The sequence below is a fragment of the Crassostrea angulata genome, chromosome 1, assembly GCF_025612915.1.
Source record: "Crassostrea angulata isolate pt1a10 chromosome 1, ASM2561291v2, whole genome shotgun sequence".
Taxonomy (NCBI): Eukaryota; Metazoa; Mollusca; class Bivalvia; order Ostreida; family Ostreidae; genus Magallana; species Magallana angulata.
Genome location: NC_069111.1, coordinates 19,413,281 through 19,534,800, shown reverse-complemented (window position 1 = coordinate 19,534,800; position 121,520 = coordinate 19,413,281). Strand labels below are relative to the sequence as shown.

General features: G+C 33.0%; 13 protein-coding genes, 1 long non-coding RNA gene and 1 pseudogene across 17 annotated transcripts; 6 read left to right on the top strand and 9 right to left on the bottom strand.

The window, feature by feature from the left end:
• Positions 1–11,089: 11,089 nt before the first annotated feature.
• On the bottom strand, positions 11,090–15,712 carry LOC128170666 (uncharacterized). 2 transcript variants are annotated; one of them, XM_052836439.1, is made up of 2 exons: positions 15,169–15,629; positions 11,090–11,876 (listed from the first exon to the last, which is right to left on the bottom strand). In XM_052836439.1, the coding sequence occupies exons 1-2, from the start codon at positions 15,374–15,376 to the stop codon at positions 11,275–11,277; spliced, it is 810 nt and encodes a 269-aa protein (XP_052692399.1). In that variant the 5' UTR covers positions 15,377–15,629; the 3' UTR covers positions 11,090–11,274. The 2 variants fall into 2 exon arrangements, with proteins under 2 accessions (XP_052692399.1, XP_052692395.1); XM_052836435.1 differs by lacking the exon at positions 11,090–11,876 and adding an exon at positions 15,701–15,712 and having other exon boundaries at positions 14,351–15,381.
• Positions 15,713–21,756: 6,044 nt separating this feature from the next.
• LOC128170602 (polyadenylate-binding protein 4-like) lies at positions 21,757–34,085 on the top strand (annotated as a pseudogene).
• A 3,742-nt stretch (positions 34,086–37,827) lies between these two features.
• Positions 37,828–43,565, bottom strand: LOC128170720 (neuronal acetylcholine receptor subunit alpha-10-like). 2 transcript variants are annotated; one of them, XM_052836500.1, is made up of 4 exons: positions 43,444–43,565; positions 39,468–39,604; positions 38,531–38,679; positions 37,828–38,255 (listed from the first exon to the last, which is right to left on the bottom strand). In XM_052836500.1, exons 1-4 carry the CDS (start codon positions 43,499–43,501, stop codon positions 37,910–37,912), a joined length of 690 nt encoding a protein of 229 aa, XP_052692460.1. In that variant the 5' UTR covers positions 43,502–43,565; the 3' UTR covers positions 37,828–37,909. The 2 variants fall into 2 exon arrangements, with proteins under 2 accessions (XP_052692460.1, XP_052692453.1); XM_052836493.1 differs by lacking the exon at positions 43,444–43,565 and adding an exon at positions 42,430–42,725.
• An 855-nt stretch (positions 43,566–44,420) lies between these two features.
• Positions 44,421–51,864, bottom strand: LOC128170708 (neuronal acetylcholine receptor subunit alpha-10-like). Of its 2 annotated transcripts, none has more exons than XM_052836474.1 (4): positions 51,575–51,864; positions 46,178–46,314; positions 45,397–45,545; positions 44,421–44,998 (listed from the first exon to the last, which is right to left on the bottom strand). In XM_052836474.1, the coding sequence occupies exons 1-4, from the start codon at positions 51,660–51,662 to the stop codon at positions 44,653–44,655; spliced, it is 720 nt and encodes a 239-aa protein (XP_052692434.1). In that variant the 5' UTR covers positions 51,663–51,864; the 3' UTR covers positions 44,421–44,652. The 2 variants fall into 2 exon arrangements, with proteins under 2 accessions (XP_052692434.1, XP_052692444.1); XM_052836484.1 differs by lacking the exon at positions 51,575–51,864 and adding an exon at positions 49,323–49,605.
• A 1,374-nt stretch (positions 51,865–53,238) lies between these two features.
• LOC128170692 (uncharacterized) lies at positions 53,239–56,996 on the bottom strand. The gene is made up of 5 exons (XM_052836453.1): positions 56,838–56,996; positions 55,735–55,964; positions 54,745–54,880; positions 53,924–54,099; positions 53,239–53,573 (listed from the first exon to the last, which is right to left on the bottom strand). The coding sequence occupies exons 1-5, from the start codon at positions 56,894–56,896 to the stop codon at positions 53,329–53,331; spliced, it is 846 nt and encodes a 281-aa protein (XP_052692413.1). The 5' UTR covers positions 56,897–56,996; the 3' UTR covers positions 53,239–53,328.
• A 2,463-nt stretch (positions 56,997–59,459) lies between these two features.
• Positions 59,460–62,761, bottom strand: LOC128170683 (uncharacterized). Its single transcript, XM_052836445.1, has 5 exons — positions 62,611–62,761; positions 61,986–62,218; positions 61,535–61,670; positions 59,999–60,168; positions 59,460–59,779 (listed from the first exon to the last, which is right to left on the bottom strand). Exons 1-5 carry the CDS (start codon positions 62,676–62,678, stop codon positions 59,535–59,537), a joined length of 852 nt encoding a protein of 283 aa, XP_052692405.1. The 5' UTR covers positions 62,679–62,761; the 3' UTR covers positions 59,460–59,534.
• A 3,982-nt stretch (positions 62,762–66,743) lies between these two features.
• Positions 66,744–70,576, bottom strand: LOC128178123 (uncharacterized). Its single transcript, XM_052845146.1, has 6 exons — positions 70,488–70,576; positions 68,034–68,267; positions 67,942–67,986; positions 67,785–67,877; positions 67,275–67,444; positions 66,744–66,986 (listed from the first exon to the last, which is right to left on the bottom strand). Exons 1-6 carry the CDS (start codon positions 70,574–70,576, stop codon positions 66,745–66,747), a joined length of 873 nt encoding a protein of 290 aa, XP_052701106.1. The 3' UTR covers position 66,744.
• A 5,671-nt stretch (positions 70,577–76,247) lies between these two features.
• Positions 76,248–78,446, bottom strand: LOC128178118 (uncharacterized). Its single transcript, XM_052845132.1, has 6 exons — positions 78,418–78,446; positions 77,537–77,770; positions 77,445–77,489; positions 77,288–77,380; positions 76,779–76,948; positions 76,248–76,490 (listed from the first exon to the last, which is right to left on the bottom strand). Exons 1-6 carry the CDS (start codon positions 78,444–78,446, stop codon positions 76,249–76,251), a joined length of 813 nt encoding a protein of 270 aa, XP_052701092.1. The 3' UTR covers position 76,248.
• Positions 78,447–80,898: 2,452 nt separating this feature from the next.
• LOC128170700 (uncharacterized) lies at positions 80,899–83,006 on the bottom strand. Its single transcript, XM_052836464.1, has 5 exons — positions 82,871–83,006; positions 82,322–82,554; positions 82,024–82,159; positions 81,467–81,633; positions 80,899–81,191 (listed from the first exon to the last, which is right to left on the bottom strand). Exons 1-5 carry the CDS (start codon positions 82,930–82,932, stop codon positions 80,950–80,952), a joined length of 840 nt encoding a protein of 279 aa, XP_052692424.1. The 5' UTR covers positions 82,933–83,006; the 3' UTR covers positions 80,899–80,949.
• Positions 83,007–87,211: 4,205 nt separating this feature from the next.
• On the bottom strand, positions 87,212–89,283 carry LOC128178108 (uncharacterized). Its single transcript, XM_052845121.1, has 6 exons — positions 89,259–89,283; positions 88,963–88,975; positions 88,588–88,820; positions 88,288–88,423; positions 87,701–87,867; positions 87,212–87,441 (listed from the first exon to the last, which is right to left on the bottom strand). The coding sequence occupies exons 1-6, from the start codon at positions 89,281–89,283 to the stop codon at positions 87,212–87,214; spliced, it is 804 nt and encodes a 267-aa protein (XP_052701081.1).
• A 942-nt stretch (positions 89,284–90,225) lies between these two features.
• On the top strand, positions 90,226–92,073 carry LOC128170785 (uncharacterized). Its single transcript, XR_008241903.1, has 2 exons — positions 90,226–90,353; positions 90,782–92,073. It is a non-coding gene; the product is annotated as an uncharacterized LOC128170785 (long non-coding RNA).
• Positions 92,074–98,445: 6,372 nt separating this feature from the next.
• On the top strand, positions 98,446–100,146 carry LOC128170645 (uncharacterized). Its single transcript, XM_052836421.1, has 2 exons — positions 98,446–98,504; positions 98,749–100,146. Exons 1-2 carry the CDS (start codon positions 98,481–98,483, stop codon positions 99,928–99,930), a joined length of 1,206 nt encoding a protein of 401 aa, XP_052692381.1. The 5' UTR covers positions 98,446–98,480; the 3' UTR covers positions 99,931–100,146.
• Positions 100,147–102,349: 2,203 nt separating this feature from the next.
• LOC128170656 (uncharacterized) lies at positions 102,350–104,037 on the top strand. The gene is made up of 2 exons (XM_052836427.1): positions 102,350–102,486; positions 102,785–104,037. Exons 1-2 carry the CDS (start codon positions 102,370–102,372, stop codon positions 103,763–103,765), a joined length of 1,098 nt encoding a protein of 365 aa, XP_052692387.1. The 5' UTR covers positions 102,350–102,369; the 3' UTR covers positions 103,766–104,037.
• A 4,456-nt stretch (positions 104,038–108,493) lies between these two features.
• On the top strand, positions 108,494–109,990 carry LOC128170732 (uncharacterized). Its single transcript, XM_052836513.1, has 2 exons — positions 108,494–108,532; positions 109,146–109,990. Exons 1-2 carry the CDS (start codon positions 108,512–108,514, stop codon positions 109,797–109,799), a joined length of 675 nt encoding a protein of 224 aa, XP_052692473.1. The 5' UTR covers positions 108,494–108,511; the 3' UTR covers positions 109,800–109,990.
• A 2,616-nt stretch (positions 109,991–112,606) lies between these two features.
• On the top strand, positions 112,607–115,190 carry LOC128170624 (uncharacterized). Its single transcript, XM_052836403.1, has 2 exons — positions 112,607–112,633; positions 113,732–115,190. The coding sequence occupies exons 1-2, from the start codon at positions 112,613–112,615 to the stop codon at positions 115,082–115,084; spliced, it is 1,374 nt and encodes a 457-aa protein (XP_052692363.1). The 5' UTR covers positions 112,607–112,612; the 3' UTR covers positions 115,085–115,190.
• The last annotated feature ends 6,330 nt before the right edge of the window (positions 115,191–121,520 follow it).

Sequence of the window (121,520 nt, the reverse complement as noted above, 5' to 3'; positions counted from 1 at the left end):
TTATCTTGGCGGAATTTGGCGATAATTTGCAGAACGCACTGAATGAGTTTGAATGTTATTGTAAAGAGTGGAAATTAAATGTTAATATAGATAAAACAAAAGTATTAATTTTTTCCAAAGGACGAATGTGTAAAAGATGTTTTTTTTCTAACAACAGAGTTTTAGAAATTGTTAAAGAATTTAAGTACCATGGCATTATATTTTTAAGAGCTGGCTCTTTTTTGAAAGCCAAACAACATTTATGTGACCAAGCCCAAAAAGCAATGTATGGTGTCATCAGAAAAATTAGACAATTTAATCTACCAGTTACATGTCAGTTAGAACTCTTTGATAAAATGGTTGTACCTGTATTGCTATATGGTTGCGAAGTATGGGGTTTTGAAAAACTTGATGATATTGAACGTGTTCACTTATAGTTTTTAAAGCACATTTTATGTTCAAAAAGTAGTACTCCAAACTATATGGTTTACGGAGAAACAGGTCGTTTTCCTTTATCTGTAATTGTATTTCCTAGAATGGTATCATACTGGTGTAAATTAATTTCTAGTACTAATACTAGCATTACAACTATATTATACCGGTACTTGTTAAATCAGACTGAAAATACAACCAGCACTAACACTTGCATTGATTGCATTCGTCATGTTTTTAACTCATGTGGTTTATCAAATGTTTGGCATAGTCAGTTTTTAAATACTGTTAACCAAAAATGAGTTTTAACGGCAGTTAAACAGAGATTACAAGATAAATTTATTAAAAAGTGGTATGCTGATATAAATAATTCATCAAAAGGAGTAATGTATAAAATCTTTTAAACAAATTTTGGATGTGAAAAATATTTAGATATTTTACCCCTTAAATTCAGAAAAATTCTTGGTTAATTTCGTACTTCAAGTCAACATCTACCAGTTGAACTGGGAAGATAGGAGGGTATCCCATTAAATAAAGGATTTTGTCCTCTCTGTAACACAAAACGTATAGCCGATGAATTTCATTATATTTTAGAATGTGATGCAATATCACAAGTCCTGAATAAGTTTATAGACAAAAATGTTCGGGTAGACCAAAAGTGTTAAAATTTTCGTATCTTATGACAACATGTAATATGAAATTGTTGAGAAAATTGTGTATATTTATAACAAAGATATGCGAGGTAGTCTTTCATCCATGAGTTTCATTTTGCATAACTTTTCATAACTCTCTAACCCTTATATTTATATATGTTTACCTCTGACAAATTTATAATTTATATGTATATTTTAATGTTATTTGTTGTCCTCGTGTACCATATGTTTCAAATGGTTTTGAGCGAATAAATGAACTGAACTGTAAAAAAAAAAATCATTATTAAGTATGACCGCATATATATAAGGGTTTTACAAGAGAATGTGTACATATGGAACGACATCTAACTAACTGTTTTGGGGAAGGTTGGGTAAAGGGTACAAGGTATAAGGCTGAGGCGCGCCAAGGGCAAACAAAGGGCTCATGCATGTGTCGTACCCGAGATGTTTCATAAAAATGTAATTCAAGTGATGATATCGGACGAGTCTTAACGATGGCAACAGTTTACATGATGAATAATCAGACATTTTAAAACAGAGTCGGACATGACTAGTATTGACCTCGGAACTCAGACTCTTAGTGAGTCGGATATGACCGAGACTGACCGCCTTATTCCAAACTCCATATTGACAATTTGACTAAATAATAAATATAAGTATATTAGAACAATGGGTAAATAATGACGTGATATGGCGGCATAAAGTAAACTGAGTAAAAAATAATAGGTTTAATGATAAACTAACTTCATTGACATTTTGAAGTCCTAAAAATGAAAGATAAAGATGCACAAAAAAAAAAAACGATTAACATAACAAAAAATAATAGCAAAACACAACAAAAACTGGAAGGTGTTGTATAAAGAGATTCACAGTTTCTGAGACATAGCACGCTGTCTTTGTTGTAATTACGTCGAGTTCAAATAGTGTCAATTGTTAATTGAATCAATCACCTTAATTATGTGTTCTTGATACATTGTAATAATGTTTTTAAAAAATATGGAGTACTGTAACAGTAGAGTCCAAAATTAAGTTACAGTCATAATTGACCTGCAGTGCATTTTGTACTGTGATTTAGATGAATCGAGCGAACCTGATTTTAATAGAAAATCCGTACAAGGAAAGCTATCTGTATCAAGACGACGTATTGATTATTTTTGTCGTGAAAGATGTCTAAATTACGGCGGCGTGGAAGGGCCAGATGAATTTTTTTAAATTCTTATTCGTTCGGACGAATAAGCTATTTGTTCGGGCGAATAAGTTATTTGTTTGGACGAATTAGGATTTGTTCGGACGAATTAGGATTCGTTCGGACAAATAAGTTATTTGTTCGGACGAATTATGATTTGTTCGGACGAAAAAGTTATTTGTTCGGACGAATTAGGATTTGTTCGGACGAATTAGCTATTTGTTCGGACAAATAAGTTATTTGTTCGGACGAATTAGCTATTTGTTCGGACAAATAAGTTATTTGTTCGGACGTATTAGGATTTGTTCGGACGAACTAGGATTTGTTCGGACAAAAAAGTTATTTGTTCAGACGAATTATGATTTGTTCTGACGAATAAGTTATTTATCCGGACGAATTAGGATTTGTTCGGACGAATTAGTTATTTGTTCGGACGAATTATGATTTGTTCGGACGAAAAAGTTACTTGTTCGGACGAATTAGGATTTGTTCGGACGAATTAGCTATTTGTTCGGACAAATAAGTTATTTGTTCGGACGAATTAGCTATTTGTTCGGACAAATAAGTTATTTGTTCGGACGTATTAGGATTTGTTCGGACGAACTAGGATTTGTTCGGACAAAAAAGTTATTTGTTCAGACGAATTATGATTTGTTCTGACGAATAAGTTATTTATCCGGACGAATTAGGATTTGTTCGGACGAATTAGTTATTTGTTCGGACGAATTATGATTTGTTCGGACGAATAAGTTGTTTGTTCGGACGAATTAGGATTTGTTTGGACGAATAAGTTATTTGTTCGGACGAATTAGGATTTTTTGGACGAATAGCTATTTGTTCGGACGAATTAGGAATTGTTCGACGAATTAGCTATTTGTTCGGGCAAATTAAGATTGTTCGGACGAATAAGTTTTTTGTTCGGACGAAAAAGTTTTTGTTCGGACGAATTAGGATTTGTTCGGACAAATTGCGTATTTATTTGGACGAATTAGGATTTGTTTGGACAAATTAGCTATTTGTTCGGACGAATAAGTTATAAGTTTATATGAGGAGTAATTTAGACTATCTGCTCTGGTAATGATGTAGATGAAAGGAGGGGGGGGGGGGGGTCAAGCCACCCCTCTCCTTCAAATGATAAATTGCTAACATTATAGACATTGGTGTTATATTATCTGACATGTATGCAATATCTGACATAGTTTGCTGTCAAGCTCAATTTTTAAACTCTATCTATCTAAAGGATTGGAGTTATATTATCATATGGTGCCATGGGTTATCGATAGTCTAAAACTAATGTTAACCCTAATGGTTGTCTCTTTAGTCAACTTTGAATCTATTTCATTTATAAAATCAGACATAGCATCAAAAATCGTCGATACAAAATCAAAGTTAGTCGTCATCATATGCAGTTTCCATCTATAAATAATCTGGATGCTGCATTCGACCGATGAAAATAGGCGTCAGATGTTTCATGAACAATATTTTTTACGGCGGCGTGGAAGGGCCAGATGAAAAAAAAATAATCTTATTCGTTCGGACAAATAAGTTATTTGTTCGGACGAATTTGGATTTGTTCGGACGAATTAGGATTCGTTCTGACAAATAAATTATTTGTTCGGACGAATTCGCATTTTTTAGAACGAATTAGCTATTTGTTAGGACAAATAAGTTATTTGTTCGGACGAATTAGCTATTTGTTCGGACAAATAAGTTATTTGTTCGGACGTATTAGGATTTGTTCGGACGAACTAGGATTTGTTCGGACAAAAAAGTTATTTGTTCAGACGAATTATGATTTGTTCGGACGAATAAGTTTTTTGTTCGGACGAATTGGCTATTTGTTCGGACGAATTAGGATTTGTTTAGAAAAGTAACTTATTGGTTCGGACAAATTATCTGTTTGTTCGGACAAATAAGTTATTTGTTCGGACAAATAAGTTATTTGTTCGGACGAATTAGGATTTGTTCGGACGAAATAGCTATTTGTTCGGACAAATTAGGATTTGTTCGGACGAATAAGTTATTAATAGTGGTACATGTATGAGAGAAAGAGAGAGAGAGAGAGAGAGAGAAAGAGAGAGATATGTCATAAATGTGAAAAGTCTGATCAGTTTACATTACCATGCGCGGATCCAGAAAAATTTACCATGGTGGGGGTGGGGGGGGGGGGGGGTCTGAGAGATAATTTTGTTTGCGGGGTGGGGGTCCAAGCCCCCCCCCCCCCCCACCCCGGCTCCAGTTCTGTGTATAGCTGTATGCCAACTCTAGGCAGCGCAGGTTTTTTCTTTAGTAACTATAAGTCTTTTTTCGCGCAATGCCAGAAGAAATGTTTCCAATAGTCATATTTATATGATTCCGCAGGTGGATTTCGATTGTTGGTGTTTATATTCAAAATTTAGTCATTCTCCTGTTTACTTGGGACACTGGACATACGAAATTATCTTTCGCAATAATCATACAATTGATCATAACTGATTAAATCAAGTTCTGGGGAAAATAATTGGACGATTTAAGGTGAAATAAAAGCTTACAAAACAATTGACAATTTTATACAATATTTATAAAAGGTTGTATCTCATTTTTCTTAACTATTATTGAAAAATATTGTTTATGAATCATACTATCGGAAAAATCTGACGCCTATTTTCATCGGTCGAATGCGGCATCCAGATTATTTATAGATAGAAACTGCATATGATGACGACTAACTTTGATTTTGTATCGACGATTTTTGATGCTATGTCTGATTTTAAAAATGAAATAGATTCAAAGTTGACTAAAGAGACAACAATTAGGGTTAACATTAGTTTTAGACTATCGGAAACCCATGGCACCATGATAATATAACTCCAATCCTTTAGATAGATAGAGTGTGAAAATTGAGCTTGACAGCAAAATATGTCAGATATTGCATACATGTCAGATAATATAACATCTAGGTCTATATTATGAGCAATTTATCATTTGAAGGAAAGGGGTGGCTTGACCCCCCTCCTTTCATCTACATCATTACCAGAGCAGATAGTCTAAATTACTCCTCATATAAACTTATAACTTATTCGTCCAAACAAATAGCTAATTCGTCCGAACAAATCCTAATTCGCCCGAACAAATAGCTAATACGTCCGAAAAATCCTAATTCGTCCGAACAAATAACTTATTCGTCCGAACAAATCTTAATTAGTCCGAACAATTACGTAATTCGTCCGAACAAATCCTAATTCGTCCGAACAAATAACTTATTCGTCCGAAGAAATTTTAATTCGTCCGAACAAATAACTTATTCGTCCGAACAAATCCTAATTCGTCCGAACAAATAACTTATTCGTCCGAAGAAATTTTAATTCGTCCGAACAAATAACTTATTCGTCCGAACAAATCCTAATTCGTCCGAACAAATCCTAATTCGTCCGGATAAATTATTTATTCGTCCGAACAAATCCTTATGCGTCCGAACAAATAACTTATTCGTCGATACAAATCCTTATTCGTCCGAAGAAATAAGTTACTCGTCCGAACAAATAAGAATTATTGATTTTTTCATCTGGCCCTTCCACGCCGCCGTACTAAATACCACATTGTTTAAAAGATACGGAAAATGTTTCTGTTATCACACAAAACAAACAAAGATCAAATAAATAAACATAGTCCTTAAGTACTTAGTATTAAGTAGTATGGCACTGTAAACTGGATAGTCGTCGTCTTTTTCAAAAATTTACATGTGGTGTATATTTACCCTTATGTTTGGAGTAGATATCTGTGACGTTAATTTTTATGACAAGCGTCAAAACTGATCACGTCGTTAGTACACGTTATCACGTGTTTTGAATAGATTAATTTTTGTAAGATTCAAACCACGTGATACACTCTTCTTAAACAAAATTATCATACATGTATGTGATAAACATGTTCTAAATGTTGTAGAAAAAAAAACCGGTTTTTATGAAATATTTTGGAAGTTTATAAAAGTGCAACACGTATACATTTAATGTAAATGCCTTTGATTTCACGTGACGTGCTTTTGTAAAAGATGAGTATGAATGTGTTGAATTCTTGTCGTGTAACCTGCATATATAACACTCGGGCAATAACAGCAAAAACACTTAAAAGTTTGACTCAGTTCATTGGCATGATGCACATTTTGCAGGTTGATTGTTTCTTTAGTTAATTTAACCTTCAACTTTGCACATTTTCAATTAGGAACGGAAGTGTACATTTTTGGATATAGCGCTGTTTGCCGAATAGAGTAAACAAATTGAACATGTAGGTTTGCGTACAGTCGAAAATAATTTGAGCGTAATTTTAATCAAATTGATTTAAAAAGCTTAGTTTTGGAACAATTTAATACGTTGCAGTAATTGACTGGCTCAAGTATAGAAGTTGTACATTTTCTTTTCACAATGTAATTTTTATGTGAACAAATTGATGATCGATGCCCAGGGACACATGTTTTTCTTTTTCTCTTTTAACGCAATAAACATTTTTGTTTGAAAGTTAGCATATTAGGCAGATATCTATTCAACAAGGAGCACTTTGTTTTAGTCAAAAGAAATGAGAAACCTGTATGTGAACATTGTTTTTATTTTAAATTTTGTACTATTTTCATCCAATAAAATATTTTGACAAAAGAAGTTTTAAGAGTTTAAATGTGAAATGAAGACTACATACTTAATCTAGTGAACAACCGTACACAAATTGAGTTTATGTCTTTCGAGAAATCAACTGGTGACTTTTTCATCTAATATGATAAAAAATACTGTTTGCAACGCTACCTGTTCTCTCGCTTCGTCGAACAGCGCTAGCGTTACTCAAAATTGGATATTGCGCACAGTTACGAGAGAGAGAGAGAGAGAGAGAGAGAGAGAGAGAGAGAGCAAATGTGAAAGTGCGAAGTTGCGAAGGCGCGGTAGTAGTATCGATGATTCGCTTTTACTACTATGCACTCTCGCCTTCGCATTTTCGAGCTTAGCTGTTGTGTCTGCACTTTAGTTCCTTTGCAACTTTGCAATCAACCTATTGCTAGTAAGTGATTCTTTGTGGTCCTGTTCGTTATATTGATCATTTAAAGGTTCTCCGATCCTCAGCCTCAAAGTATTTTTTCATCCTAAAAATGTTATTTATCCTTCAAACTTTATAAATGAAATAAAATGAAAAGAGATTTTTTATGGTACCCATGCATTTTACGAAGTTTTTGCAATTTTGGCCGCAATGAATATAATGGAATAAATAAAGTATACAAGTTGAGATCAAATTAGAAAAAAGGTTGTATTGGTACAACGGTGGTTCGAACTTCTTTACCTTAAGGTAGTAAGTCTCCATGGAACTACTAAGACAGGCAGTTCGTTGAATGACTTATTGAAATATTAACTCTTTTTGACAAATTTAATTTTAAATTTAAACTACATGCTAGGCAGATTTATTGTACGGATAAAAATTTCGGACAATTTAGAGTTATCGAACATTGCTGAGGATCGACGATCGTTAAGCTTCGAAACAAATAACTGATTTACTTTGTATTATATCATAGGATATGAAATGTTCTTGCAATTTTTCTTGTTTAACGATGTAAAGGCTCGCAATCACTATAAAGTGAGACTACTCGAAATGTCAACTACAACGTTTTCTAGGTCACGGAAAATTCGGATTTCGTTTTTTGACCTTTGTAACCGTATTATTCGCATTTTTCACATAATTTCAATGATATTAATGTCTGGACAGTGTGTAAGCCAAAGTATGTGTTGATGCTGTCATTCTGCTCTGTTTAATTGGGCCTAGAAGTCTGGTTATCTTTTTTTAACAAACTATTGGCGATTTGTGAAGTGACGAACAATTACTGATGAGAAGCAGTCTACTTACAGTTTTATTCATCACATTATACTTGGTCTTGCTGTAACTCAAGCCGTTGATTTTTGAAAGCATGTTTTTGGTTGGTTCTGTGGACTATGAAATGGGATTCAGTCATGTCGTGGTTACCTTATCTTACAACTTTTAGATCGAGTTACGATTTTACCATTATTACGGTCTTCCGTATTTGTAAACTTTACATAACAGTTTCGGCTGTTTATTCCGTTGATCCTTCCAGTGTTATTTATGTATAAATCCCAAATCTGACATCTGTATTACGACTTGTTTCAGTCTTCCCATACGTTTTTTGTCGTTCGTCGCCATGTTGTTGTGCAGACGATAAATGTTTACCAAAGGGGAATAACTCCAAAAATAAACTCGGCAAAAAGGAAAAAAAGTCGGAGAATCATAGGGCACTTTTTTTAATCTGGCCATCAAAGAAAAATATGCTTTATTTCCTTTTAAAATGTACCTTACAGAAAAAAAATGCTATGGCGGCCATTCTGGGAACACACTTATGGCCAACTACTGTATATATAATTGCTTTAAGACGACAATACTAAATATTTCAAAAAAAAATTATCAAAACAAAAATAAATATATTTAAATGCAAATCACAAATTATTTGTATGATATCGCATAATGACCAGTGAGTTCGGCTTCGGTTTTCAGTTACATTATCATTAAAAAGTAAATAATTCTATTGCTACATAGATCGTATATTCTATAAATATACTATTCAGATATTAATTTTTTAAAAACAATAATGAAAGTTTTCAATAATATGGGGTAAACATTTTTTAAATGTTGTAGAAAAAAAAGTTTCGTGAAATATTTTTGAAGATTATAAAGGTGCAACACATATAAATTTAATGGGAAGGGCTTTGATTACATGTACTAGTAATACGCTTTTGTAAAAGATAAGTATGAATAGGTGGAATTCTGGTCGTGTAACCTACTTGTATCTCGGGCAATAACCCCATAAACACTTAAAGATTTGAATCAGTTCCTTGGTATGATGCACAATTTTCAGGTTGATTGTGTTTGTTAGTTTAATTTAACTTTCATCTTTGCACATCTTCAATCCCTCAGGGTAGGAACAGATTACGAGCAAGCAAATCAAACACGTTATTGTCGAAGATAGTGGGTCGTGATTTTATTTAAATGAAGCGATCAATGGACTTGAAATAGATTTTGGTACAATTCAATGTTACAGTGATAAATTAGCAGCAGTATAGGGATTGTATGTTTTTGTTTTTGCATTATAATTTTCATGTGAACATTTTTATAATCGATGTCCAGGGACACATGTCAGGATTTAAATAATTCTTATGAACAAAATACAATTATTACGAACAAACGAATGATATGTAATGGTAGATACAAAATAATTTGACCTTGTGTTGAATGCTTTTGCAAATAAAAGCGTAAATATATATCTGAATATCATGAGCTTTCGTTATTTCATAATGTATGCGGAGCGCAAAACCATCAGAATTGTTGTCAGGGGATAATTTAATCAAACAGAATTAACATTAGATGATAGGACCCTTTCAAATAATTTTTCATGGCTGAAAACCAAATATTTTTGTACAGTTATATTATAACTTAACATATATAGATTTGAATTAACAAAACTCAATCATCAAAGAAAATAAATTGCATAAAATCAAAAGACTGGGACATGGTTATAAAATCCAAAATGTAGATGTGTGCTCGTAAGTTACCGCCAGATGATGGCTGGTTGCTTTATGTACAATACCATATATAGTTTGCGTATGTGTTTGAAATTCAAGTCCGGTCTTCTCTCAACCCACCCACTTCCTTTCAGGAAATCGGCATACGTTTAACATCCATTTATCAAAGACCTTATATAAGTATATTTTCAACAACACAAGTGTTTATGAACTGATTTATTAAGTTGGCAGGTAATGTCCACAGTGGTCAAAAAATTGTTACAACAATGGGGTAGCCGACAACATGGCATACCCCCTACATCAACATTTTATGCCCTCCCTGCTGGGAAAAGTAGCACGCTGGGTTGACCGCAATCGTGCTACGGACACAATTCAACACAAAATTTGATAATATATTTGTATTACATAATTTAGATTTTCTTTACTCAAATGTCTTATTAGTCCATATAATATATCTATATACATCAACATCAACCACAACAAACTCACTACATACTAAGATCAGTTGGATGGTTAAATTGAAGGTGACAATTACGCCTTCTCGACCACTGTGACGTAGCAGTAACCCAAAGGGAGCTGCTATCCAGGTCACCATCATCGGACCATTTACCCAGCTATCTGCTGAAAAGAGAAAGCAAAAAAAACCAAACGGCAGCAAACTATTTCATAACCTTAACTGGATAAACTTAAGGTACATGCACTATGTCCTTAAAATTTGTAAAAAAAAAAACAAAACATACCACAATACATGTAAAACAAGGGTTGGGTTGGGCGGGTATTTAGATATTTTAAAAATATTTTGGGCTCACAAATTACCAACCTTTCTTTCCACTGCTGTATGAAAAAGGGGAGATAATAGGGAAATAAAGTGCCTAAATACCAAACCCTATGCGATCGGATAATAAAATCCGGGACACATTATGTAGATATAAAATGAAGATGATTATTGCGGGGGAGAGCTTTGATAACGGCGCATATTACGAGACAAGCTCAAATATGCGCTATTATCAAAGACCTTATATAAGTATATTTTCAACAACACAAGTGTTTATGAACTGATTTATTAAGTTGGCAGGTAATGTCCACAGTGGTCAAAAAATTGTTACAACAATGGGGTAGCCGACAACATGGCATACCCCCTATATCAACATTTTATGCCCTCCCTGCTGGGAAAAGTAGCACGCTGGGTTGACCGCAATCGTCTACGGACACAATTCAACACAAAATTTGATAATATATTTGTATTACATAATTTAGATTTTCTTTACTCAAATGTCTTATTAGTCCAGATAATATATCTATATACATCAACATCAACCACAACAAACTCACTACATACTAAGATCAGTTGGATGGTTAAATTGAAGGTGACAATTACGCCACATGGGCACCTTTGGGCACCAAAGGTGCCCACCGCCACCTCGTGGGGGTAGGCAACTTCAATTTAACACCACTGTGGACATGTTTGTAAGGACCCTAGAATTTAATTCACTGGGAAAACCACTCCCTCCTTGTTTTTGACAAAATATTCCAATGCCCCCTGTAGGTTATTTAGATAAATGTCGTTCCCCAGACCTGACAGATGTACACCATCCCGGCTGTACAGTTGTTTAGGTTTTCCGAAAAACTGTGTATGCCTAAGAAGCCTCCCCCCACAACCTAGGATTTCTTTGGCTGCTGCCCTGTTGACCCTGTTTCGTGACTGCTCCATCGCCCTGACGTTTTTTGAGTAACGCCATGCTACCCTGGGCAGCAAGAACGACCAAACGAGTTTTGTGTTCGGGAAGACAGAAGCAAGTAAACGTAAATCCCACCTTACCCTATCTAACAACTTTTGGGTTTTTACTTGCCCTATGTCATTGGCACCACAATGGATAACTATAAAATTAGGTGGATTCTCAAACTGGGCCAACCATCTGAGCTTGCAGGCAAGATCAACAAATCGCAACCCCCCATAGCCCTGCCACCAAATGTCGATCCCTTTTGTCTGGAGTCCTAAGCCCTGTCCCCCTGGCCTGCTTAATGCTGCAATTCCTGCATTTCTTACAATGGAGGACCCCACTAACCAGTCTGAACATCTTAGCCCTGCAAAATTTATTTGGAACATGTAAGTGGAGACCTGATATAAGTTTGAAATGCACTTGACTTCCATCTCCCTGCAAGCTTTATTTCCTCATCTGATAAACCTTTCTCAGCTGCAGCAGTGGCTGCACCTATCCTAAAGGAATGGGTTGTATATAACTTACTATTATAACCCAACACTGCCAAAGCTTTACCCATTACTGCTGAAAACTGATACCTAGTAATTGGTTTGCCATCAAAATGACAATACAGTGGGCCTGATATTTTTGGACGAATTTGCATGTAATAAATCATACAATGCACTGGACATGTAATGCCTGCATGACTATTTAATACAATTGTTACCCCCTTGTTGAACTGATCAGTCTTGGAATGCCTTAACACTATTTGTAAATTCTTATCTTTAATCTTGACATCTTGAATCCCTAATATAACTTCTGAATTGTTACCTTTTGATAAAGTCAGTTCCCCAACTCTTAGAAATGCAAAAAATGTTAAGGTATAGGCAGACGAAAACAAAATGGCTTCATACTTGTTATGGCATATGCTAGTCAGCACCCTAATCAGTTGAGCAAGCATGTGCTCAGTCAAGGGTAATCTACCGTCCACCCTATTTCTAAGACGCTTAAAACCCTGAAGGAGTTTTGCTACGATAAACCTATTTGTATTATCCATTAAACCTTCAATCTTGCATTTGTACCCAATAGCAGATATGTAAGCTCTTGCTGTTGCATCTGAATAGCCATTTAGGGACAGGTATGCTATAAAATTTACTAACTGATCAAAGGAGGGGGCCAGGTAACTGACAACTGGGTTAGAACCCTAAACTTTTCAAATGCAGAAATTCCAGTGATGTATGTAGATGTGGTGTTAACTGCATTTACTGCATTTAACAATCTAGTGGCCTCACTTCCAAGATCAAACTGTGAAACCTTGCTGGAATTGGATCCGGGTCTTTTCTGGCTACAAGAGCAAGGTTCCGAAAACGCCTCCACTGCTTACGAGAAATTGCATCTGCTATACTGTTATCTAGACCAGCTATATGCTTAGCTTTAAATGTAATATTATATTTCATAACAAATAAAACCAGTTGCCTTAGCAAACACATAATTCTTGGTGACTTTGATGACTGTGAGTTCAGAATTGCAACTAAAGCCATATTATCTGTATGAAATTGCACCTTTTTCCCACTTAATGCCTCCCCCCAAACCATCACTGACAATACTATAGGCACTAGCTCTAGAAAAGTTATGTCTCTCATAATAGCCTGATTATTCCAACAACAAGGCCATTGATAATAAATCCATCTACCCCCAAAATAACATCCACATCCCAGTCCTGCTGAGCCAGCACTATCTGTAAACAACTGAAGAACCCTAGAACTAGTCCATTCCCTGTGGGGGAAATAAGCTTTTCCATTAAAATCAACCAAGAAACTTAGCCACATTGTCATATCCTGTTTAACAGCTGAATTGAGTCGAATATAAAAATCTGGATTTGAAATACCTATCATTGCATCATAAAACCTTCTGTTAAAAGCTCGGCCACCTCTGACTGCGTTGCTAAAGAAATTAAGCTTTCCTACCAACGATTCTAATGTACGAACTTTGACCTTTTTTCTAACAATGAGGGCTTCTAATAAACCTCTCAGCTCTAGAATTTTTTCCCTAGGTATCCTAATACACATTTGATCTGTGTCTATCTCTATACCTAAAAAAATTAAACAAGTGACTGGGCCTTGAGTTTTTTCAACTGTCAAAGGAATACCACATTCTGTGCAAATTGACTGAAATGAAATCATCAAATTGTAGCAATTTCCTGAACCTTTACTTCCTGCAAAAATAAAATCGTCTAAATAATGCGACAAAGTATCTAAACCTGAATTTTCAACTGTAGCCCACTCTAAAAATGTTGAAAACTTTTCAAAAATGGCACAGGATAATGAACAGCCCATTGGCAAACATTTATCATAGTAATATTTTCCTTGAAATTTAAAACCCAACAGCTCAAAGTCCCCAGGATAAATTGGAAGTAACCTAAAAGCATTTTTAATATCAACTTTACCCAGTTCTGCACCCTGTCCCAACTCTGCAATCATATCCACAACAGAATCAAAAGATGAATATTTTACTGAACATAACTGAGGATCTATAAATGCATTGATACCAAGAGAAGGAGGGTAAGACAGATGTGTGATCATCCTCCAGCCTCCACTTGATTTTGGTACTAAACCTATTGGGGAAATGTGCATATTTGGTAGTGGTGGATTAGAAAATGGACCCATAACCCGACCTGCATCAACTTCTTTGTTAATCTTTTCTTCTAATTGATCTTTGTGCTCCATTGCTGACACGAGATTTCTAGAAAAACTACCTAACCTTGGCCCCACATAATTTAATTTAAACCCCTTTGATATACCCTCAAGTAATTCCTTAGCAGCTTCCCTTACTGGATAGTGACATTAGTCTTGTAAAATTCTAGAGATTTTATCAACCCTAATTGGTGAATGCCCTAGGTCCCAAATTCCTGTACCCCGAGAATTGCTGAGCTGGTCTGGTGGTGGAGAATGATTGAGGTCCCGGTTGTCTAAACCTTTGAGGAGAGCCATATCCTGATGGGCGAGGCAGGCGTTGGCTGAAATTTGACACATGTCTACGTGGATGAGCCGACATTGGACAGTTCAACATAGAATGCTCGTGCCCACATTTTATACACACATGTGAATATGAACATGGATTTCTGATGCAAAACCCTTGAAAATTGAACGCATAGCACTTATTGACACCATAGAACCCTGAAACTGGAGAGGAATTGCTAGGGCCCACCATGCACATAACCCAAAGTTCCGAGTCTACTACTGCCCATGACTTGGATGGGTCCATTGCCATTTTAAGCCTAAATTGCTCGTCGTACTGCTTCCACCCCACTGATCTCCCTGCCCCTACCCTAATGTCATGCATGTATTTCAACAAATATTGAGTTTTGTCACTGTGCACAGCAGTAAATATACTCACATAAACTAAAAATGCATCGGTCCACTTTTCAATTGTAACAATTTTTATGCTAGACTTTGACCTTGAACAAAGCTGACCATCATTGCCCATGACAAAAACCCTGTCACTTGCATTATCATCAGTGTTAGAATTTTTTAACAATGTAGCCAAATCAATGTATTTGCCCTGAATGATTTTCTGTCTAATTTGTGCATTAACATTGTGACCCAGCGAAAACTGCACAGAGTTTAATTGGGGCGGAATGCAACCTTCAATACACGCAACTGTTGCGAGTGCATTACCTGGAATGGGTGCAGCATCCAAGCCACCAGGGGCTCCTGGGGCTGCGTTACCATGAAGTGTCACTGGTGCCATCATTTGCGGAACTTCTTCGGAGAGACTCTCTGCCTGTGCGGACGATGTTCCCACGTCGCGGGTTTTTTCAGTTCTCTTCCTCTTATTCTTTGGCCCCTTTGTCCCCTCAGTTTGACCTTTTTTGACCTTTGGCATGTTCGCTCAAAAAATATCCCAATTATTTTAATTTAAACTTCAAATTCAATTATTAAAACGATAAACTAATTCTTTTCACAGTTAAAATATAGAATAGGTACACATATCTAGACAAATGTCCTCGTGTTAAAGGGCTGGTCTAATTGCTAGCATCCATACCCATTTAAATCTATTCCAATCAATCTAAAATTATGTCATCGAGCGAAATAAAGTAACCGCTTTAGACTTCGATACTTGTTTGCATTGATGAACTGTTATAAATATAATAAATGCTCAGAACTATTTAGATATTTTAAAAATATTTTGGGCTCACAAATTACCAACCTTTCTTTCCACTGCTGTATGAAAAAGGGGAGATAATAAAGAAATAAAGTGCCTAAATACCAAACCCTATGCGATCGGATAATAAAATCCCGGACACATTATGTAGATATAAAATGAAGATGATTATTGCGGGGGAGAGCTTTGATAACGGCGCATATTACGAGACAAGCTCAAATATGCGCTAATATATGATGCCTCGTATCATTCCAATACACTTCAATATAATTTATTTATTCTCTTAACACCATGTAGAGTGAATGGCAGAAGAGGTAAACATTAAAACAGTCTACACGTATTTACATAAATGTACGTCAAATGATGTGAAATCCTAGTAGCAAACTTTAATAATTTTATTTGTAAAGAACATATCTCACAAAGTTTAGTTTTGAATCGAATTTTTTTTTAAAAGTAATATACATAGTTGGCGTTCTACAATAAGTTACAAAAATTAAGAGTATATATTTGGTCTTGCTAAGAATATCTCAATATGACTTTACATATCAACAGGTAGTGAACTCGTCCCCAATGTTATTATTATTACAAAAATAACAAATTATCTCATGACGTTGTAAACTGCTCCAAGTTCCAACGACCGACTCCTAATGGTAGATGGTGTTTGCTTGTTCAAAATTTCACAAGAATGAATCCAATTTCTTTTAACTAAAATATCTAAAATTATTCTTCTAATACAAACTCTGTTTTATAAATTCTGTAAGTGATACTTTTTCAAGAGTAGTTAGAACAAGAGGATCTGTAATTACAGCCCACCCCTTCTTTCACTGTTGCTACGTAAGCGAATGTGAGAGAAATATCTTATTCCATTACATATGTCTTGATAGGATCAGAAGCCTCCACCCTCCCAACCGAGTAATTATTCATTTGGGACCCACAAACTGCACTTTTTCTGAACATGAAATAAATAATGCTTGAACTCAAACTTATCTTCCAATTTTCTGTGACCTAGTGACAATTGCCTTTTTAACTAATGAAATGTAAAAAATGAAGTTTTCAATTCTAAGCGATTATGATTATCTCATTGGTTCTTTTAGGATAAATGATAACCATACGAGGTTTGTACACGCTATATATTTTCACACTATACAACCCCTAAAGAAGAAGGAGGGGTTGATTAAAAGAATAGAGATTGTGTCCAACCTATGGAAGAGTTAATTTTCTCCGTTGCAGACACGGGAGAAAATGTCACGTCTTTTGCCTATATCTTTAGCAAATATTTCCAAAATTTTGTATTTCCCATGGAAATAGAGTTATTCTAACAATAAGTTCGAGTGTTCGAAGCGTCTAGTAATCTCAAACGCTTCGAAACTATTTGGCCGATTTGAAATTCATGTTAATCGAGTGACCAAAATATGCATGATTTGCAAGATATACGACTTGCAGTTGAAATAGTCGAGTAAATGATTATTATCTTAAGTGCAATTACTCTTTTATTTTGCATTATCTATTTAATATAGATTATCATTATGCATAGGATAGAATGAATAGAGAGATTTATCAACAGTAACAAGGCAAAAAAAGCAAAAAATAATGTCATCATTAAAGCCTTATGACTAACTGCTAATAAACGAACGACAGCTTCAGAGGTTTTTGATAATATTATTCAATTTCTGAAGTAAAAGTAACCAGCTATTCATTATGACAAACAAAATACCAGAAACTTTTTGTATGCTTGCATTATACAAAACAAGCATAAGAAAATCATCGTTTTGTTTATATGATTGAATATAAAAATGAAATTGACTCACCCTTATTTAAATATATATATATATATATATATATATATATATATATATATATATATATATATATATATATATATATATATATATATATATACTCCAAAAATAAATAGTATAAATCCACACACGTAGTATTATATGAAAAAAAAATCACAACACCGAAATAAACTCAACTAGTTTCATTTTAAATCATCAGGATGATGATTTAAAATGAAACTAGTTGAGTTTATTTCGGTGTTGTGATTTTTTTTCATATATATATATATATATATATATATATATATATATATATATATATATATATATATATATATATATATATATATATATATATATAGTCGAAACATACATTAAAAAACTAATTGATTGGTCTACAGTGATAATTTACACATTTCAGGAACAACTAGATAGTATATCTCAGCGATAGTGTGAATTGAAAACAAATCATACAAATGTAAATGTAAACATATCTTTTATCTTAGTTTTCTGATCGAAGCTACGCGTACAGATGTTAAACTGCAAATCAGCGCAACCCCTAAATACCTTTAGTGCTACGCATACAGTAACCAATTTCGAGACATGTATAGAAAAGCTTTTAAAGGGGCATGGTCACGATTTTGGTCAAAAATTATTTTTTCGATTTTAATATTTACAATGCTTCAGTAAGGCATTTTAAATAGGCCACCAAAATTTGAGTGTCATTTGATGAGTCATAAGCGAGTTACAGAGCTTACAAATATTCGCTATGTAAACAAAACGTTTGTTAACATTTTGAATGTTGAAGTGAAAATTCCAGTTTTAGACTTAAAATGAATGTTTTAATTGTTAGGAACTGTTTATTTATGCTTAAAATGAATAATAAGATGGACAAACCAGCTTTAAAAGATTTTTTACTGGTATATTGAACCTATGTGAACAAAAACAAAAAACAGGGCACGAGCCTTGTTTACATGACGAAGAATAGTGAGCCCTGTATCTTGCTTAAAACTCAACGACTGGCACCCAAAATTCATTTGATCATTAGAAATGCATTTCTAAAGCATTACAAATAATTAAAACAGAAAAATAAAATTTGACCCAAATCGTGACCATGCCCCTTTATTGTAAAGATTTTATTTCTCTTTCCATGCAATAAACTTTTTTGTTTTTAAAGTTAACATATCAGAAAGGTATTTATTCAGCAAGGAACATTTATATTTGTCAAAGGAAATGAGAAACATGTCTCTGAACATTGTGATTCAATTTCTTCACGGGAGGTTGTACTGTTTTCATCCAATAATTTTTTTTGAGAAAAGAAATTTTAAGATTTTAAAATTAAAATGAAGAGAACATGTATGTACTTACTCTAGGTAGTCTATCAATCGTACACAAATCGAGTTTATGTCTCTTGAGAAATGAACTATAGACTTTATTCATCTATGATCAAAATACTGCACGCAGCTCTACTTGTTTTCTCGATTCGACGAATAGCGCTACCACAAACTGTACATTTCCGTTCCTACACCGTTTAAAATGTACCAACGATATAATACTTTAAGAGAATTATGTATTATGTAACCTTTCTTTTCTCAAAATGAAAACCGTCACTTCAAACTTCCAAAACCTCTTCTGCTTATGGAGGCTGGATGGCCTACAAATTAACCATCAAATCTACTAAAGTATGGACGATATGATTTTTTTTAGATTAAACTATAATTAAGTAAGAAAAAAATCCACATATTTTGCCATTTAAAGGGTACCTGCAGTGCCGGTCAATTTTTGATATAATGGAGATCTATGTGTAAAAACATCATCCTGAAAATTTTACATCGATCGCATAAGTAGTTTTCGAGATATTTGGGGAAAACCCGATTTCACACCTGAACGAGTTTTGAATCAAGCCGTTTTGGCGCGAGATGAACTGTGACGTCACGGGGTCAACGCCGCTGTATGAGAAACAGGAATATCGTATGAAAACTGTTCGTTTTCTTGCATTGTTTAATCGATATATGAATATTTTTTTCTGTTATTATGTTTCCGAATCAACCCTAGATGACTAATTATACTGTCGTTTGAGTTTAACCCGTATTTTATCGAACAAAAATGCCGAATTTGGACAATTGTTTGCTTCATGAATTTCGTCAAATGTGTAACACATTTTACATATAAATGCACACCATATGTAGCAAAATGATAATTAATCAAAGCATTATTGTTATACGAAACATATTTTGTTAATATTGTCATTCTTTCGAATGATTTCTCAGTGACATTATTAACTGATTATAATAATAATATTGATGATACATAATGATATTTCGTAAAAGGTAACTCGGGGTCTATTCCTCGTATAAGGCATAACATTACAAATGATGTCGCCCGATTATTCAATAATATTGATATCGGACCAATAACAATCAAAATAGTATGCATTCTTTAACAAACAAACACGGGATTATAAACGGATCAAGGCGAAAGTCCAAGATGGCTGCATGCATGATAATGTCTGTCTCGTATTTTTTACATTTATTTACATCCTTTGTCAAAATGTTCCAGTTTATTTAGATTTCATAATGATTCGTTGTCAGTATTACAATTTAAGCTACACGGAGTTATAAAGCGTTTAATTGCTGACCATAGCGCTCGAAAAAAAAGTTGCGCTTTATTAAATAACAAATTATAAATCCGAAATAATTACTTGATCACATAAAAAAGGTTTCAATTGCAGAATTGTAAATTTTTGTCATTATTTAAGTGATAAGATAAGTAACAATAAAGGCATTTACTTTGAACATTAGTTTTACTATTCAATAGTATCATGCATGCTTCTTTAATCACTGATTGTCGGACTATACACATGTTTTAGCTGACGAATGCTTGATTTTACACAGTCTAATTTATTTTTCTGTTTTATCTTTTAACAATTGAGTAGCTAATTATACACAAATCAATTTACCAGTCTAGAGGTGTGAAACCCTCTCTTTGTTCACCAGACTCGTGTACCTTGTGTATACATACCCCAGATACACGTGTGTCTGGAGCAGTGGCTTCGTTAGTTTACCTGTTTACCTGTGTCATTATCTCGGATCACTCGTGTGTGAAAGGATATTATGTAATCAATAAAATGAATAATGAACATAAATTTGCCCATGTAAGCGTTTTAAGATATCGTATTCATCGGTAAAAAGGCGACGAGAATAACAAATTTTAAAATCGTTTAAAAAGAAATCAGATTGTAATAAAATAATAACGGATACAAATTTCTAGATCAACAATACTTAAATTAACAAAATACGTCAAAACATCAGACCTATATCAATCATTTTGGCTGAAAAATCGAATTTAATTTGTATAGCTTTATAAGGAAATTTCCGTCGTGTTGACCTCGTGACGTCACTTCCGCTGAAGCCTCGTTATCGCCTAATTCTGTTTTCTCTTGATTAGATTTCCCAAAGCAGGTAAAAATAGCCACTTTGAAGGGGCGTAACTTCATTATTTTTGCACCGATTTCGATGCGGTTTTTTGCATTAAATTTTGGTAAATAAACTCTTTAACATATGTTTCACATCGGCTGGGCTGCAGGTACCCTTTAAAGTGAAATTATTTCATTTAATTCAGTGGTTAAAAAGTCGATCGCACCTTTGTACCTCGCCTCTGCAATTTCGCGCTTCGCCGTCTCATTTTCGCACTTGCAACTGCTCACTCACGCCTTTCAATTGCACCTCTGCACTCACTCATCTTTGATCTAATGATGAAAGTGCAAAGGTATGAGTGGCTTTTTTGCCCTAAATTGAGGAGGTGCTTGTGGCCTCAACGGAACACCATACTTTCCTATCTATATCTCCATGTAAGTTATGACAAGAATTATACGTGTAAGGTTTGGTCAACCCTGCAAATACATCTTAAGATTAAGCATCGGTTGTTGAAACCAGTCAAGCAAAACAAAATACACTCTTGTGACATGCTGATCTACAAAAAATAATTTTACCAGGTGTCACTGAATTAGTGTAAAATGTTTTCATATTTGAATGTACCTTAAGGGTTATGTTTGTTTAAAATACTAATAAGTACATGTATCATGTTTATATAGTACCTGTAAAATAATTAACCTAAGTAATTTCTACAAGTAAAATCCTTGGAATGAAACCTTTCGTTTTAACGTCCGTTTTTTGGCTAGTATACATTCTTCTTTCATTTTCATTTTAATACGGTATACTTACCTTTTTTAAATTAAGATAAATAATGATTTGTACGACAAGAGGGCAGAGGTACATTGTAGTGCACAGTTTCATTCTCCTTCCGCTTTAAAATGATATGCGCGTAAACTGTTGAAACAAGAAATGAAAGTAATATGTCCTCGCCAGTAAGTCCAGCTGTGGCCTCTCTCTATGTTAGAGATCTCCATCCAGACGTTACAGAAGATATGTTGTTCAAAAAATTCTCCACAGCTGGACCAGTTCTGAGTGTCAGAGTTTGCAGAGACATGATCACGAGGCGATCCCTGGGTTATGCATACGTCAACTTTCATCAACATGCGGATGGTAAAGCATCGATTTGTTTAGTGCCCTGCATTTCTAGCTATACGTAAGAAGAGCGTATCTTTTTTTCTTTTGTTTTATTCTGTGCAAAATTTATTGAATAATGTTCTTGATATGTCCATGCATGCCTCATTTTTGAAAAGCTTATCAGGTCAACTGAGTAACTCAGGTGGTATCAGGAGAAAACGTACACAAGAGAAAACGTACCCAGGAGAAAACGTACCCAATCTCTAGGGTACGTTTTCTCCAGGAGAAATGCTACTTTAATGAATATTTCAATGCATAGATGTATAGAAATATATTCATTTTATGAATAATATCTTTATAATAATTGTAGCCACTTTTAATATAGTACGAAATAATGACCTGTCATAAAGTGTTATCTGACTACTTCTTCTAATTATCCATTTATCGGTAGCCTTACCGATTTGAGTTTCTCCATGCGAGATCCCCTGATTTTAATTATAGTGATAATCAATTAAATACCTTAGCAGCATGTCAGTGGCGTCAGAAGCAAATTGACTGTTCAATGTTACATTTCGTAGTAGTTTCCATCTGGAATTGGTTTTATTTAGCAACTTTGTTTTATAGATAAATTTCAAAAAAATGTAAAAAAAAAATGTAAAAAAAAAATTTAAAAAAAATGTAAAAAAAAAAATAAAAAAAAAAAAAAATAACGCGATATCGACTTCTTAAGATACTCATCATTTAGTTCTCCAAATGAGATTGAGGTGACCTATTGCTATCCGTTTTCGTCCGTCATCGTGCGTTAACAATTTTACTTTTTTAATTTCTTCTTAAAAACTTAAATGCTAATTGTTACGATTTTTGGTGTGAGGCATTTCTATGGTAAGGGGAATGTAAATTGTGAAATTCGTGGCTCTATCACCCCCGGGGCACCCCAAGTGGGGCCAAATATGCAAAAAAAAAAAGCCAAATTTTCAAAAATCTTCTTCTCTACTCCCAAACATGTGAGGAAAAAAGACTGGTTGCATGGTTATGATGTCCATGAAGCCCTCTACCAAAATTGTGAAATTCATGGCCCCTGGGTCAGGGGTTCAGGCTCTAGGGTGGGGCCAATATTGCCATATAGTAAAAATGTATTAAATCTTAGAAAACCTTCTTCTTTATTCCCATATATATTTGTTAAAAACTAAATGCATGGTTATGATGTCCATGAAGCCCTCTACCAAAATAGTGAAATTCGTCGCCCCTGGGTCAGGGGTTCAGACTCTAGGGTGGGGCCAATATGGACTAATATGGCCATATAGTAAAAATGTATTAAATCTTAGAAAATATTCTTCTCTACTCCCATACATATTTGTTAAAAACTAAATGTATGCTTATTACGTCCATGAAGCCCTTTAGCAAAATTGTGAAATTCATGACCCCTAGGTCAGGGGTTCAGGCTCTAGGGTGGGGCCAATATCGGCCAATATGGCCATATAGTAAAAATGTATTAAATCCTAGAAAATCTTCTTCTCTACTCCCATCCATATTTGTTAAAATGTAAATGCATGATTACGATGTCCATGATGCCCTCTTGCAATATTGTGAAATTCATGGCCCCTGGGTCAGGGGTTTTAGGCTCTAGGTTGGGTCCAATATGGCCATATAATGTTTGAAAATCTTCTTCTCTATTCTCACAGATCTGTATGAAAAACTGACTTCATAATTATGTTTACAAGGAAGTCCTTTACTAAATTTTTAAATTTCATGCCCCCTGGAGTATGGGTTTTGACTCTTGGGCAGGGGCCAAAATGGATGTATAGTTGTTAATGCATAAATTGTTTAAAAATTATCTCCTTTACTACCACACACCTGAAATGAAAACTGAATTAATGATTGTGTAGACCAGATCTTCAGGTTTTTCGCCAAAATTATAGGTTTCATAGTTCTTTTTGAAAGATTTCAGGCAGGGAGGTGCTCGTCATTACAAATTTATAATTTTTCTACTCCAGAATGAAACCCAAATTAAATGGATTTTTGAGACTCCTCGACAAGTTTGTGTATGGGTTGTATATTACTCAATATACGCAATATATCTGTAATTGGTTTAATAATTAAGAAGTATACAATTCATTGTATATCATTAGCAAAATACAGATTACCAAATAGTCATGGTTCTTACTGCATTGTTTCTAAAATGGAAAAAAAACCTTTGTAGCTGAGAGAGCCTTAGATACCATGAACTTCGATATCATCAAAGGGCGACCAATCAGAATAACGTGGTACCAACGTGATCCATCCCTCAGAAAGTCTGGAGTGGGCAATGTTTTTATCAAGAAACTGGACAAGAGCATCGACAACAAAGCTCTTTATGACACATTCTCTGCTTTTGGCAATATTTCATCTTGTAAGGTAAGTATATGAAAAACTTGCCAGTCTCAATACTACAGTGTACACCCCGTCTTTTATAATATTTGTCTAGTGGGATTTTTTTATTCAATATAGCTAATTAGCTGCTTCACTAATTGAATTTTAGTTAATGAGAAGAAGTAAACTACGTGACTATATCCCCACTGATTTAAAACAATTCAATGTGCAATTTGAAAAATAAATGGCCATATGAACATTCTGAATGACTATATTAATCAGTTATAAAATGATAAACAATCATTGTAGATTGTCTGTGATGAACATGGCTCTAGAGGCTACGGTTTTGTCCACTTTGAGACAGATGAAGCGGCAAGAATAGCCATAGAAAAGGTCAATGGCATGTTGCTGAATGGAAAGAAAGTGTAAGTAATTTAATTTAATGATGTTTGGGGTGATGTTGTTGTGGAAGAGAGAGGTTTGTTATTCAAAGTAGGTAAACAGAAGAAGTTAAATTTATGCTGGTATGATCAAGATCTATTGATACCCAAGTGTATTTTTATAACGAAAATATTTAGCTTCTTGTCAGCAGCTTTGATGTACATGTTAAATTGTACTAAATTGTATTAATATGTCAATTTAATCTCTGTTGTGCTTTCGTTCAAATTTTTATGGGCTTTGACGTAACAAAATCCTTTTTACTGGAAAAAAATGTGGATGTATATATATTGGTTTCTTAGACAAACTGTATGATAAATAATAGATTCATAGACATGTGTATAAAAATTATTTAACAATAAAGAAATAAGCAATTTAAATAACTTCAGATAAAATATTTTTTTTAAATGTATTTTCCATGCATTTTAGAATTAAAGAGAGGAAATTTGGGACCTCTATTAGTTCTGTTTTATAAAATTAATTAATAAAATTTAATATTAGATTAATGTTAAGACTAAACTAACCTAAAAGTCGTGTAAATTGTGTTTGATGTGATGAAAACTGAGCATTTGGCTATGAAAACTTATAATCTTAATGCTTTATCTGATCACATTGAAATTAAATTTTGTCTGTTAAAAAGCAGATAAAGTTTATTATTCTTTTATCTGTAAATGTTCCACTTATAAATACTTACCATGTTGCCTATTGTTTAACTACATTGTCTTTGTATTGCAGGTTTGTCGGGCGTTTCATGAGCAGGAGGGAAAGACTGGAAGTTCTAGATCTTGGAATGAGGAAGTTCAACAATGTATATGTGAAAAACCTCAGTGAAGAAACTGATGATGAAAAACTGAGGGAGATCTTTGAACCCTATGGCAAAATCATCAGCGCCAAAGTAAAATCTACATGACAGTGTTGTATAGCAGCTTGTCCCCCCGGAAAACATACTAGAAAGTTGTCTTTCCACCTGTAAACTATTATATAGCCAGCTTTCCATGTATATCTTTAGTATAGTCATTTTTCCCGGGAAAAAGGGCTTTATAGCCATTTTCTCCGGGGGGAATGATGGCTAGGGGGGAAGGGTACTACACAGCACCGGTATTATCTTTTTTTATTATAACCATTCCCTATAGTATTTCACTTTGTATTATTTTGTACATACACATTAATGATTTGATTGATAAAAATTGTGCAAGGGCAATAAGTAAATTAATTTCATTGCTAACACTGGTTGTTTTTAAAATGAATTTGAAAAAAAATTACTCAAATTAAAATTAAATTAAAAGACTTGCATTTTCTTGAAGCTTAATTCTCTTACTTTCACAAACACTGTTTGCAGGTAATGATAGATGATTCCTCAAGAAAAAGCAAACAGTTTGGCTTTGTAAGCTTTGAAAATCCAGAGGCTGCTAAAAAGGTAGGATTTGTCTTACAAAACAAACCCATAAAATATCAAGAAATTGGGGACTGTATTTTGTTTGTTTTATTTTTTGAAGTGTTTCACAATTGTTATTGAACTTTTATAATAGATTTAAGTCTTTGGATGTCTGAAATGTAAAAAGGAACATAGGTTTAAAATGCAATGTCTTTTTATCGCTAAATTTCAGGCTGTAGAGGCTCTTAATGGAAATGACAATGCTGGAAAAATATTATATGTTGGACGTGCTCAGACGAAGATCGAGAGACAGGCTGAGCTTAAGGAAAAGTTCGAGCGCATCAGGAAGGAGAGGATCAACAGGTACCAGGGAGTCAACTTGTTCGTCAAGAATCTGGACGATAACATCGATGACAAGCGACTCAGAAAGGAGTTTGCTCAGTTTGGTACCATCACCAGTGCCAAGGTATAGTAGGAGTGACTTTGAATGTTATTTCTTAATCGAAAAAAATCCTTTTCGAATTCTTTATGCATTTTTATTTTTTACCAATATATATATGGGTAGAGCGAATAAAATTAACTTAACTTTAACTTGATTTATCAAGAGTAAACAAAAGGGAAAAGGTATAATAGACCAAAATTTTCGTTTGATTCATCAAGTGTGAATTGTAGTTAATTATTTTTTATCGAACTATGAAATACAATTTAGTACCAGAACATACTTGTAAATTTTTATTTTATGAAGTTAAAAAAATTGTATGAGCCCTTTATTCATACCTTCATGCTTGCAATTACTGAAGTCTTTGGAGTCTGTTGATATAAGAAAAATCTATCACACCTCAAATCCCTTCAAAATATGTGTGACGATTAGCGAGATTATTCTTTTTAAAGCTATACACGCTATAATTTACGTCAATTTTGAATTACAGTGAAAACGCATGTGTTTGTCTACTTATAAAAGTTATCCTTAATCTGTAAATTACAATGGTGAATTCCATCTCGTTACCAAGATATAGATTTTTAATTGTTTATTTTCCTGCCAGGAAAATATACCTTTTCATGAATATTGATGAAGAAAGAGCAAACCGACCTCATTCTGCATGTCCGCGGAGAATTAGGTGGTCGTTATTGTTTGCCTAATTAAATATCCAACTTGATTTTTAATATGCTTAACAGTTGTTAATTTGAAATACATGTATAATGAGTAAAATACGTTTGTCATTCACGATACCCTTACTTCTGCATTAACACTTATAGGATCTATAGATAGCACATAGGGGAAAAACACAGGTCTACGACATTTTTTTAAAGGAAGTAATCATATCTACTCACAGGCTTGTATTTTTTTCTTTTGTTTGTACTCGTATATCGGACAAATTTATGCTTTACTGAAAATATCCTTTCCTTTGTGAAACTATCACAATTATGAAGATGTTGACCCTTCACCAGTTTTGGTATGATAGGCTAAATTTAGCTGTCGATATCACGTGATAGATTGATATTCACGAGGAGGCATTACTTTCCTGGCAGGAAAATAAATATTTTTTATATTTGATATATTTGTTACGTGATCGAATTGAGCATTATAATTAACATAATAAAGGTAACTTTTATTAGTAATCAAACACATACATTTTCCCATTTATTCAAAATTGACGCAAAATATAGCGTGTATAGCTTTAAGTTTAACCTAAAAGTTCATTGCTTTGTATGTTATGTTCCTGAAGTCATGACCATTATTTTCCATTCGATTACTAGTGTATGACATGTTTTAGTAATGGTTTTATCATCACTTGAATAAGGTTTGAAAAATTGAAAAAAAATAATTAGGGATGGCAATCTCTTACCGGTTAACCTGTTACTCGGTCGGATCGATGGTAACCGAAAATCGGTAATCGGTTAGTCGATTGTAAAAGAATAAAAATAACGTGTATTTTAAGGTAATTTCAAACAAATTAGATTTTTTATCTAGTGAGACTAATAAGTTAAATTGGAGACCGTTATAGGGGCATGGTCACGAATCTATTTTTCTGTTTACATTATTTACGTTTATTTCTAACGTTTAACACATTCATTTTAAGTCTAAATTTGGAATTTTCACTTCAGCAGTCAAAACGTAAATCAATGCTTTGTTTACATAACAAAGAATTGTAAGCTCCGTAACTCGCTTATATTTCGACGAATGACACTTAAATTTCGGTTGCCTATCTGAAGTGCCTTACTGAAGCATTGTATATATTAAAATCGGGAAAACAATTTTTGACCAAAATTGTGACCATGCCCCTTTTAGATTCTGGCTAAAAAATCGGTAAGTGAATGTTAATTATAATAGCTGATCAAACAACATGTCATTGCCCTGTCTGTTCAGCTTTTCATAAATCATTAGGAAATAACACTAATATCACTTCTAAGCACCGTTCTACGGCGGCGTGGAAGGGCCAGATGAAAAAAAAAATATTCTTATTTGTTCGGACAAATAATTTATTTGTTCGGACGAATTAGGATTTGTTCGGACGAATAAGTTATTTGTTCGGACGAATTAGGATTTGTTCGGACGAATTAGGATTTGTTCGGACGAATAAGTTATTTGTTCGGACGAATTAGGATTTGTTCGGACGAATTAGGATTTGTTCGGACGAATAAGTTATTTGTTCGGACGAATTAGGATTTGTTCGGACAAATTAGATATTTGTTCGGACAAATAAGTTATTTGTTCGGACGAATTAGGATTTGTTCGGACGAGTAACGATTTGTTCGGACGAATAAGTTATTTGTTCGGACGAATTACGATTTGTTCGGACGAATTAGATATTTGTTCGGACGAATTAGGATTTGTTCGGACGAATTAGGATTTGTTCGGACGATTTACGATTTGTTCGGACGAATTATGATTTGTTCGGACGAATTAGCTATTTGTTCGGACAAATAACTTATTTGTTCGGACGAATTAGGATTTGTTCGGACGAATTAGGATTTGTTCGGACGAATAAGTTATTAATAGTGGTACATGTATAAGAGAGAACGAGAGAGAGAGAGAGAGAGAGAACGAGAGAGAGAGAGAGAGGTAGAGAGAGAGAGAGAGAGAGAGAGAGAAAGATGTCATAATCATGTATACATAAATATGAAAAGTCTAATCAGTTTACATGATCATGCGCGGATCCAGAAAAATTTACCGGGGTAGTGGTGGTGGTTGGGGGGGGGTCTGATAGATAGTTTTGTTTGCGGGGTGGGGGTGCAAGGCCCCCCGACCACCCCGGCTCTAGATCCGCGTATAGATGTATGCCAACTGTAGGCAGCGCAGGTTTTTTCTTTGCTAACTATAAGTTTTATTTCGCGCAATGCCAGAAGAAATGATTCCACTAGTCATAATTATATGATTCCGCAGGTGGATTTCGATTGTCGATGTTTATATTGAAAATGTAGTCATTCTCCTGTTTACTTGGGACACTGGACATACGAAATTATCTTTCGCCTTAACTTTATACATATACATGTATACGATCAAAGTTAACTGATATGCTTCGTGGAATTGTAATAATCGCACAATTACTTAGGTCAGACGACACGTTCCTCGATAATCTTTTTTGTATCTCCTCGTAATAAAGAGTTCCAATAAAAAAAATTAATTTTATAATTACTTTAAAAATGATCAAAATTTACTTGGATGTGGTTATGTGTCTAGATGGTCGAGTGGTTAGAACCGTGGCGGCTCACTGCCAGAGGCGTATAAGTTCTAGAAGTCGGGAGTTCGAAGCCCCGCCCCGGCGGAAATATAGTTCTATTATAGTAAATTATGCTGTGGTGTAGATGTATTTATTTTTATATCAGCAATTCAAGTGTATTTTCAAGAAGATTATATAGGATATTGCATACTCTAGTATTTTGCAGAAATGCCTGGTAAGGTACCCTAATTTTTTGCAAGAAGGCTTGTCAAAGTAGTAGTAGACCATTAACATATTCCTGTAAAAAGTTATCTAAAATTGAGGAACGTGTCGTCTGACCTTAAGTGACTTATAAAACAAACTAGTTTTTACTTATACTTTATAATATAAAGACTACATGTATATTTAGACCACATGTATCTGCTCTGGTAATGATGTAGATGAAATGGGGGGGGGGGTGTCAAGCCACCCCTTTCCTTCAAATGATAAATTGCTTATAATATAGACATAGGTGTTACATGTATACTATCTGACATGTATGCAATATCTGACATATTGTGCTGTCAAGCTCAATTTTCAAACTCTATCTATCTAAAGGATTGGAGTTATATTATCATGGTGCCATGGGTTTTCGATAGTCTAAAACTAATGTTAACCTTAATGGTTGTCTCATTAGTCAACTTTGAATCTATTTCATTTTTAAAATCAGACATAGCATCAAAAATCGTCGATACAAAATCAAAGTTAGTCGTCATCATATGGAGTTTTTAATCTATGAATAGCCTGAATGCCGCATTCGACCGATGAAAATAGGCGTCAGAAGTTTACGATAGTATGATTCATAAACAATATTTTTCAATAATAGTTAAGAAAAATGAGATCCAACCTTTTGAAAATATTGTATAAAATTGTCAATTGTTTTGTAAGCTTTTATTTCACCTTAAATCGTCTAATTATTTTAATTTTCCCAATAACTTGATTCAATCATTTATGATTATTCAATCAGTTATGATTATTGATAATGTTTTTATTTGTGCTCCTCAGATTCCAAACATAGGAAAACTTTACAAAGCCATATGATAATTTTAACATGCAAATACGTCATCAGAGGTCTATTTGACGGACAATAAGTATTTCTATCATTAAATTCTATTTTTATTACTTTTTTGCATTATAGTTAGGATGTTGGGATATTTTGCTGACTTTATATTATAAAGTATAAGTAAAAACTAGTTTGTTTTATAAGTCACTTAAGTAATTGTGCGATTATTACAATTCCACGAAGCATATCAGTTAACTTTGATCGTATGTACATGTATATGTATAAAGTTAAGGCGAAAGATAATTTCGTATGTCCAGTGTCCCAAGTAAACAGGAGAATGACTACATTTTCAATATAAACATCGACAATCGAAATCCACCTGCGGAATCATATAACTATGACTAGTGGAATCATTTCTTCTGGCATTGCGCGAAATAAAACTTATAGTTAGCAAAGAAAAAACCTGCGCTGCCTACAGTTGGCATACATCTATACGCGGATCTAGAGCCGGGGTGGTCGGGGGGCCTTGCACCCCCACCCCGCAAACAAAACTATCTATCAGACCCCCCCCCCCCCAACCATCACCACCACTACCCCGGTAAATTTTTCTGGATCCGCACATGATCATGTAAACTGATTAGACTTTTCACATTTATGTATCCATGATTATGACTCTCTCTCTCTCTCTCTCTCTCTCTCTCTCTCTCGTTCTCTCTCATACACGTACCACTATTAATAACTTATTCGTCCGAACAAATCCTAATTCGTCCGAACAAATCCTAATTCGTCCGAACAAATAAGTTATTTGTCCGAACAAATATCTAATTCGTCCGAACAAATCATAATTCGTCCGAACAAATAACTTATTCGTCCGAACAAATAACTTATTTGTCCGAACAAATAACTTATTCGTCCGAACAAATCGTAATTCGTCCGAACAAATAACTTATTCGTCCGAACAAATCGTAATTCGTCCGAACAAATAACTTATTCGTCCGAACAAATCGTAATTCGTCCGAACAAATCCTAATTCGTCCGAACAAATAACTTATTCGTCCGAACAAATCGTAATTCGTCCGAACAAATAACTTATTTGTCCGAACAAATAAGAATTTTTTATTTTTTCATCTGGCCCTTCCACGCCGCCGTACCGTTCCAATCTACATACAATATGTGTTTTTTTACATATGCACAACGTCATTTTTTTTTTTTACATAGTTACATATTTTTCAAAGTAAATAAATATTATTTTCACATTAAATTGTCAAAAGATTTATTTGTTGCATCTGTTTCGCATATTTTGATTTCAAATATTGAATATTTTCTAAAGCTACGATTGTAAATTATCGCATTTAATAATGTCAAAACGTGTTGTAAATAAAAAATGAACGAGAATGACACAGATGACCGGATGAAGCTACATGTATATTTAAAAGGCATTTATACATGTGTCTGCTACAAATTTATGAAAATTAACTACTAACTCTTGTTTAAAACAAACATTTATGTAAAAGCTTTATAATTGTTTGATTAATTCCGAATGATAAACTTTGTTTTACATTGTAGATACATATATTCAAAACATGATTTATTAATATCTGAGTACTAGTGTGATATATGCTGAATACGTGCGCTTCCTTAATTAAGCATGTTCATTATATTTAATCTAAGGATTTTGTTCGCAATATTAAAAATGAGGTTAAATATGACTGAAATTCGTATAAAATTGTATAAAATAACGATCATTATATATAAATGTAACTTTATTGAAGGATGATTGTTTTCTTAATGGAATGTAGATGTATAGTTTTTATTTTTATCAAATCGTGTAAATTATGTTTAATATTACATGCAAGCATTATTTTTTTTCCAAAATTCATATCGTGATAAAAACATTGAACATTGTAAAATATAGGTAATGACTGAAGATGGTAGATCCAAGGGATTTGGATTTGTTTGCTTCAGAGGAAGCAACAAAAGCGATCGTTGAGATGAATGAAAAAATTATTGAGGCAAGACCTCTGTATGTGGCTCTGGCTCAAAGGAAAGAGGATCGTAAGGCTTATCTTGCTCTCCTCAACATGCAGCGCATTACAAGCATGCGCATGCAGGTAATATATACTACGTATAGCATTATATCCTGATTCAATTTTATTACAATCATGCACAACTCGATGAACCATTTGCTGTTAAGGGACAACAAATTGGACAGGTGGGCCAGATGTTCCAGGCTGGAAGTGCTGGATACTTTGTACCCACCATGCCTCAAGCCCAGAGAACGTACTTCACCCCCAACAACATGCCAGCCATGAGAAGCCATCCTGGATGGCAGACAACTGTAAGACCCACTAGTCAGCCTGAAAGTGGTGAGTAACAGTACCGTTTTTCCTAAAATAAATTTGGTGTGCATTGAACAAAGCATTCGATCTTATTTGAAATTATGCAATACGATGTAACTAAACATACCTTTGGGTGGTTAACGCTTCGCAAATCATATTGTATGATCACAAAATCAGAATTTATTCTTTAACGTGTAGTATTTGTCAAAAATTAAATTATTCTGAATTTTATCAAAGATGTATCGATATTGCACATGTGTCATATTTTGACGAATGAAAAGAATGTTTACGGACTTTAAAATGATCTTCACTAAGAAAGTGTTTCAACGTCAATGAAGGTACCTATGTAAAGATAAGCAAGTTACAACCAATACATTATAATTAATAGGAGCTACAATGGCAAAGCTTTCAAAAGTAAGACCCAAAAGCCAGACAAATGTAAATACAGGAGTACGTTCACCATTAAATGGTGATTTTGGAAACCCCTGGAAACAGTATCAAAGACCTCCCTATCCAGAAGAGGATGAATGGTAATGAAAGAGAAAGGGCAAATCAAAACTTACGGATGCCGCATGTGGGTGTTTATGATTAGATAATTATGAAGGATTTGTGTATATTATTGAACAAAGTATAACATTTAATGCTTTCTTTACGTCATTGGTTCATCACAGAATTTGATTGTTCTGGGCCAGGACCAATTAAAAGCTTCTATCGTCACTACAACACACAAGAAAAGAAGCAGATATTAGAAGAACATTCTCCTGCTACATGTAATATCTCTCACAAGATTTTCTTGGAAAGATTACCGTCATATCCTTAACTTTTAGAATTTACATTCTGAAGTTTCTTATAATGAGAAAACCGGTGCTTTCGTCGGTTTGAAAAGTGGACTATCCTAAGGATTATTATAAAAGGTTCATTAGAATATACCGTCATACGTTTGGAGGTTTGGGGGTTAATAATAGATGAAATTGTATGTTTTACTTTCAATCCTATAAAATAAATTACTAATAATTAATGATAATAATTTCTTTTTCTTGTACATATATATTGCTTTTAAATCTGTATTTATATTGTCAGGTTTTTTTTCTCATGTATATTTTTTTTATATCGATTTCAATTGAATTTATTTAATTGGTTGTCCCGTAATTGAGTATACAAGTGGCGTTATTCAGTTAATTGAAGACACAGGAAGGTGAAACTTGAGCCACAAAGGATTCAAGTAATTTGCATTAAATTTGTGTTTTGATATTTATCAAATATTTGTGAGATTTAACAAGTAAACAAAGGCATACTCGTTCATAATTTCGACATATATATATGGTCATTTATTTGCAGTCATATTATAAGAATGTTGAAGTCGTGTGTTAACGTGAAGTTATTTAAAAATCTTAAATTAAAAACATGATTAATACAAAGAATGTTTATATATAATATGTTTCTAACAAAATTACATTGCTTATATGATTTCAAAAGCACATAGAAATAAACAAAAAATATTATGAAAATATTATCATTGCATTGTGTTGTAACGCAACAGATGCGGGACTTTAATGTTAGTAAACCTCGACTGTTTGGGGGACTGCTTTCTATGTTTTTATGAAATAGAGTATATTTACTGATCTATTTTTTAAATTAACTTTTTAAGACAGGGAATTAACGCGACTTCCTTATCAGCTAACGATGCTGCCCGTTAATATATCACTGAAAACAAAACTAATTACTAGAAACGATATTATTACAAGTAACCAGTTGTAATGCAATACCGATGAAAATTTAGACACTCACTTTGAGATAATGTATAGGGTCACCAATATGTAAAGAAGCAATATTCAACAAGTGGTTTACTTTTCATCATACGGCATATCAATTATTGAGGATTTTTTTCTCTTTTTTCTCCTAAATATGTTTGACTACGTTAAAAATGGGCGTGGCAATGTTTCTTCAGATAGATATTGCTACAATCAACAGCTTTGTTTTTATTATGCATTACAAAATCTTGATTGTTTTAAGTTATTTGTAACAGAGTTTGCGAGTCTTTTTTGTCCCCAAGAACTGCGAATGGAAACGCATGCTTCCCGCTTACATTTTACACCCAAATATTTCGGAATTTCTGTAAGATATTCAAAAAACAAAGATATCTACTAAACATTATAATTAATTCCTAATTGATTTATATGAAAATAAAATTTGTAGTCAAATGATTTTTAAACGAATGTTTTGCTTACGCGAGTCTAAAATGTCTTCATTGAAATCGGTCTTAATGAGAAAGGAAATATTATGTAGAGGCAAATGTGTGCATGAAAACTTTATAACCACATGTTTACATTAGATATTGAAGTAAATTTTCATTTTAATTCATATTTGTTTATTATTTTTTGAAACGTAACAAAGCAAAATGCTATTTTGAAATGTATTTTGGTTTGTAGACATATGTTCCCCCCGTGAAACAACAAATCTTTTATATAGTATGAATATTCTAAATAACAATAATTATATAACCCCCCCCCCCCCCCAATGAAATTAGCTATTTTAAACCGAAATTTAATTTAAAGTTATCTCTCTTTGTTTAACCAAATTATTTATATGTAGTGAAAATATACATAAATGTTATCATTATTTTAGACAATTATCAAAAATGACTCTTAGTTAGGCAGGTAGACACTGCTACCGTTCGCAGTTAAGGATCTTTAAGACAGATCCCTTTTTATGATTCTACATGATAGATTTTAAGAATACATTTACAAACAATTTTTTGTTTGTTGTTATTATACCTACTATCTAAAATTGTCGTTAAATTTTTGGGATATGAGGATTCAATTTTTAAGTGGCCAGCTCTGTAGATTCTTTATAGCTATGGATATCGGTGTTAAGATTGGTTGAATCGATTTAAATTATCAATACAACCCTTTTCTTTTCGACAACTATATATATCAAACTATGTCTGCTTCTCTATATGCATCGCATCAAAGATCGAGGAGATTTGCCTTTAAAAACCTTAACCACGTGAAAGATGGGTGTGGAAATTATTTTTTGTCATAGCTTTTAGATATTGTTGCGATCAACAGCTTTGCTTCTAGAATGCGGTACAAAATCTGAATAGTTTTAATTTTAATTTAATTATAATAGACACGAGTCACTTGGCCCCTAACTTAAAGGGTCAGGCCTTTTTCTTGATTTAGTAGGAAAAAAACTCTTCGCCACTTTTGTTAAACATGTCTTACCAAAATATGAATTAAGAAAAAGACAGAGGTCATTACGTATGAACATTCATGTTGATTAAAATTCGTAACCAATTTTCGTGTCACAGCGATCTCAATGCAGTGGCACAACTTGCATAAAAAAAATTACATGATGCACAACTTCAAACATTAGTCTACCTACCGTCAACATTTTCAAATTCATATTTCTAATAGTTTCTGATGTTATATCTGCACAGACTGGGTCAATTTTTTTTTACAAAATCAGCGATAAATCGGAACCAGAAGTGACGGTATCAAAATTTTCAAAAACATTTAAAATTCAAATCACTTTTAATCATATGTGAATTGAAACTCGATTTTCGCCAAATTCTATTTTTCTATTTTATCATTACAATGCTTTAGAAATGCAACTAATTATCAAATGAAATTTGAGAGTCAGTCTTAAAAGTTTTGAGCAAGATGCAGAGCTAACAAATTTGTGTCATGTAAACAAGGCTTGTGCCCTGTTTTTGTTTACATAGGTTCAAGCTGATTTGTCTATCTTCTTATTCATTTTAAGCATAGAGAAACAGTTCTGGGCTGCGTTTTACAAAAGAACTTACGACTTACGACCAAATTAATGAATGCTAATTAATCACCAACTAATCAATGAATTATTCTTATGGCTGGAAAATATAATTATGGGAATTGAAATATTTGTAAACAAATGGTTTTATGTCAATTTTGTTCTTTAAAGATCTTTTTACGAGACTGTAAATATTTACGACTTTGTCGTAAGTTCTTTTGTAAAATTTAGCCCTGAACTTTTAACACATTCATTTTAGGTCTAAATTTGAAATGTTCAAAAGCTTTGTTAACATGTAATAAAAATTGTAAGTTCTGTAACTCGTTTATAACTCAACAAATGACACTCAAATTTTGTTCGCCTATAATTAAGAATGCCCCACGTAAACCTTTTGACCAAAATCGTGACCATGCCCCTTTAACTTCATAGTTTGCCTTTTAATATTGCAAATTTTAATCTACGGAATAGAAACAAAGGTCTATGACCGTTCTTTTTACGCATGACTCGATATTGTTCTTGTTTGTTATGTCGCACAAGGATCGTTATTTTATTTGACTACACACTAAAAATGATTAAACTTGTTGCTTCCTATAAACATGGCAAATTGGTTTTTTTTTAAATAGATATAATATCTGCTAGACTAGCACCCATCCCAACAATTTATTCACACACACACAAACACACACACATTTTATGTAGATTGTCCTTTGTCATATAAGGGTATTTTTATATCATGCTGTTGTTATTTCATTCGAAGCTTTGCTTTTTCGTGATTCCTGTGAATATGCTTTTAAAGAAATTTTAAATGTTGAGCAAACAAAAATTTGATATATATATCAATAAAACTTTACATGGAAATATTACAAAAGTTACGATTCCCCATATTTTAAAAAAAACCCAGAAGGATCATTAATGCATTGTTACATTATAACTTTATTGGTATATATCGGTCTAAAATCATTTAAGAAAGGTTTTGTTTAACCCTCTATCTTGGTCTATCCCTTCCCGACTCCCTTGAACGACACCTGGTAGGACACGTCTGGGTACGGTTCTGGACAACATGCGTACCTCATCAAGTTAAGCGTGGAGTTTGTACCCATGATTTCATAGTCCGGGTTCGGGTAGAAGTTTGACATGCCCAGCTGTCTGTCTGTGTGGGTTAAATTTAACTGAAGACCGTTGTAGGTCCAGGAAGCAAATTTCAAGCGACAATCATATTTGCCGTTTTTCTTTTTGTAAACGCATGCACTCTCAAGTTGCGCGGGAAAAAGCCAGAGTAACATTCCGTTGCTGTTGACAGTGATTCTCCGGAAAAGATCAGCTTTCTGAATTTCACCCACACTACAAATTAACAAAAAAATGTTTAATGTTTTAGCCATTTGGATAACGAATAGTCTGCATGTCATAAAAGTGTATTTTTCATTTACGAATCTTATTATGGTTATTCACACAGAACATTCTGGTGAACCATTAATACCTTTTGGTGTTTTTTTTTTAGTATTATATACATCAGTTACGAATATTCTTTATATCTGTATAGGAGATATATCGTTAATTTTTTTTTTCAAACTATGCTTATAAATGTTAACACAACCACTAAAGAAGAATTGATATACCCGTTATATAACGTCACATCCGGCGTCCAGACCATATCCGGTGTAATGCTTAATGACGTCAGACCAAAGTAGTTGCTTGGGTTCCACACCAGACGAGGGTCATGCCACGTCATCCTCTCCCATACGTCCGTCCTCAGTGTGTTATCTTTCTGTAAAAAGGACAGTATATAAAACTAACCGAAACTGTTTTGGTTTGCATAAATATAGTTTTGCACCCCTATGCGATAAACACGGTTAACTTCGAGCCTGACCATGCTCAGACCGTTTAGTACCGCTTCAAGTGTCCCTACGTCTATGGAAAAGATTAACATTGTTGCGACGTCGTTCCTTAATTTGTTATAGACGTAAGTCTTTTGAATTTTTAGTATTCTTTGTGTTTTAGTTATCGAAAACCTAAAAGTACAGTATATGTATGAATCCAATTTAAAAAAATGAAATTTTAGCGTCAATTCATACAACCAAACTAGACACAAATTATTTTTGATAAAATGCTTTTTAAGGTTAATGAAGAAAAACACGTTTTTTTTTATTGGAAAGAAATGAAAAAGGGTAGATAAATTAAAATACAGGTATATTTTTTACCAAAGTAACTAAACACAAAGGCTTTTAAAAAAGGTATTTTAATTAAAGTGAAGATTGTTCAAACCCACAAAGCAAAAAGGAAGCTACAGTGGGATTGCAATTTTCGATTTTAAGTAAGGTTTTTCAAGTTTCCAAACTTTAATTGAAAAATAATTCCCTCACCTATTGGCCTAAATACAAACCGCAACTCAAGAAAAGGTTAGCAAGGTTTTCATACTGGATTGATACATGTATGTCTTGTCAATGTGATTTTAATCAGATTTGTTCTGTGTTAAACAATCACATTATTGTATTGTTTATTGTTTTATGAAAAAAAGTTGAAACTGTACGAAAAAACAAATTGAGTACTGCATACAAAGCTGTTAATACGGATAAGATCCATGCCGTGGTCAACGGTCACTACAGGCATGAGGACCGTGGCTGGTCGTGCATTCTTGTTGTATTTCTGAAACAGCGCATCCAACAACCGCTCCTCAGGCATGTCCGGGTAACCTGATAGTAAAAAATGCAGTTAAAGAGGTTTGTTCATCGCTTTGCATTCCATAAAGAATTCAACAAGCCATTAATCTGCATTCATTAGGCAACATGAAGTTAAAAATATGACTATGACCCACAGGTTTAAATTTTGTCATTTTTTTTCGTACTTTAAACTAGAACGTAACTTATTGGAGACTGAATAAAGATCAAGTAGAAAACAATTGTATAGAGTAAAGTTTGTTTAATTTTTCAGTACTTGACTGGAAATTTCATCCAGATGAAACCATAAATCTAAACTCCTTTTTGTCATGTTGCATATTCTTTTGAAAAATACTTCTAACCAATAGATGTTTGTACATTTTTATTTATTTTTCTAATTTTTATTTTTTTTGGGGGGGGGGGGGGGGCAGTTGTGGTTTGTAGAAAATTTATATCCTACCAGCATACGCTCAAATTATAGTGCAGTTTAATGTATTTTCTAATTTGGAATAGTTAAGAGTAATTTATGCCTATGAACAATAAAGGGATAAAACACACGAAGACATACCTATTTTTGATGAATGTTGGTCGACTCTGGTATGATTTTTGTGACACGGTTTGTTTTTTGGAGGCACATTTTCTTTAATATTGTGCAGTACAAACTATATCACAATCTATTTTTTTAACCACAGTTATTTAGATAATTCACAATTTTCAACATTTAAAATGTAAATGTTTCCAAATTTATTATTGTTACAACTGAAGAAGATGCGTACAATGATATTTACCATTTGTACACAGAAGGAATGATATATAGAATATAGACATCTTGATAAGACATAAGTGAGAGTGTTTCACTATAACACATGTTTCCATGTTGAAGGTGACTGGTAATTGAACGCGATTTTTGAACTGCGAAAACAAATTGATCAAATGATATTCAAATGCTATTATAATATATTATCATTAAGTTATTGTGATGTTAAAATTTCCCGGGTATTTTGGGAAAGACGTTGGATTTTCTTTCTTTAAAAAGATCTTTATTTATTACCATACACATGCTTATAACTGCTACTTATGTTGTACAGACTTGAAGCTGTAATTTCCATGAATTTGATGCAATCACAACTATCAAGAAAAGATATGTTTGTATTTGGGTAAGCATATTAGACTACTGTTAGAAGAGGGTGACATGTATGAAAATTAACATTAGAATATGTAATGAAAAGGGTTCGTTTTCCGACATAAAAAAGTCGCATGTTGTCATCATAATGTTGCAACTTGCATCTATGATGCCAGAGTCCGGCATTAGTTAGTCTTTTAACCCATAAAAATTCAGATCATCTAAAAAGATTTGTTACTTGCATGTTAACATAATTATCTTGCATGTCGACATAATTAAATTGCATGTTGAACATAATTTATCTAGCATGTTGGGGGCAGAAATATGCCACCATACTTATCTGATTGAAAAATAACTTTCACACAGGGGACAGATATAATCAAATATGCCACCAAAGATTTCACCTGATTTTACCAGCCATATTTTGATGACATTATCATTGGCAGGTCGGTTGACCATGACCGCCGAGCGGTTGACAATAACCAGGTAACCACAGGTCGGAGGTATGAAAAGTCACAGGTGACGGGGTTTTTGTGTGTAGACCTTTGGTGTAGATGTGTTTAAACCATAACTTAACAACCTCAGAATATTATTTTGCTCTAAGTTTACAATTAAACATACAACTTCATAATGGTGAATCTTAATACATCTATAGAGCATCTTTAGATTCGTACTATGACTGACGATGTTAATGAATATAAAGTTGCCAAAAATAAGAATGCAGTTTAAAATTTAATTCTGCATTCACTACCTTTACAGCTAGGTATATCATTGAGTTACGCGATAAAAAGGGTTTTTTTTTACACAGATGTAGTTAAAATGCAAAAAAAAAATAATAATGAAAAAAAAATTAATTTAAACACGTTTCGTCTTAACAGTGTGCTTCTTCTAATAAAATGATATACATGTACTTAACTGGAGATTTAATTTTCATATTTTGCTTTATGTATCTTCTGCATAATTTATACGAATAAAACTAGAAAAAGCGCCCGTGATTAATAAACTTGAATAACATATCTAGAAAAAATTTGTCTAAATAAGGTTTATGTTTATAGGACGTTGTATTATGTTGTACGATTGATGGTATTCTTTGCGTACCTACGATCTACAAAAGGGTGTTTAATTCTAGTGCAATTACAAGAATATATATGTTTAATTCTAGTGCAATTACAAGAATATATATGTTTGTTTTATCAAAAGAAATTATCTCTGTATAATATTAGACGTACACAGAGTTTTTTGATGAACCCTGTGGGTCGTCCACACCCATAAAACTGTACTCAGTAACCTGTCTTAATAAAGGTCTACTGCCAGTCAAAACTGTGACAATAGACGTGCAAAACGTCTGATATATTGAGCTTTTTATAATAATGAATGCAATTTCTAACATAAATAACACCTAATGCAATATAATTATGCGAATGTTACAGCATGCTTATGTTTCTAAACACACACACACACACACACACACACACACACACACACACACACACACACACTCTCTCTCTCTCTCTCTCTCTCTCTCTCTCTCTCTCGTCGGCAGTGCACGTTGCCAAATTTATTTTTACTGAAAAATTTCAAACGAATGCTGGTTGCTGAAAGCTTGGTACATCTTTTCTGTCAATTTTATTTTAATGCTTATCAAACTATATCCATTCTGTACTTGTAAACAAAAAGCAAGTGTTCATGCAAATTGCAGTCTATCGCTTATAAAATGCATCTTTATAAACTCACTTACCATTACAGCCACCGATTATAAAAAGTCCGATTAAAACAACTTGAAGGAGGAATTTTCTACACATTTTTAGAAATGTGCATATGTAGCTAGAATTTTGTATTTGATTCTAAAAGGCACACAGACGATGTAATTGCCTTAGATTGTTTCGCCGTGTATCGTCTGCTAGAGTATATGAGTAATTGATATTCCTCTACGTCCGTAGCACAATATTTAAGGTAAATCCTGCTTCAAACGTTTTCTGAAACATATTAGTGACATTCGCGAAGCAAACTAAAATTTAGGTTTAATTCCAAACACATTGTGGTAATTATGCAAAGACATCCTGCATAACAGTCAATGCAAAATAAATTAATTTAAAATAAAACGCCGATGGTAAGTCCCAGGTTTAATTAAAACATTTCCTTTCCAACCCCTTTATTCTTAATTTAAAAAATTATGTAGATGTTGTTAAATTTTAGAATGGGGACAAATTACGTGTCACCGACTCTCTAGATTAATTAGAGTACACATTTGTGTTTCTCTTCAACATAACTTATTTATAATGCTTGCACAGTAATCTCACAATTTGTAGCTTTGTAGTTCTTGAGAAAAAGATTGTTAATCATTTTCCGATATATTTCTATGTTAAACTTTGAACCCTTTCTGGGAGTCCAGTATTAGTTCGATTTTAAAAAATTATAATCAATCTATATACAAACTTTGGTGTAAATATTTTCATTATTTAAAGACACATATCCTATTTTTAATGTTTCGCAATAATCTCCCTTTACAAAACAGTTTTGCCCTTATTTTAACAATTTAAAATTCCCTTTCCTTAAAGATTCTTTGTACTAAGTTTGGTTAAATTTGGTCCAGTGGTTGTAGAGAAGAAGTCAAAAATGTAAAAACGTTTACAGACAGACAGATGAACGAATGAACACAGATGATCAGAAAAGTTCACTTGAACCTTCAGTTAAGGTGAGCTAAAACAGTTTTAATTTAAATTGTTTATAAAGTCCCAAACCATATTCTTACCAATACAGCCACAAACTAGAACAGTTCCAATAAAAACGCAAAAATTCGTTGACATCATTGTGAAAGGGATGTGAAAAGTTTAAAGTCCAGTTGATTTCTAATTCGTGCAAAATATACGACCCTCTATATAATAGCTATTATAAACATTCAATCTTCCTCATTGTCCAATTCTCATTGTTGCATCATTAACATATTATTGATTGTAAAAACTTGATTCAAATTAATACACAAATTTTCTCTAATTCTGGTAGTTATCGTGACATTTATGTAGCAAGCTAGAATGAGGGGATTGACTTCAGTACATTGTGACAATGGAGGAAGCCTGGTGGTCAAAAATTGTTTGGAATGGAGGAAGCCTGGTGGTCAAAAATTGTTTGGAATGGTCATTATTTGAACTTTATTTAGTATATACTAGTATGATTGTATCATTAGCTATGGCCTCCATCATTGTATATTTAATCTGTAATTAATTTTGGAGAAAAACTGCGTTACTCAATAATTTCTGATTCATAAATACTTGCTGTAATGAATGTATAAAAGTGAATCAAAAATAATATTGCAGTTATTCTCAGTATACATTTATACCGTTTATATGACATTACATTGTATTTTTTTTAAAACAATACTGAGTAATATGCACTGCTAAATACCGATCGATACATCAGCTGTGTAATATAGGTACCGTCATCAAGTTATCCTGGTGTAAAGTGCCTTATACAAATGTACTTCGGATGTACAAGTCTCCTCAATTAAAGAGTTTTACATTTCACGAACAACTGTAAAAAGCCTTTCAGTGCGGACAAAAAGTCCTCAAAGAGCATTAATTTACATGTACCATTCTCATCATTTCTTTGTTTAATTTATTATTCTGATGATGAAAGTAATTCTGCCCAAAACAATCAAAAAAGATTCAAGGGTACATTTAACTTTGTTGTCAATCATTTGGCCAAATTGGTAAAAAAAATACAATTCAGAAGGCAAATGTTTTAAGTTGCATTTGTATCAAAGTTTGCGTAACAAAACTTCCAACAAAAAGTGCAATTTACATGTAAAGCTGTGGAGCATTCAACCAACTTTCCAATATATTGCAATACACAGTAAAGTTGGAAGACAACAAATACATTGGAACGAACTGCATTAGTTGACAGATTTAGTTTGATATTTTAGAGTAATAAAAAAAGGTTTTGTCCATGTTCTGTGTATGTTGATCTATCCCTTCATTGCCCCTTTGAAGGACAGCTGATAGGAGATGTCTGGGTAAGGTTCCGGACAACACGCGTATTTCATCACGTTTCGCAACGAGTTAGTGCTTGTGATTTCCCAGTCAGGATTAGGGTAATAGTTTGACATTCCCAACTGATTGTCCGAGTGAGTAAGATTTAATTGTAGGCCATTGTAGGTCCATGAACCAAACTTCAAGCGACAGACATGTTCGCCATTTTCATTTCTAGTGACGCACGTGCTCTCGAGCTGCGCGGGAAAAAGCCAGAGCACCATTCCGTTGTTGTTGACAACAATTCTTCGGGAGAGATCAGCTTTTTGGATTTCACCGACTCTGTAAGTATTTAAAGATATACATTCCGAGCAAAGAAAAAAACCCAGTCTGTTACAATAACTTGAGAAAATAAATTTAGATACACGTAGTTCATGAACAAAGCATTTCTATATCTAGACACACATATCTATGTACATGTATGTACCAATCTGATATCGATCTCTGTTATGTATGGTTATCGCTCGTGAAAAGAGCGATAACCATACATAACAGAGAGCGAGAAGAAAGGTCTAATTTTAATCAGATTGCGTATGTACAAAATAAAAGTGTATGTACAAAATGAAATATTCTTACTGATACCAAAGTTTTAATTTAATCATTCAGTCGTAATATTCTCTTAATTTAAATTTAATTTTCTAACAACAATTTGCATATTAATGGAAGAAATCTTGTATTACCCGTTATATAACGTCACATCTGGGGTCCAGACCATGTCTGGGGTGATGCTAAATGACGTCAGACCAAAGTAACTGTTTGGCATCCAAACCAGACGGGGGTCGTGCCATCGCATCGTCACCCACACGTCCGTCTTCAGCGTATCAAAACTCTGCAATAGAGGTACATGTAGGCAGTTTATTATTGGTCGTTCCAAATGAAGGAATATTGAATAAATAGACTTGTAACGGCTTTTATTTAATTATTTTAAATGTCCTCCTGTTTTTGTTCTCGTTGCTTTTGTTTTTGTTTGTTTGTATTATTCCCTCTATTTCTTACGGAAACTTATGGTTAATTCATAGCTCTACAGAAATAGACAGACTGAAGTCTACTAGCCCCGTTTATCGATTGGTCGAAATCTACGGCGGCTGAGACTGACAGGAGTGAAATTGACAAGCCCTGTTTATCAGTTGGTCGCAACCTACAGCGACCTAAGAAAAATCACGGACTGCACGAAATAATCATGATGATGTCAGATTCTAAGTCTCACAAGAGACGATTTGGCTGTTTCTGTTAGCTAACGTATTTATGACCATTAACAGTAATTTAGTGAATTTTACTTACTTTTCATAATCAATTTATTAATTAGTTGAAAGCAAGATGTTAATATAAACAATAAAATGCTTTCAAATTTGATAAATCATGCTAAAGCGGGTTATGTATTTTTTCTGCAATGTCGCTACCATCATATCCCGAATGAATCACCAAAGAAAGCATTTTATTGTTTAAATGAAAACTGCATACAAAGCTGTTGATACGGATGAGGTCCATGCTGTGGTCGATGTTAACTACAGGCATACGGACCGTTGCCGGTCGGGCATTTTTATTGTACTTCTGGAACAGCGTCTGCAATAACAGCTCCTCGGGCATGTCCGGGTAACCTGATGAAAAGATCTGTACAGTAATACTCAGCATATAGCAGCCTTATTGAAAGTTTGAAAGTGTGTTGGTGTGGAGGGGAAGGGGGGGGGGTCAGACCAAGACATTTTAAAGTAAAACAATAATAATCATAGTAAAAACATACTTCATATTTCTATTCTGTGGAGGGGGCAGTTTTAGATCTTTATTTTTAAAAAAATTTGAATTTTGATCGATGTGATTATGAAGTTGTCATAAACATGTAAATTTTGCATACTATCCCTAAAATCTTGAGAGGCCAGTTTGTTATTTTTTCAATATGTGATTATTGGATATAGGACAGTTGACATAAACGGGTCAACCCAAATCGCAACCACCTTTATGTCACGTGCCTGTACATGCATTCAGGTCTGTATATTTTGACATGCTTCTTTCGGATTTGGCAAGTTGTCAAATTGAATAATGTATACATTTTTGAACATTAATTTTATATTATAAATATTTTTAGTTTTGCAGTTGGAACACACGGGAAGGGGTGCTCTAAGTTAGTAAGTATTAAAAGTGTTAATAAATTACAAAATAACCATAGATTTTCAACGTCAAAAGAATAGAATAAAAGAACACTGAAAGCATGATTAACTCACATTTGAAAAAAGTCTTAAATTGAAAAAGATACCGTCTCTCCATGGCTCTATAAAAGGCAATCGGATCTCTTAAAGAATATTTGATTAAATACATGTATTTTTGCAGACATAAGTATATACCAAAAAAAGATGATGTAGTCTGATATCAAGCATCTTTAGTTTAAGAAATATATCTCTTTCTTAAAGATGTTGCTAGATTTACATATATGTCTTAAACAATTAAGGGTCCTAGGGTAATATATTTTGAAGTATATAAATCTGTATGTACTTGCCTTTATTTCTTTATTATAACAAATTGCTCCAAAAGTATAGGGTCAAAACAAAGAATTCATTCGTGTTTGATTGATCTATCCCGTCGAGAGACGAGAGACTTTGCCAGTTTAGATGGAACGTTTCACCGAATTATTCTTACGAATGTGCGATGTACAGTGAAATGATCTCTCTCTCTCTCTCTCTCTCTCTCTCTCTCTCTCTCTCTCTCTCTCTCTCTCTCAAATATAGTAATAAGCTCTCATAGTAAAATATACTAAATTGATTTTTTTTCAATACCTCATACATGTTCACAGCTATATTTACGTGAAACTTTAGATGATCTAATAACTAAAAGTCAGAATCATCAAATCTTAGTGGCGTCGGAAGCAAATTGAAAGGGGGAAGGGGGCTAGACTACTCATCAGAAATCTTGACAAGCCAAAAAAAAAAACCGAAAGAAAAACACATACACAGAAAAATTTCTCTCACAAAATCATGAGTGAAGGGGGCTTAGTATACCTATAACTACAATTTTTTCAATATCATTCTCAATTCTCTTTTCAATTCCTTACATTCTACCGGAAATGGAGGGTCTAGCGTCACCTTCCTGATACTTCAATTTTTTACGTTTAAATTTAAGAAATATCATGTTTGCTACGAGAAAAAGTGGGGGGGGGGGGTCGGTTCCGACGCATATGAACCTTCTTCAGCCCCTTCTTACCTGTACACTAACCATAGGCGTCGGAAGCAAATTGAAAGTGGGGGGGGGGGGGCTAGACTAATCCTCAGAAAAAAGTTATTCCCAAAATCATGGAAATCCTAATCCGTGGGGGGGGGGGGGAGTATACCTATACTTCCCAAAAAAAAAATTGCTTACCCAAATTTTTTTTTTTCCAAAATCATGAAATTCCTAATCCGTGGGGGGGGGGGGGGGGGGGGGGGGGGTACTATGCTTTTGAATCTAACTTCTCAATCTTTCAAGGTAAATTGTAAATTTAGGAACAATAATCTTTCCTGCGAGAATAAGTGGGGGGGCTGAACCCTCTATCATGCTATGTTTCTAATGGTTAGGTATAACTTTGCAAAAAAAGTGGGGGGGCTAAGCCCCCCCCCAGCCCCCCCGGTTCCGACGCCTATGCTAACCGCTGGACCATGTCCACTCGGTGTCCTGATATGACCGAGGTCAATAGTCTTTGTCACCTCATGGTCAAAATTCCGTGCAAACAATACTTCATACATTGTGATATTGCTTTTTTTTCCATATTGAATAGTAGTGTATTCACTATAGCTTAGAAAAATGTATATAAGAAAATGCACAAAAATATCTTTAAAAATGATATTAATTCTAAATCTAATGGTTTCTATTCTCTCTCTCTCTCTCTCTCTCTCTCTCTCTCTCTCTCTCTCTCTCTCTCTCTCTCTCTCTCTCTCTCAGGAGGGAAGATAACAAAGGCAGTATAAAAATGCTTATATTGATATAATGATTGACTGATTGTTGGGACGAGAATCATAGTATAAAAAAAAATTATGTATAAATGCCAAGCGAGAAATATATTATCCCTGAAATAAAAAATGTTACATGTCTATATTAAGTACTGTTCCACGACATTTAATGGATATACTGTAGCTGTAGATTTAAGTTGACCCAGGACGCACACAATGCGGAAAACGACACTGATTTATATACCATGTTTTATTACGTCAAATTAACATAACTTTTTAAAAATGAGAGAGAGAGAGAGAGAGAGAGAGAAGTAATTCTCATCCATCCCCAATAAATAGTAAACATCAAATTTTAGTTGGATTGGTAAAACTTTTATCCTCTTAATCGTTTATTACTATAAAAAGAAAATAAGAGAACTTGAAAGTTCAAATCGTATGTATTGATCATTATATACCTCTAATGAATCTTATCTATTTATCTTTTTAAAAAAAACCAAAAAACAAAACCCTCTGAATTGTTTTGGTTTTCACGGGTTATTAGAAAGATATTTACCTTTACTTGTATTTTCTCTCTCATTACTTATCCAAATTCAAAGAATAGTACAAGACAGTCCAATAGACGTGTACCAGTAAAAAATAACGTTTTCAAAAATACCTACCTATAATACTGATTGATTTTTAACAAAACTTACCAACACAGCCACAAATAATCACCAATCCGATCAAAATAAAGTAGAAATTCTTCGACATCCTCATCTACATGTATGTGAATGGAGTCAATAGTCTTGGATAAGTTTCAGACTAGTTTGTTTGCAAAAAAAAATGTACGATTAATGTCCATGCCCCTCGACTGTTTCTCCCCGTTTTCTCAATCAGTTATCTTCCGCTTCATTAGTCAGCAGCCATTAATTGTCATGCCCTATTGATTGTTTGACGTGAGATCTTCCAGATTTACAACGATTCTATGTCCAGTTTAGGAGAGTTCGTGAAAGTAATTGCTTTCCCATAGTTATATCATTAGCATAATTATATTCAACGCAAAAAAAAACCAACTCCTGGAACAAATTACACTAATCATCTGTAACATCTACTTGACATTTACAAAGCCAGTTAAAATTGTGGGAACTTTATTTCCCCATTTTGTTACTGCAGAATTACTTTAGCAATTTAAATAATAGTTCTCTTTTCAGTGGCTTATTCACTGTGAAATATGGTCAAAATTACATTTTGTTTTGTTACTTTGCTGGACAAACCATTTAATACACGTTTTTGTATTTCAGTCCCTTTTGCTTTATTAGATGAAATTTTATCTATTTTGTCGAGTTAAATAGGAATTAAAAATATTTTTTAAAAACGAGAATCGGGGAATGCCTACTAGGCATTTTCATCAAAAACTTTTGAAAGTTCTACAATATTATTCCAGGCACCTGACGATATACATTCTTAATCAACATACCATTGTACGTACGTATATCAATTATGAAAAATTGAAATGTGTAACGTCAGATTCCAGTGGAGGTTATTCTTTTTTTTCAAATTTCATATTTAAAAAAAAATGTACAGATTTTTAAAAAGTAGACGTCATTCTTTAGCATTATCACCCCTTTAAGTTCACACCTACTCCATCTCTGCGTTACTTTGACATACATGAAGTATATTATTATATTTATAAGCGTCGCTTTCATTCTTTTTAAAAACTTAAGCAGTCTTTGTTCGAGTATATTTCAGTCGTTTACTTTAATTCATGATTCCTCATTTATGTGGCACCAACTATCAAGTTTGAATGCATAAGATTTCCTTTTAAGAGTAAAATATATCTTATAAAAATATATAACCATTTTCTTACTAGCGGTATTGTGAATAACCTAAATGTATTACACGATTACATTGAATGTATTACACGATTACATGAGTTGAGCAAGTCACAAGATGATCACATTGTGCAGTCAACAATGCCTGGTCTTCATACTGTTTGTTTGTACACATGTATGTGTATGTAGACAATCTAAATAACTCTGCAGAAATACTAATGTAAATACATAAACAACGAAAGAATATTTACTAGAACTTAGAAGAAAAAAAAAGATTTCTTACACAATAGTTCAAAAATGCATGATTGTTAACAAAATTATAGCAACCCTGAAAAAGATGGGTCATTGACGATTTCAAACAATTTAAAAAAAAAGTGCAACAGACATTTAAAGCCGGAAAGTTTATAAAATGAAATCATTAGATCGCTACATGATGATGCCAGGCCCCACCGTCACGACATTTTGAAATTATTCAACACGGTTCTCAACTTTATAGGCAAGTGCAGAGAGATGAGGTAAAACCTCAAATAAAGATGAGAAATGTTGATGGTGGTGCAGTCTGCTCTGCAATTTGTGAGTGCACACTTGGCGGTCAAATCCGTGAATATTGTCATATTTATTCTATGTAATACTGTGGAATCATTTTAATTCATGGGGGCCAATTTTCGTGGATAATGACTTTTTTGCTCATTCGTGGATGCGTCAGTTACTGTTTCAGCAACAAATATAACTCTTTCTAAAATTGTTTTGGTTGTGGGGGAGGGCTATACCCACGAAAACCACGAAAATTTAGCCTCCAAGAATTCTAATGATTCCACAGAATGATATGAATTTGAATTGAAAGTGAGAATAAATCAGTGATATTGTGAAAATCTACATAACAAAGACGATGAAAAAAGATGAAACAGAATAGTTTTCTCTAAAGAAGAATGACATTTTTATTCCAAAAATTTAACAAAAGGTATTTTGTCAAGAATACGAATGATTAAAAAAGGACCAATTAAATTCATATCCCAATACAACGTTTCAACATAATGCAATTTTTTAAAAAAAATCACAAAATATGGAAATCTTTACACCCAAAACTGTTTAATTGGTTGTCTTTTTAAAACCAATATCTTTCAAATAACTACCTGTATTGTTTGTTGTTTCTTGAGTACTTTGGCAGTTGGATTTGAGGATTGTCCCAAACACAACAATAAGAATGGTACATTCCTTCATGGCAGACGCTTGATTCAACCCGCAGACGGTAAACGATGTAGTGATACTGTCTAAAGCATCCAAATACCCTTCAATTATTTAAAGCACAGCGGTGAATCCAATAGAAGTGATGGTTTGGTTTGCGGGAAAACAACATGGAGATCAGAATTTTGGATGGCATGTTTCTTAAATCGATAAAACATTAACACCTAAATGCTGAGAAAAGTTGTTCCAAAGTATGCTTATTTCTTGTCAAATATATATATATATATATATATATATATATATATATATATATATATATATATATATATATATATATATATATATATATATATATATATATATATATATATATAATCTCATGCTACTAAGGGTATTGATAATAGGGAGTGCCTTAGTGGATAAAAATTAGCCACTGCACGAAATGACCTTATCCTTATGTTGAGGCATGCATGAAAGGTCATAGGAGTATTGGCTCAAATATCTATCTAACAGACCAGTAAAGATTTAACTGCAATGTGTCGCACATTTCATCCAGTTCATATATTAAGTAAATTTACCCAAATATTATTGATACAATACAATAATTTACTGAAATTCGTTTTTTCCAATGGACTTTTGTTGTTCTGGATTAACTTTCTTTGATTTTTCAAGTAGTATACAGCTGGTACATTTGTAAACAAGTTATATGTGTAATTTATAGTATATGCGATTTAGGCCTACATTATATTTTTATACTTTAAGAGACAATCTGTTACATTCTGAGATATGTGTACTTGTATCCTTTGTATCCTTTTCTACTGCCTTTGTCAATAAAATTTTTCAAAAAAAAAAAAAAAAAATGATAACTTTCTTTGATGTTTCAGGGAATAAAATAATGAACTTACCTATTTAAAATTTTAATTATTGAGTTACAATTGACAATTTCAACATTGTATAGGCAATATTTTTTTCATGTTCTTTGAGGAAATTATGCGCTTTTATTTTCATAAGAAAAATAGATAAAAAATGCTCCCTTGGTAAGAACCCCCACACTTCACATTTGTATTTATGAGTCAGAGTTTATCTTTTACATGTTTTATTCTCTCTCTCTCTCTCTCTGTCTCTCTCTCTCTCTCTTTATCTGTGATGTTTATAAGAAAAAAAAATATCATATACATGTATTGTATCATTAAAATCCCATGTACAATTGTACAGTGATGTTGAGATTGAAACAAATGAATGAATGAATTCGGGACCTGGTATAAAGATGGCGACATTGTAGAAAAAATACATAATCTGCTTTAGCGAGACATGTTAATTTTCTGCTATTATCGCTGCCTTCATAGCCCGCAAGAATTATCATAGAAGGTATTGTTTGTTTACATATTCTTGTAAAAAATTAATATAAGTGGAAGCCGGTATCAGTGTCATTTTTGTATAGTCGTGTCCTTTTCTACCCTTTCCGCCGCCCATGAAATACTCAGTAGACGTAAATTTATATAAAGTAATGAAAGAAATGAACTTGTACAAAAGTGAACACGAGGTATAAGTTATCTTCTTACATGTATATATTGGGCTTGTTAACGACAAAGCTTGTTTGGTTGAGAATAAGTAATAATGTATATTTTATTGAACAATAACATTAAACATTAACAAATGAAAAATACTTTATCAGATAATGCTATGCATGTGTAAATCGATTTCATGGATCCATCAGGAAAAATCCCACACCTTTTGGCGCTGAACTTAGAGTTATTGGACATAGGACTATCTCATCATCTCCATCGTCCCACGTGGTCGGGTCCAACAGAGAAATCATGAAATTGGCAGTGTTGTTTTGATAGATATGTCCGAACACTATCATCCGGGCATAAACCCAAGACAAAGGCACCAGAAACGTTGAGGACGAAGTGAATCTGATAGAGCCATTGTCTGATATTTTAAAATCTGAAAACAAAATTTATCATGTGGACAATTTTCAAAAGAATGATTTCTAACCATCGACGACACCTGTAAGTCAACTTTGTATAAAAATAAATAAACTGAAGATAACTAAAGAACGGGTTTTTGCTTTCTACTGTGTAAAGCTGAAAAAATGACAATTAACATTTTAGCATTTTACCTTATCAAATTCATAAGATCACATTTTCTCAACTATTAAACATTACATTTAATGTTTATGTTGTATAAAAAAACAATTTAAAATAAAGTTATAATTTTGGACCTACGGCGACATGAAAATAAAAAATGCGCAAAATCATGTGCACTCGAAATGTACTCAGCCTCGTTAAATGTACCTGTAATAGTATCTCCGACAAAACTGTCCGTGCAGTCGTCCGGACCAGAATCAGACGGACATTTACAGCCAATCAAATTAGCTACCCATCGAATCTTCTCACCGGAAGTTAGCGCTGAACGAATTTCATTGAATGACGTCATCTGTTTTCGTTGTGGATGTTGTTTTACCCATATACTATACATTACAGGGGAAGGAGTTTTAAAATTTATTTTAATTTCAATTGAGCAAGACATATTTTTGGTAAATAACATCAAAAAGATACAAACTTAAGGTCCAAGTTTTTAAAATACATAATTATTACATATATATAAGGAATAAGGAATCATTCTTTGAGTGTTATGGGGTGATAATTTTGGTCGGGGGGTGATCAAATCCAATAAAGCCCGAAGGGCTTTATGATTGATTTGATCACGCTCCGACCGAAATTATCATCTCATAATATTCAAAGAATGATTCCTTATTACTTGTATTTATATAATTTTAAGCCACCGTACGATTTAATATTTAAATATAAATAAGCAAACCCCGCTGGCGCCTCAATTTGGTGCCATTTGTATTATGGGTTATATAGTACAAAATCGAAACGTAGTGTTATCACAGGCAAAGACACTGGAAAAGATATATATATATATATATATATATATATATATATATATATATATATATATATATATATATATATATATATATATATATATATATATATATATATATATATCTATCTATCTATCTATCTATCTATCTATCTATCTATCTATCTATCTATCTATCTATCTATATATATATATATTCACACACACACACACAAGCATATCATACCTTCCTTCGCCTCGAGTCCAGTTACAGTATACACCATCAGGGTTTCCCGTGTTATTTACAAAGAAACCGGTTGTTTCCCAAAATACAATAGCAGTATCGTTTATTATATAGATTGTTTGGATTTCCGCTGTTAAATCTGAAATTTTAATAAATTCAACGTGTTTGACTCTTTCACAAACTGTACAGAAGTACTAGTATCTTACTTTGCTTTCTTAATGACACAAACAATAACAATATACATGTAGAAATAATACCAAACTAATCAAAATTAAAACTTTCCCCCCGCTCCCCAGTTTTCAATGCGTAAACGTTTAACTCCACGTATCATACACGGAGGAAACGATGGAAATTTGAATTTTAATTTAATTGAATTATTCATCTGAATAAAGAAAAATAAAAGCTTGTCATAATTACCACCTTGCTGAAGTCAATCGGGCAAAAATTAAACAAAAAATATATCAAAGAAAATCAAAGCGTTCAGGCTACGCCCACCTCAATTATAAAGCGCACAAATCTACCGCTCAAGAAGCGAACCGTACTGTTTACAAGCTAACCGTACCGTACACAAAACGAACCGTACGGTTCAAAAAGCTTACCGAACCGAACCGCGTAACGTTCAGGATCTATATTGAATTACAGAATTTTAATAAATTTTGATAAGTTGAATTTACGTTTGTATTTGAATCAATAAAGATAAAAGTTGTAATTTGTTAGTTTTAAAAAACTTAAAGTGAAAAAATCTCGAAAAAAATCCTCAGATCAAATCTAATTTTGTTCCATGAAATTGCAATAGTGTGTTTTACACTATAAGTATATAATAGGTTCGGTACTGCCACGCTCCTACTAGCACTAGTTATATAGTGGGTTAAACCTCTAGCTCTCTCGGTAGAGCATTGATTTTTAAACTGAACGGTCCGAGTTCAAGCCTAGCTGTGGTCATTCCCCCTCTAATATTACATAATTTTTGTCTCATACAAAAGAAAGGCCTACTGTTTGGATTGTTGTCCACGTATCTAACTTGGCTGAAAAATAAATGAGCATCGTCGGGATCTTTGCTTCCGATAAACAACTTCAATTCGCCCCCAATCACGGGAATTTCATCGCTAGACTGAGATGCCTTTGCGGAAGTGACGCAGGTTGACGCATTAAAGAAGTACCGAACGTCTTCTCCTCTACCCATGTATGAAACAAGGTGGCTGTAAGACTGCACTTTAACCATTCTGTAAAAATAGTGTAGAAATGCATAAAAAAGAAAAGTGATTAAATCCTAAATTTGTCTGATTTTTAAATTTTATTAAAAAATTATTATGCTTTTCCTCAATATGGTTTCTAGGCTAATAAACTAACAAGCTTATCTTTTAAAAGGATTGGTGAGCTAGCACCGTAGCCATCCTAAAACATAGAAGCAGATTTCTAAAACATTGGTTTAAATTCCTGAATCGATTAATTAAATAGGAAGGCACTGTGGTGTACTGGAATTGTGCTGGAATGGCCGGCCGGGGGGGGGGGGGGGGTCTCAATTTAGAATTGTGAATCTAGAGTGGGCTTCACATCTGCAATGGCATAGCTCATTAACTGTGCCTTAATCATTATGTTTCAATTTCGAGGTGAAAATTTTCAAGAACCATTGGTACTGTTGTGTAGCCGTCGTATCTTCTCGGGCCTTTCCGACAAGCTTGGAAAACATATCCGATGGTTGTTTTCCGAGCTTGAATGAATTTAAGATAAAGCTAGCTTTTTATTATTATAATAATATTTAAATAACTTTGCATTAAAAGACCTAAGCTATTGTTTCTTTTTGTTGACATTTTTAATTAAACACAAAACTTCATGTGAAGATGATAAAAAGGAATTCAAATGGTACAGTTTATCTACAGTAGTACAGTATTCCCAGAATCCCTTACTATGGAGTCGAGCATGCGTATTCCAGTGAAAAAGACTAACGTAGTTGCTAGCGCTCGAGAGCGCTAGCAATTAGTACGTAGCAGTGTAAATTGAAGAATCATAAAGATTATGTAAATTCTTTTTATCATTTTTTAAATATCATATGTATTGCAAAATGGTATTGAATAAATTTTATAAACTTCACTTACTTTTGACATTGTACGGAAAAGAACGGTAGAACCAGCCACAGGAAAGAAAAAGCGTTCATTCTGAACAAGCCTTTCGAAGAGTTCTTGATAATAACCGAACTATAAGTGGATCTGAAACCTATATATGATCAACCTTTTAATGTCTTGGGATGTCTATAGACTTGTTATCGGAGTGTAATCTTCAAACATCGGTAAAGGCCTTGTAAACGTTTTCATGTACAAGGGTCAGCTAGCCTATTTATGATAGACTGGTAATTTATTCTGAATACTCCTTCAAATTATGTCAAGGCTAGGAATGTTCCATTGGTAGTTTTTATGATATTGCTAAACAATAAGTATTTAGAGTGGAGAATCACAGGTTTTGTTTTCTTTGCAGGACATGGACCTTTTAGATTATTATTGGTCAGTGCTCCCATTCCTATCGTGACCAGGAAGGTCAAAAACCCCTCAGTTTAATCGAACTCCTAAAGTACTGTGTCCTTTTCTCGAGTTCTTTCGTTGGCTCTTGATACTCCTTTTTAAGTAAAAGAAGGAATGCAAAATCATTAATATTGAAATCAATGCTTTTGACACTACATTTAAAAAAAAAAAAAACCTCCTATGTATGCAGAAATTTATTTTTAGGGATTTCCATCAATTATAAAATAATCGAACATGCATTGTCAAAAACAAAATACATAAATGTATTTTTTTGCAAAGATACGACGGAATTTGCTGAACGTAGGTCCCATGTAACGTTAATGAAATGATTACAATTTCAACGTACATGTTATGATTTTATGAATTATATTTTGTTTTTGTAATTGATCGTAATCTATTAAAATGCTCAAGTAATCCAAGCAATTTTAAATCTTGTAAAATATGGACGTCAATGAATTGTCAATATTATTCAATTATTGACTGGGTATGAAGGCAACGTATGATTTGTTGTCTCTGGCGACAGAAATATTGCCAAAGTCCGAAGGCAACATTTCAGTCAGAGGGTCCAACAAATCATATGTTACCCTAATCCCACTCAACAACTGTATAATTGTTGAACATTTCACTACCGATACATGTGTGATTTTAAGCAGCAGTCGTCAAAAAGCCAACCGGTAATTTCCGTTTCATCAAGATCGAACGAATATAAATTACCTGTGCATTTTATTTTTTAACATGTAACATTTACAAGGTTGCACACGCACATACCCACAGAGAGAGAGAGAGAGAGAGAGAGAGAGAGAGAGAGAGAGAGAGAGAGAGAGAGAGAGAGATCTTGTCTTCTAAGTGTACAATGTGTGCGTTTGCTCTTGCTAGACAACAATAAGTGGGTGACACAGTTCTCGCAAGTACTTCATGTACTAAAGATCAAAAGTCGATCAACAGTTTTTGTGTGTTTGGCAAGATAATAAGATATCTTCAAATTACAATTCTCATAGTTAATAAAATCATTTTTAAGTTACAGTGGACAGTAGTCTGCCTTTCATTCTAATGATCAGATTTGCAATAATATTGTTGTTTATTAATTTTAAATCTTTGAGAGATTTATATATATTAGCTTATTAGAATTATCTCTACGGAAGTGCGACACATGTTTCATAATCCTTTATCACATGTACAGTGTAAATAAATCATTAAACAATTAAATCAATCAATGTAAATAAACAACTTTTGATCAGGTTACTGGTATTCAAGTAAACCATTTGCGGTTTGATACTATTATATGTTCTATTGCCATAAGTAGATTTATCCCCGCAAGGTATTTTTCCTCTCTATTTCTTAACGGAACATAACCACGATCTGTGATCATAATTTTGGTTATTCGTTTTCAATTTTTACATGGAAAATGGTTTACTTGTGTATATTAAATGGTTGATTATTTAAATGTTAGATGTCAAATTACAAGCGAGATACAGAGGTGAGAAAACAAAGCTCGATTCGTATATTTGTTGAAAAATAATGTGAAAATAAACATTTCTTTTTTTGTAAAATGACACGTAGAAATAAAGATAAAGAGATTCAAAGTATCAATAGATAATATCATTAACAACAGAAAGCAACATTTGATTGAAACTTATTCCACTTAACGCATATGTGATTCAAAATACCTGGATGTGACTTGGTGGTGTGTGTACACAAACCCCTGTCAAAGTCGCAAATTCAAAGAGAGAAATATTTTGTGAAAAAAAAATCTTTTTCCTTACATTTCTAATATCCGGTTTACAGATTTCGCAACAAAATTGTATTTAAAAGTGAATCGGAATACTGTGTATCCCTTATTTTACGTGATTGGTACGAGCATAATTATCCGCACAGTGTTAATCACAAGATAAAGTTATGACTTTTCTATTGTGTTATTAACGTCTGATTTTTAACTTGGTAATAGTAAAACAGATGTATGCTAAATCGAATTTCATTTAAGTGTTATAACAGATAGTTCTATATTTTGAAAACTTTATTTCTTGCAATGTTTTGAAAACAGGGCATGTGTAATTGGAAACGAAGTTTAAATTGAAATTCAAATATAAAGACAACGCTTGGACAGGGTTCTGAAATTTACATTAAAAAAAAGCCGCACGGGTGTATATTGCTTAATTTCCATATTATGAAATAAAAATGAATTGCGTTTCTTACGTATATACAGGTTTTAAGAAATAAGATATAAAGACAGTGTTCTGTGTAATTTCATTTACAGAGATGCCAAAAGAGTATTTTATTTCAGTTTACGTTTACAAAAAATTTGACTCCCTGTGGTGAGGATGCCGTATGTATTGGACAAATCAACATGTCATTAGTAGACTCTTCCAAAGTCACGGTGTCAAATCGTGACGTACTGAAGGTTACGGTGTTGTTTGAATGGACATTAACAACCGTTATGACTCGAATATATGTCCATGCAATTGGGAATACTGTCGTAGAGTCTGATGAAAATTCGATGGAGCCATCTTTAGTCAGTTTGAAAGCTGTTAAAATAAAATATAATTGTAAATCAGACAATGCATGGAATCTGAATAAGTCTTTGATAAAAAGGGTCAACAAATTAAGAAGGAAAAGCAGTTTCATGTAAATTCTATTGTTTTTTAAAGTCATAGTTAATCATGTCTGTACATGAAAAACTTAAATCTGTAATGGCTTAATAAGTCGTTTAAAAATGTATTTGGTTGAAGCACTTCAAACATTACATTTGACTGTGTCTCCGGCTATGCCATCCATGAATTGGTCCGATGTTTCTAGACATTTGCATTGGGTCTTGTTCACTAAGTAATTGACCTCCCCACCAGAAAAAAGCGTGTCCTTAACTTCCTTTGCTGACGTCAGCTGTCTTTTTCTGATGTGTGTTTTGGCCCAAAATCTGTTTTGATATCAAATTACTTGATTTTAAATTCAGTTTAGATCACAAATGATATGGTTATCTAGACGACATGAAAGGGTGTTTTGTTGAAAAATTATTTGAGTGTTTAATTCTTGAAATCTGAAGGTTCAAGAGATAATTGATAGTTTCAATTCAATTATTTTGATTAGTTTTTAAGCGTACTTCTAATACAAGAATCTGGGGGAATAAGTCGAGGCAAAAAGCCACATATGTTCATTAAAAAAAATATTTTATTTCTAGCAAATTTCACTTTCGTTACTTAATAACAAAATAGTTATATGCTAATTTGGCGACAAAATTATATAGAAATCGGATGTTTAAATTATATTTTTCATAGAGTGGGTCATCGTACCATTTTTAAAAGAACGAATATTGTTAACACATATTAACGTCTACCTTTTTTAATTTTCCAAAAAATGATACGAAAACCCATTCTATGGTAAAAAGTAAGTTTTCTTCTTTTAATTTTTAAGATTGATCTTTAAATGACTAAGTCCAGCCTTTTGCGGAAAACTGATAACAATAGAATCAGCTATATCATAGCATCTAAACAAGCAAATCGGTGGTGTAGTGGTAAGCGAGAAGTTCTTTAAACAAATGTAAATGTAAAAGTGGTTGTTCGAATCGTACGCGTTATGGTTTTGTTTTGGTTTATCTTTTTGTTTACATTGTTAGAATGCAATTTTCTTTTTTTACTTAATAATATACATTGTTAAAATGTAATTTTCCTTTTTTTTCATAATAATAAAAATTTGCTTATAATAACTTGAAATTAGTTCTACCAAAAAGACACAAAGACCACTAGGATCAATGACCAACAAAAAGTTTTACAAGTGACCTATAACAATCCCCATTGTTATACGTTACTGGTTTGACTATCGCTGTCTTCCATGTGGTATATATCAACCGGGGGGGGGGGGGGGGGGGGGCTAATGGGGACTTAGCCTCTCCCCCACTTTTTTTGCAAATCAATACTACATAGCAAAGACCTTTTTTTGTTTTCAACTATGAAACGATGACTGAGGTAAATAAGTAAATTAAATACTGTTAGAAAATAATCAACATTTTTGTATTTTACCTCTTTAAATGAGTATGTGATTGTCATTTTAAATTTGCCAGTTTAAAGTATAGGTAAATACTACAAAATTTAAGCGCAGTTACGCCTTTCAAACGTCGATTGCCCCTTTCTTGCATTTTTGGACATTTCAATTTGGACAATACTGTCCACCGTTTAAATGCCCAGTTAAATCGTACGTTTATTACTTCTTATAAGACGTATGAGAGGGTCGTGGGCATTTGCAACGGCTTATTCCCCCAGATTCTTTCACTTGCAAAAAATGCTTACTTTCCTCGTCCTTGCATCCAACTACAGTACAACCCTGACAAAGTCGATGTATCATTTTCAAATAGGCCAGGCTTAGCCCAGAATACCTTGGCTGTGTCGTTTTCAATCCAAAACGTGTATAGTTCCTTATCTATATCTGCAACAGACAATGCAACATTTAAACGTATCGCTACATCAGCAAGGACAGTATGAATTAATTAAGAGAGAGAGAGTTGATAAAATTATAGGGCTAAAACTAAATACCCCTCCCACTCGATATACTCATTTGATAATTACTGTTGATTAGTATGACGATGGGGCCCTGGTCGAGTTTAAATGACAGTAGATCAGGACACATTCTTATGATGAGATAAATCTTCCCATTTTTCAACAAAACCATATTTCAAAATATATATTTATCATATTTGCAAGTAATTGCAATTGATCTTTATTGAGTATTATAAAACAATACTGTAAGTTTTTCCATGAATGAACTGTGCATCGTTGAAGGAACTCTGTCCAGGTTTATCGCCAGAGTTTGGACTGGCATCGAAGTGATTAATTTTACCCCCAAATGTTGGTATATCTTTGTACTGGGGCGGATTATCGGGTTCTACACAGCTTGAAACATTGAAGATATATCTTATCTCAGTGCCACTTGCCAGATAAGAAAATAAGGAATCGTAGCTGTGAACTGGTATAAACCTGTTAAAGAAATTGAGATAGAAATGTCCGTTAAACTGAATTATATTTGACAATTTTACCTTTAAATCTTTAAATATCAAAACATAAACAGTCATATTTTTTCTTCTCTTCGACATTCTTTGACTATATCATTCTATATCTATGTATTTTCAGAAGAAGTTTTAAATACATGTATAGAACTAGATCAAAATCCGAAATCACAGTGGTTTAAAATTTTAGAGGATTACTTTCCAATTACAGCCACCAATAGAGGAATATGTTATAGCCATCTTGATAACCAGCATGTTTGATACTATGACGCCATTTGCATTACTATTTATTGTCGAAGACAGATCTTTTTTGCAATAAATTGCATTAATCAACTATGTTTTATATTCTAAGAATGTGTTTACCTTTGGCAATCTGTAGTCCAAATCATCCACGCAAAATTCATGTACAAGAAGGACATAAAAACAGACATACTCTATCAGTATTCGAGGTTCAGTTCACAAAAAGGAAGAAATTCATTCACCTAATATATTTATATTACGTTGCATGGCTATGGCCTTCATTGATTTTATGTAATCGTGTTCACGAGGTCACAATGCGGCAACGTAATTTACCCACTTTAGTGTAAACCATAGTTTATTATGAATACAACGTACAACATATATACAATGATGCATAATTAGGCAAGGATTCGGAAACAAGTAAACACTTATATTAATCCGTTTCCTTAAATATATAATTTACAAATTATAAATCACTGAAGTGCCCAGGTTGGAATGTCTTTGTAATCACGTTTACGAAAAATTTACGTCTAAACAAACAATGTGTATGAAAAAAATATGTTATGGGAAAAAAATAAGATGCAGGGTGAGTAAGATAATAGAAAAGATGTAGGATGTGTGAGAAATGTTTATGTTTGAAAACGTTTTGATGCTGAAATAAATTTGTGAATTGCTTTGAAAATTGTTTCATTATTTGCTGAAGAAAGATTTGTATCCCCATATAGTAATATGTAGACGTCAGTTTGGAAAGGTATAGTATCCAGGTGCAACATTCTTGCATTGGTATATAGGGGGCATTCAAGAAGATAGTGTTCGTTAGTTTCGGGTTTACCGCATGTGCAGAGTAGGTTATTAACTATATTGCGACTGAAAAGGTGATGTTTTAAAGTGCTGCATTTTAGTCTAAGCCTGGTATGAAAAATCTGTTCTCTACGGTGACCGAAGTAATAGTAGTTGGGAATTATGTTTTTGGTATGCAGTATGCGCTTTAAGTTTGATAGGGAAGGATTTTGTTTCGTGGCAGAAGAGAGATTATTCCAGAGTTTGGTTGTTGATGAAAGAAATGAGTTTTGGTAGTACATTGTGTTGCATTTGACCTGAGTAATACGTTCTGCATTTCTTGTAGGATAATTGTGGGTATCGCTACCTCTCGGGGGGATTAGGCTGGTGAGGTAAGGTGGTGCGAAACCGTGAACTATTTTGTGATACTGCAAAATCTTATGGTTGCGACGCCTACTTTGAAGGGTTTCCCATCCCGTTTCTGTATAGAGATCTTGGATGCTGCTTAACTTAGTTGCTCCTGTGATGATTCTGGCTGCTTCAATATTAATGTGTTCTACCTTTTGTGCTAGTTCAGCTGTAGTATTATCCCAGATGACGTCGGCATACTCAAGAATTGGTCGAATGTATGAAAAATAAAGAGTTTCTAATGATTTACGATTAAGCTCATACTTGTGTTTTCTTAAGATTTGTAGACGCGAGGAGGCTTTTCTAACTATATCATCTATGTGCATTGCCCACTGTCCGTTGTTTGAGAAGTTTAATCCAAGATGTTTATGCGTAGACACTTCTTGTATTAGACTTCCATTAAAGTATAAATTCGGATGTTGATTCCTGTGTTTTTTGTTAGTTATGAGGAGAGACTCGGTTTTGGTTGGGTTGAAGGTAACAAGCCATTGTTTAGCCCATATATTGATTTTTTCTAAGTCACTGTTAAGAACATGTCCAGCTGACCTAGGGTCATCAACAATAACGTATAGCGTTGTGTCATCGGCAAACAGTCTAATAGATGATTTGATATCGGAAAAAATATCGTTAATATAAACTAGAAAGAGTAAAGGCCCTAATATAGATCCTTGTGGCACACCGGAGTTTATATAACCCCAGTCTGACTTTTCCGAATTGAGAACTACTCGTTGTTTTCTGTTGTTCAAATAACTTTCAAACCACTTTAATAATGAACCAGATATCCCTGCGTTTGCAAGTTTGTACAGTAGGCCCCTGTGCCACACTCTGTCAAAAGCTTTGCTAATTTCACAAAATACAACTCTGATTTCTTTTCCGGAGTCAAGAGCTTTGCCTATGTCATTGGTGATATCTATTAATTAATTTACTGTGGAATCACCAGGTCTGAAGCCTGATTGATTTTCACAAATGATATTGAATTTCTGAAAATATTCGTAAATCAGATTGTAGACACATCGTTCTAAAATTTTGCCAGTAATAGAGAGAAGGGAGATTGGACGATAGTTGGTTAAGTCGTTGGTATTTCCTTTTTTATGAATAGGAATGACGTGGGCCATTTTCCAAGGGGCTGGAAAATAAGAAGTACTGAGAGATTTATTGAAAAGCTTAGTTAAAGGATAGCACAGAATAGACGCAGCTTCTTTGAGGAGCCTTGGATTCATGAGATCAGGACCGCAAGCTTTACTTGTGTCAAGATGGATCAGCATTTTCTTTACGTCTTCATCAGTTATGACAAGAGAAGAGAGGAATTCAATAGGTGTAAAATTGTTATGTAAGGGAGGCAACACAGCTAACGAATCATCTACGTTAGACTGTTTACAAAAGAAAGAATTGAATAGATTAGCTTTGTCCGTATCATTTTCATATACTTGCTCATTGTCGATGATGGGAGGTATTCCAGTTTTAGACTGTGATTTAGTTAATCTTCCAATTAACTTCCACCATTTTGCGAACCCTTACAATTATTGATATCGGTTGATAATTTTTTAAAATAATCGTTCTTTGCAATGCATATGACATTAACGGTATGGTTTCTTATAACTCTGAATCTGGCCCAATCGTGTTGATCGTTGGTACATTTCGCTTTAGAATGTTGGCGTTTCCGTTTCCGAATTAATTTTCTAAGAGAGTTTGAGAACCAAGGGGGGTCATGACGTCTTATGACTACCGTCTTGTATGGGGTACACATTTTAGCCTCGTGAATGACAATTTGATTGATTTTCTCAATACAAGCGTCTATGTCTAATTCCAGCAGTATTTCATCCCAGTCAATTGAATTTAATCTTTCACGATATTCATGGTAATTACCGTGGTTGAATAGCCATATGTCTCGCCGAAAGCATGTTGAAGAAGAGAGCGGTTTACTAAGAAGACCATAAATGGGACAGTGATAGCGAGAATATTGGCCCAAGAAGTTTTCTCCGACAGAGGATTTGGCAAGTATATTTGGACTGCTAATAGCGATAATATCTAGTAGGGAAGAAGAATGTTCGGTGAAGTGTGTAGGTTCAGTTAAACACTGCGACATACCATACAAGCGAAATATGTCTTGTAAACGGTTCGAATTACTATTTGAAACAAATAGGTTTGCGTTGAAGTCACCTGTAATTATGATGTTTGTTATATTAGTGTTGTAGGCAAGATCAAGCGACAATTCAATGTCATCCCACAAAGAGGCAGGCGAGTTAGATGGACGATAGAATGTGCCGTAAAGGTATTTTTGTACTTGGACTACAAATTCAATCCAAACGCATTCAACCGTAGGGATTTCAAGATCAGCTCTACGTTTGGCAAATATGTGATCTTTGACATATACAGCTACTCCACCGCCTAGGGTACCTGTGTTTCTGAAGTAACAGAATGGGGGCTGAAAGTTTGTTAGATGTATTTCAGAGTTTACTAGGTTGTCTGCAAGCCAAGTTTCTGTGAATGATAAAATGCTGTGGTTGAATAGTTCAGTTTCTAACAAATCAAGCTTAGGGATTATACTTTGTACATTTAAATGAACAAAAGAAAAAGAAGTTGCAGAAAATGTTGAGCTATGGGAGGTAAAACTCGAGGAATCCGAGTAGTGATCAAGATGTTCAGTAAGTAAAGGGCCAGGGTTAGTTTCGATATCCCCAGACAGTATATTACCCACTTTATACTGAAAGGTTTAAATATAGACAATTTAACGCTTCTTAATTAGCTTCTTTAACCATCAGCTGCTGAATTTGGCAAACAATATTTTTTTTTCAAGGGACGTGCATTACAACTGACGTACCAGTTTTTTGAAGATAATAATCACAAAACACACAAACAAACAAACTACGAGTTCCCCGTTTGACACTAGTTGTTGTTTTAAAAAGTTATTGGAAATAAAGAAAAGTCACAATAGTTAAAAGGTGGTCTTTGAAAAGTGCAATGAGATTAAAAAAACCACTCATCACAATTTGGTTTATTGATTTCATGTACATCGATTAAAAAGACATGCTTGTTCTTCGAGTTAAGAAGGACATTTATTTCGATAAGTCAACCAACACAGAAGAAGTCCGCATTTCCTCTGGAAGGTTTTATTGAGCATGCTATTTTTACATCATTTTCTGTCTTCCAAGTTGTTGCGTTTAAATATGATAACGTAAGTGCTGTTGTATTGTTGCTTCGAATGCCTCCAACCAATAGCTCACGGTAATACTTTGGGGATGTTGGAACCGGAAAATACAATGTCATGGACTTCGAGAAATATATTGTACCTTCTGTCGTTATTTTTGTACCTGAAAAGAGTTGACTTAAGAATTACAATTTTCAATACTTCAGCAAGTTTATCTTTTTTTCTTATTACAATATGCTCTATCATTCATTTCCCCAAAAGTCACCAAACATAGGCAAAATTGTACACTCCGGATTTTGGTTATTCAGTGTACATGAACGGTGTTACAAAGTTTATGATGAATCATGATAAGTACGAAAAAATCAGTAATATCAAATACTAAATAGCAGGGTGTGTTGTTAATCGAAGTTTAATTTGTACCCTATACGCACAGAAATCTCAAATACAGTACCTGTTACATCTCCTCCAATATAACCTTTACCACAGTTGCTTAGTACTGAACATTGACATCCATCAAGTGTGATGGCAAATCGAAGTGGACTACCATTAACCACCATCGTGCGAATTTTTTCGTAAGAATTCAGTTGACCTGGGGTTACTGGCTCTCTAGCCCAAAATTTGCTAGAATGCAAAACAACTTTCAATGAAAAAAGTCTAAAGGAAATCACTTGTATTTAAAACTTTAAATTTGTTATAAAGTTTTTAAAAAAAATACTTACCCGAGCATCCAACATGATTAGAAAATTATTTAGATTTTAAGTTGGTGTTTTATTTTCTGACCATTTGAATCCATTTTGTTTCACTTTGCTTCTTTTGAATAGTATAATCATTGATGTCAAAGAACTAACTAATAAACTCCTTTAACACTAACATTTAAAAGATATCATCAACAAGCATACCCTCTATTCTCTATTCATGAAAAGGAAAGTAAAATTGTAAATATAAAATCTTTTTTTTTTACTTTTCGTGTCCAGAGGTCCAGTTGCAAGTACCACCTTTTATATCGTTGGTATTATTAGCAAAAAATCCTGGCCTTCCACAAAAAGTTTGAAAACTTAAATAGGAATAAAAAAAAGGTGATAAAGTGGCATGTTAAAATGCTTTTACTCACTGGAAGCATATTTTTATTGAAAAAATTTAAATTAGCAAATTTCTGAGATGTACTATATGGCTGGCTTTAGAAAATTTAAAAGTAAAAGAAAGTCCAAACCTTTTTTTGGTATTTTTAAATGCGTAATTATCATGATTGAAAATCAGTTGACTGGCTGCTTGTTTAGATGTTTTAGTGACTAAGAAAAAGTTAACTCCCCCACCGATTATTGGACGATCGATGTCTTGTGTTTGGGAAATAGGTTGACAGGTTGTCGTGTTGAAGAAATACATGATGCGGGCTCCATTGGTGAGGTCAGTGATGCGACCATCATATGTATTGATTGGTATGCTTCTGACAAATTTAGTTTTGAAATTTCAATTTTTACCAGGCATTTGTAACTGATTATGGTAAATGCTATTTTTAATATTGGTGCCGATTTTGTTATACAATCTACTTATGATTGTTATCTCTGATATAGACATAATTTATATTAGTGAGAACAGATCATAATAATGTAAAATTAAAATCATAATTCAATACATATAACAATCATTTTGAGGTTATTTTATTTAAATACGAACGATAATGGATTTTCTATTAAAGAATTGTCAATTGAATTACCTTTAAGTCTTCAAATTTGTATCATTATCAAACATTGAATTTTACTGAAATTCATTTACCGTAAAATACACGGGAGATGAAAAATCTAATCCTACTCAAGAATACGTTAAGTTTAGAAGGACTAGTTCACATAAAGAAGTCATACACATTTTACAGACGGAATTAAAAACCTGGTTTGAGTCACAAGTTGGTTCAAGTTTTAAAAAAACTTATTAATTTAAAATAAAAATCAGTAAATGAAAATGTGCATGCAAAACTGAATTCAAAATATAATAAATTATTAGGACTCTTTGAGAAACAAACAACAAAGTCCTAAATATTCCATGATGCGTTTTCAAAGCATCTTAGTTATTATTTGATTTAGGTGATATACTCACTTTTGAGAATGAGCAAGGGTAAGCAACATCAGGAGACAGAAAATGAATGTCTTATATGTGACGTTTGTGACCAAATGCAGAATTGTATTTTTATAATGTAATGCTTTTTGACATGTTCCCCCTATTTACCGTTTGTATTTTTCAGCGAGATATCTTAATTTGCACTATTATTACTTACTGCATCAGATGAACGTGATTATTTGATTGTATTTCAATCTTCCAGGTCTTTTATTTTCATTGGCAAGCTCCACTTTAAACGTTTTCATGATTTTTTTCCAAGCCTTTATCTTTTCGTTTTAATATACCGCCATTACAGTATTGGAATTTCAGTATTTCACGCCCGATGTAAATTACAACTTTTTGTACACTAGGTTTTATTGCGATTTCTGTGTTAAATTGTATGGTTGTATGAATTGCTTTAATTTTATTTGTCATATATTGTGTTAATCACCTAATTTAATTGTTGAATTATATTTTATATATTAATCTATGTTATTGCCGGTGATTGCCGGTGGCTGCCGGTGATCCCTAGGGAAGCGCGTGGGTCACCGGGGGGACTTTGTATGTTTATAAATAGGGGAGATCACTCTATCCGGTGAACTCGGGGTTTAGCAATTGAGGTTAGAGGGTGTTTTTTTACTACTTCGATTATTTTAGGTAGAATTAGGGGATTTTGAGTAATTTATTTATTATTTCATCGTTGTATTACGGGTTAATCTCGTTTACACGATATTTATTAATATTTAGGGAGTTTGTATTGGATTAATTTCGATACAGACGACATAGTTCATTTTATTTACGGTTAGACAAAGGGTTAATCTCTGAAGTCTTATCGTTTAAATAATTAGTAAACGTTAATAGTTCTTTGGAATTTTATTATTCTAAATAACCGAATTATCGATATTTGATAATATTGTTACAGAAGGAATAGCTTTTACGTAAATTTAGATTTATTGTGGTATGTAATTGTCAAAGTTTTGCGTTAAAATTTAAGTGAGATATAGTCTGGTAATACTAGATTATTTCTCGATTTCAGTAATATTTATTTGTACACTAATCGGGTCGTTCTCGTTTAGTACGCCCCCCCCCCCCCCCCACCCCCTACCTTATTGAATTAACGTACACACGAAGGTTGTGCTAGTATCACTGTACAATTTGGATAATTCCCGATTGTCAGTGATTTAATTGTAGGTGTACTTGTTATTGTTGATTAGTTATATAATTATACGTCTTGTTATTTCATCGTTTAATAAATTTACGTAAACTTTAAATAAGTCTTATATTTAATTACCCTCGGTAATATCTTAATACGGGTCCAAAACACAGGTAATTCTTGTGTTAATTTAAAAGAAGCTATATTTACGAGAAATTCGTAATTTGGGAGAATTACACCCACGGATATTTCTCGTGCAGGATTGCGTATATATATTTGTGCATAGCAAGCACTCAGGTCCGTTACATTTGGTGGCAGCGGTGGGATCTGTCGGAAATACATCGGCGGATCCAGTGATAAGTAACCCAGAACCAGTGCTGAGAAATACTGTACCTTACTACCAGTACCATGCACAAGTACAATACCAGATCCAAGACCAGCATGAAGTCGTCCGTAAATCCTGGACAATCAGAGGAGGCATTTACTGAAGAGGAACTCCTCATAGACATGTCGCCGTCTCAATTAAGTAGGTCACTCCAGAGAAACCACAGCAGCTCTGATGACCATGAAATAACAGGAGATGAGGATGTACCAAATAATGAGCCAAAAATATCAACTCCTACACCCAAAGTAAGGAGATCCACCAGGACTATACGACAGCAAAGAGGGATAACTCCTACAAACACCTGATATGCAGAGCTGTCAGAACCCCTCACTCCGTCACAGCAACAGAATAATGCTGTTACAGATTCCATGAAGCTGATGATGGAGCAGATGGCCCAGACAATGAAAGCCATGCAGGGCATGATGGAAGCCACTACAGAGACTCTCAGACATGTGAATAACCAGAAGCAGTCCAAGAAAAGTAAACTGAGCAAACTTAACTCAAATAACAACAAACTGGACCCTACAAAAAGCTGTCATGAGGAATCGAGTGAAAATACAGACGAATCTGAAATAGAGCAATCGACCAACTCTATAACCACTGAGGATTTGTTCAAGTCAAAGAAGTCGGACAACAACAAACTTGACTGTAAACTTCCTCCATACACAGGCTCGGAGAAATGGAAGTTTGGTTGAATCGTTTTGAATCGGTGGCCAAATTAGCAAACTGGACTTCTAGAGAAAAGCTTCAACAATTATTGCCAAGAATCCAGGGTAATGCAGCTGACTATGTCATTGGTCAACTCAAGGAGGAAACCATGACCAGCTATGAGAATCTAGTGGCAGAGATCGAGTCCAGATTTGGAACCCTAGAAAACAAAAGGGTTTATAAAACCCAATTCAACAACAAAAGACAAGGAAGAAATGAAAGTCTTGAGGAATATGCCGCAGACATCAAACGTCTGTATGATTGGGCCCACCCTAACAGAGACGCTAGCACTCGTCAAGAGGACCTGATCTCAAAATTTCTTCAGGGTCTTTGGGATTCCAAGGCCAGACAGTATATTGAGTTGCACAGAGAGCCATCATCAATTGAAGAGGCAGTACAGCAAGTAGCAGCGTATATGTCTGTCACCTCCAACTCTGTTCCAAATGATGAAAAACGTCCTATTAGGCAAGCAAGGACTTATGAAAAGGGAGACAACTCCACATCTGGAAAGGAAAATCCTAAACCCAGAAATACAGAGAGGGGAAACTGTTTCCTTTGTAATTTGCCTGGACACTTTGCCAGAGAATGTCCAAACAAGAATAAAAGACAAAGACCCAATTATAGGAAATTTCCACCAAGGCAAGCCAACAAGTCACCTCAAGCAAGTGAAGAGAAGCAACCAGCGACGAGTCAGAACTTGGCTCCTAGCACCATGTCACCAGATGCACCAGAATTTCATTCCAACTACCAACAAAAATGGACCAATGTGACAGCCGAAAATTGTGGGCAAATGAAGGAGAACCATTTAAACGGGAAAGGGTCAACTCTATAGGCCAAGAGACGACCCATCAGAAGTATGAAGGCCAAAATGACTGTGGGAATTTAACTGAATCTTTGGCAAGAGGAAATTTAGATGAGTCAGGGGAGAAAGATGAAAATCAAGGGAAATTCCAGCCTTACGTCAGGAACGCTCCTAGTGGAGAGGAACTAAGGACTTGTACTCCGGGAGTACATGTCAAGAGACAGCTCCTTAAGGCCGATGGAATCTACGTTCTGGGAACGGTTCAGGGGATAAAGGTAGAGTTCACAGCAGACACCGGGGCAGCGAGGACTATTTCATCTGATAGATTTTATTTGAGACTCCCCAGAGATAAAAGACCAGAGTTAACAGAAACCATGAGCCTTGTTGCAGTAAATGGCCGCACTGAAGGTCATGGGAAAGGCCATGTTTCAGATTCAGTTGGGAAACTTTGCACTCCAAAGGGAGGTAATTGTTGCGAATATAGAGGACGAGTGTCTACTGGGGTTAGACATACTACTAGACAGTCAATTTGGACCTGCCGTAATCGATTTGAATGAAAGCAGAATCTTGATGAATGGTTTTGAAATACCGTGTTCAAAAGTGAGGCAGAAAACTCATATCAGAAAAGTTTTATTAATGGATGAATACTTCGTTCCCGCCAGGAGTGAAAGAATAATACAGGTGATGATCACTAGACCAGAGGGAGAACTTGACCTCGAACAGCAGATATACCTTATAGAGCCAAATTCTACTTATGAGATGAAAAATGCAGTGGCTGTTGCATCAACATTGGTAGATAATAAAAATAAAGTGGCAGTACCATTAAGGGTGTTAAATCCATCAGACAATGATGTGTGTCTGAAACAAGATGAAGAAGTAGGTCAGGCAGAACTATGCGGTGAGGCGGAATTTCAAGATTTTATATTGGAAGAAACTGTAGGAAAACAGGACTTACAAAGTTTAAGAAAAATCAAGTTAGGAACTGGAGCTGAAGATCCTATAAGAACCAATACGAGTTCAGAAAATCTAAAAGGAAAGAGTGCTAATCGAGCGTTACAGATGGTCCCTGACCATTTAGGAGACTTATACATGAAAGCGATAGAAGACAAGGGGGATGAGGTCAAGGTTGCTGTGGCGGAGACGCTTTTACGCCATTCAGACGTTTTCTCTAAGAATGACGAGGACTTGGGAAGAACCAGTCTGGTGGAACACTCAATAAATACAGGAGACAGCAGACCACTAAGGCAGCCCCCACGGAAAGTTCCTCTAGCTTTTGAAGGTGAAGAAAAGAAGGTGATTGATATCATGCAAAAACAGGGGATAATACAAAAATCTACATCACCTTGGGCCAGTCCAATAGTTCTTGTTAAAAAGAAGAATGGCAAATTGAGGCCTTGCATAGATTACCGAAGACTAAACGCAGTAACAACTGCAGATGCATTCCCACTACCTAGAGTCCAAGACTGTCTCAATGAAGTGAGAGGTTCTCTTTTCTTTTCTACATTTGACATCACCTCAGGGTATCACCAAGTTCCAGTGAGAAAAGAAGACATACTCAAAAAGCCTTCATAACTAAATATGGCTTATACGAATTTAAGACCATGCCGATGGGACTTAGCACTGCTAGTGCAACATTTCAGCGTTTAATGGAATTGGTCTTGCAAGGGCTCAATTGGAGAACATGCATCATATACCTGGATGACATTGTTGTATATGGGAACACACTTGAGCAACATCTTCAGAGAGTTGATGAAGTCCTCGGAAAGATAAAGGAATCAGGATTGAAGCTGAAGCCTGGGAAGTGTCATTTACTACAAGAGAGTTTGAATTTCCTAGGTCATGTAGTATTAAAAGATGGGGTTCTGCCAAGTGCGGACAATGTCGCTAAAATTCTCCAATGGCCATGTCCAGAGAGCGTAACTGGAGTCAGGCAGTTCCTGGGGATGGCTAGCTACTACAGACGCTTTATTAAAGACTTCTCATCGATAGCAAGCCCGTTAGTAAAACTCACCAAGAAGGAATCAGATTATGTATGGGACTCGCAATGTGAAAACTCCTTTCAAACTTTAAAACAGATTTTGGCTGGTCCAGAGATTATGGCATACCCGAGAGATGATGAAGAATTTATTCTAGATACAGACGCGAGTGGAGAGGCCATCGGAGCAGTGCTTAGTCAAGTGCAAGATGGAAAGAGAGAGTCATAAGTTATGGAAGCCGCACGCTGACCAAGTCGGAGAGAAACTATTGTATAACAGACAAGGAATTATTAGCAGTTCGTCACTTCATTGAATATTACAAACAGTATTTGTTGGGCGGAAATTTTTAGTGGGTACAGACCATCAAGCACTGGTTTGGCTATTTAAATTAAAAGAGCCAAAAGATCGAACAGCAAGATGGCTAGAGATATTATCTGCTTACAGCTTTGCAATACAGCACAGGCCTGGTCAGAGGCATGGAAATTCTGATGCCTTAAGCAGATGTTCAAACCCTTCAAACTGTCAATGCGAAGAAGTAGACAATCTTGTAAACCTAAAGTGCGGACCCTGTAAAAAATGTTTACAAAGAATGACAGGAATGATGGGGAATAAGGAAACTCAGTTGCCTGCGAGAGCAGTGCGAACCAGAGCCAGCGATAAATCAGAGGAATCAAACATTGATGGGACTGAATGGAAACCTATATACACCAATGAGAATGTGAAAAGAGAACAGCTGAAGGATCCAGTGCTGATGACAGTTTATGAGTGGGTGGAGAATGGACAGAGACCTGACATTCAGGCTATAGGGATTATGTCACCAGCAATCAGGCATTACTGGCACATTTTCCAGCAGTTAAAAATTTCCAATGGAGTATTAATCAAACAGGCATATGACAACGAATCCAGTCAACTAGTATACTTCCAGATTCTAGCCCCTAAATCGCTACAAGCAGAGATACTGAAACAAGCCCATGATGTATGGGATACACATTTTAGCCTCGTGAATGACAATTTGATTGATTTTCTCAATACAAGCGTCTATGTCTAATTCCAGCAGTATTTCATCCCAGTCAATTGAATTTAATCTTTCACGATATTCATGGTAATTACCGTGGTTGAATAGCCATATGTCTCGGCAAAAGCATGTTGAAGAAGAGAACGGTTTACTAAGAAGACCATAAATGGGACAGTGATAGCGAGAATACTGGCCCAAGAAGTTTTCTCCGACAGAGGATTTGGCAAGTATATTTGGACTGCTGATAGCGATAATATCTAGTAGGGAAGAAGAATGTTCGGTGAAGTGTGTAGGTTCAGTTAAACACTGCGACATACCATACAAGCGAAAAATGTCTTGTAAACGGTTCGAATTACTATTGGAAACAAATAGGTTTGCGTTGAAGTCACCTGTAATTATGATGTTTGTTATATTAGTGTTGTAGGCAAGATCAAGCGACAATTCAATGTCATCCCACAAAGAGGCAGGCGAGTTAGGTGGACGATAGAATGTGCCGTAAAGGTATTTTTGTACTTGGACTACAAATTCAATCCAAACGCATTCAACCGTAGGGATTTCAAGATCAGCTCTACGTTTGGCAAATATGTGATCTTTGACATATACAGCTACTCCACCGCCTAGGGTACCTGTGTTTCTGCAGTAACAGAATGGGGGCTGAAAGTTTGTTCGATGTATTTCAGAGTTTACTAGGTTGTCTGCAAGCCAAGTTTCTGTGAATCATAAAATGCTGTGGTTGAATAGTTCAGTTTCTAACAAATCAAGCTTAGGGATTATACTTTGTACATTTAAATGAACAAAAGAAAAAGAAGTTGCAGAAAATGTTGAGCTATGGGAGGTAAAACTCGAGGAATCCGAGTAGTGATCAAGATGTTCAGTAAGTGAAGGGCCAGGGTTAGTTTCGATATCCCCAGACAGTATATTACCCACTTTATACTGAAAGGTTTAAATATAGACAATTTAACGCTTCTTAATTAGCTTCTTTAACCATCAGCTGCTGAATTTGGCAAACAATATTTTTTTTTCAAGGGACGTGCATTACAACTGACGTACCAGTTTTTTGAAGATAATAATCACAAAACACACAAACAAACTACGAGTTCCCCGTTTGACACTAGTTGTTGTTTTAAAAAGTTATTGGAAATAAAGAAAAGTCACAATAGTTAAAAGGTGGTCTTTGAAAAGTGCAATGAGATTAAAAAAAACCACTCATCACAACTTGGTTTATTGATTTCATGTACATCGATTAAAAAGACATGATTGTTCTTCGAATTAAAAAGGACATTTATTTCGATAAGTCAACCAACACAGAAGAAGTCCGCATTTCCTCTGGAAGGTTTTATTGAGCATGCTATTTTTACATCATTTTCTGTCTTCCAAGTTGTTGCGTTTAAATATGATAACGTAAGTGCTGTTGTATTGTTGCTTCGAATGCCTCCAACCAATAGCTCACGGTAATACTTTGGGAATGTTGGAACCGGAAAATACAATGTCATGGACTTCGAGAAATATATTGTACCTTCTGTCGTTATTTTTGTACCTGAAAAGAGATGACTTAAGAATTACAATTTTCAATACTTCAGCAAGTTTATCTTTTTTTCTTATTACAATATGCTCTATCATTCATTTCCCCAAAAGTCACCAAACATAGGCAAAATTGTACACTCCGGATTTTGGTTATTCAGTGTACATGAACGGTGTTACAAAGTTTATGATGAATCATGATAAGTACGAAAAAATCAGTAATATCAAATACTAAATAGCAGGGTGTGTTGTTAATCGAAGTTTAATTTGTACCCTATACGCACAGAAATCTCAAATACAGTACCTGTTACATCTCCTCCAATATAACCTTTACCACAGTTGCTTAGTACTGAACATTGACATCCATCAAGTGTGATGGCAAATCGAAGTGGACTACCATTAACCACCATCGTGCGAATTTTTTCGTAAGAATTCAGTTGACCTGGGGTTACTGGCTCTCTAGCCCAAAATTTGCTAGAATGCAAAACAACTTTCAATGAAAAAAGTCTAAAGGAAATCACTTGTATTTAAAACTTTAAATTTGTTATAAAGTTTTTAAAAAAAATACTTACCCGAGCATCCAACATGATTAGAAAATTATTTAGATTTTAAGTTGGTGTTTTATTTTCTGACCATTTGAATCCATTTTGTTTCACTTTGCTTCTTTTGAATAGTATAATCATTGATGTCAAAGAACTAACTAATAAACTCCTTTAACACTAACATTTAAAAGATATCATCAACAAGCATACCCTCTATTCTCTATTCATGAAAAGGAAAGTAAAATTGTAAATATAAAATATTTTTTTTTACTTTTCGTGTCCAGAGGTCCAGTTGCAAGTACCACCTTTTATATCGTTGGTATTATTAGCAAAAAATCCTGGCCTTCCACAAAAAGTTTGAAAACTTAAATAGGAATAAAACAAAGGTGATAAAGTGGTATGTTAAAATGCCTTTACTCATTGGAAGCATATTTTTATTGAAAAAATTTAAATTAGCAAATTTCTGAGATGTACTATATGGCTGGCTTTAGAAAATTTAAAAGTAAAAGAAAGTCCAAACCTTTTTTTGGTATTTTTAAACGCGTAATTATCATGGTTGAAAATCAGTTGACGGGCTGCTTGTTTAGATGTTTTAGTGACTAAGAAAAAGTTAACTTCCCCACCGATTATTGGACGATCGATGTCTTGTGTTTGGGAAATAGGTTGACAGGTTGTCGTGTTGAAGAAATACATGACGCGGGCTCCATTGGTGAGGTCAGTGATGCGACCATCATATGTATTGATTGGTATGCTTCTGACAAATTTAGTTTTGAAATTTCAATTTTTACCAGGCATTTGTAACTGATGATGGTAAGTGCTATTTTTAATATTGGTGCCGATTTTGTTATACAATCTACTTATGATTGTTATCTCTGATATAGACATAATTTATATTAGTGAGAACAGATCATAATAATATAAAATTAAAATCATAATTCAATACATATAACAATCATTTTGAGGTTATTTTATTTAAATACGAACGATAATGGATTTTCTATTAAAGAATTATCAATTGAATTACCTTTAAGTCTTCAAATTTGTATCATTATCAAACATTGAATTTTACTGAATTTCATTTACCGTAAAATACACGGGAGATGAAAAATCTAATCCTACTCAAGAATACGTTAAGTTTAGAAGGACTAGTTCACATAAAGAAGTCATACACATTTTACAGACGGAATTAAAAACCTGGTTTGAGTCACAAGTTGGTTCAAGTTTTAAAAAACCTTATTAATTTAAAATAAAAATCAGTAAATGAAAATGTGCATGCAAAACTGAATTCAAAATATAATAAATTATTAGGACTCTTTGAGAAACAAACAACAAAGTCCTAAATATTCCATGATGCGTTTTCAAAGCATCTTAGTTATTATTTGATTTAGGTGATATACTCACTTTTGAGAATGAGCAAGGGTAAGCAACATCAGGAGACAGAAAATGAATGTCTTATATGTGACGTTTGTGACCAAATGCAGAATTGTATTTTTATAATGTAATGCTTTTTGACATGTTCCCCCTATTTACCGTTTGTATTTTTCAGCGAGATATCTTAATTTGCACTATTATTACTTACTGCATCAGATGAACGTGATTATTTGATTGTATTTCAATCTTCCAGGTCTTTTATTTTCATTGGCAAGCTCCACTTTAAACGTTTTCATGATTTTTTTCCAAGCCTGTATCTTTTCGTTTTAATATACCGCCATTACAGTATTGGAATTTCAGTATTTCCCGCCCGATGTAAATTACAACTTTTTGTACACTAGGTTTTATTGCGATTTCTGTGTTAAATTGTATGGTTGTATGAATTGCTTTAATTTTATTTGTCATATATTGTGTTAATCACCTAATTTAATCGTTGAATTATATTTTATATATTAATCTATGTTATTGCCGGTGATTGCCGGTGGCTGCCAGTGATCCCTAGGGAAGCGCGTGGGTCACCGGGGGGACTTTGTATGTTTATAAATAGGGGAGATCACTCTATCCGGTGGACTCGGGGTTTAGCAATTGAGGTTAGAGGGTGTTTTTTTACTACTTCGATTATTTTAGGTTGAATTAGGGGATTTTGAGTAATTTATTTATTATTTCATCGTTGTATTACGGGTTAATCTCGTTTACACGATATTTATTAATATTTAGGGAGTTTGTATTGGATTAATTTCGATACAGACGACATAGTTCATTTTATTTACGGTTAGACAAAGGGTTAATCTCTGAAGTCTTATCGTTTAAATAATTAGTAAACGTTAATAGTTCTTTGGAATTTTATTATTCTAAATAACCGAATTATCGATATTTGATAATATTGTTACAGTAGGAATAGCTTTTACGTAAATTTAGATTTATTGTGGTATATAATTGTCAAAGTTTTGCGTTAAAGTTTAAGTGAGATATAGTCTGGTAATTCTAGATTATTTCTCGATTTCAGTAATATTTATTTGTACACTAATCGGTTCATTCTCGTTTAGTGCGCCCCCCCCCCTTTATTGAATTAACGTACACACGAAGGTTGTGCTAGTATCACTGTACAATTTGGGTAATTCCCGATTGTCAGTGATTTAATTGTAGGTGTACTTGTTATTGTTTATTAGTTATATAATTATACGTCTTGTTATTTCATCGTTTAATAAATTTACGTAAACTTTAAATAAGTCTTATATTTAATTACCCTCGGTAATATCTTAATACGGGTCCAAAACACAGGTAATTCTTGTGTTAATTTAAAAGAAGCTATATTTACGAGAAATTCGTAATTTGGGAGAATTACACCCACGGGTAATTCTCGTGCAGGATTGCGTATATATATTTGTGCATAGCAAGCACTCAGGTCCGTTACATATACAACATGGTTATCTTCTTATCATTTTGAGGCGATGTTTATCATAAAATGGTGACATGGTTTCAATACTCATATAACACAATTACCAAACTTTGGTCGGAGAACAGTTCCCTTGGTATAGACCCTCTTGTAAACACATCAAATCAGTGTTTAAAACGCCCAATATTCAAATAAAACCTAGGCTTACATAGTCTTTCAGCTTTCACATATTAAAAATAAGATGGTGTAACAATGCATTTGATTGGTTTTCATTGCAGTTTGATTATTAGATTTTTATTTTTACACCCAGCTGACACACCTCAAATTTGATAAAAAGCTGTGCTGATTATATTAACTGACAATTTTCATGCATGTTTCTCTCATTTATTTGCATTGTACACTTTATGTTTGATTTAAGTGCCTCCATCACTTTATGAAATTTATCCAGTCGGTTCCTTTTTTCTGATATACATTAAAAGCTTAAATTTGTAATCATATTTACATTAATAAGAGAATAATTGAGAATATATGTCGTTACAGAAAGTTGTACATCATAACTGTTGCACTTTTAATCTTTCGTTTATGGAAACACATTTAACGTCATAATGCATGGAATATGTGATTATTGTTTACTTTTGTTCTTTGTTTGCTTTCTGATCTTGTTGCCCTCTTAGATTGTAGTATTTTGATAAAATATTAAGTAAATATTTTATATCTATATAGAACGGTTTAACCTGCTGCTCACAACAAGTATGTACGAAGAAAAGTAACTCCTGTAAGCCAAATAAACGAAAACCTAGACACAAGTATACCATTTTATTCATAAATGATAAAATTTTGACCTTAAATCGTGTCATTATAAACTCTAGAATTCGATTTATTTTGGATTACTTATTCTTAACTACCATCCAAGGATCTCTCTCTCTCTCTCTCTCTCTCTCTCTCTCTCTCTCTCTCTCTCTCTCTCTCTCTCTCTGGAATCACTGCATACGACGAGAAAGGGGATTCGAAATTATAATTCACACCAAAAAAAAACACCCAAGAAGTATCATTCATTGTATTTATAGTATAAAATGTCATACTTTAATAATAAAATAATATATATATCAATCAATAGTAAAGAAATTTGCATGGCCCTTGGCAGCCTCTATAGAACATGCAATGTTCACTCCATTTTGGATCTCCCAAGTTGTCGCATTTAGATAAGACAACGTTAATGTTGCTTTATTGTTACTTTGAATGCTTCCAACCAAAAGCTCACGGTAATACATCGGGGATGTTGGAACAGGAAAATACAGAGTCATTGCCTTTGAAAAAGATATTGTACCCTCTTTTGATATTTTCACACCTGTAAAGTAAAAATTGGTAAACATGTACATGGGAAGTGTTTTTTATAGAAGTAATTGAATATTTCTAAAGAATAATTTAAGACTACCAATATTACACTTTATACAGTCTAGAAGTGCTCTAAGATAGTTGTTATCATTTCGGTTTTTCTTCATCGATATTCATAGGAAGAACTCTACACGCAAACATAAGAAAACAATAAAAATATGATGTGCTTTATAATAGTTTTGACTAATAGTAAATCACATTTTAGAATAAAAAATATTATAATCATACCCGCCATATTTCCTCCAATATAACCATGTCCACAATTTCCATCGACACATTGACATCCATCAAGTGTGATTGCAAATCGAAGTGGATTACCATTAACCAGCATCGTGCGAATTTGCTCGTAAGAGTTCAGTTGACGTGGAGTTACTGGCTCTTTTGCCCAAAATTTGCTACAGTTTTGAATATACTAATATTTATGTTCAGCATTAAAGCAAGAAACCAAACTTCAAATAAACAAATTAATACTTCTACTATTGATATACATTAAACAAATAAACTATTTTTCTTGATAGAGGTTAACATCATTTGATAGTTTAAAGTTAGGTTTATCTAGTGCATGGCAAAATGTTGGATATTTTCAAATATCAAATGTCAAATTATATGACTGTGTGTTTCTATATACATTTTCTTTTCTATACTTTTGTCCTTTTTTACTTTACTGCATTCTCTTTCCGAATATAATGTGTTTATTTGTACCAGTAATTCAGAAACTTTGTTAATTTAATATAGAATATACCTAGATAAGAAACTTTAATGCTTTATGAAGACCATTATCTTACTTTCCTTTTCCAGAGGACCAATCGCAAATTACACCTTTTATGTCGTTAGTGTTGTTGAAAAAGAACCCAGGTCTTCCATAGAGAATAAAGGCGGTGCTGTTCATGATGTAGACAGACTGTATGTCTTCGGTTAATGCTACATTTGCCACAATGTGCAAAAAAACAAATCAATATAACAAAACATTAAGGGAAGTGAAATGAACATCTGTATAGTAAGTTTTTCTGTTATGATGATGATTTCTTTGTTGTTTATCTGCTTTTTCAGGTTAAAAAAAGGATTATTAAATCGAATTATTACCTTCTTTAGCACTGTCAAATTCATAACCATCATGATTAAAAATCAGTTGGCCAGGTGTATCATTAGAGGTTTTTGTGGTTAAGAAAAAATTAATTTCTCCTCCGAACACTGGAAGGTCGGAAACTCTTGTCTGGGAAATAGGTTGACAGGCTGTCGTGTTGAAGAAATACATGACGCGGGCTCCATTGGTAAGGTGAGTGATGAGACCATCATAAGTATTAATGGGCGTGTTTCTAGCAAAAAAATCTCCAAAGCTTATTCACATAAATTTAGAAGTTTCATAACCTAGTCTGCATGGATTGTAAGTTATCGTTGAGTAATGAAATCTAAGAGATAAAGATATTATGTTTATCAATGTATTTTTGAATTCAGAGAATACAAAAATTGTTTGAATGGATCAATGTTGTATGATATAATATTTTGAAAAAATACTAAAGTGTTCTAAAATGTATCACAATTATATGTTTTTAGCGCGTAAACATTGAGTGTGGTCAGACGACACTCAACTCTTCTAACATTATACTGCGTTTGATGATTAAATACACTCACTTTTGAAAATCAGCCTTGGTAAAACACAGAAAGGGAAAAAGAATCAACGTCGTATAGAACATGGCGGTTTCTTATCAACTTGACATTTGTTTGTAAAAGTAGACATAGAAACGAGAAATCGAGAACCACATTTTGAACTGTGAATTGCAATCTATAGATGCGATAAGAATGTAGGACAACATAATATCCACGGTAAATTTTTTAATGATAATGAAAAAGTTGTTAAAACGAATACAATGTGAGGAAGTTAAGTTCAGTGTTGATACATGTTTGGTTTATAACCAGATGGAACATGTTGAATACTGAATCATAATTAGTAATTTAGTATGTGTAGATAATATAATGGGTTGTTAATCGAAGTTTAAATTGTACCTTATGAGCACAGAAAACCGAAATACAACACCTGGTACATATTCTCTATTATAACCTTTACACCGATTGCATAATACTGAACAGGGATGGATATACATTAAGAGTGATGGCAAATCGAAATGTATTACCATTAACTATCATCGTGCAAATTTGTTCATAATAATTGAGATGACGTTAGTAGCTCTCGTACCAAAGATTTGCAACGCAACTTTGTACGATGACAAAGGGCTTAACGAAGAATGTGTCTCTTGTTTATTCAAAATTTAAATCTGTGATGAATTTATATTGAATTAACATAAATTTTTTAATTTTTTTTCTCCATTTTGTTTGCTTTGAAGACAATGAAGTGTAACATGTTGTAAAAAATTTGAAAGTATGAAAAATTGGTGAAAATATACCTACATGTACATGTAAAGAATGATGGATTACTTTGTGGTGACATGATTTTTGAAAATAAATTTAAAGAAATACTTTGTCCAGGGTCTAACGTTGTAAGACGTTTATGTTCATTTGATTACAAGGTGTTGTTTTAATGTCCGTATCATTTGCATTCATTTAGTTCCACTTAATAACTTAATAAAAAGATATTTCAATGAAAAATATAAATTGACAAGTTTTTAAAATGTGTTATATCAATGGCTTAAGGAAAACTAAAAGTAAACAAAAAATTATTGAACAGATATGTTTCTGATTTTAATTTAAATTTTTAAATTTTAACTTTTTCCATGCATTAGTAAGTGATTGTAAATGTTGTTTTTATATTATTGCCGATCTTGTTGTACAACCCTCTTATGATTTTTATATCTGACAATAAAGAAAATTCATCTTAAAGTGAAAAGATTATACGAGGGTTGTTAAAAAGTTCGCGGACTAGTTTGATTGTGAGCGGACTACTCGCATGGAACTGGTATAATCAAAACTTTTCAGATTTAAACTTGACGTATTTTCTGAGAAATTTGTAAAGATTTGTATTTTTAAAATGCACAATAAAAATATACAGCTTAATTATTTTGATAAGATATGCTTCACGGAGCATGTCAGATTTTTATTTTTTTATTTTATACGCATTTGACCTTATTAGGAAAATGTATCGTTTAAGCACAAAAAAACATACGATATTTTTTATGACATGACAATGACTTATGAAAGTCATTTTGTAAATGTTTCAATTATATTGAAGAATGTTTGTTTGATCGGTATATCGCCGAATTTGGACGAACAACGCTCGAAAATAAGTAAAAATCGTTGACGTTGGAGCATCGGGCCTTCATTTAATTTTGTGTGCACACAGGAAAATCTCCGATGGAGTCCAAAAGGTTCTTAGATGCTGCTTTTTTAGACCAAAGATTTACACTTAGAATCACAGACGTTTAAAGATTGAAGAACTGATATTTTGAGCTCTTGCAGCCCCCCCCCCCCCACTTTACAGTCTGGATATTGCTCCAATGGAATTCGCTGTTTTCTCTTTAAGTCGAAACTGCGTGAACAGAGATTTTTTGACCTAAATGATCTAGGATATGTCACAAAAGACAGTATATAAATCAAAGTACTGAAGTACTGTCGGGAGTTGATTTTATTGATAATTATCAATTTTAAAATCAACGATAAGTAATGCAAATTTTTATAATTTGAATTCTCGAACTTTTCCGACAAGGATTTCGAGAAAACCCCATATGAATCATGTTGTGTAATATTTAAAGATAGTCAAACTGTGTATGAGTAATCGAAATGTTTCTAAAAAATTTACACGTCTGGATCCAAGCAATATTGAACTCTAGTCTCGTTCAACCAGACGCTCGGCTGTCTCCGTTAATCTCCGACTACCAAGAGAGACTCTCTGCTTGTCGGAGATTTACGGAGACAGCCGAGCGTCTGGTTGAACGAGACTATATTGAACTCTAGCGTAGGAATACATGCAACTACAAAAACAATAGAATTATTCATACTATATAAAATTTGACTATTTTCAAGGTATCTATAGATACTTTTCTTTTGAAGAACAATGGTACAGCATACAGTACACCGAATTTATCTATTGTTTTCAAGATCTACGTCTAGTCAGCGGTGATGATTTGTGCTTAGGTCCAAACACTGTTTCACTTTCGGTTTGCCAGAGTAACTGCATAGGAGAGTTGATTAAAATCAACTCCCAAAAATGACAAAAATAATGGAATGAACGTGCATTTTACGAATGGATTAAATATCTTCTTGAAAAGTTTGTGGAGGTTAAAGGTGTTTACTGTGAAAAAGAGTAACAGGTTTGACGTTCAGTTGTTTGATGTCATTTGACATCGTGGAAATATGAAATGGTGCTCCGTAAATTTGATTCATGCAAAGTAAAAATCGCTGTATCATTTTTTTTTAAAAATTCAAATTCATATGATATCTTGCACACTTATTTTCAATTGACAGTAATTTAATAAAACATACGCCATCCTACAAAGTAGAAAGTAATTTTGCCGTAAATCACTTTGTACGCGAATTTTTCTAATAACCCTCGTAAATAAGCTAAAAAATACCATTCAATATAAAATATCAACGATCATTTTTAGGTGTATGATAATGATTTTTTGTTGTTCATGATATTGATACTATAAAACCTGACGTCTTCATATTTTTTTATTTTTCAACATTAAAATTTTATCTCATTTTATTCTACAGTAAATTGTACAAGAATTGAAAGATCTGATTTTACGTGAAAAAAATAAGCTAAAAAGGACTGGGAAACATTTTGTTTACATGTCAGGCATACACATTTTTAAGATTGAATTAAAAATTTGGCTTAAAGTACAAGCTTAATTAAATTTTTAAATAGCTCATTTAAAAATGTAATAAATATAATTCCATAAATATATGCAAACAAAACTGAATTAAGAATATAAGTACATTATTTGGACAATATCAGAAAGGACCACCGACGTCCTTAATATAACATGTTGTTTTTATAGCATCTTTCATTCAACAGTTGTAATTTGATATTGATGATAGACTTACTTTAAGCAACAATAAAAGGCAGAAAATGTCGTATATAATGTGGCTGGCTTCTATGTATTTTGAGGTGATGTACATCACAAAAAGTTGGTATGGTATCAATGCACGCGTAACATAAAATATTTTGATCGGAAAACAAGCCTTCTTTGTAAAACCTCTCATGAAAACACATTAAACTTCTGTTTTAAACGAACGATTTTCAAAGAACGCCTACAAAGTCTTTCAGTTTTATTAGATTAAAAGACAGGATTATGTCACTTTACAGTCAATTGGTGTTCATTACAATTTGATAATTAAATGGTATTTTATTATCAATCTACACATTTTAAAACTGTCAGAAAACTGAGCTGATTAGCTATGATTTACTGACAGATTTCTTGAATATTTATTTTATTTATTTACAATTTTCGTATATTAATTTTAATGCTTTAAAAATTTGACGTAATTTTTTTTCATTCCCAATATCTGCTAAATTGAACACTTCATGAATACACTTTAACTATAAAATTTTATTGCAATAAATGCATGACATATGTGATGATAATTTTCTGTTTGTTCACCAGTTGCTTTCTCATGTTTTAAATAGGTTACAACAATGTTGATCAAAGTATTATATAGATTATTTATTTATTTTGGATAGTTTAGCTTGCTTATGACAACAAACGTGTATGAAGAACAGTAACTCCTGTTAGCCAAAAGAATGAAAATGTAGACCTAGTAATTTATTGTACAAACTTCACCTCTTATGTTAAAATGTTACAGATGTCATGTAAGGCTTTAAATTACAATTTATGTTGCTTTGATTTGATTTCTTTTTTGTCTTCCTCTTTTTCACAATGAAAGAAAACGTTGTACCATTTCACACGACTAAAACGGATTTGAAATGGTAAAGTTCAATATTCAATGCACTAAAGATCTTGAAAATATAATTTATTATATTCATGATAGTTAATATGACATGTCAAAATATTATCTATGTTATTCAATACTAAAAAAATCTGCATGTCTCCTGACCGCTTCAATGGGGCATGCTATTTCGATATCTGGAGTTGGCATTTTTTCATAGGACAACATTAATGATATGGTATTGTTGCTATAAATGCTTCCAACCAGGAGCTCGCGAAAAGACATCGGTGATGCTGGATTAGGGAGAAACAATGTCATTGCATTTGAAAAAGATATTGTGCCATCGGTTGATATTTTCACACCTAAAATATAAATATTATTTGATTATCGTGAACAAAGAAGTTTTTTTTTGACAAAATTGAAGATTTCTTAAATTTAGAGTTGAAAAAACTTTATACACTGTCAGTCAAAAAGGTTGTTCTAAGAGTTTAATCGTATTCTTTCTAATAAATTTTTAGCATTTCATGGATCTGCCATTATAAACAAAAATAATAAATCATGGATGGAGCGTTTTGATCAGAAGTTAATTAACTTTTAAAATACATAATTAAAATAATATACCCGCTATATTTCCTCCGATATAACTATGTCCACAATTGCCCTTGACACATTGACATCCATCAAATACTATGGCAAATCGAAGCGGATTGCCATTAACCAGCATTGTGCGAATTTGTTCGGAAGAGTTGAGATGACGTGGAGTTAGTTGCTCTCTTACCCAGAATTTGCTGCATTTATAAATAAACAGATTATTGATTTTGAATACTGTTCGTTATCACCGCTAATTTCATATTTATGTTCAGCATAAATTAAGTTTTATATCAATTTGCAAGAAGATGAATTCCAAATAAACCAACAAAGACTTATATATACTACATGTACCTATAAACATTCCACTAGTATACATTTTTCGTGATAAAAATTATGATATTTTGATAAATTAAAGTAAGGCCTGCTATAGACAAACTATTAATTATCTATTTAATTATGTTTGTTTCCTTTCAATTTTCATTTTCTTATCAATATTGCTTTTTATGAATTTAGTAGTATTAATTCTACTAATTTTTCGGAAGCGTTTGAACATTTCATTAAATATAGTGTCACTGAATAAGACTAAATAAATGCTAAAAAAAAGATTATTTTCTAACTTTCCTTTTCCAGAGGACCAATCGCAAATTACACCTTTTACGTTGTCTGCTTTGTTGGCAAAGAATCCTAGGCTTCCATAGAGAATAAACGCGGTGGTATTCATTATGTAGACGGACTGTATCTGTTCGGTTAGCGCTGCATTTACCAAAATGCACAATCAAACAAACCAATATAAGGTATTATAAAAGGAAGTAAACTGAACAACTGTATATAAGTGTTTCTATTATGATAAAGTTTTCTTTAACACTCGTTTGTTTGTTAGTTCAGATGAAACATGAACTACTGTATTTGATGGTTACCTTCGTTGGTATTATCAAACGCGTAACCATCATGATTAAAAATCAGTTGTCCAGTAGTATCATTAGAACTTTTTGGAGCTATGAAAAAATTAATTTCCCCTCCAAACACTGGAAGGTCGGAAACTCTTGTCTGGGAAAAAGGTTGACAGGTTGTCGTGTTAAAGAAAAACATGACACGGGCTCCATTGGTGAGGTGCGTAATAAGACCATCATAAGTATAAATGGGCGTGTTTCTGGCGGAAAAAATAAATGTTGACTTCGAAATTAATTTTGAATGGATGTGTAAAAGTATGTTAAAGTTTTTAAACATGAGTGCGTTGTGCTGACACTCAACTTTTTTTCGATCACGCTGCTTGATTAATAAAATACACTTACTTTCGAAAATCAGCTTTTGCAGCACAGAGAACAATTAAGAGAATTATTGCGGTTTAGGACATGGTGGCTTCTTATCAAATTTATGTGACACATATAGTTGTAAAAGTGGATATGGTTAAAAAGATCAAGACTACATAATTAACTGTGAATTGTTATTCTATGATAAGAAAGTAGGAGAGCGAATTGTTCACCGTATAACTTTATATATTAACGAGGAAATTATTGATACAATAAGTACTTGTACTTTGTTAGAGACGTTTAACTCAGTGTTTACGTGTCTGGGCGATAACCAATACCAATATCTGCAGGAACGAGACACATTTTTTTAATTTGTTTTTTAGCTTAATATCTAAGTAACTTGGAGCGGGCTTGTGTCAAATTCAGGTGCAGTAATATGGTTTCATTTCAGCCAATCTACCCGGACATAAGCACCCGTTATGTAAATAAATCGGCTTTGAAATGATTTAAATCATCTTGCTACTAGATTTACCGGGTTTCCATAATAGAAACATTAACATCACGTATCATTTTAGTGGAAAATTAGCTATCTAAGTTTATTTATTTAGTGTTGCCATTAAAGGAAGGGTTTCCTAACGAACCGACCTCCAAACAATACCTGTGTATTAACACAACACTGTGTTGATTACCATTTTCACGAACGTTATTTAATACAACATAAACGACTAAACAACATTTGTAAGAATCAAAAATGTAATTACCAGGCATCAATTTAATCAATTTTACAAATCAAAAAGTTGTGTAATGTGCACACTAGATCTTGTCAAATAGCATCAATGAGCTTCACAGTCAATGTATTTGCTATACTTTATTACAAAATTAAGAAAAATTACTTGAATATTTGTTGTTCGCGGACGTATTTAAGTGTACATGAACAATAAATCTATTAAATCGAATATATCACTGAAGAAAGTGTACAAGGTTGACATAATATATCGTACTTTATATGTTATGCAATCCAAATATTCTGATAAAGTTATCAAAGTTGAAGTTCGTTTTCATTGTCCTCAAGAAAATGGATATTTAGATTAATAACTTTCCAACATTGAATAACAAATATATTATTAATATTTTATTAAAGAATTTTTCACTGACCTTAAACATTACAGGCATTAACCGGATAATGGTTTCATAAAGTATGATTTAGGAGTTTGCATGAAAAGTTGTTGACTTGTTTTCTTACTAAGAAAAACAAAATATAAAATATACACTTCTTAAAATTCTGAACATTGTTGACCCTAAGGAGGTCAATGAAACTTTAAATAAACTAGAAAAGCCGGATCCTACTCGTATCATTTTCAAAGAAACGGGCAATAAATGAATTTGGCATAACCGTTTGGGTGACAACAAACATGCTAAATCTGATCTTATTGGTGAGTATATTCATATTTTTAACATGCGCAATGCAAACATATAAATACATTATAATTTCCATGAATAGCTTATTAATATTTATGATATTTTTTATTTGATAATTTACTCAACATGCTCGAATATATATAGTCATTGGATCTCTAGTGCTTTTGTTGCAAACAAAACCAGGCAAATAAAAGCTCCGAAGCAATCACATATTCATAAGTGAGAGAAAATAATTATAAATACAGATTTACTTTAAATAATGAGTTCTATATACTTCTATCTTTATTTCTATTTTCCTACCACTTATTCTGATATGCATTTCTATGGAAGCGGTGAATTTCTACTTTGTAAATCTATTAACACATTTTCTGAGTGCCAGCAATTTTTTATTTATAGAGTAACTGCAATGAGAGTTTTTCAAAAATATTCTATGAACTTTCAGGTAGGAGCTCTAAATGTTCTGTTAAATCATAAGCCGATTCTTGGAGTTTCAAATGTTTATCGAAGTTTTCAACTGAATGTAAACAGCGTCGATGATTTTCTGCACACACGTAAAATGCAGCAGGATGCTGTTCTTCCTGGCCTATCTATGGGATTGCAAGATCAACCTATTACTTTTACCAATGATTCTGATGATGACCACAGTCATCGAGCAGGCGAACAATCAGAAACTCGGCTGAACAAAAAACTGAGTCTACCTCAGTTGAGCTCTATTTTTCATTTGCATAGAAATAATAAAACAGATATGGAAGTTCAGAATTTTCGGAACGAAAACCCTCTGGAAATTAAAAACAGCTATGAAGAGAAGAGGCAAACATCAATATCTGAAAAATCACACGGTATTACAAATGAGGTATCCAGGAGTACTCTTGGAAGAATGCTTTTCAGAAACAAATCTCAACCAAAGTATTTTGATAGATTTGACACATTTGCTCCTTTGGAGAATTCTCAAAAACTGCTGTGGTCAGTAAGCGAACTATGTTGTTCTTATCAACCAGAGAGGGAGATAAATAAAGTTACACATAATTCACAAGTAGCGGTTAACGATTATATTTTGCCAAAAATCTACGATACCACAAACAAATTTGAGGAGAAATATTTGGATAAAACAGAAAAATACCCTAATCTGTAAGATGAATCCGAAGAAACAGACTTAACATCTCCAGATCTGTTATTTCCATGGAAACATATAATAAAATCTCAAAACGTCAAAGAAGGTGACATTTTGGATCATCAAAATCAAACGTTCACGGAAAGAAAATCCCTATCGGGCTTCAATTCCAATAAGAACTTTCATAACATTGATTGTGAAAAAGACGAGAAAGAAGACAGAATAAACGAAAACAAGGAAGGAAATAACAACTTCAAAAGAAATCACAAAGTCTATGGACAATCAAGTAAGAAAAATGTGAAGAAATCACATTCTAGATTCAATAGAGTTGTCAGATATTTTCCCTTAAGAAATCGCAGCTGGACAACTTTGTACCAAAATCCATTATGGAAATACAGAACAATGATGAGACATTTGCCCTGGATAAATAAACCTTTCTGGATCCCATACTCCGTTTATATTCATTAGAAAAAAATTCACAGTTTTGTTACATAGAATTACATTTGATCTTAGTTAGTAATTCAGCTTGCAAAATATTAATTATGTAAAATGCATTATTTCTAGAAATCAGATTATTAAGTTATGAAGCGGGTTTTTTTCTTGGCAATAAGATTTTAAATGTCTCTTGAATTTTTTACTTTGTGTGAGCTTTTGATGGGTGTTTGGTAACAAACAACTGTGTTTTTTCTTTGTTTAATTGGCTGTTAATGCCATTTGTACGCACAAGGGGGTGGGTGGGACTTATATAATGCCATTTATTGCGTTTAAACTATATCATTTTTGGGAGTTGATTTTAATCAACTCTCCTATGCAGTTACTCAGACAAACCGAAAGTGAAACAGTGTTAGGACCTCAGCACAAATCATCGCTGCTGACAAGACTTAGTTCTTGAAAATGATTGATGAATTTGATGTAATGTATGCTAAAGCATTGTTTTTCAGGGAAACTTATTTATAAATACTGTAGAATCATTAGAATTCGCGGTGGCTCAATTTTCGTGGTATTCGTGGGTATCCCATTCCCACTAATTTAAATCCTCAACGAAAACAATTTTAGATTGAGTTATCTTTGTTACTGAAACAGTAACCGACGTATCCACGAAAGTACATCCCCACGAATGAGCAAAAAAGTCACACTCCACGAAAATTGGCCCCCACGAATTTAAATGATTCCACAGTACTTTGAAAATAGTCAGATTTTAAATGGAACGAACAATTTAAATATTTTTTGTAGTCGTATGTATTCCTACGCCAGAGTTCAATATAGTCTCGTTCAACTCGACGCTCGGCTGTCTCCGTAGATGCTTGTCGGAGATTTACGGTGTCAGCCGAGCGTTTGGTTGAACGAGACTAGAGTTCAATATTGCTTGGATCCATACAATTTTCGAGAAATATTTTGTATTACTGATACATAGTTTGATTGAATTTATTTTAATAAATATTATTTACCATGATTCATATGGGGGTTTCTCGACATTCTTGTCGAAAAAGTCCAAAAATTCATATTATAAAAATGTGCGTAATTCAAGTACAAATTAGAAACTACATGTACTTGTCATGCAAAATAACATATCATTGATTTTAAGATAAACAAACATCGACAAAATCAACTCCCGTCAGTTCTTCAGTACTTTGATTAAAATGTTTCACAAGTTATCGTCTTTTAACACTGATTAAGGTCTGTATGTTTTATGAAATTATTATCTACTAGCACATAACATCAATATTTCTTGATGCAATGATATGTATATATTGCAGCCGAACGTATATAAATAGACCATGGAACTCCTAATCTTTGCTAGCCAAAAGGGGCATATTTAGCAAATGTTTTTAGAAATGGCACAGGGCCGTCTAGCGATTGAGTTAAATTGGAGCCGCTAAAATACGTATCTTCCTCTATGATCTAGATGTATTAGAAGAAATGGTCGTGGGAAAAAATAAAAGATAAGAATAATTGAAAAACTATATTGTATTTATCTATCGTATTTTATAATAGTCTCTTTGAAATTGTAATAATGATTGCATTTAAATTTTGTATGAAAACACAACGAACTACACCGCCAATTAGTGGATTCCCTGAGATCGCCTGTCTTCGCAGCCAATCAGATTCCGTAGCGTGAGTTTTGACTTTGTCGGCTTAAACTGCCAACTGTTGAAGAGGAGCATATTGGATCGTAAACCCTTGGCTAGCGAAGATGAAAAAAAAAACTATGATAAAACCCATAATACTCACTATTGTATGCCTAAGAATTTATTCAGATAAAAAATAGGTACTACTTCATCACATTATTTCTTATGAAAAATGAAAAATTAACAATAGCTCATTTGCTTAACTTGAAATGTAAACTTACGTGTTAATCATATTTATAAGACATTTAACGGTAAAAAAAAATCAAAGAATTTAACGAGAGAGAGAGAGAGAGAGAGAGAGAGAGAGAGAGAGAGAGAGAGAGAATATACATGTATTGATGTTTTAGATTTTCAAAATGAAATTATAGATATTGAAAGGAAGAGACATTTTATATGACAAGGCATCAACATGACTGGTTTGATTTTTTATTTCAAGGTGAAAATGTGATACACGCAGAAAAGGATTTACTGTTAATTTTACAAACTGAAATGTAAAAGCCCGCACTTGAATAAAATCCATAACAAAGACATTGATTGTGTCGTAAAGATGCCAAACCTGTCCGTTGTTGTTTAAGTTTAATTCTCGTAAATTCTAATTTCCTTTACGTGATAAGGAGGATCCAATAAATGCAATTCACGAAGTACCATTAATGCTGCATACTGGTAAATTATATCCTGTGGTTTTGCATTAAAATTGTTCAATCACGTTTTTCTCTAAGATCGTCTAATTATTTATCAAAGATAAAATACAGAAACAAAATAAATTGAGAAATTGGCCAAAGAAATTAAAGTACACATTTGAAATAAAACACATTTGTTTTGGCGATGATTAGCATGGCTGGATATGAACGTGGGGGCCATGCATTAATTCTTGCTCTACATCAAACAAGCAAAGCAAGAACTTGAGTTCTGGGAACAAATGTTCAACTGCTTGATCACCTATTCCATAAGATATATTCAAATGCAAATAACTGTCAATTGATTTTGTATTACAAAAGCACAACTGGTAAGCCAGAATGCCTTCCACTGATGGAAATGCGTGGAATTTTTGTCAGCGGCCATGACGATTAGAGGCGATAACTACAAAATAACAACAAAGTAGGATTCAATTTGCCCTGGTCAGAAAAAAAGAAGCAACAGAAAAGAGCATAAATATCAATGCATCAATTAAAAAGCTAATAGGTACATCCATTGTTCCAACTGGCTCGAAGGAATATGGGAGGGATGGTGAGTATTTTTAAGGTTGACTGAGGCAAATATTGAATGACATTACGGGTTTGGATAATAGCCTAAAAGTTTGAGGCCGAGGGGTACGACTAAAAACTTAAAAGCACTTGGTTCTTATAGCAACATTAGATATGAAATATATATTTCGGTTTATGGGTCCCAATTAAAACGAAATGTTAATATAAGGAAATCAAAACAAATTGTTTCCCTTTGATAAATGGATCCAACTTCCTGATTAGTATAATCCTTTTCAATGACGGATATAAGATCATGAATGGAACAAAATGAATGGTCAATGATATAGTTGCGATTTTTGGTTTTTTGGTTTTTGGGGGTTTTTTTATAGTTGCGATTTTTTTTTTTTTGGATTTTTATTTTATAAAACAAATAAAATTGCTGAGATATTTTTGATATTCTAATACAACAGACTTATTAAACATATGTTTTAAAAAGTTTTTCACAGAAAAATGCAACATGTTAAAAGGATTCAAGGCAGTATTTGCATTTCAGTGTGGCATTAGAATATACCGTAAAAATTGTAAGAAAATTAATACTGTTAACCAACTTTTATTTGCGTGCGAGAAATTTGCGTGAGGTTCGCGAGGGCCTTGTCGTCGGGAATATTTCTCACCTCAAATTACTCTATATCGTATGGTTGTTAAAACAAGACGGGCTTGGATAAGCCGTAGTCGCATTCACTTGTCGTCGCGAACTCGTTTATTTGAGTAAAGGGATCGCCAAAAATGTTTGTTTACATTAAGTATGCAGGATTTGAAGAACACTGTAGATTCCTTACATTACGCGATTACTTAACCCCGTGATTCAACCGTTTTTTTCCATCAATTCGCGAGAAGTTTTGTTATAGTTTCATTTAATTCAATTCCGTCCGAAAAATAAAAACGAGATTTAAAACTCTAAGAACTGCTTCTCACAATTTTACGCGAAGATTAATTCATCGTGTTGAACTAGGGATCTACAAATTTTTAAAGTTTTATATTGTTACCACAAGTTCTTTGACTAGAACATTATCAAAATGTGTTTATTCGAAGCATGCCTTTTAAATGTATTCTGTAAAAATAAGGTATGCTTACACGTTTTATGTAGGTGATAAGAAATTATTTGGTAACGCTTCTGTCAACCGACGACTAACTCGAGTGTAACGGACAAAATAACACCTACATCATAAAAAACAATTTCGTGGTAAAGGATTCACCGACCATTATGGCTTATCTGTGTGACAATGAACTTCTTGACATATACTTAGGAGGTTATTTGACAGTGGAAACAACACATTTTCTCGGTTAAGTTGATATTTCATTCAAAGTTTTTTAAATTATATTTTTTCGCTAATGACAAAAAGCTCAATAGTAAAAAAAGATAACCAACAATAAAACAAATGAATAACAATTCATCTCAATAATTAGAAAAATACATAATGAAATAAAATTAATGCTTTTCCATTTCTTAAACCTTATTCTCATTCCAGGTATATAAATGATGCTATACATGTCAATTTTTACACATTGTGCGAATATATAACAAAAACAACAGAAATAGAAACAAAGTACACTTATCTATGTTTACATTTGCTTTGACATTGAAAAAAATGAATAAATAAAATTTCGTAAGTGACAAAACGCTCAAAAGTAAAATATAGATAACATGAGAAATGAATAACGATTCGTTTTCCACAATGGAAAACAAAACAATTAAAATTATTGCTTCAAAATATGATCATCCAGGTTCATGACTTAAAGAAAATGTGTGCCTATATACAAATTTAGAGAAATCTACAAATAAAGCATGTTGAGTTGTTCTCATCTCTGCTTATTTGTAGGTATGTGAAATACAGATGTACTCTTCATCAATATTTTTAAATCTGACGAATATTTGATCAATATTTATACAAACACATCAAATAAACTTTAAGATACAGTTAGTTATCATTCAACCAATTGATTATCTTCCCTAGCCAAGGGTCAACGATCTGCTCCTTTCGCTAGCCAAGGGTCAACGATCCGCTCCTTTCGATAGCATAGGGTCTAAAATACTCTCCTGTCCACTACTTGAGGAAATACGCAAAACTTAGTCCATTGGCTAGCAAAAATAATGATTGAGCATATGAACATTTTAAGACGTTGTCTTGATAAAACCTGCGTTCTATTCGATATTGCACAATTTTCTCTTTTATTATTTTTATCAAAAAATACATTATGAAATATTAAGAAACCATAATAATAACAATTTCAAATAACAAACAAAACGATAAAGTTATGGTATGGTAATATTGAATATGAACTATCAACAAAATGCAAATAAGTTCATGCTTTGCTTTAAATCATGAAAGCCAAGCATTGTGTGCATTTACGAGGGTTGTTCGGAAATTATTGAGACAACTCGAATATTTTCTTTTCTAATTGACGAATTTTGGTGAAAATTGGCATAGACACTGAAGAAACGCCAACAAATAATAAAACAAAATAATATTAAAAGAATATTTAATATTTTGTTTACGACAGTAGATAAACAAGTCGGTGGTTGGGGTACCCGGCGCAGCCATGAACTCGGAGATTTAACAACTTGAACATCTACTTGATAAGTGTCCGTAGATTTACAGTTAATGATAAAAGAAATCAAATTAAGCGACTAACTTTTGATTAAGTTTCACTGATGTTCGAGTTGAAATACGGATATGGTACACATATATTAACCTTACAATAGAAATCTGACCACTACTTTACATTGAATTTTGACGTCAAAGCGGCGCATTGAAAACCGTCAAACTAGTGGAATTCTAACAAGAAGACCATTTAAAACCAGGCATTTGCTTCAAAACTATACGATGAAAAGACAAGGTATAGAGCCTCAACTCATCATTTTTTTTACTGATTGCTAAACTAGAATTAAGCCAAAGGTTTTTTTTTATCAAGTTCTTTTGACACACTAACTGTTGTCAACAGTTCTAAAATATATAGAAAAAAAAATGACTGCAGGAGACATTCACAGTAATTAGACTTTCGGGTAAAAATAAGTCGATTTTTACCCTTAAAAAACAAGAATTATAGAAAATATAAATGATGACATCTTGAAATGAAAACAAATGATTAGAAATAAGGAATAACTCTTATTTCCGTTCGTTTGTTAGGTGTTTAAAACACAGGAGCAATAAGAAGCGTTAAAATGACGTTTCGAAAAGTTTGCGGTTGCGCCGGGTCACTGGGCGAAGGCACGTTGGTCAGCTTACCAGGAATGATCTATTCATGCCATGGTCAAGAAACTTTTCACATTGATAATCTCTATCCTGATTTACGTTTTGGTGAAATTTCAAGAGTTTATCTTTTTTACTAAAAGAATAAGAGAAAATGTCTCAATAATTTCCGAACAACCCTCGTAATTGTAAAAAAAGGTTTTCATGGTAGTTTATTTTCATTGTCAAGGTGATGATATTTACATCTGAGTGAACTGGCAAATCCTGGAAAACACTAAGTTTTACCATGTACAATTTCTCTCACTTATACTTCGAAACAGAGTGCGTCGACATCTCATGTCTTTTCAATCTAAAATACAACATCAGGGTCACGATATAAATATAAATTGAAACGTAAACATTATCCATAGTTATATAAAAGGAGTAAAAAACACAACCACAAACGGGTAGTCTTGAAACGTGGAAGATGATGTTTGCCTTACTTCTGTTGGTATGTCCCAAAACAATTTAAGATAAGAAAATATATTTATACATAATAAAAATATCAACTTTGAGACATTTCTTTGTAAAGAATGTTTAATCAAGCTTATCTATAAAACCTTAATAATATAATTTGATATCTTATAGAAATGAAATATTTTTTCGTTGAAATAAATGAATTTATTTCTTGGATTTTTTTCGCATATAAACTTAATAACAAAACGAAATTTTTTATTTTTTTATTGCTTTTTTAGGGATTGCAACTTGGAAGTTGTTTTTCCCAAGGTACCTCTTTTCAGGATGTTCCCTCGGGAAATGGATTACAAATGACCCGGAAAGGTAGTAACGCTCCTCTTCAAAATTTTCAAAACCTTTTACCGGAGAATATGATACCAAATGCCAATGAGCAGGCCTCTCAGGAATCCGGACCGATGGGCAATTTGCAGTTCGCAACCTCCAATATAAACACTGTGATCCGAGATAACTTATCACCAGGCATGGTTCCATTTATTCCAGATATCAATAACAATATTCTATCAGGATTAGATAATATTGTATCCAACCAACTACCTTCAAATTTTCCAGTAATGGAAAACATTCCGAACAATCTTGGGAATACTTTTTTGCCAATGGAAATACAAAGACCGGAACAGCAATTACGTAGACTTTTACCAGGACTGCAGCCGATTCCTCAGAGTCAATTTTATGATTTCACACCAAGAATAGAAAATGAGATGGAAAAGCAATTTCAAAATATCCCTCAAACCCCAATTTTCTTTAACTCTCCGTTTTCTTTTTTTTCACAAGGAGACGAAAAATTAGGTAAGAGCACTTTCGAGCAAAGATTTACAGACCCAATGCCATATTTCGCTGTACAAAAGGGAATTGAAAACAGCCCTTCAACTTACATTGAAGACGACATATTCAGCACAAAACAGAGAGTACCATATGAATCACTTTCAAAGAAAAAGTACTCAACAAATCCACCTCCGACAAGTTATACCACAACAACAGCAACAACATCTACTACAGAGGAAAAGACAACAACTCAAATTACCACGACAACAGAAATCCCAACAACAACAGCAACAACAACAACAACAACAGAAAAGAAAACGACGCCGAAGTCTTATCCTTACCATTATCGTAATGTTGAACAAAGTAAATCAAAAAACGTTTATCCAACACCTAGGCTGAGATTTCCTAAAACTATGTATCCTAGTAACAATCGTAAAAACACGAAGAAGAATGACTTGTTCTCAATTCCTAGGTACCGAGGTAGAAACTTATACCCAAAGAAACCCTTTTTTGAACCAAATCCCAGATTTTTAAGAAAACCCAAATTTGGAGGCAGGAATCATGGCCATAAGAACTGCAAGAATAAAAGAGAAAGAAGAATTCAAGGCAGGTCATCCAGTGAATCTTATGGAGATTAAATTTCATTTTTCGAACTTAATGACTGTGGTGAGGTGCATTCCGAAGAAAAAATTAAATGTGAAATTTTAATTTGTTCTTTTTAATTTTTCATAAAAACAATATATTCAGATGACAAAATACAATACTGATTTTTGTAACCATTGATATATCGTTTCTACTTACTGCAGTTTATCCATTTATTGTTTGGTACAGGATATAATAAAATGAGAACACTCCTTTTGTTTCTGTGAATGTCAAATCAATTACAACAAAAGCAAGATAAGGAAAGGGGGGAAATCGTTTTTTGCCAATAATCTAATAATTTTATCTTTTATGTACAATTCAGTGTTTTAAGTATTTGCTGTGATACTACATTGAAGAAATAGAATAATTGTATTTTGAAATTCTATTGTAATAAATAGCTATATTATAATGTATCTTAATACAATGAACTTATAATGAAACAATATGAATTTAATTTGGAGTCTATCGACATTTTCAGTGTTCTGTGCATGCCGGATACACATTTTAGACAATTGGGTTTTTTTTTATTTACAAGCTTAAATTCATGTATCAAGTTAATTTAACACGTGCACTTAAATTTCCCCAAAATCATTTGTGCAGTATATTTCTCGATATCTAAGAATTAAAAAAATCAACAGTTATAATGATTGCCCTGCGATATTTGATTTATATTTCATACTATGTATATTTAAATCAAACTTAATCAAGCTTTTATTTACTCTTGGCTAAAACCTGTTATACAATACTACAGACCACTGCCACAAGTAAAGTGGGCATACAGTCACGCCGACTACAATCGCTAGAAGATTTAAAACAGCTTTCAGGCCAGCAGATCACCGCTTCACGATGCATTATTGGTGTGTTCATACCCTCTTTCAGAGATCTTCTTTATATACTACCAAAAACCTCAATCAATGTTTTTAAAAGTTCTAAATTGGGACTCTTAACGAATTTCAACGGGTTGTATTTTGTACTCACAACTTACTGCAATCAAACGGCGCTCTTTCAGTTTATTCTTCCAGTTAAAATTAATCTTACAGTTATTTTAAAAATGTATGTCTAGGTATGAAATGCACATTCTCGTAATTACCAGCATTCACATCTCCGGCCATATTGACAATGCACCCATTGTTTAATAAATCTGAACACATAAACGCAGGCGCCTGGCGCACAAAACAAATTCAAACAGAGTTGATTTGCTTATTGCAGGTAATTAGCATATATAAATACTGTTTAATCCTTATACATTGCATATTGTCTTACTGTACACAAAACCCTATTAATACTTTCCCAAAGTACACCTTACCAAAAGTATAGGACACTATAACACAGCATAAATACAGTCTGGTAAGTGACGTCACACAATAATTTTGCGCCAAGAACATATAAAGGTTTTGGGATAGCGTCTAGTAAGAACATCGATAGCAAATATAGATACATAAAGAAATGATATATTAATAATGTATTAATGTATAATTAATGGGACTTTAAATAGAGAAAAATGTCTTTCGGACTTGAATGATTTAATTTAAAGACAACAATATTCTCTTTTGTTGATACCAACTGGCACATAAGTACACATGTATTTCATTTTCTTCTATTTTCTCTTAATTTTCTGTAAAGTTCATATTTGTATTTTTTTTTTGATACCTATTACATAAATCAATAGCATGTGCATTTGTGTAAAAATGTAGTGCTACATGGTCATTAGTTTCTCTCTCTCACACACACACACACACACACACACACACACACACACACACACACACACACACACACACACATATATATATATATATATATATATATATATATATATATATATATATATATATATATATATATATATATATATATATATATATATTTATATAATGTTCATTCAAAACTTCAGTTCATCATATTTAACTCAAAACAATACAGAAATGATATTCAATTTTAAAAAAACAAATAAACACAAACAAAAACAAGGAATGATAAAACAAAATACACATTTTCTTTGCTATGATAACAAGACATGCAAAGAAAGAAAAAACACCTATACCTTGTCCTATACAAAGATTAAAGTTCAAGGACGTTTCAAGCGACATATTGGTTTGTCATCATTTTTATTCTCTCATCGACTCCCTGGTAAAGCCTACTTTGAAAGGTTTTTAAAATGTTTTCCAAATAACACGTTTCAGTTGAAAAATTGTGTAATTTGTAAAGAGAAAAGTAAAAAAAACCAAGAAGAAAATATTGTAATAATTAATGTGATATTATTTCAGAGAGCATGTTTCGTCGGTGAATGATAAATTAAATCTGTCTTTTAGTGTGTATTAATTTGTTGTTTCCTTGAAAAAATGCATAAAAAATGAACATATTCTTAATAACAAAATGATTATGTTAAGAAACAGAATGTTTTGGACTAATAACATTCTTAACCACACGTTTTTATGTCAAAAAGAAATTCTAAGAAAAGGCATTTCAGTACCGGAGTACTGAATTATATAAAGCTAGGAACAAGTATCATTTCCTCAAAAATTGACAAAATGTTTGCAGTGGTGATATTGGTAAGTGTACCTATGTAATCCGTTAGTATTACTTTTTGGCTGTTAAAGGTTGATAATATCTAATATAATATTTTCGTATTAATTTATTTTTGTGTACATTTTATTGAAGACAACATATCTGTGCTTTTAATTTGAACGTTATTTTTGTTTTAATTCTGATTATGATATACAAATACGAATACTCTATATTTATGATACAACGTATCTGATAGCTAATTTTTCATATTTTGATTTGAGATTTTATACGTGATTTTTTTAATTTGACGTAAAATAATCAATAATATTTTTATAATTTAAGTGTGGAATCTTTCAAGTTGGGTTTTCTCAAATGCGATTCAATGATCCAAACAGTCTTTTTTCACGGGCTAATTTTCAAACTCCTTCACAATGGACATTAGAGCCCATGCCATCACAGATCGTAACTTCTGGATTTGGTCCTCAATCACGAAGCGACCAGTTCCGAACAGGGCTGACTCCTCAATTTCCGTCCATTTCAAATCGACAAAGGTTTCAGTTTCAAAATCCAAGATCAAGACAAACAAACCGTAATTTCTTAGACCAACAACAACAACTTGACCTGCAGCGGTTTTTCAGCTCTCCTAGTACATTGTCTACCGAATTCGTTACTCAGAATCAAGGTAGTTCACAAAATTTTGGTCCCTCCTTTTGGGATACCTTTTCAAATCCAATGGTTGCAGGCGTTCCAAATCAGATAGATATGTTTCAGACAGGAGCAGAAACAGGTTTTCCAAATCAAATAGAAATGATTCAAAATCCGTTTGATTCACCATTCAATCCTTTTCTTTCGAATAATTTGGATAATGCAGCTATCAATGATCAACAAATCATACGAAATGGACTGCCTGGTCTACGCAATGACCCTCCGAATAGACAGAATAACATTGGTACGCCTGAGGGGGATGCTCCAAGTTGGTTATCTAACATTCCTCAGGGTATTCCGTCTAGCATTTCTTCCGGGAATCGTAACAACGATTCTACATCGGAAAACACACCAGTCTCTAGAGATGGATTCATCAACCCAAGGAACCGCTCCGATATAACCAACCTTTCTGAATCATTCGAGCGATTTAGTCGGGGTAATCAGGACTTCAGAAGACCTAACATGCTAGGAAATAATGGACCCGTGCCATTTTTAGGAAATCAACAAACCGCACGAGAAAATTTGTTCGGGCTTCCTCCAAGAAGGATGGGAAATTTGGTATTTGGAAGAAGTGCCAATGATTTTAACACTGCAGACAATCTATTGTTTTCAGGGTGATCATGTACAGAAATATTTTGAATTGTACCAATGAATCGGGATTCGGTGATATTTTCTTATTTTAACAAACTGTTTTCTGAATAGAAATAACTCTAAAGACATTCGATGAAAAACAAAGAATGAAGAACAATTATTGATCTTTTTAAATTTGTAGTTGAATGTATGCATATTATATAATCTATACAAGTATGCCTTGTTTTGTTTGTATTATATTCTTTGTTTGTTTTATGTCTTCTTCCAACGGGTTTAATAAACTATCAAAATATTCATCATTGACATTATAGAAAGTTGCCTTTTTTTCTAATGTAGTATTTTTATTCTTACAATGTTTAACTAGGTTCTTAACAAACCAAAAAAATGACGCTTAAGTAACATCAGATGAAAATTAAAAATGTTCTATGACAATGATCACTACAAATAGTCTCACATATTTTATTCCAAAATATCTGTGCTTCTCCCAAATGACTTTCCGGTTTGTGAATGTAAAATACTCCAAACTATCTCATTATTTTGATTTACCCCAAGGCCCAGTAATCATTTACAAAATTTAAAAATAGTAAATAAAAGCAAGTTACTGTGTCTTTTGTCATCTTTTTAATTTGAGTGAAAGATGTAATTATTGCTCTCTCTATTAATTTGTTTTTATTAGACTTTTTTGTTTGATTAGCTTATACTCATTTTCAGAATTACATAGATTGTGCCTGTTTTTCGTCAATTTCATAAAAAATGGAATCTATAGATTTGTGAATAAAAACATTATTGATAAAAGATTATGTATCAAATCATATTAATATTTAGCGAACAAAACGCATAGTTACAATCTTATATTTTGATAATTTCTGGATATTTGGGACATGCAAGGGGAATTGTTTTGCATTTAAATGTTAAGTTTACATCAAATGCTTATGCTATTGTTCAATTTCATTTTTCAATGGTTTGATTTAAACTGCTGGTATTGCATTGTGTAAATTTGAAATTGTTAAAGCCGAGACCCCGGACCAGCTTTGGTGCCTCACAGGGAAAAAGTTTAAAAATCTTCTACTTAAGACCTACACTTTTTCATTTTGTAATAAATCTGTGCATCCTCAGATAGTTTAGATTGTATATTGTTTAAACAATAGCCCCCATGCCGACATTGGGGCCCCATGAAGGGTTCAAAATTCAATATAGAAATATATTTGGAAAATGTTTAAAATCTTTTTCTAAATAAACACAATGCTATTGTTTGTAATACATTTGCAAGCATCCTTACATAGCTTAATTATAAACTAGACTTTGACCCGTGCGTGCACCGGTTGGCATAACATATGATATTGGACATTTACGAAATAGATACATCGACACACCGTATTGTTGACATTTACATAACCTAGCTTTAAGCCTACAATAATGCTATTAATTTCACTACACTCTGCTTAGTTAGAAAAGTCTTACTGGAAAAATCTCGGGACTGGCATTCACCACATTTAAAATGCCTCTGATATGTGTACCAGTAATGTAGCAAAAAATTGCAGAATCACTCCGAAACGACTTTGGAGAAAATTAATGAAGCTGCATTGAAAATAACAGACAAATTATTCACAACAAACAATTTTGAGGCTGTAAATACCTTTCATCTAATAATTTAATTCATACATGTACTAATGAAGAATTCAACACTTTTCATTAACTTTTTTCCTCGCTTTGTATTTGCACACCATTGTTGACATTCGGACCTATACGGGTTTTTCATATTAAATGCACTGAGTTAGAGTTATCTCCCGAATTTCCTTTGATATATATATGACAAATTTTCAATAAAAATTTACACGTATTTGTAATATCGTTTCTGACTTTATCCATGCAAATGTAATATTGAGAAACATAGACTAAAGAGCCTCCCGTGATTTAGCGTGAATGTAATGCGCATGCGCAAGATTGTAAAATCCAAAAATTTCATACGATTTCCGGATTTTTTAAAAGGAATTTTCGTTGATTATTAATTAGCGAAGCTTGATTTAGAAAAAATAAGAACGCATTGGTAATCTTCAAGTACCAATGATGTTTAAAATATATAAAACAAAAGACAGAACTCATCTGATTTCTCGGTATTAAAGCCCAAAAAATCGAGTCTATTATTTTAATATAGTAGTATAGATTGTTTAAACAATAACCCATGTCAATACTGGGGCCCCAAGAGGGGTTCAAAGTTCATTATAGAAAAAATATAGAGAATTTCAAAAAATTCTATTTCTCAAAATCTAAAGAATACAATTTACGTGATTACTATGCAGGCATACTTATTTAATGTTCATTGTAAGTAGGAAACCTGAAACACGGAACTATGCTAGAGCACAAAGAATCGTTGAAAGTTCAAGTTGAACATATAATTACATGTATATGGAGAAATTGTTTAAAAATATATCCTCAAGAACTTAAATGCTTCATTTGATGATAACATTAGCGTGTAAGCATCCCCATATCATCATTTCGTCATATAAAGGTCATAGTGACCTTTCACTTTTTATTATGTCTTATAGATGAATATAGATGTATTTTATTGATATAATTAAGCAGATGATCATTAAATTTTCTTTATTTGTGTATTTTACAATCTTATCAAATCTTTTTACCAAAGTAGGTCACAGTACTGTACTTTTCACTCTCTACCATTATTCATTTTCAATTGTGTTTATTTTTTGTTCAGGCTTGGAATTATAAGCTCGGTTAGTTAATGTAGTAGAACTCGAGATGAGATGTTTAAGAATGAGTTTTCAATTGTATTCAATCTATATATTTTTTATGTATGAATATGAAAATTTTAGTGAGTTTTACTATATTAAAAGTTTCATGATTAAATTCTTTTTTATAAGAAATAAAAGAACCGTTGTTCAGGTTAGTGATTTAACCCACTGGCCCTCTTGTTAAATTGAGAATTGAAAGATACTATATTTCAACTCAATAAAAGGAAAGCAAAGGGGATTAGCTGTGAGGGTCATATTTTTTTCCCTTTTAAATATCGTCTTTATTCCTTTTCATTAATTTATTTGAAACCTTTTTGTTTAAAATTTTGATCAATCAAATTTCATCTAATTTTATAAATATTTTTTTATTGAAAAAACAAAACAAAATTAAAATGTGTTAACAAAGAGAAATTATTTTTTTAAAAGTCCACGTATTTATATTTGTTCACCGCATTTGGCTGCTCTAGTAATTAGAGGTAAACCTCGAGAGAAGATTAATGAGTACACGTCATTCAATATCTGCCTTACAGCGCGACGACCCCAAGGTCAAGACGGTGGGAAGATATTTACCTGGAAATATTTAGATGACAAACAACGTCCGGGAAGTGTCCGTTGAAACAATTAGACATGTTTCTAATTGCTTTTTAGGTATAATAGATATCATTATAATGATAAAGTATTTTTTATAAATAACTCGCTTTCTTACTCAAATGAGAACTTTAATTCCATGTTATTAACAAGGAAAACGATTTCATTTTCAAGATGATAAGGTTTTAAACAATTATAGAAAACATTACTAGATTTGACCACGTTATCTTATGCTTGAAAATTCCAATACATTTACCTCAGTAATAAGGAATAACCAAACCTTTTGTTAGATTTAATTAAAGGTTTTTTTTATTTTAATAATATTTTTTTTTTTAAATATAATCACTACGGATAAGAGGTCGTCCTAAGGTTTAAATATAAGTTGGTTCAAAAAGACAACAACGACTGGAGTTTTAAGAGACAAACTGATGAAAAATTAGAAGAGAGACAACTGGGAATTTAGCTAAAACTAATGAATGGCCTTGACCTGAGAATGAACCCTTCCTGGAAGTCCTAATTCCATATTGTCAACACTTTCCCCTCTTAAACGTCGTCTCTGAATTTATTGAATGTTTTAGCATTTGGTAAATGTCATGGAGCTTTTTGTATTTTTTCTAACCTTGCAACCGCATCTTCTTTCCTCTACTCGTTGTCGGCGCTCATTCTTATATATTAAATATTTTTATTGCCAAAAACTCACACACACAAATACAATAAAAATGCGTTTAGCTCGCCTCGACACACTGATTAAGTTGAATAAAAATGTAGCGTAAACTTTTCTCTTTTTTTTTTTACAAACACTGGCTAGATACAAACGTTTTGGAGAAATTTGTTTGGTATTTTTGTGATAAATGTGAGCTTTGGTTTTACTATAGTATCTTAGATATAGAAAAATGGTGATTCATCAGTAAAGACTAATAGTTTTGTTGATTTTTATCGGTTTAAATATCATATCATTGATATAATCATATATTTCATAGCTGTGTATTCATCTGTAATTTGAATTAAATTTTAAAATTACGTTCTTTATTGTAAAATTTAATACGACACAAAGGAGTATATAAATATTTTATATTATTTTTAAATAAACAAAACATATTCATATAACGAAACTTCAAACATACAGGGTAATAGGTTTTTTAAAACCATTTGACTGGTTATTATTTCAAGGAGAAGAACTTTATAGTATAATAACATTTTCTCAGTCAATGGCTCTGCACCTGAAATCTCTTCAGTGTTTTCAAATTCTGAGTATTTTCATGGTCAAATATCAAGGACCTCTTGCAATAAGTTCATTGTCTTGTAAACAGTTTGGGTATGTAGTTAATGGATATTAGGTGGAAAATGCAAATACATTAAAATTTTTATGCAGAAAATAAATATATAAAGGGGGAAAAACTTGCATTATCTCACTAACAGCTTAACTCCTAGTAAGATGAAGGCGACACTGGCTTTAGTAAGTAGTCATGTAATTCTAATTGTGATAACGTTTAGAGTTATGGTTTACACAATTTGCACAATTGAGTATTACAAATATTCTAATACAATTGAATCAGATAAAAATCGTTTATTAAATTGAAATTACCAACCCTACATTTTAAGCTTTAGACAATAAAGGCTAAAAATATTTCTTTGTGATCTCTAAAAAAAAAAATTCTTGTCAGTTGAACAAACGATCGATAAGTGTGCTTTAAAATTGAGCAACTTTCATTAAAAAGATAATTTATTATCACAAACCTTTTTTGTCACATAATAGTAAATTGGTTTCGTTAAGTATTTAAATGGTCTACTATCCGACTTAAATACTACATGATTGCAAACGAAATCTTGAAGCTTTAATTTTATCTAATTGAACGAATCAATAAGTAAGATTGCATTTATCATTTGAACCATATTGTTGCTGAGATTCCTCATAATTCTTTCTTTCAATCAAAACAATTACTGTATTCAGTAACTCAGATTTTAAACCGCTTTTAAAAGCTTTTACGATAATTGATAATTATTACTTAAGGGTGTTGATGAGTTAAAAAAAAAAACAACGAATCAAATCTAAGATGTTTTATTTATAGATCCTAAGCTGCGTTTTTGCGCTATCCGCTGCTCGATTCCTGCAACGAGATTCTTCAGAGGACTGTGAGGATGGAAACGGGATGCAGTCGCGTCGTCAGCCTTTTCCAGCCAAGTCTCCCTTGTTGAAAGGGACACTGAGTCAAGTTTACTACAAAATAATCCGTCAGGCACCAAAGCTTGTCCTCCCTCAGTATGGATTTCCGGAATCCAACTACCCAAGTTATCCATCGCCCAATGTCAACGGATATCAGGAATCCAATTACCCAAATTATCCATCGTCCAATGTCAACGGATATCCGGAATCCAATTACCCCAATTATCCATCGCCCAATGTCTATGCAGCCTACCGACCAGGGTATGGTTATGGTAATTTACCACTCAATACCAGGAAAAATGGAAACGCTGATGAAGACAGTTCGGAGAGAGAACAGGGAGAAAACCAATACGGATATTACGAACCAGTGAAACAAAGAAGAAATGAAGGTGGAAATTATTTAAACCAGAAAAATACTTACTATGGTGCTCAAACTGATTACCCTTTCCTTCCAAGCTTCAAAAGCAGGAAAGCAGAGAAACAGTCCAGTGGAGAAATGGGAAATTCGCAGAAAAATAACAAGAATACAGCGGGAGGGAAAGAAAATTCAGATGATTAGGAAATAATGTCTAAAATTTTATTAATTTGCTGCTCCTAGAGCAAAATATCAGAAAAAGACGATTCTATATGAAACGTTTCGATAATTTAAATGCAGATGTCCGTTTTCATTTTTGAATAATGACGAAATCTGGTGAAGGAAGCGCTCAAAATCTATGAATTGGTTTTGATTAATTAAAATACATTGATTAACTTATTCTGTTGTTGTTTGTTTTTTACACTTATGAAGGACTTGGGTGTTTTTTGATTGAAAATGTGTCTATTCAAGCTCTTTACCTTATATACTGAAAAACATACTTAATCAAATTAAAAATGTAATACATGATGAAGGAAACATTTTTATTGTATTTGCAGCTATAATCTGTCCCGAGTTTTTGCTTCCAACACTTTTCGCGTGATATTTCGAAAATCATAAATACCTTTGTGCTCCATCTATGTTCATACACTAAGATAATCTGTTTTGAAATGCCCCCTCTACCGCTTCAGGCTTCAATGCACAAATGCAACCCAAAGTAGAAATTCTACGGGGATATTGCATTGCATCAGCCATGAAGTAGCCCGGATGATAACGTTGAAAAACTGTGTTAGTTATTGTACATGTAAGTGAATTCCTATTTCCCATTATAAATATCCGTAAGAAATTTGTTTCCGCTCCTGTGAACTTTTATAAGTAAAATGAGGAAGCAATAAATTGGGACAGACAACAGATAATTTCAATTATCCTAAAAATAAGTGCAGAGAGGTACAACTTTATCTGAAAGTCTGCATATAGAATAAACAACCCAAGATGATCTCAAAACAACAATGTGTATGGTTTGTTATCGACGAAGCAAAAAGCCCACCTTTTAAGTATTATTAAGGAGCATTATCAGTAATAGTAGTTAAAGTACATGCATGGTGTATATAAATTCACCACAACAGGTGTTGGTTTATAAGGAAGGAACAATAACTCTCTAATATAAAAAAGCCCATTGCGGTATTATCTTTTGTTGTACACTAACCTCTAATTGCCATTAAATCAAACAAATAAAAGTACAATGAAACACCTTTCGAAGATTTGGAAACGCAAGTAACGATTCAATACGTTTATTTTTTGTTTTGTTTTGCTTTTTTGTTTGGTTGTTTTTTTTTTTGGGGGGGGGGGGGGTTGGGTTGTTGTTGTTTTTTTTTGGGGGGGGGGGATGGAGGGGGGAGGGTTATTGTAATTTTTTGGCAAAATCAAACTTTATATGAAAGGCGGCAAGTCATTATTTGTTTGTTTGCAATTTAATCATTATTTGCAGTTGATATCTAATAAACTGGAAAATTTTTGAATTATTATTGCCTTTTCGCATATTGGATTACAAAGACGGGGAGGCACACAATAATGATGATGGAACAAGCGATTGAGTAGACCATCCCGCCAAATGACGATTCAAATTATTGAACACATGCAGCAAGTATTTGATCATTTCATGTAAATGTATTTGATATATTCGATTTAATTTATATGCATTCAATTTTGATAATTTTAATCGAAATACATAATTAATATAATCTGATATATGTCTTCAACAACAACCAGCTCATCAAAACCAAACAAGGTAAATAAAAATTTCAATGTGATATTAACGGCTTAATTGGTAAACAATATTATGGATATTCTAATATTTCATAATAAATATAATTTGACAGGATGTGCGTAGTAACAGCAATTTATTTTACTCGAGGGACAAATGAGATTTAATGTAAGGTTTCTGTTTAGAGAATCTTGCAAAATGTTGAATAAAGGCACAATTGAACATTACTAAATGTATTCATCTTTCAAAATGCACATCTTGAAAGTGTAAATTTTCAGTCAGTCTGGATAAGAAAAATGTTGTCAGTCTGGGTTTTAAAGATGTCAAAAACGACACATTGTCAGTCGAACTTCTCTACAGAGATACCATATGCATAATTGTGTATGCATATTTATGAAGATTAGTAAACCTGATTTTATGATCGACAAATAATAATACATGTAAACTAATCAATTCAAACTCAAAACGTTCAACGGTTAATATTCACATAATTAACTTTTTTAAACAGGATGTTCATTTTATTTATCAGGACAAAAACAATGTTGACTTGGGCAATCTTTATAATCTTAATCAAATTCTTTAATTATCAAATTCAAATCAGATATTACTTGTTTTAAAATACTCAAAGATATACTGTGGAATCATTAGAATTTGTGGTGGCTCAATTTTCGTATTATTCGTGGTTAGTCCTCCACGAATTTACATCCTCGAAGAAAATTGATTTTAAAAGAGGAAGTTTTCCGATTCTATTTCTACAATTCTATCCATGTGTTTTTTGTTTATTATCAATGTAGAAGAATACAATGACGATTTCATGATATAAAGTGCTTACATGTACGAGGTACATGTATAAGCTTTAGCATTTGTTATATCAAACTTGAGTTGTTAAGTCAATGACAATTGTATGAATTTGTTTGTTTTAATTGGTTGATTTCAAATCTTTCCTTCCACCACCAACGTATTAGGTTATGTGACTGAAAGAGATAGATATAATGCCTTGTTTTTATTTTCATTTAAAATTCATTTTGATTTCCTGATTTTTGACAATAATGCTTCCTATTCTTTTAATTAATAAAATTTCATTGAATCGCCGTTGAGGGAAAATTTACCTGGAGTTTTATGGTAGATCATACATCAAACTGGTGATGTATTGCCTGTGATAAAGCTCACTGAGGGGGATTCTATGAATTACCTGCACTAGAATGTAGATATATAAAAGCTCGTTGTCCCTTTAATTACCTTCACAAATGAAAAGATGTTGACAGTGTTGTTATTGGTGAGTTCTTTTTCTGTAAACGCTTTTCTGGGGGATGTTTAAGATATTTTTTAAAAATTCTAATGACAAAACTCAACTAATATTTAAAGTCCATGATATTTTTCAAATCAAACACATTATTAAACCGTAGTTAAATCTAAGAATTTTTTTTATAACGACGTAGTTTTTTGTGTATAAGTGCTTTGGTTTCATTACAGTAACTGTAAAAACAAGTACCTACTTTTATTCAAGTTTCATTTTTTTTTTCGCATGAAACCTTACCAAATCTAAAGTAAAGATATCTAATTGCCGCTTTTTAATGCATTTGACTTTTTGTGACGATGTTTGCTGTATTTTAAGTGAAAACACATAACTATAATTTAAAAGCCTTGCGATGCAAAGAATAATTGTTATAAAAATAAAATCCATGAAACTATATTTTTCTTTTAATTTGTGATCGGTTTACTGTTACATGGAGAAAATGATTTTCTTAATTGAAAATTTCAAATATGTTTTATCAATTGCTACAGTTATAATTTAATGATATTTTTTGACGTCGATCAATATTTTTATTTTATTTTCAATTTTAAGAATTGAATTTCAAGCTTCTGTGATGGTTTTAAAAAATATCTCGTTGGGTTATTCTCAATCCGTTTTTTTTGTTAGTTGCATAATCTTCAAAAATGAAATAGCCTAAGGGCTATGAGTATTCTCCTTAATGATAAAATAAATGTACACACGAAATTTATTGAACCGTTTTCTTTACAAAAACTGCATGCACTGCGTGACAAATTATAAAAACTTACTTTGACATATAAGAATAAACTTCTCTTGATTTACTCTCACCTATATTACCAACTCAAGCAAATCATGGACTTGGACGGCTGTAGCTATTTGTATACTACATCAGTCTCCTTAAGAAGAATATCTTTGCATATAGATAACGTAAAACATTTACATTTTCAAGCTCTAATATATTAAGGTAGATCTGATGGATTATTTCTTAAACGCTCAACCTTATTCAACTGTATCAAACTATTCAGAAGCTGTTATCAGTCGAAATTCGGCTAAAATAACTGAACATCTTAGCTATTTTATACTTTACTAACTATATTTTAGAGTTGGATTCTCAGCGGTAGTGTCCTTTCACAGATTCATTCCAGTCTGCCTGGGTCTCCATCTCAAAAATTTGAGACTGCAGGCAGTCATAACAATGTTCGAGACCTTATCCCTCCAAACATGTTACCACAAAACTCACTTGCATCTCCAGTAAACCCCGGTCTACCTTTATCGGCAGCAGTCCAAAATATCATACCCGGAGGTTCTGTACCAAATCTCGACCAAAGAAATGTCAACGATATTTCTAGAAATTTAAATGATCCTCAGATATTTCCACACTTTGGAAACGCCTTCAACTTACAAAACCAACTTGGGGGATTTGAAAATGCTCTCAATATTCAAAATCGGTTTAGAGAATTTGCACAACCAGAACAACCTGAATGGCAAGAAGAAGCAAATCGCTGGAACAGACACACGGAACCGCCTCTATCAATAGAAAGAAATCTTCCACCATGGTTGACGAACACGTTTTCAGATAGATTCAGAAGTCCATTTATAAATGGATTTAACAATCTAAGGAATGATCCAATCCTGGATATTCCATTTGAAAAAAGAAACAATGAAGTCAACCATAAAACCATAAGTACGTTAACTGAAAATATTGAAATTCCCTCCGACAAAGACCTAGAACATTTTCGTGATATTAAAAATCATGTCCCTGTAAACACAGACTTTGTTTCGAAATCAAGAGTACCTCAACTGGGGAATATTAATCGTCAAAGAGGACTATTAGTTGGCCCTACAATACCTAAAATTGACGTGATGCAGCATTTAGATGACTTAAGCATGATACTAGACGATGTTTTTATGAAACAAGTACCGAAAATAAGTTGCTCTCTGAGGCTTTACCCACTTTACAAACGGGTAATGGTAAATATGGTGAAAGAATTATTTAAGAAGGTACAACCAAATGAGAGGCTTTTCAGCATGTTATGGAGAGACCTTAGGATATGTGGCCATTTTAAGTCGTCCAAAACAGACAAACTGGTTAAGAAACTTCATCGGTATGATAGAAAGAAATCTAAAGACAACTCTGACGAAAAACCGGGATCAATCATCCCAAAGAATATTATAAAGAAAAGAAAGTATTTAGAGAAGGTTTTATCCAAACGGTACAGGCAGTTTGTGTCGACCAGAAAGCCATTCTTAAGAAGGAAAAGTAAATTTCGTAGTGGGTCGAGTTCTCATGATAGTTCACAAAGTGAGGAGTCGAGGTCATCCGAGGAATCAAAACCTAGAAGAGAACGCTATCCGAAAAATTGGAAACGCGATCGATCGGGTGCGAAAAGATTTTCAAGGTTTAAGAATGAGAATAAATCTTTTGGTCAAGATTCATCAGATCAAAGTGATTAAACACTAAAAGAACAATCATGAAATAAAGGGACGAAGGTTTAGGGTTTCATATATTTGTATTATATTTTATTGAAAGAATCAATATCAATAAAATTTTAAAACTTTCTTTTGCTGTTTATATGGCTTTGCAGATGTTGTAGATGATCCGATAGCAAACTTGCCAATTTTGCCTGTGTGATTTTTTTTCTGTGATAATTTTTTTTTTAAAAACCTTTAAAGCGGTTAACAATTATAAAAATAATTAGTTTTGTCGTTATGTTTTGACAGACACGTCTCTCATTTTTCGTGGAACTGACATGCAATTCTTATTTATCCTTTACTGTTGTCAATGTAGTAACAGGAATGACGAATAAGGAATAATGTGTAGCAGTTAATTTTGATAACAATAATTAAAAAGTACCTAGAAACAAATGATAGCTACTAAAGATTGAAGTGGAGTTCTGTATGAGAAATATATCAGAGTATAGATTAATTGAGGGAGACATATTAACTGATCAAGTGGATTTTTTTTCGAGATTATTAAAATTGACCAAAATGGACAACTTGGACAGGTTTTATATATTGTTTGACAATTTGATATGCCATTAAGATTTCGAAGTGTAGGAATTTGTTTCAATAGACATGGACAACTACTGCAGTAATAAAATATCGTGTTAAGGATTACGTTTACTCAGAATGATAAAAAAAACTCCACTGATGTTAATGATAAGCCATCTATTTTGTGTTATAGACCTTTCATGGTAGTTTTATTTTTCACTTTCAAAAACGTAGGTCAATGACCTACATTTGAATTAATGGCCATTGAATGTTTTTTGAAAATTTAAGAAAAAAACTTAAAAATTTTACACTAAAATTGAAATTTTCTTAATTGTGAAAAAAATACAAATTGCTAAACTCTTTTAAAAATGAAATAAAGTTTATGAATGATAAACACACCAAATAGAAACAAAGAAAGAAGTTTTCATCCACAATATTTATAAATATCCGTGTCCAAATTTCCTCTATCACTTTGTAAATTATTCAATTTTACAAAAATTTGAATGATGATAATACATAAACATTTAAACTAAGTATATTTACCTTACTTTGCTGGCATAAAATCTATATGAGGCAAATGATCAAAATGATATGTGGTGTATTTTATCGTTTTTAAGCATTTTTTTTATATTTTTGTTGTGTGTGCCATACAATTATCTAAATGAAAAAGTAAGATAAAACCCAACAAAAAATGTGCAAAATATGTTTACTAACAAATAAAATCTTAACTTTGAATAATATAGTACTACCAAATATATTTCAGTGAAAAATAAAATCTGAAAAATGAAGCCCGAATTTCCTCTGTTTTGAAAAAAGCACAACTTTGTCTAAGCCTAATTCCAGTAAAAATATCGAAGTCAATTGAGTTTTAGTTCACATGATAACTACTTTTTATGTTTAAAACAAAATTTTACTCATGACATTGAACTTTAAAAGAATCCAAATTTGAGAACTTAAATCCTTAGTAAATAACGTCCTTAAATAGAAGTTATCCTGTGCATCCAATACGTAGTCTGTGGTTTTCCTAGCTCATGTCTTAAAAGTAAAATTTGTCATATTAAAGTCAAAGTACAGCTAATGTCTTATTTACAGCGTAGTTTTACTCGTTTTAATTTGAAAAGACACCGTCGATATGGGATCTAACCAAAACTATACATGTACCTAGAAATTATAGCTAGAATGTGTATAACAGGTATTTTCCCGTAAACATTTGTAAAAAGACAATTATCACATGTTTGATTTATTAGTCCTAGCCACAACACGTGGTTTTTCCTATTACACAAAGTGAAAGAGAAGAAAGATTCGATGAAGTTTTTCAATTTAAATTGCTTTCTTTTCAAAGTACTGTCATGTTGATTTTCAACAATTTCTTGTTTTACTTAAGCTTATTTATCTATATGATATTGACAATTAGGTTGATTCGTTTTTCATAACCATCTGGCTTCAATTCTAGTGACTGTTTACAATACAACATCTTGTTAAATTATGTTCACCGAAAGTATTTATATGGAATAAATTCAATAATTGTTGATAGTCATTTTACAGTATTTCATTCATAAACATACATAAACATGACGCGGTGTTTATATAACAGCTTATTAGAGGGGTTTAAATCTAAAACTGACCTAATAACATTTGGAAAAAAGGAAAATGGTTCTTATTCATTATATCATGTTTTACTGAATAACTCAGTTCGGTTGCCATGTAGCATATAAACTACTGCAACGTTATCACAATAATCTTTCTTTAAGATTGTGTATATAGTTAAAGGTTAGGGATTACTAATGAAAAAAAAACTACTACTCTCGGTTTGATTCATCCATCAACGTTTAAACCATGACCCCGGATTAAATCTAAAAATGCATGGTTTGCTTTTTCTAAAATCGTGATTCGCAATAGCTTTGATTGTAATTCAAGCGTACAATCTTCTCTGCACCGACGCATATTTTGCCTTATACACATTAGTCAACAATTTTATAATCATGGAAACCTAAATGGACGTCACAAGAGGTTATTCAGAGCGTATGAGTTTGCAACTGAAAAATCCTTCTTTAATTTTCAAAGTACAATTTTTTTCAAAAGAACCATAACGTGCGAGTACCCATTAATTCCGAGTTCCCATTATTGCCGATTGTAATAAAAACAGCAAGATTTCCGCTATGTATTTGTTGTTTTTAGCTACAAACCAAAATAAACAAATAATAGAATTTTTAAGACACTATAAGAGTTGGGAATGAAGAAAATTTACTTCAAAATCTCGGTACTCACCTTAACAAAGGTAAGCCTATGGAAAGGTATCACATTTGTATCCGTGCGATGACACATGCCACTGTTTGTTTGACTTGTAGTCCACTTTGATGATAGGGCATTTTTTGTTTCGGTCCAAATAAGAAGAATATTTACCTCCATGTTATGATATTTGACAAAAATAAGTAAAATATCATTTTTACTGCACAATATTTAAGAAAGAAAACCGAGCTTCTGCTTGCTTGTAAGACGCCATTTTGTTTCCAACCTGAGGTGGATCAAAGATTTATCCACACGCACCTGAGGTGTAAATCAGAGGCACTGCTATTAACTTTCACACACATTATTTCTTATATTGGACACACTAAAACTTATTTTGAAAGCTTTTTAATAAATAAATAATGCATTTATTTAATTTTTAATCATTTGTCCCGAGACATGTGAAGCACATGTTCCTCCGTTTATGTGCATGTGGCCGCAGGGACATCGAAAAGAATATTGCTTAAAATGTGATTGAATTGCGTTTATGATATAATTTTTACGTTATATTCTTACATTTTATCTTATATTGTTAGATTCTTTTAAAATTTTGACCGTTCTATCGATTAATTACTGGAAAATAACGAAAAGATATGAGCGGCAATATTGGGTACTCGAACTTCCTGTAAATCGAAGGTCATGGACAGGGTTTAATTTTAACCAGAAGTAAGTCGATATTGATGAGAATAAAAAAAAAATTGTTCCTCAGATTAAATTAATGAACAGTGCAGAGATCTGCCTAGAAATTTTTACATGACAGCTTAAATGAAGAAAATAATAGAGAAAACTTGTGTGTTTTTCGGAAATAATGGGTACTCGCACGTTAGGCATTGATAATTAAAAGGAAAACCTTTTTTCGCGTTACATCCATAATCAAAGTACTGAAGTACTGTCGGGAGTTGATTTTATTGATTATTATCAATTTTAAAATTAACGATATGTAATTTTGCCTGGCAAGTAGTTTCTAATCTGTATTTGAATTTGGCACATTTTTATAATATGAATTCTAGAACTTTTCCGGCAAGAATTTCGAGAAAAACCCATATGAATCATGTTGTGTAATATTTAAAGATAGAATTAATTCCATCACACTGTTTATCAGCAATCGAAATGTTTCTAAAAATTGTACACGTCTGGATCCAAGCAATGTTGAACTCTAGTCTTGTTCAACCAGACGCTTGGCTGTCTCCGCTAATATCCAACAATCAAGAGAGACTATCTGCTTGTCGGAGATTTACGGAGACAGCCGAGCGTCGAGTTGAACGAGACAATATTTAAAACTGGCTTAGGAATACATGCAACTACAAAAAAAAAAACAATTAAATTGTTCGTACTATATAAAATCTGACTATTTTCAAGGTATTTATAAATACGTTGTTTTTTTTAAAAAAACAATGGTACAGCATACAGTACACCGAATTTATCTATTATTTTCAAGCTCTACGTCTTGTCAGCGGTGAGGATTTGTGCTTAGGTCAAACACTGTTTCCCTTTCGGTTTGCCAGAGTAACTGCATAGGAGAGTTGATTAAAATTAACTCCCATAAAGTGACTGAATTTTATAGCAAAAATCAAAAACAATATTCTGTATTTTGTTCTAAAATATCAGACTAAATATATGCAGCTATGATTACTCTAAACTCTAAAAATAAAGATCAACTGCATAGTTTTCACAGTTATAACACCATTCACTCATATAAAATCCATTAGAATGAAAGTTTACTTCGAGATTTCAAAATAATGAAAAATAAAAAAGTTTTTTTATTCTTTTCTTTGGTGTTGTATGAGAGTGTATGCGTTAAACTTAAATATAAGTTTGCTTTCCTCTCTCCGTGGTGTAACTTTCTTAAAATTTTCAAAAATAACTATAAAAACGACAAAATTTACAGCTGTAAAAAGCAATTTTTATAATTGATAAAAATTACAGTTTGTGAATTGTTGGTTCAGTTTTATTAATTTTCATTTTAACGTTCGGTAAGCATGAAACCTTCGACAAAGAAGCTATAATTTTATTGTAAAACCACTCAGAATATAAACTAATTTTCTTTACCACTATACTGATGCATTAATTGACATCACTCGTTACGTTGTTCTTTTTTTTTTACTTCGTCTATTTTCTAATCTTTGCCAAATCATAAAATCTATGCAAAGTACATAGTACTAAGTATCATTGTATGATAGATGCCAGAAACAACTCGCGGTCTATTCCATTCTTGTTGTCAAATTAATATGATTTATGTCGAATGTTAAAGCTAAATCAATGTAGTTAATATAATATGAATATCACAATGTTGTTTGATTTAAAAAAAAACAATTTTCTAAATTATATTTAGACACATAAAGTAAATAGAGATCTAGCTTTACAGAGATTGGGAAATTCTAAAAAGAAAATGAAAACAATTCTTCAAGTTATAACGAATTAGAATTGTTTGACTTAAATGATTATAACACCATATCGTACTATAGTATATACAAAATTAAAGTGCGGTCAATTCGTTTTGGGTGTTATTTTTCCAATTGCGTCACGTACAATTTTACATCTGCTGTGAGATTAAACAATACTCACCCATTCCCCGACCATATACATTTCAAGTGATCTAATCTGCACATCACTGATTGGCTGCGGTGACAACGTCACTGAATTAAACAAGTAAACAAATGTCTATCAGTGACAATTGTTGTGGTGATCTTTTTACATAATCTATTGTATCAATTCGTACAAAAGGGAGATAAGATAAAGGAATCAAAGTACTGAAGAACTGAGGGGAGTTGATTTTGTCGATGTTTATTTATTTTAAAATCAATGTTATGTTATTTCTCATGACAAGTACATGTAGTTTCTAATTTGTATTTGAGTTACGCACATTTTTATAATATGAATTTTTTGACTTTTTCGACAAGAATGTCGAGAAACCCCCATATGAATCATCTTAGATAATATTTAAAGATAAAATTAATTCAATCAAACTATGTATCAGTAATAGAAATATTTCTCGAAAATTGTATGGATCCAAGCAATATTGAACTCTTGTCTCGTTCAACCAAACGCTCGGCTGACATCGTAAATCTCCGACAAGCAAAAAAGACTCTCTGCTTGTCGAGTTGAACGAGACTATATTGAACTCTGGCGTAGGAATACATACGACTACAAAAAATATCTAAATTGTTCGTACCATTTAAAATCTGACTATTTTCAAGGTATTTATAAATAAGATTCCTTGAAAAACAATGCTTTAGCATACATTACATCGAATTTATCAATTACAATGTATGTTCAAGAACTAAGTCTTGTCAGCAGCGATGATTTGTGCTGAGGTCCAAACACTGTTTCACTTTCGGTTTGTCTGAGTAACGCGAGTACTGCATAGGAGAGTTGAATAAAATCAACTCCCAAAAAGTTTGATGTATAAAATTATTTTCAAAAAACGATCGCCCTGCTTTCTAATTGAAGATATGACGATATAAAATTATCCGTATGTATGAAATATCGAGACTGCGTATGATTTAAGATTAAATCTCAGATCGATCGAAAATTATGAAGGCAAAACTTTCTTATCCTACAGCCATTCTTGGCTTTCGGCTTCTTGCTTTTTCATGTATCTCTTATGGCTTTA

Coding starts and splice junctions, on each gene's coding strand:
- LOC128170666 (XM_052836435.1), bottom strand. CDS start 15,376: ATGCCAAAGGTCAAAAAAGGTCAAACTGAGGGGACAAAGGGGCCAAAG.
- LOC128170720 (XM_052836493.1), bottom strand. CDS start 42,493: ATGTGTAGAAAATTCCTCCTTCAAGTTGTTTTAATCGGACTTTTTATA. Junction 38,680..39,467: donor TTATCCGTATTAACAGCTTT/GTATGCAGTACT, acceptor TCCTTTTTACAG/AAAGATAACACACTGAGGAC. Junction 38,256..38,530: donor GATGTGACGTTATATAACGG/GTATATCAATTC, acceptor GTTAATTTGTAG/TGTGGGTGAAATTCAGAAAG.
- LOC128170708 (XM_052836474.1), bottom strand. CDS start 51,662: ATGAAGGAATGTACCATTCTTATTGTTGTGTTTGGGACAATCCTCAAA. Junction 46,315..51,574: donor AGAAACAACAAACAATACAG/GTAGTTATTTGA, acceptor TCTTTTCATCAG/GTTACCCGGACATGCCCGAG. Junction 44,999..45,396: donor GATGTGACGTTATATAACGG/GTAATACAAGAT, acceptor AAATACTTACAG/AGTCGGTGAAATCCAAAAAG.
- LOC128170692 (XM_052836453.1), bottom strand. CDS start 56,896: ATGAACGCTTTTTCTTTCCTGTGGCTGGTTCTACCGTTCTTTTCCGTA. Junction 54,881..55,734: donor CGTGGACAACAATCCAAACA/GTAGGCCTTTCT, acceptor TTAAAATTTCAG/ATTTAACAGCGGAAATCCAA. Junction 53,574..53,923: donor TGTCGGAGATACTATTACAG/GTACATTTAACG, acceptor TTTTGTTTTCAG/ATTTTAAAATATCAGACAAT.
- LOC128170683 (XM_052836445.1), bottom strand. CDS start 62,678: ATGTCTGTTTTTATGTCCTTCTTGTACATGAATTTTGCGTGGATGATT. Junction 61,671..61,985: donor CATTCATGGAAAAACTTACA/GTATTGTTTTAT, acceptor TGTCTGTTGCAG/ATATAGATAAGGAACTATAC. Junction 59,780..59,998: donor AGCCGGAGACACAGTCAAAT/GTAATGTTTGAA, acceptor TTATTTTAACAG/CTTTCAAACTGACTAAAGAT.
- LOC128178123 (XM_052845146.1), bottom strand. CDS start 70,576: ATGTCTATGAGGAGTTCCTCTTCAGTAAATGCCTCCTCTGATTGTCCA. Junction 68,268..70,487: donor CTGGTCTTGGATCTGGTATT/GTACTTGTGCAT, acceptor TAAATTTGTCAG/AAGCATACCAATCAATACAT. Junction 67,878..67,941: donor AATTTTTTCAATAAAAATAT/GCTTCCAGTGAG, acceptor TTCCTATTTAAG/TTTTCAAACTTTTTGTGGAA.
- LOC128178118 (XM_052845132.1), bottom strand. CDS start 78,446: ATGTTGCTTACCCTTGCTCATTCTCAAAA. Junction 76,949..77,287: donor TGGACCTCTGGACACGAAAA/GTAAAAAAAAAT, acceptor TTTGCATTCTAG/CAAATTTTGGGCTAGAGAGC. Junction 76,491..76,778: donor TATTGGAGGAGATGTAACAG/GTACTGTATTTG, acceptor ATCTCTTTTCAG/GTACAAAAATAACGACAGAA.
- LOC128170700 (XM_052836464.1), bottom strand. CDS start 82,932: ATGTTCTATACGACGTTGATTCTTTTTCCCTTTCTGTGTTTTACCAAG. Junction 82,555..82,870: donor ACCAAGGCTGATTTTCAAAA/GTGAGTGTATTT, acceptor TTTTTTTGCTAG/AAACACGCCCATTAATACTT. Junction 81,634..82,023: donor TGGTCCTCTGGAAAAGGAAA/GTAAGATAATGG, acceptor TCAAAACTGTAG/CAAATTTTGGGCAAAAGAGC.
- LOC128178108 (XM_052845121.1), bottom strand. CDS start 89,283: ATGTGTCTCGTTCCTGCAGATATTG. Junction 87,868..88,287: donor TGGTCCTCTGGAAAAGGAAA/GTTAGAAAATAA, acceptor TTATAAATGCAG/CAAATTCTGGGTAAGAGAGC. Junction 87,442..87,700: donor TATCGGAGGAAATATAGCGG/GTATATTATTTT, acceptor TTTATATTTTAG/GTGTGAAAATATCAACCGAT.
- LOC128170645 (XM_052836421.1), top strand. CDS start 98,481: ATGATGTTTGCCTTACTTCTGTTG. Junction 98,505..98,748: donor TGTTTGCCTTACTTCTGTTG/GTATGTCCCAAA, acceptor TTGCTTTTTTAG/GGATTGCAACTTGGAAGTTG.
- LOC128170656 (XM_052836427.1), top strand. CDS start 102,370: ATGTCAAAAAGAAATTCTAAGAAAAGGCATTTCAGTACCGGAGTACTG. Junction 102,487..102,784: donor TGTTTGCAGTGGTGATATTG/GTAAGTGTACCT, acceptor TTATAATTTAAG/TGTGGAATCTTTCAAGTTGG.
- LOC128170732 (XM_052836513.1), top strand. CDS start 108,512: ATGAAGGCGACACTGGCTTTA. Junction 108,533..109,145: donor TGAAGGCGACACTGGCTTTA/GTAAGTAGTCAT, acceptor TTTTATTTATAG/ATCCTAAGCTGCGTTTTTGC.
- LOC128170624 (XM_052836403.1), top strand. CDS start 112,613: ATGTTGACAGTGTTGTTATTG. Junction 112,634..113,731: donor TGTTGACAGTGTTGTTATTG/GTGAGTTCTTTT, acceptor ACTATATTTTAG/AGTTGGATTCTCAGCGGTAG.